This window comes from Haemaphysalis longicornis, unplaced genomic scaffold (genome assembly GCF_048455015.1).
Source record: "Haemaphysalis longicornis isolate Haplotype H1 unplaced genomic scaffold, Haemaphysalis longicornis Haplotype H1 scaffold_7, whole genome shotgun sequence".
In the NCBI taxonomy this organism is placed as follows: domain Eukaryota; kingdom Metazoa; phylum Arthropoda; class Arachnida; order Ixodida; family Ixodidae; genus Haemaphysalis; species Haemaphysalis longicornis.
The window spans coordinates 67598074-67722090 of record NW_027526422.1 but is presented as its reverse complement, the minus strand read 5'-3'; the positions used below and the strand labels follow the sequence as shown (position 1 = coordinate 67722090).

Below are 124017 nucleotides of genomic sequence, written 5' to 3'. Positions count from 1 at the left end.
TTGAAGTGGCTGAAGAATCACGTCCACGCCTTAAACGCCAGAAGGTAGTATTGTGTATTTGCGGACACTCAGGAATATTGCTTTCTTTTCACCCCGATGTCTGTTGCTTGAGAAGTTTTAGCCAAAGTAAGCCACCTTTTTTTGTCTGTCTTAGTGGCTTTTAAACCAGGGAACGTCGTTCTTGTCTACACTCTTTGGTGAAGGTCAGCTGCTGCACGGTTTAATCGTAACGCAATTCAATCGGAATGATTAGGCCAATTGCAGGCAGTAGCGGTCACCATGTGTTTTGTGAAAAAAAAAAAAAACCAGGAATAAAGAATAAGAGTGTCATTTTTAGTGCATTTCTCGAATTTATATGCCGATGAGCCATGAACACCGCCGTGTAATTTAGAATATCTTTAGCTTCCAGATACTAGTTTATCAGGAAAAACTTCGACGACTTTTAGCCCACATTTACGAACCGGCACTGTGATGTGCAGTCTGAATTTGCATGAATGAATTAAAATTTCATATTGGAAATGTGGGAGTGAGACAGACGAATTGAAACGCAACAGAAAGGAACACGAATTTTTTATTGCAAGGAATTCAGATGCGGCACCACTTTCACCGTACTTCTGTAAGCTTTATGAACATATCATATAGATTGTTTTGGACGATAGCTTTATCACGGGAAGACGAGAACTTGATGTCATGGGGGAGGCGAGAAACAAACAAACAAACAAACAAACAAACAAACAAACAAACAAACAAGGAAAGCAAAGGTATTAGGTTAGTAACCGCATGAAGGGTAACACCAGGGATTTACCCTGGGCTCCTTAGGCTGTTCCGAGTGTTATAGTATGAAACTTCTCTCGAAATGAATGCAGCCAGACTGCAAAAGAAAAATGTTAAGGCGTTAGTTGGGTTCAAAGAATTGTAAAACTCAAACAAGTTCTTTTAATATTGACACCTCTTCTTAATGTCTTCGTGATGTAGCTCAGTTAATGTTTTCATGCAGGCACGAAAAATAATAATACGGTTTGAGTACTGTTGAAGATATTTAATACCTCCTTCTGCATTTAGGCGCTGTTGCGCGTCGATTCGGGTTTGAGATCAATTGCGGCTAAAACAGAGTAAGTTGAAAAGTTTGTTTGAGTAGCAAATGTTATTTTAGTGGCGCTGGTGTTGCCTATAACAGTTTTTTGTTTCTTTGTGACGCATCTGTCGCTGAGGAGAAGCCACTGTTAAGCCACCGTCTGCCCTTAAATTCTTGAATACATTACTGTTTGGTCCATGCTTAAAACTGTTGTACGAAGTATGCTCTTTCCTTGCCCCTGTTTTTTTTTTTTTTTTTTTTTGCTGAACGCGATCAGGCCATGCTAGCTTTTTATGCTGCACTGACACAAGGAACTGGAAAGTGCGCAATCTGTCAAATGTTGTTGGTCACACTGACCGCCCTTTAATACGAAGGTCGGCATAAATATTACCGCGTTTTTTCCACACGTAAAAATATGCACATCCTCCTGAATCTGCTCAATTTTTTCCGTCGAGATAACGCCATTTAAAACGACCTGAGGTCTCTCGCAGAATCCTCTTTTGCTGCAAAAAGGCCGTTCGTTGCCCCAATTTAAAAGTGAAATCCCATCTGGACGCACCTTTCAGAATAGTGAAAGCTGGGGGATGAAAAATGAAACTAAGCCTCTTGAAGAGGGGAACGGTGCTTTCGCTGGGCGGGCAGGCAGCTGTCCTGCAGGAGAGGTGCTCTTCAACCTGAATGGCCCGGCTCAGCAGAAGTCTCTGCCCACTGACCCAGCAGCCTGGGCGCTCTTCTTGACAGGCGATGAGTGGCGTTGCCTCGGGCCTGTTCATATGCCCTTCCCACCACCCGCACACACATATCCGTAGAAATAACCTTAAAAGCAACCAAGTCCTCTCTATAGGTTGCTCTGTGCAGCTATTTCCTTTCTCGTCGATGCGGGGAATGACATCGAACTACTATTTTTTGCCTTTGATGTTGTTATGTGCCCTGTACTGAAATTGAGCAAGGGGCTTCATATAGCTGCAGCCGCCAGCAGCGACCCGGCTCATATGCATAAAAATGAATCATAATTGTGTTTGCTGATGTGCGTTCACAGCTTGTTCTTGAGAAGCTCAATACCCGCAAAAAATTTCTGAAGAACTCGATATTTTATTAATAGTAGCAGATAAACTCCTTAAAAGTACATACTCGGTGCTGAAATCATGCCGCTACCAAAGCAGTGAAGTATCCATTGAAGCTAAGCTGAGCGCTAATTATGCCGGAATGTATACGGTAAAAAGCCTTGCGCTGAGAGGAATAAAGTGCTAATACCTTTATAGCTTTGTCATCAAGAGTACACTACTCAGAACTTGCACGTGCAAGACAAGTGACAGGGATCGACAGAACGCACCATGTATTCTAAAGCTGCTGCCCTAACTTTCAAGACAAATCATCAGTCAGTGTGTGATATCTTGTCGATTTTCGCCATGCGTCCACCAGTTTCACGGTGCGCATGCAAGACAAAAGACCAAATTCGATGGAAACGAAAAAAAAGAAGCGCCATATTTATTGCATTGCCCAAACTATTTCTGTATTTGTCATTGTTTCTCTAAAACTTGCCGTGGATGCTCCTGGTGTATGCTTTCTGTGTCCTGTAGCAATAAAAGGCTATGGACTGCCACTGCCGATACAAAATTGGTGGTGTCAGTTCAATTTCCTTCTCTGCCACGATGTTTTTATTTGGATAACGTAATAACGGCCGTTTAATTAAATAATGTAAAGCCGGCTGACGTCGTTCGGGCATTGGTGTGATGGCGCCAATTCCAGGCACAGCTGGGGAGCGCGCCGGACTTGCTCAGGCAAGGTTAGTAGCGCTGTCGCGTGAATAAAGAGCGTCAATTCGGCCCGGTGTTATTTACCACCATTTGTTGTGCCCATGTGAAGTGCAGTAAACGGAATAGGGGATAAACTCGGGGGTTACATCGGCGCAGAGTAAACGCATTTTATCTATAAACTGCACCTGTTTCGGCCTAGTTCTCAATTCGCGAAGCTCGCATTCATAAGACAAAGTCACGCTCTTCCACTAACTAGTTTTCAAGACAAGACAGGCTTGATAGTGGCACTAACCTTTAATCGTCTGTAAGCGGGAAGTGGTAGCCAGCATAAATGATTGAATGCAGGCACGAATTGTGACGATGTGCGGCTCGCTCTTGTGATTTACTGACCGAGTGCACAGCTGCTCGCTGCGCGTCCGTGTGCCTCCCAAATCCCCCGATATTGGGCAAACGCTTGCGTTCTAGAAAAGATCCTGATCAGCATGTCTCCGTTGCGAAAATCAGTGAGTTCAATCATGGCAAGCTCAGTCGCGAAGGGCTGCTTGCAGTGGAGGTGCAACAACGCGGTAATGTGGCAGCCAACACTTGAATATATCGCCTCATGTTCGCCCATAGTTCGTATTATTTGTCCGGCCGCCACGCATCTTAGGGGGATGTGGCGCCGCCATCTCCATTCTGGCCTCCCAGCTTCGTCCAGTCTCGGCTACTGAAGTGATCTTTTAGCTCGGAAAACGCATGAAGTGGACAATGTAAACAAAACTAGACATAAATAAATGAAGAATAAAAACATGTGATGCATTCGAATGCAACCGGCTTCAAGGCCCATTACAATAACACAAAATAATACAGAAATTTTGATAATTGTTTACTAACGCGTAAGAATTCTTTGCAGTCACTGCAAACTTTGCCATGCACCGAGCAACTTGAAAGTGGTCTTCAATGTTATACGCAGATGCTTTGGTGAGTAGCCATTTTACCAGGGCCCATGTACATAGTCATGCAGGCTCTTGTATCCTTATAAAGAACAATACGCAGAGTCTCGAAAGTCGTCTTTACTACAATACATGCGCATTGGAAGTGTGTCTTGTCAAGTGTCTTTTGTAGCGTGAGCTACACTGGCCGAGGTTGAGCAGTTTCGCGTGGCTCCTGAAGAGCCGTACTGCGCGAGGAGCAGTGACGTCACACGGTGCACAGAACGGTGCTCGCTGCCCGGCGTCTCTCACAAACCCACGCGCCCTCCGTCTTCGCCGACCTCCGTGCCGCACGTGGCGGCCGGTCCACTTGATGATCATGCGAGGGGTGGCCGGGTGTGGAACCGATGGCTCGTGCGTCGCAGCAACACCGGCGTGGGCCTGTGGAACCAGCTTAGCTCTGGGGAGATTTGTGACGCTGCGTGGGAGCCGCTTGATAAATTTACATGTGTCACATAATGCGTATACCGCGTGTGTGTCATTGAAGCAGCAGTAAGCATCATAATCAAGCTAATCCTGGACAACCAGAAAAGCTAAGAATAACCAGCTGAACCTTATCTCACGCTACGTATATCCTGGCATAGCCGAGCTAAGCCACTCCTAAATTTTTTTTATTCCTCGCTTCCCCCTCATAGATTCTCAAGGTACCCACCATTTTCATTCGTTCTATCATAAGTATTACATATGTTAACTTGGCTTGCTTTATTTTGCTGATATATAAAGTATCACGCTGCAAGCGTTTCTCTTTTCGGTGGGGTGTGCTTGCTAAAGGATGCTTATACATTAAAATCTGCATTGAAAATTTAAAACACGAACTTGACCGCAACCACCACCGATGAATGCGCCAGTTATATGACCAAGGGAACGTACCCAGCTTTCAATTTGTTACGCCGCGGCAACTTCCGGCCAGACACTCATGTTTTCTCTTCAATGTCCGGTGGCACGGAACCACTGCCCACTTTCACTCATTAGCAGCAGGGCTCACCGGTGGGCTGCGCCTCGCCGCCTGGGTAGTCGTGATGCACTCGTTTGCCAGTAATTCGATCCAGGTGTAAACGGTCACCACGCACACACGGCACCTGACCTTGACCCTTGGTCACGCTTACACCATCAATGCGGCTGCCCTGGCCAGTTTCGGAAACATCTGCTGGCTATTTGCGAGAATTCCTTGAAAGGAACCGTATTGTTTAAAGCTTTCGCGCCATTACTGGCTGTGATTCCCAAGTACGAGCGTTATAGGTTGCCCAGTTTTCATGGAGCACTCTTATTTTGTGAGTAGAAAACGTTGCTACCATCCCTTACTATAATCTTCACCACGCTTTCGTTCTAAATTGGCAGGGCCACTGCCAGTGATAAGGGTCGAATCAGAGTTGAGTGTTCTGTGATTATTCTGTACCGTAGAATGGATTAAAAGAAATACAAACAATGGAGCGCACATCCTCCGATGTAAGTTGTACCTTACGGCTGCAAGTTTGGTAAACTGCACAAATGCGCAGTTCTTACTGAGATCTTGAGAGTGTGGCCTGCTCTCAGGTGAAGTGCTTGTTCTAGAAGCGGTGCCGGTAATTTATTCGAGGCGCCTTTTTGTCGGACGCTGTGCGTTTCATTGTTCGCATTTATTTTAATCCACCCTGTTCAGTGCGAACTGCGGTCAAGCACGTGCCTGCCTTGTGGCTGTGTTCTTGGTCTTTTGATAGGCAACGTTTACGTCAGGGCAGAATCTGAAATTTCTGGAGACAGTCTGCTGGGTAATTGGACGAGAAAGCGCCAAACTGTGTGGCTGTTTTTTCCGTTTGGTTCGAAAATTTTCTCTTGGCGTTATGGCGAGTTTTTTCGTACCTCAGCGAGATTTTCAGCTACATGTCAAAATTTAGCGTGGGCTTAGAAATAAAAGAAAATAAATTTTGGGCGACAAACCTTCGCGCGACCAGCAATTCGCGAATGAAACCAAATTGCTGTGCGGGCCAAATGTTCACCTACAGTGGCTCCTTACCACTGTTCAAAGTTGGTTAACAAAACTAATCAGGTAGCATTTAAAACGATTGTGTCTTGACATCATGACTTTAAACACTCTATATAAAATATCAAGTGTTTGTAACTCACGTTCAGTTAAAATTCAAACCAGCCAAGGGCAGCACCCACAATCACAAATTAAAGGAAAAACGTAGTCACCAAAGAGACCTGCGTTCTTGTGCACATTGTTGATAAAAGCTACACTTAAGCACTTCAGAAATTCCCGTTTAGAAATAATGAGGTTCCGCGTTAAAACATCTTACACTATGCATGAACGAATAAGCCTGTATTGCTTAATAAGAGCGTGCATACATATTTTCCGTTATCAACTGGTAAACGGCTCCTGAAACACAATTTGAACATAATTGAATTCCGATTTACTAGGTTACCGGTACCAACGAATTATATCGTTAAATCGGGAACTTCGAAAATTGAGGAGATACCAAGCCCACCGGAAACTGCGCGGGGAAATTCGAATTCGTTCGTCAATTCGGGAAATCTATGAATTTTAGTCCCGTATTATTGAGGTCCAACTGTCGTAAAAAAAAATCGCGCCAATCCACCCCGTGAATGTGGTTGGAAAGCAAAGCTGTAAACGGCACCCATAACGATTACCCATGCGACGTCACTTAAATTCACTCACATCGCTCTACAAATAGCAAAACCAGAGAGAAGTGAAATGCACTTAACCACACCAGTTATTACTTCAAATAGATATTCTTGTTAAGGTTAAATCAATGCATGAAGCATGAACGGTGTTTGGTTGAGTTGTATTGGTGTAGCGCAAGAGTGGAAACTTTTTTTATAAAATTAAAGTAAGCTCCAACGCGGTGTTAGACGATCTGTCTTCTCCGTCTCTGCGCCGCGGACGGAGGCGACGAGATTTGCGGCAGAGGAGAAGGAGGAAGAAGAAATACTTCTGTTCAGATTTCTGAACGGCCCAGAGTGCAGCCCCGGGGAGTGATTCATATGCAGTCCGCGCGGCCTGTGTTTTGTCCACCCGCTGAAACTGGGTAGGTAGAGAGGGCCTGGACAGCAGCATCTCCCATTGATGTTGTTGGGTAGTTGACGGAAATAGAGGAGGGTGCTCAGGGCTAAAGTCGCACACCCCGATTACGGGGCGGAGTGTTCCTACTTCTAGCAAAATTTATATTCAGCGTCGTAGAGATTCGGATACATTAAGTGAAGACGCGTAGGCTGTGGGAAGGAGCCCGGATCGTATGAGCCGTAGGGTACTTTGTTGTTCTCTGGGAAGGTCAGGGTAAGTGCGCAGATGCGCTGACTGGAACCGTTTCGGGAGTGGTGTTTTAGCACGCGCAGTGCAGGTCAGGACACCCAACCCGACTGGTAATTCCAGTAGGCTTGCTGGGAATCGATGACTACGCTTCGAACCACTGGTTGAGCGAGAGCCAAGGTGATGGCTGCCTCTTCTGCTGCCGTCATTTCTTGGGTTCTAAGCAAGGTACACGCAAGGAGGTTGGTTCTGGAGGTAGCATCGATGATGGCGTATTGCTGCCTTCGATGTTTGGAGGCGTCTGTGTAGATAACTGCATGATCCCCACCGAGGGTGGTGTTTAGCGCTTGAGCCCGTGCTTTTCGGTGACCCTCGTCATATTTCTAAGCAAAGGGAGCATCTTTAGTTTTAGTCGCCAAGCGTCTGGGAGTACGTCAAGCGGAGTGACATTCTGGGCTGCCCAGCCAATCTGGTGAAGCATGCGGTTACCCATCGCAGTTCTGAGTCGGACCTTCTGGTTAGAAAGATGGCCTTCTATCAGCTCTTCCACCGTGTTGCGGAGCCCCGTGCTAAGCAGCCCCTCCGTCGACGCACTCATGAGAAGACCAATGGCCTGCTCGACCGCCTTTCTAATCATTATATAAAGCATCTCTATGTCTGCCTTGTCGAGAAGACAGGCGGTTTACGTAAGTAACTCTCGAGAGGACAAAAGCTTCAATTAATCGAAAGGTACCGGATTCCTTTAGGCCTCGCCTGATCATGTGTATGATTTGATTAATGCTGTTTTTGAGGCGTTGGAAGGAGACGTCACTCTTAGTGTTAGCCTCGAGATGTAGGCCCAGGATCTTGATGCTGTGGCTTGGGGTGATGGCCTGGCCATCAAGGAGTATTTGAATGTATTACTTGGTTTGGCGTGAGGGCGGACAACAAGGAGCTGTGATTGTTTACATGAATACTGTAGGCCACAGGCTTTAGCACATTGGCGTACTAGAAGTGAGATGACATGCATTGGTGTGAGCTTCTTTTAATTTTTGTAACACTTAGTACATGAGCAAGGTGCGCACAGGGCCGCTAGACGGGCGTTAGTATTCGCGTGACGCTTTCACGTGGCATTCAGCGAGAACGCAGGGGGTAAACCCGTAGATGTGCTTGGTGAGTACACCACCTGTCTTCCCAGTCTTCGCCTGGGCTCGTAGCCAAATCGGTAAGACAACGGGCTCTCGCTCTGTTAGTCCATTACTTCCAGGTTCGATTCCCGGCGGTGCCAGTAAGTTCTTTTATTTGTTCGCTGGAGTTTTCTGGTGACACCAACGGTCGCGAAAGAACCCTTGGGGGATAGAGGTAAAGAGTTTTTGTTTAAAATCGCGTAGTCACGAGGCTACATTGGTTATGTGATCTGGAAAGTCGTACTGGTACATTGCAATTTACGAACAGTGGCAAGTTTGCAATTATGCTGCAAAGGTGCCCCACACCGATTGCGTGTAAACGCGCGTTTCAGGTTCACGGATAAACAGCGTCTACTATTTCTTGGTCTACCGTTTTCCTGCAGAGCAGGTAACGCCAAGCATGATCGTTGAATACCCTGCACTCTGTTGAAACCGACACTTTTAGTTAGTGTGGCCTGCAACTCGCTCGCTAGATATCCAGCTTTTTACAGCGAAGCTGTAAATGGCTAATCCCCCTAGTTATCGCACCCGTACGGAACGAAAGCTCAGGAACTTTGTTCGCCTGCTGGTGTGCATTACAATTTACCGTTGGCATACTCTGCTCGTCAGCATTGCGGCTCCTTATCGTGCACACCTCAGATTACTCAGCGGAGTGTGTTCAACGTATGGAAAAATTCATAAAAAATAAAAAAAAGTCTCAGGTTCTCCATATTTTGATGTCCTATAAGGCACCGGGAAAATGTTGTGCCAGCAATGCAGTTGCGTTTACAAGTGAAGCCAACCCAAAGAAGATCGGTGAATGCTTTGTCTTTGCATGCTGGCTTTCCCACATTGTGTATGGCATAGGTAAGCACGACCATCAACAGAGGGACTATGGTTACAGTCCCAGATTATACTCCTCTTCCCCGCCGCCGCATCTTTTACGAGTCCACGTGCGACGTGCGACGAGTCCACGAGCGAGTCCACGTGTGCGCGTGCTTCGCTCGCTTCGCTCCGCTCCCGTCGCGCAAGCGCGACTCTCCTCTGTTGTCTCCTCTCCTTGAGGCGCTGTGAATATAAAGCGGGTATCGCGCTGCGCAGTCAGCGTTCGCTCTCGTTCGACTTCGCGTCACTTTGCTTGACGACTGCGTGTTTGACTTGATTATTCCGATGAAGACGTGATGGAAGCGACGGTCCCTTCATTAAAAGCAAAATTACGCCCATTTTCCCGCGTATGAGAACACCCGCATGTGATGGAATGCATCATACGCGTTCACAACACGTTTCACCCGATTTAGAGAATCAACCCAATGGAAATGCCAATTGAACCCCCCAATGCGTCGCATCACACCGGGGTTCCCTGGCGGAAAGATGGGCGTAATTTTTTTCATTAATTTTATTACGGGTCTTGTCGAAGGACCAGGCTTGCTTGAGTGGAAAGAAATTGCGTAGGCTGCTGGGGTTCTCAACTCTTCTGAAGGTCGTAGCTGTGCTTGTATGAAGATCTCATCTAGTGCGTGTATGGAAGCATTTGGTGAAATCGAGCTCGCATGGTTTTGTAATTGGGCTTACCATGAGGGAAACAGGACTCTATTACTGAGACAGATGTGCAAGAACGCGAAGTAATGATAACGATGATGATGCCCTTGAAGTGTCTGGCACGTACCGACAAGAAACGAAGTGAGGCTGTCAGTAGCGTTCATTTTCCATCTGCATACGGGAAACAAGCTTAGAAAATTTGAAGTGTTCACTCGATTGAACGACGCGTAGATTATTACAGCCTCAAGAGTCGGCGCTGGCGCGAAGCACAGGATCGCCGAAATTCGACCCAATTACTAAGCATAGCATGTGTCGCTTTTTTCACGCTGAACACTAATCAAGCACAAAGCTGAAAGCAGTGTGCGGATGGCGGACTAGAGGAAGGTGAAAACATTTTTTGAGATCCTACAAGAGCGCTGTGAGTCGATTGCTCAGTACAGGACTCCGCTAGAACTTGCTGCCGTCACCCCCCTCTCAAATAACAATAGGAGGGCAGCTTCATTGCGCGTACTACAGATGTCGGCAACGGGCTGATCATAAACGCATAAAACCGGACGTCGTTCGCAGATGCCCCCGCTGTCAGGCGACTGACCTCCCGAAACCACGTGCTTGCAACTGTTGAAATGTTACAGGCAGCGTGGGAGAAAAGGGAATTGTGCCCTCTTTTGGTATGCGTTAACGCAATTAATACAGTTAGCATTTAAAAACATTTGTGTGTGTGTGTGTGTGGTGGGGGGGAGGTGGGTAGGCAGAAAACTTCAACTGTGCCTTGAATGACCTTATGTTCTCCATAGGGTCGACTGAGAAGCGGCAGGATTCCTCTAATGCGTTACATATCAAACTGAACAATATTATCTAAAAGCGGAAGACACGAAATTGGATAGAGGCTGAGAGCCCTGCCTCCGAGATAGTCCTTGCTAAGGATACAAAACGACTGAAAAAGAAGAGGGATCTTAAATGATGACACTGTGCATAAGTAGAGAAGAACAAGGCACAATAATTGGTAGGAGCATTATTTATAATTTCTGATACTAAAAGAAAATGAAGCCAGTAAGGGAGGTGAGCATATTTCTGCTACCGCTATGTACATGTTGCCTTATTTCCTTCGGTTTATGTAAAAGTTGTTTTTCCGCCTTACCAGTTCTTTTGCAACAGCGGTTCCGTTGTTACTGGCTGTTAATAAGGCCAAGGGAAACATGAAAAAAAAACATGACTGCGGTTAAATGAGCTTATGGGCAGGAACACTAATCGGCAAGCGGATTCGGTAATTCGCAAAGGCTTCGGAGATTCCTGCCAGACTACTTCACTGTGTGACACATTCAATTCGTTGTTTATTGGTAGCACCGTACTTCTTAATGAAAAAATAAGGGTACCTGAATCAAAAATTACCAATGTGCCCAGCATTGTTGAGTCAGCCTTTCTCCCAGACATGACCCTGGAGGACATCCACAGTATTGTGGATACGATTTCAATTACGAAACCAGCGGGATACGATAAGATCCAACCGCAAACTATAAAAGTTCACATAGACAGATTAGGCTTGGCAATTTTGTCGATACTTGATGGCATATTAACGACCGGTAGTATTCCAGAAAAAATTAAGATTTCCGTAGTATGCCCTATACATAAGAACGGTGCTAAAGACGATCCTGCGAACTACAGGCCAGTAGCCATCTTGTCTGTTATGTCCCATGTTCTTGAAAAGTATATTTCGACAGTCATGATAAATTTTTGCTGCAAACATTCCCTTTTATCTGAAACGCAATATGGTTTTCGACAGGGCAAGAGCACAACATTACTTTTAGAAGACTATTCTATCACTGAAGCACAACATTACTTTTAGAAGACTATTCTATCACTGAAGCGTTAGATAGCAATAAAATAGTGTTAGCTCTGTTTCTGGATATGTCTAAGGCTTTTGACACTGTTGATCATGAAATATTCTTACAGAAATGAGCACACTTGGGATTCAGAGGAAAATATAGCCAATTATTCAAGAACTACTTAACAGGAAGGTACCAGTCTGTTCGAATAGGAAATGGCATGAGCGGAAAATTACTAATTAAAAATGGAGTTCCACAGGGCTCTACAACTGGCCCTTTGCTTTTTAATATTTATACGAACGACATTAACTATTTATCTCTTTCGTCCAGACTGTATCAGTATGCTGATGACACAGCATTAGTTTTTGAACATTCGTTGTACGAACATGCCGTTGAAGCTCTTCAAAAGGATATAAGCAAAATATTTCATTGGATGCTTCAGAACTACATACATGTTAACAAAACCAAAACAAAACTTCTTTGTATTAGAAGCCCCTATAAGCAAATTCAATTGAACAGAAAGGTATTTCTACACATAGAAAACTGTAATGATTGTTCTTGCTCGACTTTAGAGTACAGTCAAAGTGTAAAATATCTAGGTTTGTGCACAGACGAGTTTTTTAACTGGGATGAACACGTTAATCACGTTTGTAAAAAACTGAGGACAATATGTGCCTACAGGTATAAATTGCGAGACGGCACTAATATAGAAACACGATATCGTGTTTACCAATCACTTGCGAAAAGCACTCTTCGCTACGGCATAACTCTGTACGGAAGCTGCCCAATAACTAAACAGGAAAAGATAAATAAGCTTGTTCGCCGAATCGTCAGGAGCATTGTATATGCTACAAGCCTGCATAAAAAGAAAACAAGAGACATAATGAATGAAATGGGCATATTAAATTTTGGTCAGTTGTTTCATTATACCGTCTTTATTACGCGCTACTAACTCGTGGAATTCAAAATGCCTGTAGCTAAAGCTAGAACGTTAAGGCACACAGAACGATTCCACATACCAAGAATTTTTACGAATTATGAGAAAAGGAATAGACAATATTATGTTCCATCTACGTTTAACTCGGTACCTGCAGAACTTCTTAATCTAAGCAGTCTTAAGCAAGTGAAAAAGCAATTGAGAAACTGGTGTCTAGATTTTTAAGTAGAACTATATTGGAAAAAAGAACTTCGCGGCCCATTTCAATGCATCGTGGTTGTCGGTTGGGTTGCACAAATTGTGATCTACATTTTCATCAGTGTGGCATTATTGTGCATCATGGCAATTACCTGTATACAGGTCAGTATATCTCTGTTGTAAGTTTTTTTTCTTCTTCTTTCCCTCCCTCGCATATTTTCGCGAATTGTTGCCTACCCTCGCTTTCTTTACCATCCTGGTTCATTCTTTATGCAAAAATTGTCTTCTTTGTTTGCTTCCAGCTATGACGTTATGTTTTCTGCTCTTAGTGCAGCATACATTGATATGCGTCAATTGTGTCGTACGCCGCTGTATCTTTGTGATATTGGTATTGTGTAATCTTTTTCGGCATTACTGTTCTTGTTGCTGATTTTGTTTTACTAGCAGTGTTTTCCAAGTGATGGCATGCTGTTTAAGGGCATACATGGATGCATTTTCATTCTTTATTATTATTTTGTCCTTGTTTTTTTTTATTTCAATTTTTTTGCGTTATCGCACGGTCGCTGCGCCTCTGATCTGCCTGTCCACTCACAAGCACTGCGTGTTTAGGTGTGGCAGTAAATATATCATGTACATAAAACATTGAATAAGGCGTATTATTATTATTATTATTATTATTATTATTATTATTATTAGTTTAGATGTTTTTTATCAGAATGTGCGAGGTCTTCGAACTAAGGCGACTGAATTTTTTGGTAACGTTCTGGCTTCTTGCTTTCCTTTAATAGCTATATCTGAAACTTGGTTGTGCCCCGATATCTTATCCAGTGATTATTTTCCTCAAAATTACCATGTATATCGTAATGATCGTGCTTTAACGGGATGCAAACAAAAAGGGGGCGGGGTCCTTCTCGCCGTTGACAAATCTCTCCCGTGTGTGCTACGTAGCGATATTGATAACGCCGATGAGTCTTTATGGGTCGAAATTAATTTCTCTAAAACTGAAAAACTTCTAGTTGGTGTTTTTTACATTCCTCCTGATGTAGCTCCTGAGGCGTTCAATAAGTTAATCTCCTCCATTGAACAGGTGCTTATCACTCATGGCAACCGCAAAGTCCTCCTGCTTGGAGATTTTAATGCTCCTGGCGTGGAGTGGAGCCAGCTAACTTGTTCCCACTACAACCACCACATTGAACAGAAGGGTAATAGGCTGCTAGATTTTTTGGCTTTCACTTCTATGGCACAGTGTAATCGCATAAAAAATTGCAGTGGAAATATTCTGGACCTGTGCTTTTCGAACTTTGATGGCGTTAGTGTGTTGCACTCTGATTGTTCTTTAGTAATACCGGACAGATTTCATCCTCCTCTTTCTATTTCCTGTTGCCTCCCTTCATTGCTCCACCGTTCCGTAAATTCCAACAACACGCAACCTCATTACGCTTTCGCCAGGGGAGATTATGCTGGGCTGTATGGCTACTTTTCCGCTGCCCCTTGGTCGACCGTCATTGACCACACTGATGTCAATGAACAAGTCGACCGTTTCACAGAGATTGTGCTTTCGGGTATGAAGGAATACATCCCGCAATATTTACCGAGGAGGTTCAGGTTTCCACACTGGTTTTCTTCTGAATTGCGGGATGCCCTGAAACTCAAGGAACGTGCGCACAGAAAGATGAAGCGCTCTGGTGCCAACCAGTTTGCTCAGGAATTCCGGCGCCTACGTGCCCTATGTAAAATATTGCACAAACGTGATCATACTTCGTACCTGGCGTCGGTAGAAACTCAAGCAACTCACCAACCTGGAGCCTTCTGGAAATACATTAATTCTAGATCTAGTACAACTAAAGATTCTATTCGTCTTCTAGACTCCAACGGAGATGAGGTTGTCAAGGTGGCCGACTGCTTTGCTCGTCAATTTTCTTCTTTTTTTGGGATTAGCGGTGGTAGTGACAACAGCAGCGCCCCTTGTCACCAGGGCGAGAACTCCGGTTGTTTACAACTGGACGAGAACATCATTCGGACCAGCATCAAGCGGCTCAAGCCTTCGCTTTCTTGTGGGCCAGATGGTATTCCTGCTGCAATCCTAAAAACATATGCAAATATATTCGTTCCTGTGTTCACTTCAATATTTAATAACTGTCTCCGGTCGGGAACGTTTCCTCGCTCATGGAAAATCTCTCGCGTATTCCCTGTTTTCAAGTCAGGCCTAAAAACTGATGCTATAAACTATAGGCCTGTCTCGCTGCTTTGTTCTGCCTCTAAAATTTTCGAGTTATCTCTTCATACGGTCTTGTCTTTCTCATTTAAACATGTCCTCATTCCTAATCAACATGGATTTATGCGTGGTCGTTCAACTTCCACGAACCTTGTATGCTTCATGGAGCAGGCTGTCCCAGCAATCGTTGGTAGAAGCCAACTGGATGTGGTCTACTGTGACATGAGCAAAGCCTTTGATGTTGTCAACCACTCGTTATTGCTTGCAAAGCTCACTCTGTTAGATGTACACGCTTCGTTGGTGGGTCTTATACGTTGTTATCTCAAGGAGCGATATTGCTATGTAAGTGTTAACGGTCAAACATCATTTAGGTACAAAGCAACCAGTGGTGTACCCCAAGGCTCCGTTCTGGGTCCCCTTCTTTTTTCCATTTTCATTAACGATGTTGCTTCTGCCATTCAAAATTCTTCTTTTTTGTTGTACGCTGATGATATAAAAATCTTTAGAGAAGTGCGTAGTGTTCAGGACTGTAATTCTCTTCAGGTTGATATAGCGTCATTCCATCGTTGGTGCACCAAAAACGACCTTATCTTGAACCCTTCAAAAACTAAAGTTGTCTCCTATAGTAGAAAAACTCAACAGCTGCAATACTCTTATAAAATTGCAAGCACTGCATTGCTGAGGGTGACTGAAATTCGAGACTTGGGAGTACTATTTGATACTTCTCTGACTTTCTCTTCCCACATTGCACAAATTACCCGTCGGTCTCTTCGTTGTCTGGGTGCTGTTTGCAGGTATTCTAGAGAGTTTAAAGGTCCGCTTCCTTTCTTAAAGTTGTATTCGGCTCTCTGCTTACCTCTTCTTGAATACGGGTCTGTTGTCTGGAATGGAACTTGCAAGTCCAATAGTGACCGTATCGAAAGGGTTCAAAATAAGTTCCTTTCTATCTTTAAGCACCGCTTCCGTCATGTGCAAGACGACGCAAACAGCATCATGTCTCTTCTGAAAAGCATTCCTTCCCTTCGGTGTCGACGAATGCGAGCTGATATTATCTTTCTCTATAAACTTCTTCATGGTAATATTTTGTGTGACGAGTTGGTTACACTTATCAATGTCAATTTGCCAAATAAACTTTTCAGAAAATTTCCAGCTTTCAGACCAGTTGCTTTAAATAGCCGACGCTCGTCCATCTGCCGAATACAATGTGCATATAATGAATATTCCGTTCGGCTTGATATATTCCAGAGCTCCTTTACTTTGTTCTCTAATGAGTTGAAAACTGTTGTAGCTTAAGTCCTTTATGTCATTCCAAATTTATATACCCTATGTATTATGTGCAAACTGTTCTTGCTTGCTTTTCACTTTTTCTTGTTTTGTGTTGCTTGAATATTTGTACGTTTTAGTGTCAGTGTTGGTAATGCTGAAGCTTTTCCCCCCCTTTTTTTTTTTTGGAACTTCCTAATATGTTGTTAGAAAACCTTGGTCACATACGTATACTCTATGTCATGTTGATTCAATATTTGCTTGTATAGTTCCTATTTTTCACATCTACTGAACGTTTCGCTGGCCGAGTGGCATGGCTTGCAACACTAAGCCTGCCTTTTCTTTTTTGACTTCCTGTTCTTTTTTTTTTCCTTTTTGCTTTCTAAGATTTCTGTAACTATTTTTACTTTATTGTTTATGTCATACATATAGTTTTTGTGTGTTGTCTTATCTTAATTGTAGTGTTTTTTGTTTTTTTGTATGGTGTACCAGTACCAAGACCCTAGGGTTGTTCCTGGGCACCGAAAATAAAGGTTGATTGATTGATTGATTGATTGATTGATTGATTATTATTATTATTATTATTATTATTATCATTATTATTATTTTCGACATATACTATCAAAACACTCGAGGTCTACGAACTAAGTCCTCTGAATTTATTAGAAATATTGTATGCTCTAAATTTTCTGCTGCTGTCATTACTGAAACCTGGCTTTCCGATGATATCTCGTCTTCCGACTATTTCCCTTCTAACTATCAAATCTTTAGAAGCGACAGAAAATTAACTGGACCTAAACAAAAAGGTGGCGGGGTTCTCGTTGCCGTTGATCATTCAGTGCAGTGCATGCGGCGTGCTGACCTCGAGACCCTAGACGAATCAGTCTGGCTTGAGGTAGGCCTCACGAAGGGCGAGAAGCTACTCATCGGTGCATTCTATATATCCCCGGATGTATTACCTTCTGAATTTAATCGAAAACTCACATCCATAGAAAATGTCTCAAATGCACACTCCAACCATAAGCTCATCATACTTGGAGACTTCAACACCCCAGGTATTCTCTGGAACAGTCTTTCCTTTGAGCACAAAAACGATTATGCAGCGCAGAAATGCAGCATGCTATTAGATTTTCAGTCGTTCACCTCCATGCAGCAGTTTTGCCGCATAGAAAACTCTCGTGGTAATGTTCTAGATGTGTGCTTCTCAAACTTAAAAAACGTACAAGTGTGTGCCTCCGAAATATCCCTTGTGCTCCCCGACAAGTTTCACCCCCCTCTTATTGTCTCTGTCTCGGTCGCGACCCAGCATCGCTCTGGCGGCGTTGACAATTGTTCAGTCCCGCGATATGCTTTCAAGCGTGGAGATTATGCTGGGCTGTATCACTTTTATTCATCTGCTGAATGGTCTAGTGTTTTGGATGTCAATGATGTTGACGAACAGGTTCGACGTTTTACCGAAATAGTCAGAAGTGGCATGGAAAAGTATATCCCTTGTTATAAGCCTCTTCCTTTCGAATTTCCCCACTGGTTTTCTAAAGAACTTCGAAGTTCGCTTAAACTTAAGGATAGCGCCCACAAAAAGGCCAAGCATTCTGGGCTTGACAAGTGGAAAGCGGAGTTTAGTCGGTATCGCTCACTTTGTAAAATCCTCTACCGGCGTGACCACCAGCTCTAAATAGAATCGTTAGAGGCTGCTGCGTCTCAAAAACCGGCTGAATTCTGGAGGTATGTATGCGGCCGTTCTAAGGTGTCTAAAGAACACGTTAGCCTGCTTAATTCCGATGGTGAAGAGGTTGAGGATGTTGCCACCAGTTTTGCTCAGCACTTTCATTCTGTCTTTCAACTGCCAGATGGCAACGACGAACGCCTATTGTTTAATAACTCTAATTTTAACACACTTAGGTTTGATGAAAAAATTGTCAATGATAGCCTTCAACGGATGACACCATCATTTTCCTGTGGTGCAGATGGAATTCCAGCAGCCCTCATGAAGGCTTACGGGAACATTTTTGGGCCTGTCTTAACTTCCATTTATAATAACTGCTTACTTTTAGGTAAATTTCCTAGTGCATGGAAGATCGCTCGAATTTTTCCAATATTTAAGTCTGGTGATAAGTCAGCCGTATCCAACTATCGCCCGATCTCACTCCTTTGTGTCGCCTCAAAACTCTTTGAGTCAGCTCTGCACAAAGTTCTTGCTGCCTGCGTCAAGAACGTTGTGATACCAAATCAGCACGGCTTTTTCTCGGGTCGATCGACGGTCACAAATCTTGCAAGCTTTATGACACAGGCTTCGGCTGCAGTTTGTGAAAACGGCCAGTTGGACGTTATTTATTTTGACCTCAGTAAGGCGTTTGATGTGGTGAACCATCAGTTATTAATTACCAAGCTTGCTAAGTCCGGTGTAGACGCAAGCCTTGTTGCCGTGTTGTCCAACTATCTCCTTGACCGGTCCTTTTATGTAGATGTTAACTACAAAAAGTCTAGTGTTTACCCTGCAACAAGTGGTGTACCCCAGGGTTCCGTGCTGGGTCCATTATTGTTTTCTGTCTTTATCAATGATGTTTCAACAGTGTTAACAAACTCTTCTTTTCTTCTCTATGCTGATGATGTCAAACTATTTAGGCACATTAGCGGTGTTCAGGACTGCTGTGCCTTGCAGAGGGATGTGTCGGAATTATCGGTCTGGTGCAGGAAAAACTGCCTAATTTTAAACCCCACTAAAACAAAGGTTGTCACCTACAGCCGGAAAACCCACCGTCTGCTGTTTTCCTACAGTATTGAGGGAGCTCCTCTGCAAAGGGTTGAGGAGATTAGGGACCTAGGGGTGCTTTTCGACAGTACCCTCTCTTTTTCTCCTCATATTAGGCTCATCAGCCGGTGAGCACTCCGAAGCCTTGGAAATGTGTGTCGGATTACAAAGGAATTCTCTTCTCCAGATCCATTCCTAATGCTATACAATTCAATATGTATACCACAGTTAGAATATGCTTCTGTTGCCTGGAACGGCATCTCCAAATCTAGTAGTGAATTAATAGAACGTGTGCAGAAGAAGTTTTTATCCATATTTAAGCACCGTCATCACAATCACAGTTTTCATCCTGATTCTGACTTATCCATAGTCCCTTCCATCCCTTCCTTGAACTGCAGACGTATGCGTGCAGACCTTGCATTTCTTCACAAAATTGTTCATGGTGACCTTTCTTGCGCAGACCTGCTTAACTGTTTAGAGTTTAGTGTACCACAAAGGCCCACCAGGTCGCATCGCCCGTTCTTGACCGCTGCGTGCAACTCCAATCATTCTCCTGTGCGCAGAATACAGAATTGTTACAACCGCTTCTTTGAACGCCTTGACATCTTTCAGAAATCCTTTACAGTTTACCGTACAGCGCTGTTGAATACAGTATGTTAAACACCTATGATATGTCTGTGGTTCTTTTTTTTCTGGAATTTGATTTCTCTGCGGTTGTGTCTATCCGACTGATAGTTGCCTATTTTTAAACTGTTTACTGTCATTTGTTCGTCTTTTCATTTGTCTCTACACTCTTGCCGTTGTTTTTGTTGTATTACTGTCAAACTGTGTTGCTCTACCTGTCGTGTGGCCTTTACGACGGGCAGAGCAACATAGGCATATTTTTTTATTTTTTTACCTGTACCCAGGCTCCGCCTGTGCTTTATTTCTGTCATTTTCACTACTTCAATTTGTGTGTGTCTTGTCGCTTGTTTGTTTCTTGCGATATGTTTCTTGTATTTTGTTTTCATGTAACTCCCGTGTGCCAGCACTCAGGCCTCTGGCTGTTCCTGGGCACGTAAATAAACATGATTGATTTATTTATTGATTGATTGATTGATGATGATGATTATTATTATTATTATTATTATTATTATTATTATTATTATTATTATTATTATTATTATTATTATTATTATTATTAGAATTGATACACCACTCGTGGCATTGTTGGGTAGTTATCTAGATAACCGGTTCAGTTTCGTTAGCGTTAACGGGCAGACGTCTGCTCTGTACAGATCAACAAGCGGTGTGCCTCAAGGCTCCGTGTTGGGGCCTCTCTTGTTCTCCATTTTTGTTAATGATGTGTCAGCCGCAATTAAGATGTCTTCTTTCCTTCTTTACGCTGACGACATTAAAATATTCAGACGGATTGAGTCCATTAATGACTGCATTGCCCTGGAGCAAGATATATCCTCATTTTCCAAGTGGTGCTCAGACAATAGATTAAATCTTAACTCTACAAAAACAAAGGTCATGTCTTATAGCAGGAAAACGAACCGCACTTTATTTTGCTACAGTATTAACGGCGGTTACTTGTCTAGAGTTGAAGAGATCAGAGACCTCGGCGTGCTTTTCGACAGTGCCTTAACTTTCTCACCTCATGTCACTCAACTTACTAGGCGGGCGCTACGCTCTCTTGGGGTTGTTTGCAGGTTTTCTCGAGAATTCCGGTTTCCTTCTTCATTCCTAAAACTATTCAGAACGCTTTGTATTCCGCAACTAGAATATGCTTCTGTCGTTTGGAATGGAACCTGTAGTTCCAACTGTCAACGTATAGAGCGTGTACAAACCAAATTTGCATCAATATTTAGGCATCGTTTTCCTTCGGAGCCTATCCCTATAACGGTTTCTCTAAGTTCCCGGCGGACCCACTCAGACCTTCTTTTCATGTACAAATTGCTTCATGGTATTATTTTATGCCCGGAACTACTTGAATCAATCAGTTTTCGCGTTCCACAAAAAGCTACAAGGCTCGCCCATCCTTTTAAAGCAGCTGGAGCTCTCAGCACACGTTCTCCTCTTCAAAGGATGCAGCATCTGCATAATGTTCACTCCGAGAAGCTCGATATCTTTCAGCGTCCTCTTCGGGAGTTTTTGGCTGGGTTGTCAGCTCTGACACACTAGGTTCATCTTGGCAGTGCTCTTTTTCTTCACTTATCGTCCTGACGTGTGCATTGACTTCACCGAGCTTGTTCTTGTTCCTGTTATTCGTGTATTGTGCTGATACTGCGACTGTAATTATCGTAGAATTTTTCTTTTTCTGCCACTTTTATCATTAAAAGTTGCCATATTCACTTCATGCGTCCATTTGAAACTGAAAATGTACGCTTCCCGAATCTTGTAAAAACTTTCTTCTTTTCACTCACCCTTCCGTATAGTTACGCTTATTGTAAGATGTCTTCTTGCAATTGACCAGACATTACAGTTTCTATTGATTGTGTAATGTTGCCTAAAATTACACTATGGTATTTTTATTCTTCTTTGAAGTTGTAGCTTCTTCATATTTTTTGCTCGCTCACTGTTCTTTTGCCAGCTGTTGATGCATTTCATTGCTGTCTTATACCTTTTCTGTGCGCCAGCATGACTTGATTGTGTAAACTGGGTTGGATTGCACTATTTTATTACTAATCTTCTTTGCCGTTTTTTGTAAGTCTTTCTGTCTTTTTTTCTCATTTTTTTTTTGCTCACTGAGTGTTTATTAGCAAATTGTTGATGTACTACAGTGCTGCATTTTCCCCTCTGAGTGCTCCAGCACGAAGGCCTCCGCTGTTCCTGGGCACTATAATAAACATTGATTGATTGATTGATTGATTGATTGATTGATTATTATTATTATTATTATTATTATTATTATGTAAAGTCGGTTGGATTGCACTATTTTATTTCTAATCTTCTTTGCCGTTTTTTGTAGGTCTTTCTTTCTTTCTTTCTTTTTTTTATGCTCATTGAGTGTTTATTAGCACATTGTTGATGTACTATATGTATACAGTGCTGCATTTTCCCCTCTGAGTGCTCCAGCACGAAGGCCTCCGCTGTTCCTGGGCACTATAATAAACATTGATTGATTGATTGATTGATTGATTGATTATAAGTTCGCCGTTGCAGGAAAAAAAAAATGCGCAGAAAATGCCAAGCGCTCGAGCGCGTGTCTCGAGGCGAAACCTGAGTCCCCGGTTCGCGCATTGGGCAAAAAACAAAAAACAAAACAAAAACAAAACAAAACAAAAAACCTCCAGAGCTGTTGTCACACGCTACCGCTCGTGTAAACACAAAACTCTAGTGCTAATGCTAAATTTCAAACGACACCGTGCTTGGGAGATGTGACTGCGGGCCGCCGCATTCTCTAGAATCCATTATAGATCACTGGAGACATGGCTACCAGTGTGACAGTCCTTCCCGCGACGACTTGCAGATCCCGCCGCCGCTTCCCTAAGTTGATGACGAAGAGCTGGTGGAAGTCTGCAATGCTGAGGATGTCTGTGCATCCAACAGTCGCCGCAAAGACGACGACAACCTCTTCGATGCATATGACGACGATTACTAGCACCGCAACTATGCAAATAAACAATGCTACTAAAACTTAACTGTATCTCCGGCAATGCTCACATACAACAGCTTCGCCTTTGAAGTCTTGCGCGTGAGTGCAAGATTCCCCCAATTTTTTTTTGTTCTATGCACAATGACCGCGCAAAGGAAACAAATAAAACCGAGTAAAGATAACTATAGCATGAAGATTACAAGAATGATAAACAGTATAAATAATGGATGCTTTGCCCAGAAAATAAATGTTAGACAAGTAGTGAACCTTCGTTAGTAGAAAAACATACATTTATGCTGACGCCTTAAAGGAGCCATGCCGACAACATACAAGTTTGTTTAATTCGAAAGGTTTAGTGTTTTTAGCGCCCCCAGCGCTTTCTTGGCAGCAAGTGATGCTTTAAACACTGAGAAATTAATCAATTGAAGCTAAAATTCTCATTCTGCCACCAAATCGTGTGTTTCGATTCGTCTACCATGGCGTCACATGGACGGCTCTTCAAGCGAACTTCAAGTGCGCTGTTCAGTCTGTAGTGGACTGTGGAGACTTGTTTACCGTCAGTCCTCCTAGATGGCGCCACCATACTACTCCACACTGCTATTCCCCTTTGCTTTGTTTGTGACCGTATTTGCACCTGGCTTGTTACGCTAGGTAGTAATCGTTTCGTAAAACATCAGGTATGTTCGACAAATATGGTCCCGGAAGAGAATGTCGCTTACCCAAACGGCCAGTGTCGTCGAGAACCCCAAAGCACCGCATTGCTGTGCAGCTATAACATGGATAGTGCGCTCAGCAACAACAGCAGTACGCACTGGTACTTCTATGTTTACGTGTACTCTCGTAACTCACATTGTGTCACCCCCCCCCCCCCCCCCATTCTTACTGCTATAAAACCAATATGCGAAAACCACCTTTAGCTATAAAATAGCTCTTTCTGCAAACTTATAAGCCCTTCCTAACTTGCGTTTATGTTTGCCGGCCTAAACCAATCGCATGGCTGTGCATATGACTGTAGTGCGGGAAATGAACTAGTAAGTATTATGGCCATTCCATTTTTTACTGATTGTGTATATTATTTCAGCTAAGTTTACGTTAAAAGTGGTGTTAGTATGATTTTAACGAGGCAATCTTTCGAATTTATGTGTTTTGCCTGCGTGGCCCCTTTAAAATGAAAGGCCCCGCCTCGCGGTAACGTACATAGAGTGGATTGGTCACTGAATGATTTGAATAGTTTTGACTAATTTACAACCTCAACTTTAGGCCGAACAGGTTACTGAAAAATGGCGTCTCGGATTCCGAATTAGCGGCGCCGAAAACCACACAAAAGTTTCCTCTTTTTCTCGGCGTTCACGTCCTTTGACATTGTGTTCACGAAGCTCAAGATACTATTTTCATTATTGCAGGCCTTGTTCAGCCTCGAGTTCTAGAACGTTATTCGTAATATCGTTCTGTGGCGCTTACGCGTTTCTTGCCCTCCCTGAAATTAAGAATCCTGATGAATGGGGGCAAAGCAAGTAGGTTTGTACAAATACAACAATGTGCTTAGCTCACACATACGCGAAAATGTATGACCAATGACGAAAAATAAGCGAAAATGGCCGGTTGCTCTCGCTGTACGGCAGTTTTCCCGCTATACATCAACTCATGTCACACGTTCGCGGATAATGATTTGTAAAACGGCATTGATAAATATCTCCGCCTGTAAACGTACGGAAAATTCATATGCACAGCGGATATTATTCACGACCATGCATTTACGATGTACTTCGCGAACCCAGAATACTAAATGTGAGGCGAGAACACGAGAGAGAGAGAGAGAGCGACAGGGAGAGAAAGCGATAATATATATATATATATATATATATATATATATATATTATATATTGTGAGGAAGTAGCCATAACTTTGCGTCGTTGAAGAACATTTTGTGCAAGAAGACGGCCAATCCCGATGGTGGGGCTATGTGCCACGAAGAGGAAGAGGAGGTGTGCGAGGGGATCCCGACGAAGGGGACGGTGTGTTCCGGATTGCTCGGCGGCGATCGTGAGCGAGGGGACAGCCTTCGGACCGGACACCGCTGTTCCAGTACCGGGTGCGCGACCGTGGTTCCCCTGCGACGGCCTGGAAGGCGACGGCCAGGGAACGACAGCACGGACCAGCGCCCCACGACCTGCCCACGTTCGAGGAAGTTCCACCGGCGCGCCGAAGACGCTCCAGCCAATCTGCACACTCCCGAACAGCTCACCCAACACGTGAGACTGTTACAGTTGGCCAACCTGACTTCCGTTCAAACGGACTCGTGCTTCTTTTTAGTTAGCAGCCCTGTTTAGTTTTCTCTTTCCGTCGCTTCTTACTCCGCGTGTTTCTGCTACTACCCAACCCCATAAAGCGTGCCATCTTCTGTTCTTCGCCATGTTCCTGTGCCCTGTCTTGTTATTCTCCCGTCCGTAACGCTGGGGATCGTTAGAAGAGCCTGTATTCCATCACATCTGGCGTCCGCGACAGGACTCTTCATTAACTTAACCCGAAGAGCTAACGGCACCAGCAGGAGGATTGGAGAGTGCGAGACGGGACATGGAACTGGACAAACTAGTCACGCTTGGTACCCAACTGGGTCTGAGGGACTCTGAGCTCCGGGAATGGGTGAGGGCAGAGCAAGATCGGATGAGAGCTGAGAGGGCAGCAGAACGCGAGGCTACCAAGGCAGCTGCAGAGCTGGAGCATGCGAACCTTCAGCTAAAGCTAAGACTGCAGGAAGGTGCCAGGAACAATCCGCAGGGCAACGAAGCGAGCGCATCAGCGGCAGCACCGGCACCTATCTCCATAAGCCCACACAATTTCATTCCCCCGTTTGACAATCGTCGGGACGATCTAGACGCCTACCTCATGAGGTTTGAGAGGATAGCGCTCGCGCAACAGTGGCCGGAAGATAAATGGGCTGTTGGCCTGAGCATGTGTCTGACTGGTGATGCTCTCACAGTCATCGGGAGAATGACGCCGGAGGACTCTCTGAATTACCAGAAGGTTAAACTGGCTCTTCTCCAGCGATTCCGATTCACGGCTCAGGGCTATAATGACAAGTTCCGCCATGCCAAGGCTGAAGATGGAGAAACTGGGCTACAGTTCGCTTCCCGCCTGTCAGGATATTTTGATCGGTGGATCGAGACGTCGGGCGTACCAAAGACATTTGATAGCCTACGCGACAAAATGATCGCCGAGCAGTTCCTGAAGTGCTGCAGCCAGGAACTTGTGGTCTTCATTAAAGAAAGAGACTGCCAGACCATTAACCAAATGGCCGAGGTTTCCGATCGGTTTCTGGAAGCCCAGTCTCTGAAGAACTTGGGGAAGTTCAAGGAAGGCACTCAGATTAACGCAGGCTCGAGTCACACTGATGGGGCTGCAAAGAAAGGACCGACTTGTTTTATTTGTGGTAGAGTTGGACATCGCGCTCCTGATTGCCGTATGACGGGACAAGCTCCAATCTGCTCCGAGTGCGGCAAACCAGGCCACAAGAGCGAGAACTGCAAATCAAGAGAGCCCCATCCCAACCACGTTTCTGCTTGCGTAGTTGCGACATCCCGGAAAAGGAGACGAGCTACTCGTCCTTACACGCATATTTCTGTTGCCCATCCGCGGAAGACGATTGGAGGAGACGCAACTCAACCAGGTCGCTCCGCCGACGGCTTACGTGTCGTTACCGGTCAGTTATACGGGAAATCTGTAACTGTGCTACGGGATTCAGGAAGCAACGCCGTAATTGTTCGTAAAGAGCTTGTGCCGGAAACGTGCTTGACAGGTCAAGCCGACACCGTGCTGTTCCTGGACAAGAGAACACAGCGCCTCCCAGAGGCGTATATCAAGATCCACACTCCCTACTTTTCAGGCCACGTCCTGGCGAAGTGCATGACCGACCCACTTTATGACTTGGTCCTGGGTAACATCCCCGGCGCGAGAGATCCATGCGATCCTGACCAGAACTTCACCCAACAAGCACAGCAAGCAGATGAGATGAAGAAGCTACGTGCGCACCGCCGTAAGCTCAGCGACACCAGAGACAACAAGCCACCCGCAGTAGTCTCCGTTGTCAAGGAAGATAACTTAACAACAAAGAACTTCACATTCGCTGAGGTTACAGGAGAGGAGATGAAGACAAAGCAATGTGAAGATAGAACTCTGCGAAGGTGCTTTAAGAGGCTAGGTACGGAAGTCACATCTCGAAGGGGCAACACCTACCTGTTTGTCAACGAGGACGGATTGCTGTACCGACGATGCCACCTCTCATCGGGTCAACAGTACAAGCAACTGGTAATCCCAAAACAATTCCGGTACTCAGTGCTCAAGACAGCTCACAACAACATTAGACCCTGCTACAAAGACATTCGGAAGACAACCGAAACAATTCTTCACGAATTCTACTGGCCGAATATCTACGCCGACATTAAGACATTCGTGAGATCTTGCAATGTTTGCCAGCGGAATGCCCCCAATCATGAAGTTGGTGTAGTGCCTTTGTGGAAGACGCCTATTTGTGCGACAGCGTTGTCTTACGGACTGACGCATTCAACAAAAATGTAGGAGCCGCGCTTCTGCAAGAGTGGCTACTACTATTGTTAGGACACTGATTCATTGTGGAGTGCATTAGGCTTAGTGAGAACGTTGATGCCTATTTCCTCAGTAGAGCGCAAACATCCGCGTGTGTTATTTCGCCACCAGTGCGTTTTTCTTTTTGGTGGAGTAGTGAGGATGTGAAAGTGTGTGTCTTCGCCGACAACTTTCTAAAGTGGGGAGACATGTGAGGAAGTAGCCATAACTTTGCGTCGTTGAAGAACATTTTGTGCAAGAAGACGGCCAATCCCGATGGTGGGGCTATGTGCCACGAAGAGGAAGAGGAGGTGTGCGAGGGGATCCCGACGAAGGGGACGGTGTGTTCCGGATTGCTCGGCGGCGATCGTGAGCGAGGGGACAGCCTTCGGACCGGACACCGCTGTTCCAGTACCGGGTGCGCGACCGTGGTTCCCCTGCGACGGCCTGGAAGGCGACGGCCAGGGAACGACAGCACGGACCAGCGCCCCACGACCTGCCCACGTTCGAGGAAGTTCCACCGGCGCGCCGAAGACGCTCCAGCCAATCTGCACACTCCCGAACAGCTCACCCAACACGTGAGACTGTTACAGTTGGCCAACCTGACTTCCGTTCAAACGGACTCGTGCTTCTTTTTAGTTAGCAGCCCTGTTTAGTTTTCTCTTTCCGTCGCTTCTTACTCCGCGTGTTTCTGCTACTACCCAACCCCATAAAGCGTGCCATCTTCTGTTCTTCGCCATGTTCCTGTGCCCTGTCTTGTTATTCTCCCGTCCGTAACGCTGGGGATCGTTAGAAGAGCCTGTATTCCATCACACACATATATATATATATATATATATATATATATATATATATATATATATATATATATATATATATATATATATATATAGAGAGAGAGAGAGAGAGAGAGAGAGAGTACCTAATTGAGTACTCAGGAGGTCAGCCCGGCTAGCGGCAGGGCTCGCTACGCCGGATGGGTATGACCGTAGGGACATGGAATGATTGTGGGAATTGTTGGGGACAGCTGCGAGATGCATGACGAAAACATCCAAAGCAAAAATTCACAAAATACTAGAAAAAATGATCGTATAAAACAACGAAACAGAATGTAAAGCAAGCAGCGCAGCGTGAGATAAGCATACAGAAAAAGCATATAGGCATGAAAATGCAATACTGTGCCCCTAAGGTTCCTTGTCAGTGTCACCAAAAAAGTTTTCAAGTCCTGAGCCAAAACTCCGCAAAACTTTTTCTCTGCAGGCGAGTCGGCACCGTTGACCCTGCGTCCAAGTAAGTGGCGCAGTATATATACCCTACCCCTGTAAAGTGTACGGAATAAAGTGAAGTAATTAGGCAGCTGCTGCTCTTCGCGCGGTGCCAAATTGGTGGCATATTTACAGCAAATGTTCAATATTTTCGCAGACCGCGCACGTAAGGCACAGGTGAAATCTTTCTACCCTATCAGAAATTAGAGCTGCAGTTCTTCATTTAGAAGCTATGAAAGAATTCTTTGTCGGCACGGGAAATTCTAGAAAACCATAAAAGACCCCTTTTGTTGAAGCGCATACTTATTTGCCTTTGCTGCCCATTGAGCTGCTTGTAATGTACGACAGGCGTGCGTTTATTGCGTTGCGACTTATTGTCTTGCAATAAATTGGTTACATGCGGAGTTTCCGCAATAAAGTTAATTGAGCAAGCATGAAGAATTTGTGGGCAATATACTCCTGCTGGACACTAAATATAAAAACAAAGATATTAGAATTTGAAACGCTTTTTAATACAGAATCAGAAGTAAGGAACAAAACTAAATTAGGGCATAGCCACAGGACCGTTATCATCTGGTGGCAACGATGATGGTTGTGACGGAATTTCTCTATCCTGCAGAGAAGGCTCAGAGCTCCTGGGGCCTTCGGCGCTTTTGAACATGGTGGGGCTTTCGGTTTCCATCTGTTGTTGCATGGAGCTTCCCGCGTTATCGGTGATTTCTAACGTCGTTGATTGTGTGGTAGCTTCAGTAGCGTCATGAGGTGCTGGAACGCAATCTCCGTTTAGACAAACACCTATTTGGTCCGCATTGGGTTCTGTTGAGTTATAGTCTGCGGTAGTGATTTCTGTGTAATTAATCTGAAAATTTGAAAACAAAAAGAAATGCAGTTTTGGTAAATAACTGCGGCAGTAATTGAATAGCAACCCAATTTTGTAATGGAACAGGCACCGATTGGCATGTATTACTATTTGAGCTGTTGGCGAACCCAATTCGGCGTGCACCTGCACAGCGTACATTCACTACAAAACCGCAGGACAGTATGCCCATCTCAGCAACGTTAGATCAGACAGCCAGTGATCCGGTCGGGTAGCTGAGCAGATAGGCTTCTATAATCTGAGCAAAGCAAACACGGACCATTTGGTGGACATATGTCGCACTAGTTAGGAAAGTGACACGGCTCTATTACGTTTATAGCAGAGATGGGGCTCTTTGTTTCGAGAATGGTTGTCAGAACAGCTCTGAGAAAATCGCGTCACGGAAGTAGAACGTAGGGAAAAAACTCTGTTAATAGTTTAACAGGAGTTTAATTATAATTTCCCGCCTAACGATGTTGGAAAGTAGAAATTTTATTAAAGCTTCGAACATCACAAGGTTGTAGGTTGGTTTCATGGAGCCTTTAAGGTACTTATTCCAATCACCGCGGCGGCTCAGTGACTGAGGCTCCATGCTGATGCAATGTTGCGCACGGGACCATTATTTAAACACAATCTTAGGGGCTGCAGACTTGTTCACATTTACGTTGCGGTATTGCCGCTAGAGTGACCGTAGGTAGCCGCGTCGACATACGCGCGCATGCTATCTTGTTTCATGCTGAGGGACAAGTGGCGTCGACCAGTACAGGTACAGCGTAATGGTCGTATGGTGTGGTCGAGTGACGCGAAACACCGCATTTTAATATTATGACTCCACAATGTACCATGGCACAGTACTGCCGTAGGTAATAAAAATCTCAATGGTAATACTTACAATGCATTTTTCCCTCTTATCCAGAAGAACCGCTTGGTCGCCATTACATCCAAACAAACATCGGTGGTAAACGTCACCCTGCCAAAAATTAAGGCATGAATCAGTGCGCCTGAAACTGTAATGCGATGTGGTCAAGAGATAAAAGACTACCTTTCATTCGCATTATCTGATGCGCCCACCTACATTTCAGGGTATTTTTAGTTTTGATTCAGCAGAAAAAATTAAAAAAACAGCAAGGAGAACTGAGGAAAAATTGCATATATCTGCTTGCTTCACTTGAGATGTCGAAAGACGAGCCTTCTGGAGCCCCTGCAAAAAAACACGCCCTCCTCTCTCCGCATCCCATCTCTCAGGTTGTTTCCTTCCCCTTTCGCTGCTCTCATGATGGATGGGTTGCCAACTTTCTTAATGCAATTCAATCTTCCCGCGCTCATCTACTCGCGGGCCATCTGGCGGTGGGAAATCGCAAAACTTGGCCTTTTTTATGGCGTGGTTTTGTCTTTCATTCGTTATCGTAAAAATAAAATCTAAGCGGTATTCTTAATTAAAAGAATGTTGCTTCTGTCGATTACGGGACGTCTTGCTAAAACACGCTTGAGGTTTCTTTGGCGCGGCGCAAAGTGAACATGTAGACCCATTCCAGTATTTGAGGTAATTTAAAACGGTCTTGCCAGTGTACAATTCTCGTTGGTGCACTCTTACAGCTTTTGGCCCGGCGGCTGAATCAAGTGGCAGACAAACAAACGGACAGACAGACCATGGTTTTCTCGTTTATGTAGCCCAAGAAAGACTGTCGTCGTATTTAAAAGCCAACTCTCAGTCGCTAAGGCGTTGTGCTGCTGAGCACGGGGACGCGGGTTCGATTCTTGGCCGCGGCGGCCGCTATTAGACGAATAGAAAAAACGTCAGTGTGAACGAAATTTCGGCGCACGTTAAAGATCCCCATGTGGTCAAAATTAATCCGGAGCTCTCCACTACGGCGCGCCTCATCGCCATAGTAGAGAGTTGTATAGTTGTATACATTTAGTGCAAAGTCGTACGAGATGGGCTGAAGGGAAGCGTACAAATGACGGCGTCGTTGTTTGCTTTACAGCAAACTACCTCTGCAGCCGATGACGCTTTTTCGAGTCAAACGGATGGATTGGGCCATTTGGCAACAGTAACCGGCAAACTCCTGCGCAAAAAGAGCTTTTTAAGTGCAGAGCACTTTATGGGCTTGCCTTGTCGTCGTAGCTCGCTAACGGTCGATGCGACTGCCGGAATCCGGCGGGGCAGCGAGATAACGGACCCATGTAGAGCCTTCTGCACCGGCGTCAGGGAGTCAAGCTAAGGCTTCTAAAACCACGCGGTTTAAATAGTCGTAACCGTTCGAACCTCGTGAACCGCTGGCGCTTGTAATATATCTCCCCGTTGTTTAGCGCAAAGAAAAGGGCAGGTACATTTCCGGCAAATTCTGTGTATATAACAGGCAGACCCCGCGTTCATTTAGTTAGGAACGTTGGTTTTGTTTTTACAATAGTAAGCAAAAAAAAAAGGGGGCCGCGCGCGCAAAAAAAAAAAAAAAAAGGGGGGGGGGGATGGCGGGGTCGAAATGACGCAGAAAGGCTGCAGCCGCGCAAGGAAAAAAATTATGCGTTCAAAATGACACAAAACAGCTTCAGCACACGAAATTAAAGAAAGCACAAAAAGAACAAAACTCCCACTGGCACAGTTCCAGGCAGGGGGCGCGCGGGAACTGCGAAAACAGGAAATTTGAAATGCATTGGGTGGCAGCAGTGAGCGGATAACGGCGCTCCAGCCCATTATGGCGAATCACTCTGCACTTCCGACAGCTTTCACATTGAGTGGAACGGATTTAATTTTTTAACTTCTTGGTCCTGGCCGCTGCCATTTTACAGTAAGATGTGCTAGCGGCCCTATAATTGGCGCAGTCGACAAGAAGGTGTAACTACGCATACACAACGTAGCCCAGAACACGCCCTGATCGTATTAAAGAATAACGGATGAAAAGGTTTATGATTACGACCTTCCATTCTGGGCAATCCCGAGTGCCGAATTTGTTTTGAGAGCAGAGCTCTTTAGGCTTTTAATTCCGCCGTCGAGCGTTGGCAGAAAAAAATACCAAGAAAAATACCGAGCAGACGTTAGCGTGCGGTTCTTGAGGAGTGGCTGGCGTCGACCAGCCCGACCTTCGAGAACACACTGGCCAGAGTTCCTGGCGGGATCTTTCGCGTACACTTCTACTCGCCAGTTCACGTGCGTTCGCGCCTGAGTGGGGGAGCACAGACGCGGAGTTGGCGCTTCAGGCGCTTATGTTCTCAAAGGCACTGGCCGCGGGTTCTATCGCGGGCTAACGGGGTCCACTTTGGGAGAGGTGGGAAAGCAAATACTTTTTTAAAACGATGTGGGCCTGCCATTCATGGAGAACTTTTAGCGACAAGTTCGGAAATACACCTGAGATGCAACGGCCGGGTCTCCGACGGAGGGAGAGGGGCCGCCAGGTCTGCTGTTTCTCCAGCCTTGCACCACTAGTACAAGCTGGGCCATTTTTTTTTTGCTTTAACTTTATTTAGTATTTTCCGATGCCACTGCACCGCTTGCGCTGCATTTGCTTCTCCCTTATCAAAACTTTCGTCTGCTATTAGTACACCTACTCGGCCTGCCGTCATTGTTATTTCACCTTTTTTTTTCGATCCGTTGCGCTGAGTCAACGCCGATTCACCCTGGGGTAAGTTCACGCATCCTGTGGTCCCGATGGCTTGCTTGAATGAAGAGCTTTTGACAGCGGAACTGTTTAAGCTTGAGTTCCGGCCGTGCCTGGCGTCGCTCAAAAATCGGTCCAGTAAAGCAGAGGGGACAAAAATGCGAGGCCAAGAAGTGTGAAGAAAAGTGGATAGGAGACAAGGACCCGACGAGCAGGTATGGGAAGTGCACGCCGCGGCGCAGATGTTCGAGTAGGGAGGAGCGCATCGGGGATAGGGTGCGCCTAGTGATTACGTAAGCTCCGTTGTTTCCTGTCTTCGCATCTCAATTGTGCAGGTGGCCGAATTTTTTTAAAATGCGAAATCGTTACTCGGCTGGTTGGTGATATCAGTAGCACGCACCTGGCTGGCTTCTACGGACAGTGCCCGCAAAAAGCGTCCATAGCAGTTAAACCTTTTCTAACGCGTCCCAAAGCCCAGGCAGACAAGAAAGAATAAAACACACACAAAAAATTCAGCGTGTTCTGTTCCATGGCGTGGGTCAGAAAAATAAAACAGAAGGAAGCAGCTGGCGTGCACTGTTCCACCAGAAAAAAAAAAAAAAGGTCGGCTTAGATTAATAAGGCTCAGCTACAGCATGATACGATGTAATGGATAAATCTCAACATAATGCTTGACCTGGTCCACGGATTAGGCGCTGCCAATGCTCCTTTCGCTGGGAAATAATATTCATTTCGCGCAAGCTCTTCCGCAGACAGAACGGCCCTGTTGAAGCTGCTTTACACAAATTTAAGCCCTTACTGTGAATTTTTTGACGTGCATAGACAAGCTTCACGCAAAAAACAAAGCTTCTAGACGAAAAGCCAAAGTAGATGAAGTTTCTGCATGTTCGAATGAACGGAAACGCTCGAAAATAAAGAGGTAGTCGAACAGCCAGATATGGTAGCAGCGTGCTTGACTTGAGAACGTTGATGTCTGCGGAGCTTAGAATGGGGTTCATATTGAACAGTAAATACTTGGTGCTACGGGGTATTATAGGTACTGATCGGTACAATCGGTATTGATTGGCACTACCACTTCATTACACGGGAGAAGTCGCAAATAGCACTGTGAGCGAAGCGAAGGTGGCCACGCTGAGGATTAATTTTAACACTACCTGACGGAGCGTGCGGTCCCTACACTGCAATTTCTTGGCGCGTTGGCTCCCATTGTCGCCGGCTGCTATGGGCTGGTGGCTATCTGCAAAACCGGTCGTGGTTCAAACCAACTGCCAAGCGCGTTAATAATTAGCACGAAAACATCCTTGTCGCTATAAGTATTGTTTCGATCGGGGCTTGTTGCAGAAGATCAAGTAGAAAGTTAGGTTAAAATGGCAAAATGTATTTACTGGATTATTAGACATCTGTCAGTAATCTAGCTCCGAGGGATTAGAGCTGTCACCCGAAATTCCCCAACTGCTTGTTTATGATGCAAACATAGCCTGTTCAGGCAAATTATATTAGGCGCATACATTTGCTCTTTCAAAACAAATTATCAAGATCACACCAGATATCTTGAAAATCATGAAATTCCCCGTAAGAAGGCATGTGGAATTATAATACTTACGGAACTATGATTACGATGGCAGTCAAGTCGGTCGGTGTCAGCAGGTGTTGTCATTACTGATTCATGAGCAACAGGTGGCGTTGATATTGTGGATTCATTTGTAGCTGCTGCTAAAGTGGCTAGAAAATGAAAGTAGGTGGGGAATTACATAATGTTAGCCCATAGTTCATTCGAATATTGCCTTTAAATAAAAACATGATAAGACAAGTTATCTGGCTATAGCTCGATAGCAATTTATATGTGAATACTTATTGGAATTGTAGTAAGTATATTCTACCAGCACTCTTCATAAACGTTGCCCAGGAATGTTGCGGGGTGCAAAATTGCAATGCTTAGACAAAAGGGAAGGTCAGGGGGGGGGGGGGTGAGGGGGCCGAACGACATGAATGGTGTACCTGTATTAACTTTGTCATGAGCATGGCGCAGTGAAAGTAGTTTCATGGGACATGTGGTGTCACCACCATGGAATATCTTCGGTATTCTCGCTGGAGATGGTTTCTTCGACATGAAAAAAATTTGTGCCCGAACAACTTGGAACTGTTAACGGGCGTTCGCAAGGGGCGATTCGAAAGTGTCCATTAAAAGGTTCTGAAGTCTTACACATCTTTGTGCAAAATACACATGAGATGTCTTTACAGATTAAATAAAAATGTTCCAGATGAAGTGTTTCAAAAAGAAATCAAGCACATACCTTCAAGAAATTAGAGCAAAATGAAGAATAATCCCTGAGGGCTCGTATCATTTTTGTTATACCATTGGAGAATACATAGGGGAGCTATAGATTCAAATAACGTTACGTTCAACCGCTGCAGGAATTGCGGCCGATAGAAGGTTTCCAGCACGTGGCCCGAGTGCGGCCATGTTCGTCGACGCGACGACATTTGCTATGGCTGGCCCTTTAAACTGCGTTTCTTGACGTGCCTTCACTGGTGCCCGTGCTCATCGGCGAACGTCGGCGCGGCCTGATGGACGAGTTCGTATTCGACGGTTGCTATGAATTAGGACTTAGCATCCGACTAGGTAGTGCGTACCAACCTTCAGAGATTACTTGATCATGAAAAACCGCACTTAAATGTCGTCTAAGCGTTGTTTTGACGCGCGTCCGTTGCCTAGTTTCCTGTTCACGCGTTTCGCCCAAAATAAAGTTGTCCGCTGGATTTAGTACTTTTATTTCTACGTACTCTCTTGCATAGATAAAGCGTAATGTCTGTAAAATTACACAATATTACAAAATTCTGCATGTATTAATAATTGTCTATAGCTTGTTTTCGAACGTTTTCTTTCAAGCTAGCGTACGCTAAAATGGTTGGCTGTGGACACACGATTTTATGACTACGGAGGGCCGTGAAATAAAATGACCCTGCATCGGTGCGGAAGTTCTGTTTCTCCTTGACAGCTTCGTGTTTCAGCGTGTGATGAAAAAATGTGGTTGATCCTTCTTTCATAGGAACTGGTAACACACGAAAGTGAAATGTGCCTTCACAGGAGCAGTTGAATGTTGATTGTGCCTCGATATGAACTTGCAGATCGCTATTTATATTTTGTCAGCATGGCACCGTTATACGCATCGACGTTAGACACTGGATTGCACGCGCCGGAGCATTGCGTAAACCCGACTGAAACCGCAGGCGCTCGCAAACCGCCCGTGCGAACGAAATCAAACGGGTTGTCAGCGAATCGTTTGGTGGTCACACGATCCGCTGCAGCGAAAGGAGCAGCACAGACCATGCCATGAGCGCGACATTCGAAAGTCGGCGTCGATCTCACTCCGTGGTCGTTGCCTTAAAGGGGTCGTGAAGAGAAAATGCATTTGTCTTTGATTAATTTTGTCTGCTTGAACGACCTTTTAAGAACATAAATCCCAAATATTTTCACAATTCGTTGCTTCTGGAATTTAGGAGGCGCCGTTGAAATTCTCGTTTTGAGGCGCATCGCAAGCGACTATGCGCGCACGGGCGGTCGGCAGCGCAACTAGAATGACGTCATGTGAAGTACATTCGAGAGTTCAACGCGGTTCAATGTTCTTTGTGTATAATATTCTGCAAAGCTGCAAACCCAATATTTTAAAAATAATGCCTCCTTTATTCGTTGCCAAAAAACAGTTTTCTATCCACGTGAGCGGTGTCGTGACCGCTGCAGTTGTCTGGCAACCATTGCAGCAGAACTCAGACCTGCTATGCTGCTGGGTGTTTGTACAGTTTGTAGCCAGTTTCCCTGCTGAATTTCACGTTCTTTTCCCGAATTCTCTTCGGAATATTATCTTTTTTGTATGAAATGGCCCAAGATCGCTCAAGCAAAAAAAAAAAAAGTGCCCCGTGTGCGATTCGACCTTGCGGCCTCCGGGCCAGCCCAACGTTACGGCCAGCCTAGTCGGACACTTTATCCACTACACTATCGCCGTGGGAAGCGCGCGCGTCGAAAAACTGCTGTATAAAAGCCTCTTCGCATTTGTAACCCACAAGTCTGTGGTGTTTTCATAAATTCTAATCTACCCAGAGCTTTAACCGCCAACTTACTGTTGAGCGCTTCTGCAGTAAGCCAAAGCGGAGCGTATACAGTCAACAAAACAGCGTTAACAGCATTGTTTATTGCAGGAGACAGGAAAGCAATCGTCGAACTGCGTGATGTTGGGACTCGGCGCTGTATCGCTGCTTCTCGCTAGTTATTTTTGCGCTTGATGAGTGAATAATGAGTGGGTTTTAAGTTCCGACTACTCGAAGTTCCTTCGATAAACGTGTTTATGTAATAAACTCTCATTTTAAGCGTTCGGTCATGTATCTCGTCAGGTCAGAAGTTTCACGTTCGCGCAACTCACATTACAGGCTACGTGAGACAGACGTCGGCAAACTTGTCCAAGAATATCGGCCAGCAAAACGACAGTTTAGACTCGTGGAAAGCAGCGTAAACAGTTTACGAATTCCCAGTTTAGATTAAACGCGGTTACTTCTGCCTGCGCCACTCGCCGGTGTTGTTGACTGAAAGTTCGACCATGTTGATCAGTCGTATCAGAGATCAGACGTCTCCCGTTCAGTTGCAGGGCGAGTTTCATCATGGCGCCGATGTTGTAGCTTTATCTGAAGCCCGCTCTATGCCGACATATTGTGCAGACGAGGGAGAACTGTGATTGGCTGCTTACTGACTTACTGAAACGTCACTTCACGAGTTGAGGAGGAAAGCCTCGGTGAAACCGTAACTGCATTTATTTACGTATTTCCCGATATCGGACGACGAAACGGGTATGCATTGTTTGTTTATCAAGGTTCCACGGTTATAAGCGCACACACAACACAGTTTTTTTGAAAATCTCTTCACGACCCCTTTAAGGCCCAACAACATGCAGCGTACTTTCGGCGTTTTCACGAGCCGACGTTGTCCAGCGTCGACGCGCGTCAGCGCGCGTCAGCGCGCGTCGCCAAAAATGCATGCCGACGCGAGCTACGCTCGTCGATGTCTACGATGTCTACATATGTCTACGATGTCTACGATGTCTACGATGTCTACGATGTCTACATACCGACGTCGATGTCTACGCTCGCCAGATATCGACGTCGACGCAGCGCGAGACAGCATCGGAATACAGGTGGCAGCGTCCGGGTTTCCTGTCCTTCTCGTGGTTTGGGGTCATTCCTTTCAGCAGAAAAAAAATCAATTTATTTTTAACTTGCGGTAATCGGTTGCCTTGAGACAAATTGCAAGCTTTTTCTGTTGGCAAGCGCTCATCCATTTGTGGCTTGTTCGGCTTTCATCGGGGAGGTCGGGGATCTGCGATAGCTTTGTGTGAGTTAAATAAGGGAGCTCTGGCTCGATCACTTCCAGTATTAGCATGATGTGGCTTGTCTTCAAGATTGGTGCATGAGGCGCAAGCGTTATCAACGCCAGAATTCTAGCGGCGCATTCCATTCCATTCGTAGCTACCGTGGCTTGCGTAGGGGAGGCCGGGGATGTGCGATAGCTTTTCTTGACTTTAAAGGGGGCTGTGGTTACATCGCTTGTAGCGCTGGCATTATTGTCCTCGGGTCCAAGATCGGTGCGCAATAAACATGTTACCACTGCTCAAATCTCTCAAATACGACCAAAACAAACCACACCCGAGACAATTCATGGGCAGACTCGGTTAGTATACCAAATTCTTCGAGGCTGACTCGTCTCCTGGCGTAGTCCAGCGATTTCCAAAAGTTTAGAGTTTAATTTCCATAGGTCCCATGTAAATGGGGACTTTTCTTTCTTGCCCCCAATCTTGCATTTTACCAAACAATGATCGGACCCGTTCTTGCAGAGTGTCTTGCAAGTACGGCTGACGCGTGCTATGCCAGAAAATGTAGTATCAACATGGTACATGCCAGGCGGCGTGTATGGGTATTTGAAGGAAGTCGTTATGACGGCCCGTTTTCTATTCGCACGTTTTTCTGGCGTGACACGCAAAAAACTGTATAAGGACATTTGCGTGGTTGTTTTGCCCGTCCTTATGTATAGATATAATTACCGTGCTGGGCCAGGCCAAAATGTACTAAAGCGTGTCAAAAGACTGGAGGTTCACCCTGGAGTGAAAACCTTTTTCTTCAAATTACACACAGGCACTTTGTCTGTTGTAACCTGGATGCACGATAGAGGGATATTTGTGCCATGGGGAACTTTGTGTTCAATTTGTAAACAGCCAAAAACGATAGATCACGTTTTTTTGCATTGTTGGGCCGCGGTATTTTTGTGGGATGTCCTCTAGAGGACCCTAAAGATTTCTTGCTGAGCCCCCATGACATACGCTTTCTAGCGGTAGAAAGCGAGGATGGGCACCCTTGGACCTCGTTATGTTGGTGGCCTTGCATAGCATATCGCGCTCGCGCATGGCCTGGCTGCAGGGTGATGTGGACGCTCGCCCTACACGGCAATGTTTTCGTGAGTCCATATCCCAGTACGTAGAAGTGCAGAAGCGCAAGGCATGCGCTCCTGAGTGGCGGTCAAGGATAGAACCATTCACTACGCTTAGGGAATTTTAGAGAGGCATCAGCCTTCATAGGTTGGTGGCTTGTCGCTCGAGTTGCTCATGTAAATAAGTTTGTTTTGTGTTTCTGTGTTCTGTCGAAGTGGCGTTCCCACCCCAAAGGCGTAGTCGAGTGATTGAGTAAAAAAAAAAAAAACGTCGAGCGATTGAGTTCTGGACCTCTGTTTTGAAAGTCCATGGTTCGAATCCTGGCAAAGCCTCAGTGTTTTTTTATTGCGGTGAGGGTTTGATTAGTTTTGTTTTACGGGGTACAGACAGGGTGCCAGAGTACCTCGCCTTTTAACCTAGAAATGACGTTCGAGGGTAACCTCAGTATCAAGGCAGCGCTGAAATTTGTTTCGCTTTCACTTTGAATTGATAAAAGTGCAGTCGGTACATAACATGATGGTTAAATCAAGTAGCAAGTAAAGCAGTTGTGCGAAGTGAGTCTTCGCTTATCATCCTATCTTATTTTGTTCAGATATGGCCGTGCTGACAGGAGTTACATTTCGCAGCATTTCCATATTTGCCCGTCAACATACTTAGCAATGAATAAAGACGCCAAGTGATTTTTTTTTTGGTTAAAACTAGGGTCTTTGCAGTTCAAGAATCGACAATAGCTGCGGTTCAAGAATCGACAATAATTGCAGTTCAAGAATCGACAATAGCTGCGCATAAACGATTTCAACAGGATGGCATACGTGTCCAGCAACGCCCGCCGACGCAGCGACTGGCGCGCGACTTCGTCGGTCTCATGCGGTTACTCGCCCTCTCCCGCGGGTCCGCGCGTTGCCGCCGAACGACGCCGACGCTCCCGCGACGCGTGATTTCGCGTCCATGTAGTTACGGCTTTACAACTTTCTCCGCAGGTTACGCTGCGCGTCCCTCGTGAACGTAGGCGCTGGCATCGAGGCGCCCACTGTCGACGCTCATTAGCATCATCATGCACAGCTTCGCTTCGCCTCTCCTAGATGGCAGCAGCATCTGAAGAAAAGGATATTGGCCGCGAGGCCCACCACTGGAGAGGGCGGCGCTGCGATCGTTTTGACGTCACTTGTAGGATCACCGTTCCTATCTGGCTGCGTAGTTGGCTTGCAGCGCGTGACGCTTCGCTTAGGAAGCGCGTTCTAAAAGTATTTTCGTGTTAATTTCCCTTGTTTGAAGTTAATTCTCAGTCCGTCAAGCGCAGTTCGACCTAATGGTGACTGTATACCATATCAACTGTGGTAGATTATCCGCAAACACCATGAGCGTGGTGGTGTATACGCATGCGACCGAAGCGTACGCAGCGGCTTGTTTCCCCGATCAACAATGTGGACTACGACGATCGCCGAGTGAAGTTTCTAGATTTCCCTTGTTTGCAAGAAATGTATGAAGCAGTAAATCGTGAAGCGTTAACTGCTTGCAGAAGCACACGCACCCTCCGTGCCTGCCCGTACAGCCGACAGTGCGGCTCGAACCGACGCAGGTCGCGGCAGCAACAACTTGTCGCCGCTTTTTAAAATCACGCAAGTCGTGGAAAAGAAGTTCCAGATTGGTGAAAGGGGATGTTAGTGTGATGAAAAATTCTGATAGGTAGTGTCATCAGCTGTGGTTTTCAAAGCGATATGCTCAGATATCTGCCGCGATTTACGCCGACCGGTCGCGGAGGTCGGTCCCGGCAGCGCCGGCCCGTTCACGCACGGTGCGGCGAGCGGCCGAAGGATGGCTATGCTTGCGCGCAAGTGCAGGTATCTTGATCGTCGATCGCTTCAACGGAAATCACCGCGCTTACAGAGTTCCCAGCGCGGTGAAACGTTCTGTTAGGGACTGTCAGTCGCAACTCTAACAGCGATGAAATATCTGCTGCGACGCCAAGCCTAAAGTTCCCAACATCCGATTACGTGCATCCGAAGCCGGCTGCGAGCTGTTGGCGAAGGCCCTCCCGTCGCGCACGCGCGTGTTGCTTTTGGGTTCCTCTAACTTCTTGGGGGCCCCCAACGCTCGGTTCTCCTATTCTATATACCCCCACTACCCGAAATAATTAACGACGTGTTTCGCCTCGTACACAGCCTCGCCTTCTGTGAGAAGTCGTGAGTTTCGAATTTGATGCTTGAGAAATGCCGGCTTACTGTAAACATACAAAACACGCTGCAATTATAAATTAGCATTTGTCCGAACCCGCTCGAAGGCGTTAAAAACTCGCGTTCATACCGTTCATACATTGCGGACAAGTCGCGAAAAGTAAACATCAGCCGTGCAGAGTATAGGCTACGGCAGTGATCGTTAATCAAATCCGGGCATTCCTATAAAAAATCGTAGGGGAAATAGGCACTGATTAAGCCAAACTGCAGACCATAACATAATTTAAGCATGTGCGGCGAAGCAATCTGATCACCGTTCTCGCGTCATTCATTTACCAGGCAATACGAGCAGTTCGCGCGGTGAGATCATAAGTGAGCGACGCGTTTCTGTCACTGTTACGAGGTGTTTGCTTGCACACACATGTCCCGCCACACGTATTTCATAATGAATTTACAGCGCACTTTTCTCGGCATCAGTTGCATCGTCCTTGGCGTTAGCTGGCTGCGTATTTAAGAGCTGTGGGTCGCGATGGTAGCAACTACCTAAACGCGGTGGTGTCGCCGGGAACAAGCGAGTCGCTGATTGCTTGCCCGAATTATTTGGTTTACAGACAACTTTTTTGGTAATTTGCATCAAATCCACAGGGAGCGGGTGAGACGGTGGCCACAACAAAAAAGCACGCTTCCGCGTACGCACGGGAAATGTGTTGTAGCAGACGACAACACGATTCGGCGTCCTACAAGTGACGTCACTCGTAGGTGGCGCCACGGTATGTCCTCGAGGCCAATTCTATATACCCCCACTACCCGAAATAATTAACGACGTGTTTCGCCTCGTACACAGCCTCGCCTTCTGTGAGAAGTCGTGAGTTTCGAATTTGATGCTTGAGAAATGCCGGCTTACTGTAAACATACAAAACACGCTGCAATTATAAATTAGCATTTGTCCGAACCCGCTCGAAGGCGTTAAAAACTCGCGTTCATACCGTTCATACATTGCGGACAAGTCGCGAAAAGTAAACATCAGCCGTGCAGAGTATAGGCTACGGCAGTGATCGTTAATCAAATCCGGGCATTCCTATAAAAAATCGTAGGGGAAATAGGCACTGATTAAGCCAAACTGCAGACCATAACATAATTTAAGCATGTGCGGCGAAGCAATCTGATCACCGTTCTCGCGTCATTCATTTACCAGGCAATACGAGCAGTTCGCGCGGTGAGATCATAAGTGAGCGACGCGTTTCTGTCACTGTTACGAGGTGTTTGCTTGCACACACATGTCCCGCCACACGTATTTCATAATGAATTTACAGCGCACTTTTCTCGGCATCAGTTGCATCGTCCTTGGCGTTAGCTGGCTGCGTATTTAAGAGCTGTGGGTCGCGATGGTAGCAACTACCTAAACGCGGTGGTGTCGCCGGGAACAAGCGAGTCGCTGATTGCTTGCCCGAATTATTAGGTTTACAGACAACTTTTTTGGTAATTTGCATCAAATCCACAGGGAGCGGGTGAGACGGTGGCCACAACAAAAAAGCACGCTTCCGCGTACGCACGGGAAATGTGTTGTAGCAGACGACAACACGATTCGGCGTCCTACAAGTGACGTCACTCGTAGGTGGCGCCACGGTATGTCCTCGAGGCCAATAAGGCGCGTTTGTCGTCCTGATTACGCATCTTATCATAGCGCAGCCGGGAGTGCGTTTCGTACCTCCCGATGCGGCGAAAGAGTTCGTGGTTCAAATCCCAGCGCAGCCGCGTCAATCAAAGTTTTTCTAGCGGTGTCATTTCCGTGTCGGATATGACGTTAGTCAGACCTTGGTGGACCCCGGTAAAAAAAAAACTTTCGTGTTAAAAGCTGCAGCGCTCACCGTTTATTGCCAGCTGACGTGATGGTTACGCATTATCAGCTGTTGTCTGTACCCTGTGCGCTGATTTGCGGCTGTGGGAACACAGATGTTGGAACTGCCGTATAGCGCATGCAGTGGACGGGCAAATCGGGGTCAGATCGCGGATACTACTTAGCGCGTACAGTGAAGTTTGTAAACGCTCAAATCGAGTAAGCATGGTGTTTGAGCACATGGAATTTTTTTCCCGCGTGGCCAAATAATGATGCAAACGTGAAAATTTAGTTTTCTTTTTCTATTGCGCATTTCAGAATTGATTTAGCAACATGCGGGACGAGGCAAGTTTCGGTCGCCCTTTAGTTATTTTTGTTATCTTTTCATTTTGTAATTTTGGTCGGATTGGCCGCAGCAAGTTTCATTCATTCCTGGCTTACTTGCTTAACTGCGGTAACCATGCATGCGTTTCACCGATTGAACCTTACGTGCGATTTAATTACTGAGAGCTAAGTGGCGAATTTCCCCTGTGTAGCAGCTTTCTAGTTGAGGTGATGCGTCAGTCTAGGCTAAAAATGTAACGCATAATCCGGTTCAACGCTAACAAGACTTCCGCAATGAAATGCATCGATCAATATTTCACGGGTAATGGTGTCCTAGAGGGTGGCTTTCGCAAAGGTGCGTGAGGCTCACTGAGGGTGGAAATAGAGAAAATAGGTTCGGAGACACAGTTGTAATCAATAAATGCAAATGTTTTTTTCACTGCTTTTTCACACTTCGTCTGGTTTTTAGTTAGCACGACACACCTGGTCTATGGAGGTATTCACAACTGTTAGGAGTGAATGGTGGAGGCACGCGAGGACATTCGCTTGTTTCCGTACATTGGAGCGCTTCCGTGAACGTTATGCTCAATGTCCGGCGACCTAACGCGAGGTACGACTGCGTCGGCAATATTCAATAATGGCCCTTTTGATATTTTGTGGAGGACGCACTTCTCAGCGGGCTGTGGCAGTCTACGGCGGAAACCGAAACTCATGTCCGCCAGTATGGCAGCTGCAACGGTAGCGCCATCTGGATCAGGCGGACCTAACTGCTCACTGTAAGCCGTGGCTTCCGCGATTTGCTTCCGGCAAATCGCGGAGGCCACGTGTAAGCGATCTATAAATAGTACTGCCACAGTTTCAACATCCTGCTCCCGAACAAGCTGTGCAATCGTACGTCCCTTAAGTTAAAAGATGAAATAACGAGCATTAACTTGAAATTGTGCTTATCGATTTTAAAACACTAAGTTGAGGGTAAAATATGTTCTCGTCTTAAAATAAACAAGGCGGTTTTACAAAAGGCATCACAACACTATTGAAGCTCCTTTAAACAGTTCATGTCTTCGGTACAGCCATCAATTAGAGGCATCAAATCGATGTCCTAGCAATAAATTTTTCTAGGGCCATCGGGAGAGAATGCATCGGGAAACTCATTCAAGAAATGTTAAAACATGGCATTGATTCACAAATTGTAAGATAAGTTCGAACTTATCTTAACAATAAGATCCACAGTGTTGAAATAAGTAGTGCGCGGTCGTCTACCTCCAGTGAATCTTCAGGTCATAGGTGTGCTACAAGGTTCCTTGTCAGGAGTAAACCATACTCTACTTGATCTATATGAATGATAGTGAAGCTTTTGATCCCCCTTTTGTTGACGTAAGTTTATAGGCTGGCGACGTTTTGTAGGGTTATAGGCTGGCGCCATGTGAAAAGCGTTGCACATCAAATAACCTTCAATGTCTATAATATTATGTATGATGATTGGCGGGAAAAATGACCCAAAAATAACTCAGGTACTGTTGTTATTTCTGAGCAACTTCATTCATTTTATCCTGGTAATGTGGGAATGATCCTTCATTCCAAGAGACCATGTGACGACCAGGCTGTATCAGCATTCGAGACGAGGAGTTGGTGGGCCTCCAATTCGATGCTCAAGGTCATGGTTCTCCCATAGCTTAGGGAGGGAAAGGTGTGGACATAGATGGGAGAGCTGGGTTATATGCGCACCCTAAGATGGTAAAAATTAGGGTGCATGGTGAGCGCTAAATTTACATGTGGCAGGATTCTGAGTAGGGTACATGCAGTGTAGCCAACATGAATGAGAAAAGGTGTCTGCATGCATGGGAATTACAAACAAAGAACGCCACTGATAATATAAGCGTTCGACGGAACCTCAGTATTTAGGTATCACTATATCTAACAACTTAACACAGCAAGACAGATCGATAATATTGCCGGGCTAGCAAAGCTGAAATGACGATTTCTAAGACGAGAACCGAAGGATGCAGCACCTTTTGTTTTGCTCTTGGCTTATAAAACCAACTCTAGAGTACGTAGCTATTGTCCCGAATACACATAAAAAACTGAAATTACCCAAACTTCAGTGAGTCCAAGGATTGGCGGCGAGATTCAAATGACAGAAAAACACACCCTGTTGATTGTAGCTCGCTAAAGCAGGTACTCAACAATCGGCTACTCGTAGAAAAATAGCTCGCCTGAAACTTCTTTGTAAACGTCGTCACAAAATGTACAGCTTTACCCTGGATTGTATCTGCAGCCCCCAGGACGAGGGTCAACTCAAGAACGGCACCACCTCATGTAGTGTATCACTCCGCCAAAGCGCCGGACCCGTGACGTCAGTGCGCGCACGTTTTGAAAGGGGTTTGCTATGAATGCGTGATGTCGTCTGCCTTGTCTCAAACAGTTTGTTTGTCGTCACTGGAGTCGTTTATAAGCATAGTAAGACCAAAAAATCACGGGAACGGCTCACGCCATGTTCAAAATATTCCCAGTAACGCCCTACTTGCGCCGCGCGGAGAAACATCCGGCTACGGTGATAAGGCAGAGCAGCAACTTCCGGTTCTCTGGGGGTATAACAAATATGAAGTATGAAGAGCTCTGTGGGAGTATAACAAATATGAAGTAGTAAGAGGAATGTGGAAAGGAGTAATGGTTCCGGGTCTCACGTTTGCGAATGCTGTACTCTGCTTAAAATCAGACGTTCTATCAGGCCTTGAAGTAAACCAGAGAACGGTAGGACGTTTGGCCTTAGGCGCGCATGGAAAAACAACTAACGAAGCAGTTCAGGGAGATATGGGCTGGGCGTCGTTTGAAGTTAGAGAAGCTCAGAGTAAAATATGGTTTGAGATGAGGTTGAGGGCAATGGATCAACGAAGGTGCGCAGCTAAGGTTTTTAGGTACCTATACTTGAAAAAGCGTGGACACGCAGTGGTTAAGAAAGACAGAACACTAACTATGAAATACGGAAAGAACAGTGGAGAATCCAAAACAGCCAAGGTAACCAAAAAAGAGGCAAGGCAGATTGAAACGAATAAACGGAGGGAAAAAATGGAGGCTAAAACGTCGTTAGAGATGTACAGGGCTAAGAAAATGAACATCAGAAAGGAAAATTTCTACGATAATTCCCAGGGCAGTGCTTTGCTTTTTGAGGCTAGAGCAGGTTGCCTGCGAACTAACAGTTTTGTGGGGAAGTATTCACAAAATGATGGGGTATGTGTGGTCTGCGGAAAAGAAACAGAAACTATGCGGCACATAGTGTTAGAATGTGAGGGTATCCATCCAAATCTACATGAAGGGAATATTGGGCTTCCAGAAGCCCTATGATTTAAGGGTATCAGAGAGGAAGTTAACTTCAAGGCTGTCGAGGGGACGAAAAGAAGATTAAAATGCTGGTGGACGAAAAGCAGAGAGCGGAATATTGCCTAGGACAGTTACCACCTGTAACAGGGAAAAGAAAGTATTTCGGGCCTAATAAGCTTTAGTGCCTGCCCTAAGCAGCGCTAGTATTAAAACCAAGAGTGTAAAACATGGTTGTATTAGTCCTTTTTGGTAAGATGACATGTCATCACCCCGCTTCAAAGGGGAAACCAATAGCAATCATCACCATCATCATCGGTGCCGTTCTTAAGTTGTCACCGAGTATAGTACTGACCACCCGTTTGTTAGTCAGTAATGTACGCTGCGAATGGGCATATTTAGGATAAACATTGCTTATTGTTCACCTCTCACACCTGAGGCTGTGAAGGCTGGCTGTTTTGTAAATAAATAAATAAATAAATAAATAAATAAATAAATAAATAAATAAATAAATCCCCAGCGACCAGTGAAAAAAATGACGGACCCCTTCCCTCCGGAAACAGGGGTGAATGCGAAGGGTGACTTCAGTAAAAACAAAAACGGCCAAAATCGAAACGTAATGACCGAAACGAAAACACGAAACCATCGATGGACCACAAAGGAACCATTTTATTTCTCTGAGCTAAACTCGAACACAAATGTCAGGTATACGTTATTTTAAATGACTCTTTTGTGATTATCGCGACCTCTACGTTTTCCAACGGCTGCCCGCACTTCCACGGAGCGAACCACGCGCGGCCTACCAATGCTGCGCTAGCAGGTGAACTTTTTTTTTTTAACGCGCCGACGCAACGCAGGCGACGAGGCACGCCGTAGTGGAGGGCTCCGGATTAATTTTGACCACATGGGGATCTTTCACATGCGCCGAAATCTCGTACACACGGGCGTTTTTGCTTTTCGCCTCCATGAGAAAAAGCGGCCGCCGGTGCCGGGAATCGAACCAGCGTCTTCGGGCTCATCAGCGCATTGCCTTAGCCACTGAGCCACCGCGGCGGGTGCTAGCAGGTGAAGTGCCTGACGAGGGCGAGTGACAGCATCTATGATGTGGCGTGATGCGAGTGACGGCGCTGACTGCACCAAACTTTGGCGTGATATAGCGCGACACTTGTATGTGTGTGTGTGCGCGCGCCAACTTCGAACGGCGAGCGAGAGCTGCGGCCGAAGAGCACGTTGACAAAGTTGGCTTTGCCGCAAGGCGTTTCGGTGGACGCCACCACCGACGGCACAAATCAGCCAATGCAAGGTTCGTTTGAAAACAACGACTCAAAACTACCAACGACGAAATAGACATAAAATAGAATTTACTTACTTAGAACAAAGCTTGCGAAGATAATTACCTTGACTGTCATTTTACCCGAATAATTTCAGAAGCGTATGTCCTGTAGATACGATTGCATGAACAGGGAATCTTCCAAAATCCCCTAGCCGCTGCAGCGCGCGTGCGTCAAACTGTTTGGCGGCAGACGTATATTCTCATGCTAGAAATATAGGCTGGAAAATGAGTGGCTTCTTACCAAAGTACATCGGACTCACGCTTTATTTTTTCTGTACTGACCCTGGTGGTCTCTATGAGGAAAAAGAGGGTATTTTAATGCCACATGACGGTATTTCAGCACTGGTCTGAGGAAATATGCCAAGAAAATTTAACAGAAAGTTTTCGGCCTGATCTGTAGTTGTAAAGGATACACAGCGGAAAGCAGCAATGACCGCGCCCTACATAGAAGTTCAAACGCTTTCTTTTTGTTAGCATTTCGCAGAAAATGACAAAAGACCTCTTACAGAACCTCAAGTCTCATTACGCACGAGCGTTTTGCCTACTGTCGTGTCGTGTGGGATGACCGGCGAGCTTGAGAATGCTGCTGTATCAAGAATTGAATTTGGGATGCGGTGCCTCCCCATATATATATATATATATATATATATATATATATATATATATATATATATATATATATATATATATATATATATATATATATATATATATATATATATATATATATATATATATATATATATATATATATATATATCACAGACACTCGAGACAGCCCTGGGGGTTAAACTTCACCCCGAGTAGTCCGAGTGGAGCTATCTACCACCCACAAGCACAGGAAACAAAATACTTTAACATAAATACCCGAGAAAGCGAAGGGAAACAGCCCCGGCGGTAGCGTAGTGGTCATCGCACCAGAAGCGTATTCTGGAGGTCGCGGGTTCGGATCCCACCCAGCTTGGATTTTTTCTCCACTTTTTTTCTGTCTTTCCAAATTCGCCATCTGTTTCGATGACTTAGCCCACTCTCCTTTTTGCTTTCCGAAGGTTTATTGACTGCCAACCTTTATTTCTGTTTTAATTCAACGAGCCCCTCATTTCCTATTCTGATTCGCTATATATATATATATATATATATATATATATATATATATATATATATATATATATATATATATATATATATATATATATATATATATATATATATATATATATATATATATATACATATATATGCCCGCCAGGTGGGATCCGAACCCACGACCTCCCGAATGCCGGTCTGGTGCGATAACCTGGCGGGCACTTTTTCTCCCCTTTCTTATTTTCCAAATTCTTTATCTTGAGCTACTACATCCAACCCTTTGCTTTCTGAGGTCTTCTTGACTGCCAATTCTAATTTTCTGTCTTATTTTCAACGAAACCTTCATTTCCTATTCTGATTCGCTACATGCATAGCGAGGGCCTCTGTTCTGGCAGTCTTGGTTCAACGCTGGTCGACCACACTCGACATGTCGTAGACGCTCGAGTCACGGCCCGGGGGTTAAAAAGAAGGTCCTCTTCACCCCGAGTAGTCCGAGTGGCGCTGGCTACCACCCCCCAGCGCAGGAAACAAAACCACCTGAACATAAATACCCCAGAAAGTGGAGGCTAAAGTAGCCCCGCCGGTAGCGTAGTGATTATCGCACCAGACCGGTATTCTGGAGGTCGTGGGTTCGGATCCCACCTGGCGGGCATTTTTTCTCCACGTTCTTATTTTCCAAATTCTTTATCTTGAGCTACTACATCCTCCCCTTTGCTTTCTGAGGTCTTCTTGACTGCCAATTCTTATTTTCTGTCTTATATATATATATATATATATATATATATATATATATATTGCCGCGAACCATACATTGGGTTTGTTTATTTGTGTTTTGCTTTTACCGCCCGGCTGCGCCGGTCTGCGTTATCTCTGCGCCAAGGGAAGCGCGTGTTCCATTCTTTCTTTCTGTGCCGCATGTGTTATCTGTTGTGATAGGGAGAGCATTCCGATCTAACGTGAACAGCCCAGAATAATCTTCTTGGATCTACTATGTTCTCGATGCGAATCGACGTTTCGAGAACCACGCGCGCCGAAAGATAAAAAGCCTGCAGTGCGGACGCCGGGGCATTCGATTCGACGACACTCGCCTGTGCAAGTCACTTTGTTGACCGCTGCTTCGCCGCCTCTGTATTCTTTTGAGTTGTTAGGGGAGCACAAGTTCGCTCCAATAAACGTGTTTCTCATTCAAGACAACTGCATCGTCCTTGTCTTCGTGACATCTGGTGGAGGTGCGGGGTACGCACCCTTCATGCCCACTACAACCTCGAAAAGCCGCCAAGCCAGTCCAACAAGAGCCAGCCCCCGCCTGCAAGATTTACCGCCCGAATTCGGTTTGATGCCAGAAGGGCCCAAGAAAAGGAACGCTGCAACCAACACCATGGTGCAAGAAACAACGTCGCCAATCGTCCTGCAGCAGCCCCGGGAACCGCCATCGTTCCGGGGAGCCCCCGCTGAAGACCCCGAAGAATGGTTGGAGAAGCTGGAGCGCGTCCGCATCTTCAACAGGTGGGACGACGAAGAAACTTTCCGGCATGTCTTCTTTTACTTAGAAGATGCTGCTCGAACTTGGTTCGAGAACCATGAGAGTTCTTTGACCGACTGGACTCACTTCAAAAGGGAGTTCCTTAAGACATTCACTACCGTTGTGAGAAAAGAGCGAGCTGCACTTATGCTTGAAACTCGGACACAACACCCCAACGAAGGGGTCGTGATCTTCGTTGAGGAGATGAAGCAACTATTTCGCCGCGCGGACCCCGAAATGACGGAAGAAAAGAAGTTACGCTTCTTGATGCGTGGTGTGAAGGAGGAGCTGTTTGCTGGACTTGTCCGCAACCCGCCCAAAACCATCGCTGAATTCGTGACCGAAGCCAGCACGATTGAGAAGGCTCTCGAAATGCGTGCTAAGCAGTATGACCGGAACTTTCTTGGCGCGGCCAGGGCGAACTACGTCGACAACATGCGGATTCCGGCTGATATCCTACGCGAGACCATCCGCGCAGTAGTGAGAGAGGAGCTGCGGAAACTTTTCCCGACGACGCCGCAACCCCAAGTCCCTTGCCTAACTGACGTGATCCGGGAAGAAGTTCAAAACGCTTTGGGAACTTCTGTGGCATCCGAAGTACACTGCGAGCCCCAAGCTATGACGTACTCCGCGGCTGTTCACCGACCCCGCCCTGCTCCAACACGTCGTCAAGAGGCACGTCGTCAAGAGGCCCCGCCCTACCGCCGCCCACTGTCGCCCGCCCGACCCCCGGTAGCACAAACCCAGACGCCGAGGAAGACTGACGTATGGCGAACACCGGATAATCGTCCTCTGTGCTACCACTGCGGAGAGGCCGACCACATCTACCGTCGCTGCCCATACAAGAGACTCGGACTACGTGGTTTCTCCGTCGACGCACCACGCCCCCTACCCGGCCAGCACCCATCTGAGATTGAAGAATACCTGTCGAACACCAGCCGTGAACCAGCCCGTTTCAACCGTTCGCCGTCGCCCTACCCGTACCAGTCGCCGGCCCGCCGTAGCAGTGCTGACTTCGCACGTGGAAGGTCTCCCAGCCCACGTGGGGGAAACTAAAGGCGGCAACTTCTGGAGGTGAAGTTACTCTACGGCGAAAAACTGGAAACCCTCCAACGACGCAAGGACGCGCTGAAGACAGTGATTCACGACATGCCCTCATCCCGACGACCCGACCCAGCCCTGACGAGACTCCTGAACACGACGACAGCTACACGGCGCGACGCGTACCCGACCTGACCGAGACGTCCGTTGAGAAGACGACGACAACGACGATGCACAGTGCCCGACCGTCAACACGTACAAGCAGAGATACGACTCCCCGACGAACCCGGAACTCGAGGAAGACTGCATCTGACGTCAAGGTGTCCATCGACGGCTTTGACGTAGTCGCCCTCGTAGACACGGGAGCTGACTATTCGGTAATGAGCGGACCATTTGCGTCTAAACTGAAGAAAGTTATGACCAGATGGGACGGTCCGCATATACGCACAGCAGGAGGCCACCTCGTGACGCCAAGTGGAACGTGCACATCGCGCGTCACCATAGACGGCACGACGTACCCTGCCGCGTTCGTCATCTTGCCTAACTGCTCCCGCGATGTAATTCTCGGAATAGACTTTTTGACGGACAACGGCGCAATAATTGATCTGCAGACCAAGTCGATAACTTTTTCCTCCGATCACTCCGTGACGCCGGAACCGAACCCCGAACACCGTGCAGCTGTAAGGATAGCCGATGATCATGTCACCCTGCCACCCCGCGCAAGTTTGATGATCACCGTCTACTGTGAAGGTGCTGCTCCTGACGTTGACGCTATCGTGGAGAGTGACCAAAGGTTGCTTCTCGACCGCGGTGTGTCTGTCGCAAGAGGCATTGCGCGCTTCAAGGAACACCAATCCCACATTTTGGTTACTAATTTCACCGAGGAGTACCAGCATTTAAACAAGGGCGCGGCAATTGCATTCCTCGAAGAAACGCAAGAAGCAAGTGACGTGATCGCGGTCGCCGACTTTGAACGCACCCCCTAGAAACCTTCAAGCTCCCGCAGCCCTTCGACGTGAATCCGGCGCTACCGCAAGAACAACGGAACAAATTATTGGCTTTGCTGCGTCGCTATAGCGAATGTTTTTCGTCGAGCGCAAAACTACGTCAGACCCCTCTAGCGAAGCACCGAATAATAACCGAAGATGGAGCCCGACCTACCCGACAGTCACCGTACCGCGTCTCTTCACACGAACGGGAAGCCATCCGGACTCAAGTCGACGACATGCTCAGCGACGACATTATACAGCCATCGAAAAGCCCCTGGGCTGCGCCCGTCGTACTCGTAAAGAAAAAAGACGGCACATTAAGGTTTTGTGTTGACTACCGACGACTGAACAAAATCACGAAAAAGGACGTGTACCCCCTCCCCCGAATCGACGACGCCCTCGACCACCTCTGCCACGCCAAGTACTTCTCATCGATGGACCTGAAGACCGGCTACTGGCAAATTGAAGTGGACGAGAGAGACCGAGAGAAGACTGCATTTATAACCCCAGACGGCCTATACGAGTTCAAGGTGATGCCGTTTGGGCTGTGCACAGCACCAGCGACGTTTCAAAGAGTCATGGACACTGTGCTAGCTGGCCTTAAGTGGCACACCTGCCTCGTATACCTCGACGACGTAGTGGTATTCGCTCGGACTTTCGACGAACACCTTGCAAGGATGGAGTCTGTACTCGAGGCCATTCGTACATCGGGGTTGACGCTGAAGCCTGAAAAGTGCCGTTTCGCATACGAGGAACTCAAGTTCTTGGGCCACGTCGTCAACGCCGCAGGAGTCCTACCTGACCCGGCAAAAACTTCAGCTATCGCGAACTTCCCTAGGCCGAAAGACAAGAAGGGCGTGCGCAGATTTCTCGGGCTGTGCGCATACTACCGGCGCTTCGTCGCAAACTTCGCACGAATTGCAGAGCCACTCACGCGCTTGACGAAAGACAGCACCCCTTTCAGCTGGGAAAACGACCAAGAAAAAGCATTCTGCGAGCTGCAAAAACGCCTGCAAAGCCCGCCCGTGCTCGCTCATTTCGACGAAAACGCCGAAACGGAAATGCACACGGACGCCAGTGATATAGGCTTGGGTGCCGTCCTTGTCCAAAAGCAAAGCGGCTGCGAAAGGGTAATCGCCTATGCCAGCCGTGGTCTGTCGAAGGAGGAGAAAAACTATTCTGCCTCTGAGAAAGAGTGCCTGGCTATTATATGGGCGATTTCAAAATTTCGCCCATACGTGTATGGAAGGCCATTCAAGGTTGTAACAGACCACCATGCGCTGTGTTGGCTCGCCAATTTGAAGGACCCCTCTGGCCGTCTTGGGCGGTGGAGCTTGCGCCTGCAGGAGTTCGACGTTACAGTCGTTTATAAATCCGGCAGGAAACACTCCGACGCCGACTGCCTGTCCCGCGCCCCCGTCGACCCACCACCACAAGACTCTGATGAAGACAGCGCGTTCTTCGGGATCGTGACGGAGAGCGACCTAGCCGCCCAGCAGCGTGCCGACCCCGACTTACGCGTCATAATCGAGTACCTCGAGGGATGCAACGTTGCCGTTCCTAGGACCTTCAAACGCAGCTTACCAGCATTCAGCCTGAGAAACTCCGTCCTCGTGAAGAAGAATTTCAGCCCCGGAACAAGAGCGAATTACCTTCTCGTCATCCCCGCGGATCTTCGTGACGAAATTTTGGAAGCGTGCCACGACGACCCGTCTTCCGGACATCTCGGCACAGCCCGCACTATTGGAAAAATCAAGGCGAGGTACTACTGGCCCGGCCTTACCTCTGACGTCACCCACTACGTCCGGAGCTGCCGTGACTGCCAGCGACGAAAAACGCCGCCGACAAGACCCGCCGGACTTCTACAACCGATCGCCGTCCCATCGAGACCATTTCAACAGATTGGAATGGACCTTTTAGGCCCGTTCCCTACGTCACGATCACAGAACAAGTGGATTGTCGTAGCGACAGACTACATGACGCGCTACGCAGAGACCGCCGCTCTTCCGAGGGGGACTGCACAAGAAGTGGCAAAGTTTTTTATAAGCCAAGTTGTGCTGCGACATGGAGCCCCGGAAGTCCTAATCACAGACCGCGGAACGGCATTTACTGCGGAGCTGATGCAAGGAGTATTACGCTACAGCAACACGGATCACCGAAGAACGACGGCGTACCACCCCCAAACGAACGGACTAACAGAACGTCTGAACAAGACAATCGCAGATATGCTGTCAATGTACGTTGACGTTGAACTAAAGACTTGGGACGAAGTGCTCCCGTATGTCACGTTTGCGTACAACACGGCTATCCAGGAGACGACGCAGCTGACGCCGTTCGAGCTTGTCTACGGTAGAAGGCCGACTACGATGCTCGACGCCATGCTTCCGCACGTAGAAGACGACGACCTCAACGCCGACGTCCACGGATATCTTCAACGTGCGGAGGAGGCCCGCCAGCTCGCTCGAGTTCGTATAACGGACCAGCAGCTGGTGGATGCGGGCCGCTACAACCTCCGACGCCGAGACGCCGAGTACCAACCAGGGGATCGTGTGTGGGTTTGGACTCCCATCCGACGACGCGGACTCAGTGAGAAGCTCCTGCGACGCTATTTCGGACCCTACCAGATTCTACGACGTGTTGGCGAACTTACCTACGAAGTGATCCCTGATGGTGACTCCGGCACATCACAACAACGCAGGCGGCCTGATGTCGTCCACGTGGTTCGCCTAAAACCTTTCTACGGACGATGACGAACTTTTATTTTCATTTGTTCGTACTGTCGCTTATGTTAGCATCGGGTCGATGCACTCTTAGAGGGGGGGTAATGCCGCGAACCATACATTGGGTTTGTTTATTTGTGTTTTGCTTTTACCGCCCGGCTGCGCCGGTCTGCGTTATCTCTGCGCCAAGGGAAGTGCGTGTTCCATTCTTTCTTTCTGTGCCGCATGTGTTATCTGTTGTGATAGGGAGAGCATTCCGATCTAACGTGAACAGCCCAGAATAATCTTCTTGGATCTACTATGTTCTCGATGCGAATCGACGTTTCGAGAACCACGCGCGCCGAAAGATAAAAAGCCTGCAGTGCGGACGCCGGGGCATTCGATTCGACGACACTCGCCTGTGCAAGTCACTTTGTTGACCGCTGCTTCGCCGCCTCTGTATTCTTTTGAGTTGTTAGGGGAGCACAAGTTCGCTCCAATAAACGTGTTTCTCATTCAAGACAACTGCATCGTCCTTGTCTTCGTGACAATATATATATATATATATATATATATATATATATATATATATATATACATATATATAGAACACAGAAATAAGGGTTGGCAGTCAAGAAAACCTCGGAAAGCAAAGGGGAGGTTGTGGTAGGTCATTGACACAGATAAAGAATTTGGAAAGAAAGAACGAAAGCGGAGAAAAAATGCCCGCCAGGTGGGATCCGAACCCACGACCTCCAGAATACCGGCCTGGTGCGATAGCCACTACGCTACCGGCGGGGCGATTTTTCCGCTTTATTTCTTTCTTTCTTTCTTTCTTTCTTTCCAAATTCTTTATCGGTTTCAATGACCTATCACAACCTCCCCTTTGCTTTCTGAGGTTTCCTCGACTGCCAACCCTTATTTCTGTGTTATTTCTACGAGACCCTCATTTCCTATGCTGATTCGCTATATATATATATATATAGATATATATATATATATATATATATATATATATATATATATATATATATATAAATATATATATATATATATATATATATATATATATATATATATAGCAGAACAGAAAGATATGGGACGAGGGACTCAGTAAGGACACATATCAATATATATATATATATATATATATATATATATATATATATAGTAAATTTCAGGCCTTCTCCGTACCCAGGAATGCACCACGGTGTCTAGTATCGCCGTGAGGGACGAGGCAGACTCGGATGTCCAAGCTATGTACAGTTTATGTACAGTGTACAGGAATATTTACAAGGCAACCCATTCCCCATTCTACACAAAGGTGGGGAGTATATTCTAACGCAGCCACCCCTACCTACCGAGCCCTTCCGACGACAGTAATGTGGGGACGTAGGTCATCGTCCTGACGTCTGCTTTCTACCCACCACAACCAAGTGCATCCATTGCGGACTCCATGCACCACCACCCGACCACGAATGCTACCCCACCTGTCAGTTGTGCAACCTAATCCACACCACGGCAGACAAGGACTGCCCTAGGCAGTACAAGCCCAGCACCATCACGCGCAACCAATGTCTCAAGTCAACAAGCAGGTGAGCTATAGGCCGCTGTGGTAACAAGCACTCCCCCACACAATCATCCATCACTACATTTACCAACACACAAGACATGCAGCACTGCCCCCATATCTCCCCTTAGCACGACCGCCTATACAAAGCCAATCTATGCCTATTCATAGCCAACGTAATCATACTTCGCTAACAGTATATTAGTTGAACTGCCGATCATTCAGTGACAAGAGCCATGATTCAACAATACCTACACACGGATTCACTGGAATTATTGGACCTGGATGAACCGTACTCCACACTTCAAACTCCGAGCATAGGAAACATTCACACAATTTAATCGCAACAGGACGGTCATTCTTGGGCAAAGAACCTGATGGCTCAAGCCATAGATCTCGACATCAATCTCAACTACAAACAGTATTTATTGAAATGACTCCCAAATGGCCCATTCGGCCAAGCATCTTTATACTGAATGTTTATCGCCCTCCTACCCATTCCCTCAAGGGCATCGAAACCCTACTTCATCGCGCCTCTACCGGAGACGGTGCAATCCCGTCGATGCTGCCAGGAGACTTCAATGCCCCGCATACTGCATGAAGCTACCCCTGACCAACCAAAAAACGAGTGTTACTTCAACTGCCAACGCAGGAGCACCTTTCATATCACGAAACACCTTTTTTAAAGCCGGTCTTTGACTTAATACAGAAACACAACACAAAATTATTTACACGAGCAACTCAAATGACAAGCCAGCAAACTATGACAGCTACTGATGTCTCTAGAATTCCCGTAGTCTAGTCAAGGGTTCTATCCTTGACAGCCGCTCAGGAGCGCATGCCTTGCGCTTCTGTACTTCTACGTACTATGATATGAAATCACGAAAACATTGCCGCGCAGGGCGGGCGTCCACATCACCCTGGAGCCAGGCCATGCGCGAGCGCCATATGCCATGCAAAGCCAACAACATAACGAGGTCGAAGGTTGTCCCCTCCACGTTTTCTACAGCTAGAAAGAGTACGCCATGGGGCTCAGCGGGAAGTCTTTATGAAGTGTCCTCTGGAGAGTATACCACAAAAATACCGCATCCCAACAATGCAGAAAAACGTGCTCTATCGCTTCTGGCTGTTTTAAAATTGAACACTGAGTTCCCCATGGCACAAAAATCTCCCTATCCTGCATCCAGGTTCCAGCAGACAGAGTGCCTGAGTGTAATTTGAAGAAAAAAATGGCCGCGTATCTGCTCCTTTCGTAGCAAATGTCGACAAAAGACGATAGTCTTTCAAGACTTACAAAAAACTTGACAAAAATGTTGCCCGGTGCCTTGAAACAAAGCCGTGCTATGGCATCACATTTTATGTTTGCTAGGTGAGGTGTGTGTCTTTTGAAAGGCACAGGCATGCATTTATTTTGCATTTATATGTCCCTGCCTCAGGGGTTGTTTCGAAAAAACCGTTATAAAAGCCCTACGGATATGGCTTCATCACTTGTAATTCGTAATGTCCCAAACCGTAGTGCGGGCATGTGTAAGGGGTGATGTATGTTCGCACGCTTTTAGCACTTTCTGCGTTAGTAAGCAATGACCACTGCTGGGGCAAGTCATATATTTCTATTCAAGACACTATAATCTATCAGTGGCGGTAAACTTGGTTTGGCACAGGTATGAGGCGCTCTGCCAACCGGTTATGAATTCAGACGTAAGCAGCTCCACGAACGCGCCATATATCCTTCCCTATGCTTCATTCAGATGGTGCTGCCGTCTAGGAGAGGTGGAGCGAAGTACCGCATGATGACGCTTATGAGAGCCGACAGTGGGCACCTCAATGCCAGCGCCTTCGTGTGCGGGGGACGCGCGTGAATGAGGCATCGCCCCACACACACACACTGCTTACTTCTTTGGGTGTGATGACCTTTTGTAAGAAAACTTGGATTAAGCGCTCTCAAAGGCGGCGACTTCGACGAGTGAATGTCGCGTTCGCGACTGCTTTGGTGCGGCGACAGATACGCCAGCGGGAAGCGGAACGCGTTCACGCGTTCATGGTCAAAACAGCGAACTGTGTCTCTCGCGTTCCACAAGATGAGCTCGTCGCAACGCAACCGTCTGCAGTACACGCTACGGAGCAGAAAATGGTTGCACCTTTGCCGAAGCGACTCGCCAGCAGGACGTCGCTCGCCAAGCACACCCACAAGAGAGCCGCCGACCCACAAATCGTGCTCTTTTCGCAGAATATTTCGTTTCACATTTCACTTTCGTGTTGTACCGATTCCTATGATAGAGGAATTAACCACAGTTTTTTTTTCTATAGCCGAGTGTCTTCGACAATTGTAGGGATTTTTAAAATTAAGCCGCATGCTTGTATTTAGGGGAGACAATCTTCCTTTTTTGTGTTAGGAAGCCGGGTTTGTTGATTAATCGGCAGTTAGATTGGAGTGCCTACGGGGTAGATTCTTTGAAACTTAGGTGACCTCAAGGCGACGCTGAAGGGAAGATGCGCATTGGCAGGCAGAGATGCAGGTTGGCTGCATGCAGGAAGGGAGCTATATACTAGACGATGTGCCTAACTGGTGATATGAGGTAGGGTGAGGCAGAGATAGCGGTGGCTGGCAAGAGGACGAACAATTCAAAGCACGAGCCGCAAGCTAACGCGCTTCTTCGTCGTCGTCTGCGGTGCCGATTAACATTGAACGTGCCCACACGGGTAGTAGCATGTCCCATAGTCTTTGCTGACCTATGGCCTGAAGCGGTCGCAGTTACACAAGTGACAATATAATGAAATATTTTGAAGTGAGGTTGAAGCGTGGTTCATGCATAGTTCTGAAGTTTGAGGGATGCCCTTCGTAAGCGGACGTCAACCTCAACGGCGAGCGCTACAAATGCGATTTTAAGTTTCATAGAAATGAAAGGTCAAAGAACGGGTATTGTATTGTAATTTCCGCCGTGTTTGTTCGATTTGGAGTGCGGATATGGACCTAGAAAGCCGGATTAAACTAGCCCGTCGCACTGACCAGGTTGCGCCTCTAGTGACCCTAGATATAGCAAATATAGCAAAAGCTTTTGATAGCATGGAATATCCTGTGTGGTTGTCCCGATTACAAATCTTAAACTTTCCGTGGTACATTATAGGTTGGATTTGGGAATTTCTAACAGACAGGTAGTTTAGTTGTGTCAAATTTAATATCGCTTCATTACAGCGGCCACAGTATATGAGTGTATAGAAAGGGGCGGTCCTTTCCCCTGTTCTTTTTAACATCCTCGTAAGCGCTATTCCGGTGGTTTCTGTTACCTCTACATATGTCTTCTGACAGTATTACGTTTTTTTATCGGCACCTGACATTCAAGCCCTTTACGCACTATTGCAGTCATATCTGAATATTATTGCCTCCTGCTTGGACAGTATTTGTCTTGCTATGGATGTCAACAAATGTTCCTTACTAATTTTTCTGATCTTTACCCCTGTTAACATTACTCTCAATTACCGACAGTGAATAATTCATCAAGTTCTTCATTTAAAGTATCTTGGGGTAATATACACCTGTGAGCTTGACTGGAACCCACATATAGCCCTCATAGAGTCCACAGGGGCACGCGGTGTTGGTATGTTGAGGCGTCTCAGTCATAGAAAGAAGGGTATGCGCAGAGAGTCCCTCATTATGATATACAGAATGTACGTTTGCCCTATTTTCGAATTTGAGTCTGTGTAATTAGCTGGCTCCGTGGCGTATAAGCTACGTCGTCTGGTTCTTCTGGAGCGCCAGGCTCTTCGCTGCTGCTTAGGGTTACCTAAGAATGCAGCTAATGCAGTTCTATACTTGAGACGGCGCGCTCCTCCTCTGCTAAATAGGTTTTGGAGATTTACTGTGGAAACCTGCCTGGGAGCCGATAGCTCTGGTGTTAACAGGGCGCAGTTTATCTTTATTGCTGGACTAGCTGCGTGTTTGGCGCACGAGTGGCCCTGATCCTTATGTGCGGAAGCAACTTTGGTGTAGAGCATTCTTTCTCCGCTAGGTGTAGCGATAAATAAGGTTATACCCTCAGGAGTTCTTCTCTTTTATTAACGTCCGGAACATTTTTCGCCAAAAATGCTGAAGTGTTACCTGTCCGACTGCTCAATCGTCTCCTCCAAGATCATTTGGCCTCTATGCATCAAGGTGCTATAATATATACATATGACTCTCAACGAGAAGAAAAATCCGGTATCGGAATATTTTCCCTTTCCCTTAACTGGACCTTTTCGGTTCGTCTGCGTGATTTTATCCCCATACTCTACGCGGGATTCCTGGCCATTGTCTTGGCACTACGAAAGCTGGATGCATCAATGATATCAACAATCATAATTTCGGATTATTTTTCTGTAGGTGTAGCCCCTTCTTCCCATCAGGACACTCCCCTTCTGCGGATGTTTCGGTCCCTCCTGCCATCTCTTCTCACTGAAATTCACCTCGTTTGGGTTCCTGGACACGCGGGGCTCACATTCAATGAGACCGCAGTCTCTATATTGTGGGGGCCATGCCCCTCAAATCGGGGCGAGAAGGCGCTAGCGGCGTCCTCCTCCTTGGTGGGGCGAGGGCGATCCTCGCGCGCTTCCCTCCTCTCCCTACGAGGCGACGGGGGATGCGCGCAGGAGACTCCCCGGGGAGAGACCGCCCTTGGGACGCGCAGAGATCGCACGGTACGTAAATGCCCTTCGGCCACTTCTGGCCGTTTCTTGCATTGACCGTTGTTTCCCACTTCCGTGGGTCACGGCACCCACCGTGTCGATTAGCGCATGCCTCGATTTGCGTCAGTGCGTTTATCTAGGATGCCCGGCGAGTCCCCGCGGGCATATTCCACTTCTTGGTGGGTTGCCCCCGCGTCCGCGTTGTGACGGCTTGCGCCGTCTAAGGTCCGCGGACGAGCGCCGATGCCGCCCGATCGAGTCTAGTGGCTTGGAAATGTGTAGCGGCCACAGAGAGCCCCCTGCCCCTATGTCAGCGAGCGTTGCGGCCGGCCAACGCCGGCGGACGCTAACTGCTGCCCGACTACGGGCTGGGCGCACGCTGGTGGGTGTATATGCCCCAGGGGCTAGGTGCGTAGTACAGTGTAGCGTTTGTATCGTGGTTTCCCGCGTAATAAACCACTGTACTATGAAATGTATCGCTTCCATGTGAAGTGACTGACGACGTACACTCGCGGCGAGAGTCGTGGCTCGCTCTCGAACCCGTTGTGGGCAGAGTCTCTCGGCAGGGCAGTTCGGTGCTGCGCGAGAGCAGTGAGAATAACGACGGCGCGTTATTCTATTATGTATTATTCTATTCCTTAATGGCAAGTATTAAGGATAGTAAGATAATGCCCACAATATCAAGGATCGCACTCTCTGGGCCTGTTGTAGAAGTAATTGAACCGACACCTTTAATACCACAGGTTGTTGAAACTTCAAGAACAGCGAGAGTCAGTTTTATTGTCTTTAAGATTTTAATCATCTAAAATTCTCGTGGAAATCTGAATGGTGCCCTTCGCGCAACTTAGACGTTATTATTTCAGCCCTACATTGTTGGGTGTCTGTTAAGTTCGGGCTCCGCATGTAATTAATGAAGGCCGCCGGTGGCCCATGTATTGGCGTCGCCTCCACTGGTAGCTACGATCCTGGGTCCCTTTCATGTAGCCGCACGGACGCCTAGTTCGGAGCCGCCGAGAGCGTGTTCTGTGCCCGTCCTTTTGTTTGTCAAAAGACGGGGGCGATTAGCTTGAGTACCTCTGTCGCGTCGGAGGTGGCTGGGTCATTCGGCATGACAAGCTGACGAGAAGCTGAATGACGGTGAATCTCTTAGTGTTGAAAGCGCGCGCGGTGTAAGTTTGGAAAATCTTCGACTCCGGCGGCGGCGGCGTGGGTCGTTGACGGGTCAATCGCGGCGCCCTTCGTCTGGGAGGTAATTAGCAACCCTCATTGTCCCGCCGCGGGCCCAGACGCACGGCGCGTCGCGGGAGGTGCCGCGCGGAGGGAGGTCAGCCGCGCGGGGACCGCTCCGGGCCCTCGGCTTGGCTATTGTGCATATGCCGCCCGCTGAACGTAATGTGTGTCCACTTAGGCCACAGGTGTCCTGTATTTGCTTGTCGGGTGCTATGGCGTTCGTGGGAAACGCACTATGGGTGTATAAGAGAGAGCGTTAGGTCACGTGACCGCAGGTGGGGACATGTGTGTGATTGGCTGATTCCTGTGGCCAATCAATGGTTTGTATTAATTGTTTTGAAAGGTTTTTCTCTCTTTCTTGTACGCCCCCTTTTTGGAGGCGGGGTTTTTGTTATCAAAACCGGAGTGTTGGGTTTTCTCGGGGGTTGGTCGAGAGGGGATCTAGTTCAGTATAGATCTCGGCCGAACAGGCTGCTGCTGTCAGAGTGACAATGTAACCGTCACTCTGACCTGATGTAAACTTGGAGTAATGTAAATAATGTAAATAAACCTAATATCCAGCAAGGAAGGCAGTCCCCATCCCTCACCCGCTACAAGCATCGGTCGTCGGTCATCGGAGCGAGTCGAGATCGTCCTCTCGGCTCGCGCATCAAAAGAACATCACTATTTCGTCTCCATCAGTTCGCCAAGAAGATGGAGAGGCGAAATTTAACTGTGTCCCAGTTGAATAGGTACACACACAGGTCTCGTCTGGCGCCAAGAGCTCTGTGCAGCTATTGTAACGATGACGAATCTGTCGACCGCTATCTTTGGACATGTCGACGTTTTTCACGCCTCAGACATGAATTCCTTGAGGTGACGCCTCGTAGACTGGAGATATCCCTATTATTGCCAGCTCTACTATCATTCGGGGCTTCTGAAACGGGGTTCTGCCCCGGGATGAATACTTTGCCCAGCTGCGCTTCATTGAAAATTCTAATAGATTCACTTTAGGATTGGGATAGGTTACGCTCGTCTTGAATTTTCACTTTTCTTTTTTCCTGTCGTTTAATTTCCAAAACTCTTTCCAACCGGTCTAAACTATCTTTCCTAAGCGCCTCGCAATGAAATAAGAATTCCATTTTTTGCTGTCTTCTGTTGATTGGCCGATACCCTTACTGAGTATGTGCCATACCTAAAGGCGCAACAACAACAACAACAACAACAACAACAACAACAACAACAACAACAACAACATCTATAGCGATGAGTTCCCTCCTTATTTTGGGAGCCAGAACTTTATTTAAATAATTTTTTTTAAAATCTCGCGTCGTACGGGTTAGTCAACTGCGACAGGCCCGGGCATGTACAAAGGACCTGAAGCGTTCATTTGGGTGGAGGTTGAAGTGATTTCTGCGGTAACTGTCGTTGGGGCAGCAGTTGATGAAGTGCTTTCTGCGGTAGTGCTCGCTGAGGCGACAGATGTTGAAGAACTTTCTGGGGCCGTAACTCGTAACTCAACACAAAGTCCGTTTATGCAGACGCCTGTCGGGGCTGTTTCTGCGTTGCTCCGCACTTCAAGCGCTGATCCGGGCGTCATTTGTGTTTGGTTTAACTAAAACGCCAAAACAAGCAAGAAAAAAATCAGTAAGGGTTGAGCGAAGTGCGCACGCACCAATGGGCTTTAACACACATCTTATCTGCACATACAAATCCCTCTTGGCAAACCAATGTCGCTGAAAACCCGTGAGCTCTGTTATCGTTCAAATGCTAAACACATCTTAGAAAAGGCGTGCAGATTCTTGGGAAATGGTAATGTTGCATTAGCTGGTAAATCTTTGCTATATCCGCCTTGGCGTCGAGCGTCGCAATGTGTTGCGCATGTTTACAAAAATGCCACTGTGCTCAATAATCAATACTTTTCATCGAACCTTATGGCTTTGGGACACCTCGATACCTACCTCACCACTCGATTTTATGGAATAAAGCACAGCGCAATGCAGGGAACACCGACAACTTACTGAAATAACCTAACGCGATGCCTCCGCTGTTTAGCCCGGTTGATTGCATTACAGACATTCATAGGAATAAACGCGCTCAGGGAAAAACCCGCGCCTGGATGAACATGAACAGCCCAAACGATCGTAAAAGCAGCACGTACCGTAACTTGTGTTATTTTCTCAGTTCACTCTAACAGATAGTATTCTGAGTGAAAATGAAAGCGGTGCTACTTTCGATGAAGTAGGTGGAGTACAATGAATATAACATCTTTTACGCAGTGCCTTACGCACAAGCGTCATAGAGAAGACTCACACATTCCAACGGTTTCCCTGGGAATCAAACCTTGGGCACATTTGAAGGGAACTTCGCGCATAATAGAGATAAGCGCACACGTGGTCGTAGGTTCATTATATTCGTTTATTCTAATGTCTTTGAACAAATTTGATAGTGTTTTACTGACTGTTGAAGCGAAGTCATTTATTACTCACTGATGGCGTCGTGCGTTGTAGTAAAACGCACTGAAGTAAAGCAATTTTAAAACAAACAGGAGGGAAGCGATGATGATAAAATGCGCTAGAGGAAACCTAACTTTAAATACACAGCAGAAAGCGATGCTGAAGATAAAATACATTTGAGCACACAGCAGGAAGGCCGACTTTAAGCATACTGCAGAAAAACGATGATTATGATCATGATAATAATATACATTCTCTAAGCAGGGTGGGGCTTTGGGTTTACAATTTGGTAATGAGGGGTTGGACGCTGGCTTTGGATTTTGGCTGAGTTTAAGTGGACATGGCAGCTTGGATTTTTTACTTTTGGAAAGTGCATTTCAGACTTTGGCTTTGACTCATGTTCTGTGAGAGAAAGCTTCACGTTTTAACCAGTTGTTTTCTTAGGAAAGAGCCTTTCATTTTTTTAAGGCCTGGTTTAGCTTAGTGCTGCAACTTAGGAGAGGACGGTGGTGGGGAACCGCTGTAGATATATTGTTAGTTCGAATACATTAAAACAACTCAAAGAATACTTCGCGGCAATCAGCAATCTAGAATTATGCAAAATTTTACTATGATGCTTACGTAAACTCCCACTTCTACTAAAAGTTTTTCATTGCTTCAGTAAGAGCTAAACTTTCATTGGCGGTTACAAATGTTTTATAGCCGCCTCATTAAATACATTGGCGTATGGTTTCGGAAAAACACTGTAACACTCCCTTTAATACACCTGCCCTAAAACAAATTACATCGTAGTTGACCACTATAAAATTTCTAGATTTGGTTAAAATACCGAAATAGTAGTTCGAGAATAGCGCTTGTTTACCGTCAGAATATTTAAGGGCAGTAAACACCAAGCATATCATGTGGACATTTTCCGCCAGAGCTTTAGGGAGGCAATACAGGCTCACTGCGATTAACTAGAGCTTGCCGTACCGCTTAGATTCACCGTATGGGAAACGATACAAATAAAGGATGGGTAACTTTAGTACCCGTTTATTGATTGAATCAATATGAACTAAGTTTGATAATTGCGCTTTTTCAACATGTTCTTCGCGTTCCTTGAGAAATCCCCGGAGGCACTTATGTTTGATTTGCTGTCACCGAAGAGGATACACGCCGTGCTGCTGCGACAATGTTTATTCGTACGTAGTACGTCACGATGCCCCTCCGCCACATTCACCTACCACTCTTTGTACCCTCATTGGTGGCGTACTGGTTAACTCCACGAGGCATTGAAGATCTTTAAGGTTTTACGCTGCCTGAGGAAATTTCTTATGCATGGAATTTATGTATTTATTCCTGAGGAGGAAAATTTATCTTGGAATATAATACATATGCCTATCTACAATAAAATTATCTTTATGACGAGTACCTTCAGATATATCACAACGCCCCGTCATGGGCATGATCGTGACTACTTGCTGGTTGGGGAGGGGGGTGGGCGGGTTTGCTTTTTGCCACCGGACTGCATTGTTAATATGATGTCGAACTTTCCGCTGAACTCTGCGGCCGCGCCCGTCACCACTTGACTAACTCCTCCACTGACAGCACTCCGATGTTCGTGCCGCTCACTCCCCCATCAGCGGTTCCCAGCTCGCGCTGCGTCGCCCTGTCTCAGAGCCTTCCTTTGACACTCGTCCGCAATGCTGTTCCCATTCCTGGCGGTTTGACTGCTTTGCCCGTCTCTTGTAAGGCTATGACATCAACATTAAGTATATACAAAGGCTGGTGAACAATAGGAGGCCACGCGAATCTTCCAAAGCAGCTGTTATGGTTTTCACATTGCGCGATATTTTATTAGGGCGACACCCAATAAAGGACCTGAGTACTGAAATTGCCCAAAAATTAACAAGCAAATTAGTTCAGTGTATATGATAAGTTAACATAGTAGCCATTTTATATCTACCTATCTCCTATGGGTTTTCGGCCTCTGGATTTCGATTGGCAGCAGGTTTAAATGATCCCAAGCGATGGGGCTTCTTTTAAGGATTGACGAACGAACGCAATACATTATTGCTCGACACAGTTCCAAAATGTATGTAACGAAACACTTACGTAACATCTTGAATTGTTCTTCGCTTCAACTGCTTCATCTCCCCCGCACACAAACATACACAGCGCAAAAATGTGGCCCTGCGAACGAAGCAAAATGTCAGATTTTAAGGGATCATTGTCATTATTACCACGTTCACTGCATGACAAAGACCTTTCCTGCAGACATTGGACTCTTCTTACCAGCGTCGACCGAATCTGTTCTTTGACCATGTATTGTTGTATGGCATCCCACCTAGAGCATCGCACGGGTCCGGGCCGCCCGAAATCGGTTATCAGCAGGCGCGGGCGTGGCCCGGTCTCAACGCCACGGGCTCGGGCCGGGCTCAACGCGGCGGGCCCGGGCCGGGCTCGGTCTCGACGCTGTGGGGCCGGGCCGGGCCGGGCTCGGGCTCGAGGCTGTGGGCCCGGTCGTTATTATTTCCGACGTGAAGAGTAGAAAATAGCATTAAAATGAATATTCTGAGTATATTTTTACGCGATTCTTGATGTTAGCTGTACGCATTGTTTTAAAAACGTGTTTTGCAAGGTCTGATACCAGTTACTATACTGTAACTTTAATTAAATTTTATGTACTGCATCAAGATTTTATATTTTGGTGTATAACATACCAAAGATACGATTACAAGGAATGCCCTAGCGGGGAAGTAATTACTTCAGATAACCTGGAGCTGTGCGCTTATCTGTATGTATACGTGTGTCTTACATGTCGCACCAATCGAAATGCGGCTGCCGTGGCCGGGAATCAAACTCGCGTGTTAGAAAAACACCACCCCTTAACAACCACAACAGGTAAAATATTTCGACGCGCTACATACTCGTGGTTTCAAATGCGGAGCAAAAAAATTCAGAAATACCAACTTGTGGCCGAGACGCACGTAAAGTTGCCAAGAGTCTGGTCATCAAAGGGGATGGTGTCTCTCGTGTAAGTATACGAGCTAGTATAACGCCGATGCAGCGTGAACTGCAGACGGTGTAGGTTACACTACGTGCACTTTTAAACCCTTATCTTTTACGTTTCAATTCATGGCGTTCTTGTTCAGACTAGATGCTCCGTCTGACTGCCCGTTACCAAGACACTGAACCAAATATAATAAACAAATTTTCTTCAGCGTCCAATACCGGGCGTGGTCACTCACACGCGGGCCCTCCCTAGGCTCAGAAATAAATGACCGGGCCCGGGCCGGGCTTGGGCTTGAGACGACCGGCCCGGGCCGTGCCCAGGTCAGGATCACTTATAAATGTGCGGGCCCGGGCCGGGCCCGGGCTAGGTGTTACGGGCCCGGGTCGGGCTGGGGCCTCACAAAGTGGGCTCGGGCTGGGCTCTGGCCTTAAAATCAGGCCCCTTGCCGCGCTCTAATCCCAGCACCCAGTTTTTGTTCTTCTCGTACGCCTCAACCGGTCTTAATGCGAACGAGTACTGAGTGTTGCTCAGCACAAGAAACGTTCTGTTTCAATTCAGTCTGAAATTGAAAGCTTTCGCTGGGGCAGAGACATTATCCATCGCCCTGACGTGCCGTGAAGCATTGACATGGTCAAGGCGCAGGGAATCATTAACTGAGCTGCACCTCTGAAACGGCTTATTCTCGTTGATGCGCCTTGCGCGTAGTCTCCACAGCCAGCCAGTTGATGTTGTGTTACTTTGGCACCCTGCAGTTATTCTGCGGTATTCAGGAAGCGCGCTTGGCACACAAAAGTGTGTCAGCACACATATATTAATGTACACATCTCTGGAGAGTGCCCCATAGAACCAGTAGTCTAAGGGCTCGTATCTCCTCAAAAAAGCGCAAAATACGCAAAAAAATATACGCATATATACGCATATAAAATGCTAAAAAATATGCCACTGGAATTGTTATAATAGTGTAACATAATTGGGCAAGAGACGCTATTGGGCAAAGCGTTAAAATTTCAGAAAAAATGAAATACCCAATGATAACGGAACGAAAACGAAAGACATTAAATCAAGTGTGTTTTTAACACCCCCCTTAACGATGAACATAAAACTAGAGAAAAACTAAAAAAAACAAACCAAGAAGCAAAAAAAATGATAATAAAAAGCACCAATTGCTTAACGTCCTACATCCGCGGAGGGATGAAAAGTTTGTGAGTTTAGCACATTGAGTTGTTATGAGGCCTTTACTCTCTTCGCCCCATTCCCTCAGAGTAGCATGTAGGCGAATACATGCCAGCAGACCTCTCTGCTTTCTTCTAATTAAGAGCTCTCTCCCTCTCGCTCCTTGTCTCTTTCTCCCTCTCTCCCTCTCCCTCTCTGGAAACAAAGAAAAACAACTGACCAAACTTCCGAAATAAGTCGCGAATATCGCATCACTCCAATGTGATGATGAGTTTCTTTTAGTGTTAGTAAGTCTCTCCTTGCTGATCAGTTTGTTTGGGAACCTCTCCATTCTTCCAAACATGCCTCTCATGCTACAAAGGCCTTATTGGCGTACCTGAAAGACAGAAGTGTTCATCAGACTTTGTAAACAGTTATAATCATATGTGTTCCTATTCATTATTATATTCATCATCGTCACCGCATTCATCTGGCGTAGCAAGCCAGGCAGCTTAGCTCGGCTGACATCGCCAGCTTCATTAAAGATCTCTCTCTCTCTCTCTCTCTCTCTCTTCATTTAATGTATTTACCGATGCTTTCACGTGAATTAGAATAACGCAGCGCGTGCCTTTGAGTACATGTTGCGCATTATAGCCACAAACTGAGTTTGCACGATGAAATAAGTCACGGGATTTCGTGGCCAGACTTGATGTGTGAAGACCACCGATCGGCGTTGGAGCACTTTCACTATGCGCAACACGGCGTTTGGCGCCCTTTCACAATGCCGTTTTGTAACTTCATCTCGGCGTAGGGTAAAAAAAGCGAATTTTAACTCCGCCCCAAGAACCCGGCAACAAAAAAATATGCTGGAACGCTCCCGAGTTTGCCTGTGCAAGCGACGCTTCTGGCTCGTCTTGTCTTCGTAGTGAAGTTGGATATCGGCCGCGTAAATGGGCGCCAAACGCGGCAGTAGGATAAATCAAAACGCTACTACGCCAGATGATCGCATTCACGTCAAGCCTGGGCATCAAGTCTCGTAACTGAAAGCATGCTCCTGTCCGACGAGTATTAGGGGCAGCGACACAGCACACGCTCTATAGTCTCTTCCGCCCCACAGGCGTCACAGTGGGGGCTGCTGGACATCGCGATGAGAAAGGAGTAGGCTTTCGTGAAGGCCTCTCCCAACCACAGTCTACAGTGTAAAGTCGACTAGGGTCGAGACAGCCCATACGGAAGACGGTGCTGAAGAAGGGGATCTTGAATATAGAGACAGTGATTAGAATAGTCCGGTATGTTTCATTGCTTCATGGTGATTATACGTGAAAAGGAGCGAAGCGTTTTCGCGGCATCGGTACATGAAAGCGGAAGCAGGATGGTGAGTTCGCTCCCATGGCCTTAACGAGCAGCTTCATCCGCCAATACGCTGCTGATGATTCCACAGTAACCTGGAAGCCACTGGAATATTATATCATGGCCGCCTGTAACGGCTTGATGGAAATTTTCTCTAATTTTTGTTACCAGTTGGTGGAGGGGGCCGTTGCGCAGGGCAGTGGGTAATCTTTGTAAAGCAGCCTTGGGGTCAGCGAAAATAGCCCAATTTTGAGGAGTAGCTCCGATAACGTGATGAAGAGCCTCACAAATGGCTGCAGGTTCTGTATGTCGAGGTCCTGGTTTGGACAACACGAATTCGAGTTGTGGTAAAACCTGCTGGAACAACCACGGCACCTGCCAAACTGAGTGACGTTACTGAGCCATCTGTGTATACATGTTTACGGTCGTTGTAACATTCATGCAGTAGCGGCATTGTAAGCTGTTGAAAGACAAATAACAGCAAGTCGGCTTTTTTTGCAGATTTTTGGACTGATCTCAGGTTGTGACTGGCAACAAGGGGGGGGGGGGGGGGGACGGTGTAACCGCAGGGGCCTACCTCGACAGGATTTCAGCCCTGCGCGTTGTGACAATGGATGTAAGCGTCGATCCTGGTCGTTTCTGAAGGAGCTGCGCCAAAATGTGAGATGGCAGCCTCGTGAGGAGCCTGATATACAGGCGTAGTGTTTCAGTAGCCACATACGTTGCTATTGTGTGTTTTTGACCGATGCAAATGGTGTCCACTGTTGATGCACAGCGCGGCAAACCAAGACACGTACGCAGAGCGAGCGCATGGATTCTGTGTATTACCCGATGGTTAGTGGAGCAAGTATTTGAAATTTCTGACAAGCTGTAACGCAAGGCTCCTAAAAAGTGCAGGATTTAGCTGCAGCAATCCTCTTACCGATGTTCCCCACGCCTTTCGGGCTATAGATCCGAATATGTGGGCAATAGTGGTAAGTTTGTTCTTAAGGACAGTCACACGTGCGCTTCATGAAATGTTCCAGTCGATGATGACGCCAAGTAATTTGTGATGCCTGGAGTAGGGAACCAATCTCCCATTGATCTTGATGGAATATCGAAACATGAGCTTGCGGGTAAATGCAACAAGCGCGCACTTGTCACCAGAGATGCTCAGACCCTACCTTTGCAGGTAAGATCCCGTGACATTGGCCGCCTTTTGAATTCGTGCCCGTAGCTGTGGTCGGTTCACACCCGAAGCTGCAGAGGCAAATGTGATTGGCATAAATGGAGACGGGGACATTTTCGGGGTGAGCGTGCACAAGTAAGATGATCGCTAGGTTGAAAAGCGTTGGGCTTAGCCCCTACCTTGAGGAACACCACATTGAATAAAGTGCTGTGATGTTGGGCCGTCCTCTGTCATGACATATAAAGATATTCCGGACAAGAACCTTTCTACCCATCGGCAAACTCAGGCACAAAGTCCGAAGTACTCCAGAGCGTCTTGAATAGCCTCACGAACGACCAAAGGTCGGCGGACTCACTCATGAATCCACTCACTCAGACTCATTTGGACTCAAACTCACGTGGTGAGTGCGAGGCTAGTATAGCATGGTGAGTTTCAGCTTGAGGGAGTTTGAGCCCGACTGAGTTTGAGTACGCCTTAGTCCGAGTGAGTTCTGAGTCCATGTTGAGTTTTCAGTACATTTTGAGTTTGAGCACATTTTGAGTTTTGAGTACATTTTGAGTTTGACTACATTTTGAGTACTGAGTATATTTTTAGTTTGGGTACATTTTGAGTTTGAGTACAATTTGAGTACTGAGTACATTTTGAGTTTGAGTACATTTTGAGTTTTGAGTACATGGTGAGTACTGAGTACATTTTGAGTTTGAGTACATTTTGCGTTTGAGTACATTTTGAGTACTGAGTACATTTTGAGTTTGAGTACATCTTGAGTTCTGAGTGCATATGAGTAGCCTAGGAGGCAAATATGGTTGGCGGTTAAGTTTCATGTGCTGCTTTGTGCTCGCAATTTAGGTTAGCTGCGGTACGGCAGCATTCGCGACGTGCATGATCGGTTGGTGGGGAGGTGGGGAGGTGGTGGTAGTGGGGGGGGGGGGGGAGGGAGGTTTGATTTAGCGGCTGGGTGTGTGAATAATAATTGATTGGTGAGGTCATACAAAGGGTTATCGCACCTTTCCCTTTTGGTGGATCATCTAAAAAGGTGGTAGAGGGTGGTGGGAAAGCACAAAGCGGCGCTTTCTCGCCGGTTCTTCGCTTGCTTCTGTTAACGGTTTGATTTGCTGGGGTCAAAAAGGAAGAGGTGAGCACCGGGCAGAAGGGGCGGCGGCTGTCCCCTCCGCTGTTTCAAATGAGTTGCAACTGAACTGACTGCGCGACACCCGTTCAGATAGAATAATGACCGCATTATGATATACGTTGTGTAAAAATTCAAACAGATGTCGCTAAGGAGTGTAAGGTATTAAGTCTAAGGTCCCGATTGACGAAATCGCGCGAGGTAAATAAAAAAATGCTTCCTGTGTATAGTTATCAGACAGTGATAATAAGTTATAGATTGGGTTAAAATTCAAAATGATGCCACGAGGGCGTGGGGGGAATCATATTGAAGGTCTAGATGAGGGGAATACCGTGGGACAAAATTGCGTTATGGTTATATATGACCTAGTCATGGCTAGTCATAGATTGGGTTAAAATTCAAATTCATAAGGGCGTATGGTGTATGAAGATAAATGTCTCGATGAGGGGAATCACGTCGGACTAATGCAGAAATGCTTCCTGATTATTATCATATGACATAATCATAATAGGTCATAAATTGGGTTAAGATTCAAAATGATGCCACTAGGGTGTGCGGGGCATCAAATTGAAGGTAGTGATGAGGGAAATCACATGGGACAAACATGCGGTATGGCTATATCATGAGATAGTCATGGTTAATCACTGTTTGGGTTAACATTCAAATTGATGCCACTAGGATGTGTTGGGTATGAAATTAATGGTCTCGAGGAGGGGAGTCACGTAGTACAAATACAAACATGCTTCCTGGTTATAGTCATGAGATACTCATGGCGAGTCTTATATTGGGTTAAAATTCGAAGTAACCCCGCTCGGACGTGTAAGGATCAAATTTGCGATCTTGATCTGGGGAATCACGTGGGACAAACAAGAAAAAAGGCTTCGTGGTTGTAATCATGAGATACTAGTCATGGTGATTCATAGATTGGGTTAAAATTCAAGGTAAGGACGCTAAATCAAATAGGGTATTAAATTGAAGCTTTCAATTAGGGGAATCATGTTGGGGCATACAAATAATCCGTCCTGCTTACAGTCATAGTCAGATATGATTAAAATTCCAAATAATCCTGCTAGGGTGTGTGGGGTATGAAATTAAATGTCTACGTGGTAGAAATATATAAATGCTTTCTGGTTATAGTTATGAGATAGCCGTGGTGAGTCATAGATTGAGTGAAAATTTACAGTGACGCCAATAGGGCTTTTTGGGTATCAAGTTAAAGGTCTCGATGAGGGGAATCACCTGGAACAAATAAAAAAATGCGTCCTCCTTATCATCATGATATAGTCTTGGCTAGTCAATGATTGGGTTAAAATTCAAAGTGCTGCCGATAGGGCGTGTAGGGTATCAAAATATTGCCTGGGTGAAGGAAGGTGGATCGGATGCAACCATCAGAAATAATGGCACTGAATAATGACCAGTTAAGTAAAAAAAGTCTTATTCAGTACCAGATAGATATAATTGTACTCGTTACTTAATTCTTGGCACGCCAGCTTGAAAGCGTGGTTGGTTCGACACATTGCAGCACTCAACATCCGCCAACAAGCCTGCGTTCCCATGAAACAGCTTAGTAACTATTGGACTGATATGCCTCCTACGTATACGCTAGGAAGTAAGTGGGTTGGCGCCATCAAAGAATGCCTCCGATCGCGTGCGCGATAGTGCAAATTTCCAAGCATGGCTTGCTGCTGTCGGTGCGCGAAAGTTTTGACCTGTAATACGCGCTCCCATACCTCATACTGAGTTGGTTGTTAAACAAGGCCACGAAATACTCCTTTAACTGTGCAGGTCGTAGACGTACATGCTCATAAAAGTAAAATAGTTGCCGCCTCATAACACTATTTCCTGCTGCCAAACAGGGGCAACTGCAAGGCAAATCTGCTGCACCAAGATTTCACGGCCGTTTGCTTGCTTAAAAGAACTTTAGCGCTTCAGCTGCGGTTGGGAACCGCGAACAGCTATTTCCTGAGACGACTGGGCGTTCTCCGCCACCGCGGCGCTTTTATTTAGCTTTCGGCTCAACTTTTTCGCATACCTGAGCTGCATCACAGGTGCCCGAATGATTTTTGTCGGCTTCCCATCGATGAGATGAACAGAACATACACCCAGAGAACAAAAACGTTCGATAGGAATCGAACATGAGGATGAATAAACCGCGTTTCCAAAAGCAGCGTACGAACTTACGTATTCTGGCAAATTTGCTTGGTTGGAAGTCTTTCCGGCGACCAATTCGCGGCGGCACTTAAGGGGCGCACAAAATTTGTGCAGCGAATAGATTCCGCACAGGCAGGCACATCTTTTGCCGGGGTGCACTTCACACGTTTGTTGCACGAGCCCTTTGCTCTAACGGTGATTGTGGGTGCAGCCAACAATGGCGTAATCACATCCGGACGAGTAGCTCCGGCACATTGCCAAGTAAAGGCAATGACGGCAACCTTCCCACAATTAAGAAAAAAAAAACATGAATTGGGGACGAAAAGTGGGGCGTCCTGCTTGCACGGTTAAACGTAGCCTCACAGGCAACCCCCGTCAGAACAAAGCACTTGTGTTGTGTCCCGCCGCTTTAGCGGTTTGGGGATAGATTTTATGGGCAAATCTGGCAGCTCCCGGACGCTTTGAACGTTCTCTTTAAAGCCAAGTTGAACTCGGCGCTGCTGACGTACCGAGTAAGTGACACTTACCGATTTTCGACGCCTCCTGGACGTCTGATATTCACGCGCGGCACGGAGCAACAGCGTGGGAATGCGACGTCGTCTGCTCGCCCCGCAGTCCCCAAGAAATGCCTGCCAGGTGTTGCCTCGATCGTTAGAAAATGGACGACCCAGCAAAATTCTAGTCTATACAAGTTATAGAAGCGGGGTACAGTGAGCAGTGGTTGGCGGCAGATGTTGACCCATCCCGACATTAACAAAAGTTTCCCCGATTTCAATTTCCATCTTACCCCTGTGGCTGTTCACCAGCGTTGTTTTAGTGGCTACGCGGGCTTTCTTCCAGACATTGTGAGCCGCAGGGTGTCGACCAAGCGACGTTTTAAAGATGGGCCTGGTCAAATGCCGCAAGCGCGATTGATCCCTCTGAAGCGCCAGATGAGGGTTTTTGATTTGTAAGGGCCTTGGGTACCTGGTGAAGTAGGACGCTTATTCTACGACACAGCCGTCTCCGAACACCGGTCCAGAAACCAGTGATGATGATGGTCAGTCCGGAAGAAGACGAAGTGTTCCTCGAAGCGTTTGATGATGGGGATAATGTGGAAGTGAAATACATGAATTTTCATGCTTCAAAGCTTCGCGCTTACAATATTGCCGTCCCTTCAAAACTGAACTTGCCATTACTAAGTAGCATGTTTCCCTTTAGCTACACCCGCCGCGGTGGCTCAGTGGCTAAGGCGTTGTGCTGCTGATCACGAGGTCGCGGGTTCGATTCCCTCCCGCGGCGGCTGCTTTTCTGATGGAGGCGACAAGCAAAAACGCCCGTGTGTACGAGATTTCCGCGCACGTTAAAGATCTCCGGGTGGTCAAAATTAATCCGGAGCCCTCTACTACGGCGCACCTCATCGCCTGTGTTGCGTCGGTGCGTTAAACCCAACAATCGACTCGCTTTAGCTACACGCGAATCCAGACCCGGAAACCAATAATTGTACAGCCCCGATGAGCTTACGACACAACTCCGAATGTTTACTTATGAAGTGAGTGCACATAATGATCTTACGATGCGGTCATTGCACGGTTTAAATTTTCTCCCTCAAACTCTTCTCTCTCAAACCCTCCCCTTTCACCCCACAATTCTTTTTGTGCTACCTTTCTAGCATCTGCGATGAATTAGCGCAATTTACTCCTAACTAGTACTGAGCAGCAGGATGCCCTTTTGATCTGTCCCACATGATTTTATTCATCGATACCTTTAATTTGATACGCCACACACCCTGCCAGAATTTATTTGAATTTTAACCTAATTTATGACTTACCATAAATATCGTATGAGGATAACGAGGAAGCATCACTTATTTGTCCCAAGTGGTTCCCCTCATCCAGACTTTCAATTTGAAACCCAAACCTTGCGGTGGCATCATTTTTATTTTTAACCCAATCGATGACTCACCATGACTATGGCATTACTACCAGGATGTATTTCTTATTTGTCCAACGTTATTTCCCGAATCGAAACATTTAATTTGAGACGCCATATGCCTACGGGTCATCATTATGAAGTCCAACCTTTATTATGACTCACGATAACTAAGTCATGATTATGAACATGAAGCATTTTTTGTTTGTCCCACGGGATTTCCCTGCTCGAGACCTTCAATTTGATACCCACATGTCCTAGCGGCACATCACTTTGAATTTTAACCAATCTGTGGCTATCCATGACTCCCGTGTTACACGGTTCACCATTTTCGATATTTTTTCTTATTATTCCTTTGTTTAGTTTTTTTAAATTTCGTTTGATGAATTATCTACATTTACGGTTTTATAATAATTACAGGATGAACTTGTGATATCTGCAATTTTGTGGAAATGCAAGGCGTTACACAATCAGGGCCGGGGAAGAGGGATGGGGGTACTCGGCAAAGAAGCTACGCCTTAAAAAAACAAAGGCATATCCATGGACGCCTTGCGCTTCAGAGACTCGCGGGGACAGTTCGCTTTGACACAAGGCGTTTTTTCAGGATGCAGAGCAAGAATGCACGGAACCGTAATCCTAAACAGCTTCGACGTAAATGAACTGAGTAGTGAGCGCACGTCCGCTCGCCCAATTTTGTTTATTTCGCCCCTGGGCCCCAGCACACCATCGAGTCTGGACCGCTTCTGTAATGAACACGATTACGGAGCCTACATCAAGAGTTTGGTGTCCAATATATATGTACAATTGCTTGCAACCAGCGCTAATCATCATGACCAGCAGGTAGTATAGCTGTATTAAATCTGCAACGAAAATTGTTTCCGACCTCACAGGAGTTACGGTGTCATATCGTACCGAATGCAAGAGTTTGAGCTCACGAATTTGCACCCGTAATATTTTTACCACGCGTGAATTTTAGAACTATGTATGCTAATAAAATCAGAGCCCATCTGAGTCCGAGTAAATTCCTAGCACGAGAGAGTTGTAAGTCCATTTGAGTTCTGAATTCATTTTGAGTTTTCAGTCCATTTTCAGTAGTCAGTTCATTTTGAGTTTTGCGTAGATTTTCAGTTTTGAGTACATTTTCAGGTTGAGTACATTTTGAGTTTGAGTACATTTTGAGTTTTGAGTACATTTTGAGTTTGAGTACATTTTGAGTTTGAGTACATTTTGAGTTTGAGTACATTTTGAGTACTAAGTACATTTTGAGTTTAAGTACATTTTGAGTTCTGAGTACATTTTGGGTTTGAGTACATTTTGAGTTCTGAGTACATTTTGAGTTTGAGTACATTCTAAGTTCTGAGTACATTTTGAGTTTGAGTACATTCTGAGTTTTGAGTACATTTTGAGTACTGAGTACATTTTGAATACTGAGTCTATTTTGAGTTTGTGTACATTTTGAGTTCTGAGTACATTTTGAGTTTTGAGTCCGAGTGAATTCTGAGTTTTGCGCTCGCTGTGAGTTTGAGTTTGAGTGAGCGTAGATGTGGCATAGTGTGGAGTAGGGGACCCCATAGGGACCCGGGGATGAACTACGCCCACAGGAAGCCTGCTCTGCGTCTAACTTTTAAATGGGTGGCGTAGGGTGGCATAGTGTGGAGTAGGGGACCCCATAGGGACCCGGGGATGAACTACGCCCACAGGAAGCCTGCTCTGCGTCTAACTTTTAAATGGAAACGAGCACGTCCATGCGTTGATCGCATGAGGTAGGGACTTCACGGATTTTTGCAGATCGAATGTCATCAAGTCTAGAGGCAACCCTCACGCACAAATCTTCTGTGACTTCCAGATTCTGATGGTTTTCATGTAGTGCCAAAGCCTTGAATGTACAGCGCTGCTGCACAAGTGTCACCAGGCCACGCACTACCCTCCATACAGAAGACAAAAGCGAAGGACTCCCAGAACCATTTCCACCATCGTGCCTGGACCTGAGCGATGCGGTGCTGTATTTTTTTCTGTTAGCTTCTGGGTATACGCCTCGAGATTCGCGATCGCTGCTCCGCCTGCCGCCGCTTCTCCGCGGCGCTCGCGGGATTAGCGCTGCGTGGCTGATAGGTGGTCATGCAGTGTTTTGGTTCTCTTTCGCTTCTCTTTGCCTTTCCGCGCACTAAACAACTTGTTATGGTGACGTCTGTAAGCTAACTGCACGTTTAGGGCACTTAAAAAAAAACAGCTGCGTCTTGGTAGAGCGCTCTAACGCCAACAAGAGCTACCCGGAGAGGCGGTTCTGCGCGCTTCTTGGCCGCTCTTGCGGGCGTCAGCGACGGCAGCAGCATATCACCGCTGTCACCTTCGAACACGTCAGCACAAGTGAATTCTATTTATTGACGCCTCGTTTAGACCTGATATTGGCACTGTAAGAGGTTGGTTCGTTTTGCAGCGCAGAGAACCAATGCGGCTTTGCTTCGAATATGTACGTCGTAGAAAAATATGTTTCGGGGATGTGATAACCCAATAGCTGACAAAAAACTTGTGCCTTTTATGGGAATATAAGCTACGCGAAAATGTTAAGTACGCTCAAAGGCTGTGCATTGTCAGATATGTGCCCACTCATGCCTTATAGTAAGAACCAACGTATATGTAATGAAACCACGGGAAAATGAATGGTCTGCAAGTCAGGAATAAATAGAATAGTCATACGGGAATTGAAAAAAAAAAAAAAAACCGCGTGCAGCTTCTGAAATGCTAAAGACGCTTGTTTGAGCCAGGTAGTATTCACCAGACTAACTAGATGCGAAAAGCTCTGATATTTCGCTAGACATTGGGAGGGGGGGGGGGGGGGGGGGGGGACGGGAGGAGGACGCTCAACTATCGTTGTTTACAAATGCGGAGCGAAATCAACGCATGAACGTTTTATTAATCACACACACAAGCTGTGTGTTCACTTTTCGTTTGTTTTTTGCCTTCAACGAACGGCTGATCACTCGGCGGTCGCATTTTTTGAAGAATACAGGGTAGGCAGTTCACGCGATACGAGGTGTCGTTGGAAGAGTTGATTGATTGATTGCAGGGTTTAACGCGCCGACACAACAGAGACGATGAGGCACGCCGTAGTGGAGGGCTCCGGATTAATTTTGACCACCTGGAGATCCTTAACGTGCGCCGAAATCTCGTACACACAAGCTCGTTGGAAGAGTGTCGTATCTGATGAGGGTCTCTGATTTCGGTTTATGCTATATTCTGCAGTCTCCTTGTGTCATATGGCGATGTTTCGAAGAAGAGTTTGGTCACGGACGCGGAATATACGCCCATCTTCGCGCTTTTCGTGGAGGATAAATGGAACAGATGAATCTTTGCGAGCGCTCACCTCGGGAGAAGACGTCCCAGCATTAAATTTGTCTTCGTGTGCTGACTCCGGAACGTAATTTTGCATTATCCATCGTACTTATTTGGTACAATGTTTGTGGAATTTGTGCCGCATTGGCTTGTTCATGGTACTGATCAATATCTGATATGTGATATTGGCAGGCGTAACTTGCGTGCTGTCAGGTATGAGTGCTCCGCTGGATTTTGTAAGTGCACAAAGTCGATTTACATCATAGTGTGTATGGCCGCAACATGACCATCGGAGGAAACACTGCTTACGGAGACACTGCCACTAAATTTCAGGGCAGCGGAATTGTAATCAGCTGCATGCAAATGCTGCTTCGGGACGCCTGCCTGTGACACACGCCGGCGCTCATATAGATCTCACTAAGATCGCGTCATAAACGTTTATACTCTCGTGAACACACCACGCTTGTAAACAGAGTGCCTGCTCCACGTTATTCGGTATTTCGAACGCGGACAAACGGTAAATCGCTGTCTTGAACGAGCCCCAAAAGCAACGGCGACAGGCGGGAGCGGGCCGGGGACTCCCGCGCCTGCTTTTGAAACGGGCCGCTAGGGGGATTTCAGTGGCGCCCCTAGAGGCCGCGCTCGAGGCGTATACCCTTAGGTCAAGTACAGCTTTTTTACGCCTATACCGTCGCTCCGCACACCGTCGAATTGCCCGGAGACGTTCAAGTTCGATATCAAATTCTGTTACTTTGGGTGTAATCGTGAGAGTACGCGTGCAAGCCTGGGTTGCACTGCCGATCGCGGTTTCTAAGCTTGTGGAAAGGCGCACACAGCAGGCGTCCTCCACAAGGGATTGAAATTTCCGGCAGTCAGTATGTCTGGCAACATTGGGCGAAAAAGTTTGCCCTAACCCCCTAAAAGAATCTCTTAATTTTGATATATGGGAGAATGTGATCACTGTCGTGGGTTTCAATATCAGTAAACCATTGGAGATGTCCAGCGAAGTGCCTTGAAGCCAAGGTCAGATCCCGCCCGCTTCCAAATTTCGAGCCGCGGAGAAATGTAGGACTGCCATGATTTAGTACACAAAGCCCGTATTCAGACGCGAATGATGCAAGTCTTCTATCCCTAGCGTTCATATTGGAGCTTGCCCAAAGCGGGTGGTGGGCATTAAAACCTCTGGTAAGGATCCAAGGGCCTGGGGTTGATTGGAAGATATTCTTCAGTCTCTGTCGATCAGTGATAGCTTATTGGGGTATGTAGGCACCGAGGAGCGTTAAAGAGAGCTTTCGCTTTTTAACAGTTAAGCATAAGTATTGGTTATCGTTCGGGCGTACCAAATGAACAGTATAGGTGAGTTCCCGGCGAATGAATACTATGAATTTGCTGCTTGTCCACAAGTAGATGATTCGATGTCTTCATAGCAGGACAGTATAATTGCAGTAGTAGGTTTTTTCGCAGATCCCAATAATCGGGAACGGATTATTTAATACAAACTGTCGAATATCAGGAATTCGAAGTTTGAGACCTCTTGCATTCCACTGAAAAATAGACGCTCCGTGGACTTTCTGACGGAATGATGCGGCAACACAGGCCATTATGCCACCCGAGTCCGGCCAGTAGTGGACCCAGGCACCCAGAATTTCGAGAGCGCTCAATGCGGCGGTGTTTTCAACGTATGCAGTAGCGTACGAATGGCGTTGATCAATGCCCTGAGAACCGCGACGATCTGTACGTCCTCTTTCGACAGAGCAGTCGGGGTCTGTTTAGACTCGGCATACGCCCGTCGGGGCTCCACCGCTGCGAGAGACGGAGCCTTGGCCACGGGCCTACTGGTGACGATGACTTCCCGGCTTTTTTGACCTTTGCAGATGAAACTGTGGCCAGACTACTTATTGACTCCGCTGAAAGTGCTCCTGGTGGTGGTGGAGGTGGTTCTAACAGCGGTGGCGGAGGTGGTGCCTGTGAAGCCGTGGGATTCTGACTTGAGTGGTCCTGGCCGCCTTTGACACCTACCTGCGCCGTCGCGATCGTCTGGGGCGTCGCACTTTTGAAGATGCGTCTTTGTGCAACGTGTAGTCTTTGACCATCTGCTGCAGAGCCTTTCGTTCCTGTATGAGGCGAGGACCGGTCTTCGACGAAGTGTCGTGTGCGCCGTGACAGTTGACCCATTTGAGTCCAGCTTCGTTGCAGTCTTTAGTATCATAAGGCCCACCCCATTTGTACCTCACAGTACCTCGACCGCAAACGCTGCAAACGTGGCCGATATTTCGGCATTTTCGACACTGCAGTGGTTTCTGTGCGAAAGGTCGCACTGCGTGCCGAAAGTGGCCCACCTTCAAATGCGCTAGAATACAGTCACCTTTAAACACGAGCTTAACACCACGTGATTTTCCCATACGACTAACCTGCTTGATGATTGCACTACCTGTTACAGGTTTAATAAGGATGGGTAAGCAGGCACCCGGAATGGAGACGTCAACATGATAGATGACACCCACGAAAGCGCCCTGGCCTGGAGATACGTAGGCACGAACCTTCATTTGTCCCTGCATCGGGAGAGTGATGTATACTGCGTCTGGTTGCTCGACGTCAACAGCAAAATAATTCTTTCGGTGGGTAATTCTGCCCTCCTTAATTTCCCCGAGCAAAATGGCTTCCAAGAAAAGAAAAATTGGTTGTCGATTGAACATTATGAGGTTGTCATTCGGGGACTCTGGCAGGAACAAGACGAACAAGACAGTCGACAGAAAAGCCGCTGCACGCAGCCTTCTCTTCGCCTTCTTCCCGAGCACCAATTCGAAGTCGTCATCAGTGCTGTCACCGCTGGGCTGCAGAATACAGCCCGGTGTCCTCGGAGCCCACCTCGCTCGGGAGGCAGATTCGCTTCTTTGGGGTGGCATTATCCGGCGGCGGTTTACCCGGCGGAGCTCCTGCTGCGCGTATGGTGATTATACTGCGAAGCGTGATATTCGGCGAAGCGTGATATGCTGTGAAGCGTGATGCTTCGCTTACAAATCCAAATTAAGTGTTTAGCTCACAGAGAGCAGAGAATTTAACGTTGGAAGCCGAAGTCGTATCCCGTAAACTTTTGTCCCAGGGTGGACATGCCGTCTTGATATTGCATGCCAATAGCACGTGTGCTGTTTCTACAGAAACGGTACCAGTTACAACGAGTGACAAAGCTACAAATGGTATTCAAGTTATGGTAGAGAGTGAAAGCCTCTAACAATTTCGTGCATTGATTAAAAGGTTCCAATAGACCTTCGACAAAGTGGTTAATATGTGCGATTTTTTTTTTCTTTTCCTTGTCTGTCAAGATGGGGGTGTCGGCTACCTTGTAGGGCCGGGTTATGCGCTTAACACGACGGTATTGTACTTTGAGCCTGGCTCGGCAGTGCAAACTCACCGGAACGTTCCGAGATAGCGTTTGTCGCTACATGCTTGTCATTGAACGGCAGGTCTTAAAAAAGTGCCCTTTAGTTACATTCTACTGTGCTTGGGTAGTGGCTGCTGCGTGCCGGGGCTCGTCTCCCATTCAATACCCAGCAATACAGGTTCCCACTCTTATAATGAACCATGTAACAAATTAAGTCTCGCGTCCTGTGCGGATTTACTATTACCAGAACAAGGTCGACTTAAGTAGCTATTTCGTTCAGCACTACGCTAAACCATGTAACAAATTAAGTCTCGCGTCCTGTGCGGATTTACTATTACCAGAACAAGGTCGACTTAAGTAGCTATTTCGTTCAGCACTAGGCTACTGCTGCTTAAAATTCTACTCACCGACTTAAACGTCAATCGAACACATGCCATATAAAAAGAGTGAATATTCTTAAGTTTTTCTTTGCGCATTAATAATTGTCGTAGCGCTTGATGTAGCGGTCGCCGAGCCACTTTCACGATATTACAAATATTTGTGAAGTGTATTACAGAAACTAAAGGGAAGCGGAATCACAAGAAAAATTATATTTTTTTATACTTACTGGAACACTACCATTCTTGCAGTCAATCGGATCAGCATCTGGTGGTTCAGGGACTTCTTCGCCTGGGAGCTGTGACGCTGCTTCGGAATCCTCTTTATTTTGTGTTACCGAGACGTCTGAAGGGTGCCTCGTGGTTTCGGTTGCTGTGAAAAATTTTTGGAAGTGTTAGCCAAAGGCTTGTTGGGTGCCTGTCACGTCACCGAAGGTAACAGAGTATCATCGAAATTAATAGTGTACTAAATTTATACAATCCATAATTACAACGCTTGCCCTCCCAGTCAGCTCACAACCACCGTAGATTATGGTTGCAGCTGGAGGCCCCCTGCATAGCGCGTCTTTATAATAATCGGGTGTTTCATACGACCTTCATGCGACCTTAGCTTGTGACTTTGCACCCGAAGTTAGCTAATTGTCACTTAATGTTTTAGATTAGAATCCGCGGGTGGGAAGTTGGGTTGGTAGCATATTGAAAAGGTAAAGGCGCTAATTAAGTAAACGATCGCCAGTACCGGCTGATGTCTTGTGTTTTCTCGTAATCGTCTACGTTAGTTCCTCCACTTCTACGAAAACTGTCGCTCATTGAGTGCCATTTTGTCTGCAAACCGGGATGTTTCCTACTGGTATGCTTTATGCAGTCGATATCGCGAAGCCTAATTTGGAAATGGCTATTTTTGAATCCACTTTTAACTCCCACTGTCGTGGCGGGAAGTTAAACCAAAATGAATTGTGTTTTCTCTAGGGTGTTGAGATAATGTGTGGGATCCTGGCGTCCACCGCTATTGCATAACATTTTGGCTTGCATATATGAGCTGGCTACTCATACATCATTTACCATGCGGTCCAGTTCACCGCGGTGACATCACACAATGCGGAAGAACCGTCTTAAAGCGAAGCTTCATACATCATTTTCGCAGCCTTTCAAGGGGTTCTTGCTGGCTGCTGTTCCCCTGGCCGAATGCACCGCTTGTGTCCGGCGGCGCCTCCTCACCCCTCTCCCTAGCTGTGATGGGGAGGAGCATCCTGGGTTACCCACGAAACCACAACCACCAGATGGTGCGCTGGTGTCCCCCAATCCACTCGAATATCGCTCTTCCCTGCCGTCGGTTCATCCGAAGGAGACGTGCACGTGGCCAGCGAAATTCTCAGAAACGTTGCCGTAGCGTCCAGGATATCAAGTCCCGAATGAAGGGTCACGGAGAACACGAATGTCTTTGCTAATAGCAAAACGTAGTGCTGATTGCGAAGTTATGGCTAGAAGACGTCGGGTAGTGCAACAGTGCGTAGCGGCAACGAAATACGACCAGCGTCGTGCGCACTACGTCGAGAAGCGACAAGCGAACAAAAAGGCTACTCGCACTTTCGTATCAACCCAGTTTTGCTATGAGGCCCATGCAATCATTTCAAACGGGTCTACAATTAAGTTGCGCTGTACAGTTCAGAACACTTGCAATAAAGATGATGTAAACATCATTGAAGCTCCGCTTTACGTCGATACCCACACATGCGTGGGAACCGGGATTTTTTTTTAGCAGCGAAGCTGATTAGCAAATCTTTATTTTTCGTGTCAGCAGATAAAAATACCAAGAAAATGCCTTGCAATCCTGTGGGGTGGTGGTGGTGGTGATTCATTAACAGAGAAGGGAAAAGAAAAGGACTGGGAATATTGTTGAACTCAACGGGGAGTTCACCGATACCGAGCGCACGTTTGTCAAGGCAAGCATACCCACTTAAAGAAATTTGGCAAGATTGGCAGGAAAAATTCCAGCGTTCGCTGTAATCGTGGGTACACTAGCTTGGTACGAAAAAAAAAAACACGTCATAGCGTACGCCCCTCAAAATTGATGTATCACTTCCAAAAAAATGAAAGGTGCTCACACTTACAACAACAATGAAGGAGTAAAGGTCGTTGCGGCAGAGAAGAAGAGCCAGATTAGCTCCAATCGTGGACTCAAACCTTCGTAATGGCCCTGTAGGTGGCGTACAGCTTAGCTACCTTCAAGTCTAACGCGTTCGTGTGAACTTCCTTCAGTTTTGTATTACTGCTCGAGGTTTTGCTTTATGAATTCCTGCCTGACCGGCACTTTCAGGGAAAGTCGTGTGATAAACTATCACGCATTGTCTGTAGAAGATGCCCCTTCTCTTTAGGAATCCTCGTAAATAGCACCTGTACCTAACCCGAGGGGCGCATCGTAAGATATTTGAAATGAATCCCCACGCGTAGAAAGCAAGCAGGGAGTATAATGAAACCACTGAACAGTGCTTCACCGAATTCAAGATCAAAATGGACCTCATCATCTCTCATCTCACAGTAGTCTACCAGCTCCGTCGCAAAATGTAATCTTGAAAATAGACGCAATCCTCGCTTGGCTAAAACAAGTGGAAGCTGAAACTGCATTCTTCAAGCGTCACGGTTTTTTATGCATCAGACCATACACAGTCACCCGGCATAAGTAAGGAATAACGCTGCTATAGGGTTACATTTTGCCACCTTCAAATGCCGCAATGGACCTGCAGGGACGATAAGGGCAAGTCTAGACCCCTTTCCCAGTATACACAGCATACCTCCATAAAATCTAATCGAATGCTACTTCAAGAAACCGGAAGAACTCTTCATCTCGCTGGCTCCATCGCTTACGAGCCCTAAGGCGATGATAAATACAGAACCACAGTCGTCCACAGAGACAGAGTGACCATGATTCGGGCACACAATGTCCAATTGCATTACATTACGCTGGAGCTCGTCACGTCTTTTGGAACAAGAACGCGTACAATTATACATTATACATACACCAAAATATACAGCTTCCCACAGAAGCACTGCGACAAGTTCAACCCCGTATTCACTGCACGTCCTACAGTTCACTTCAACACCACTTGACCGGCGATTTCAGTGCTCAGCGTAAGGCTTTGGGGTGTGGGGGGGTGCAAAGCTGGCACTCCCAAAGGACGGCACTTCGATATATTATTAATAGAGAAGGGTTACCTCTCTTGAAGTACCCTCTAACTACAACAAGCGCAGAGAACTCGGTGGAACACTACACTAGCCCCGGTTTCACGTTGAACGATGTACAGCCGTGAGCTGAAGTAAACGGACCACGGGAGCGGTGGCCAAAACTAATCGCTGCGCCGTCTGGTTGCGCGGCGCCTGCTGTCGAGACCGCGTACATCGCAGGCGCGGCCTAGCAGTACAGCACGCATGCCGCTATCGCTCGCTTCTTCGCATTTGTCTCACGCTCCGATAAAATGACGCCAGGTGAACCGCTCTGCCCTTTTGCTGTCTGCTGGTCAATACACCTGCGGAAACGGCGCGCTGGCGCAATTGGCGCCAACGCGGCTCCGCTGGCAAAGTTGGTGATTACGTCGTGCTTGAAGTTTTTTTTTTTTTTTGCACCCCACCCCACCCCCGCGTCGTATATTGAAGCAGAAAATGAAGGAGGAAAAAAACACTGTCCAGTCGAAGAAAATAAAACGAAACACCATCTTTGTCAGTTTTTAGCGTAGATGATAAATTATAGCGTCCCGAGAATTTAGCGAACTGGAAAAATTATTGATGCTAACCTTACATGCTCCGGTTTTGACAAATACTGCGGTGTTTAGGTATGTACTGCATTGCTTTATGAAACCTGGTTTGCCGTATGCGGCATATGTGCCATTTCTCAATTGCTCGGGAAAATCCAGATTGGCAATTTTTTCAGGTTCGAGGCACCGACACATACTTTGAATGTTCAAAAACTACATTGCGATAGGAGATACCTATTGAACCACGCCTTGAATGCCCAGCGTCTATCGAAACGCATGCAAACTATATTTTTCGATTACACTTATTTGCACTTGAAAACATCATTGACAATTCTTGCGCACTTCTGTGACACGAGTTGAAATTGAAGGATTTGATCCAAAGGAAGATAAAAAAATTACTAGCTTATGGTGTACGGTATGCGGCAAACAAACGACAGTACACTTCAAAACAGCCAAGTTTATTTACACGTATTATTTTACAAAGCGTTACACAGGGAGGGCCGTCGTTCTCAGATGGGGGTCCGCAGACAAAAAGAGGAACGTGAAGACACTTCGGACTCTGTGGGTCCCTCCGCGATACTCCCGAATTTCTTTTTTTTTTTCCAAACCCTTCCACGAACTAAAGAAAGTGGATTTGCCGCATGACATGTTTGAATACGCCTCCGCACAGAACAAATTTTAAAGCTGGCTTTTTGAACAACGAATGAGTTATGCAGAAAAGCCACACTCAAAAGGCGGGCATGGAGATATGTTGCGCGACTTTGGCTGCAAGGGTTTATTGTGAGACAATAGGACACGTATCACCGTATTTCATCGTGGGGTCCCCCACCACTTTTGCAAGCCCAGAAGGAGTCTTCGGCGCGCTACCGGCTGAGTTCCACTAGCATACAAAATCGGAGGTCACAAATCCTAAGTCCTGCGGGCAGCTAGCCCTATTTACTTCATAACGCCATACACTTAAACTTAATTACAAAAGTCCCCCTCCCAAAGAGACGCCACAACAGAGAGTGACGAGGACCTATCAATTAGTCAACACTAGGCCGCTGAGCGGCCACAAAGACAGTAAATTAGGGTGTACACAAATAGCCATGGGACCCGCCTCGCAGCGACCGCCCAGGGACTTCTGGACTGAGAAGACTCCCCATTACCACTAATACAAAAACTAATATTGAAATAAAGTTTATTCCTCCTCCTCCTCAAAAACTCCCAGCTCCCCTCGCGGGAACCCCTGTGTAGATGCGACGCATAGGCGGAGCGGCGAAGGGACCGCGTTTTATAGCGCGCATAACGTTGAGGGGACTGCGTAAGCCGGTCCCAGTCGATGACGACGTTGGCGTACTTGTAAAGCGGCGTGGACTCTAGGTGTTTGAGCCAAGCGTGGAGGTTGCTTCGCCGGAGAAAGGCACACCGGTTATATGCGCAGCGCGCCCGAAGGAGAGGAAACCGCGGAAGAGAGAGTACTGCACATGCGCCGGCCCCAGCGCGTCTGCCGCGGCTATGACGCAACACAATCCAACACAATCCACTTTAATCCAATCCAATCCAAATCTGATCCAATCCAATCCAAGCCAAGCCAAGCCAAGCCAGTCCAATCCAATCCAATCCAAGCCAATCTAATCGAATCCAATCCAATGCCCCTCGCGAGAGAGTGTTCGCTATCGGAGAGGAGAGGGGGTGAGCGGCGGATGGGTGAGAATGGGGGAGGGGTGGACAACGCCGACGACAACGACGACGACGACGCCGGAGGGACAAGGCGAGTGAATCAGATGCTCTGCATCTAAAAATGACCTGACAAACTCAAAACTATGCATCTTATACATCTCCCCCAAAACCGAAGAATAAACGAAAGAAGTGCACAAAAGGACTTCCAAAATACGAATGAAAATACCGAAAATGAGCAGACCGTGTAAAGTCCTGCATTTCCACAAAATGCCGATTAAGCAGAAGTAACACCTTTACTTTTGTAATAGCGCAACTGGAGATAATTGGTGGGACAAAATTTTGAAAAAAAAAAAAAATCCGGTAAATTGAAAAAATGAAAATTTCACAAAAATGATTGAGCAAATTCAAAAACATGCATCTTATACGTCTCCTCCCAAACCGAATACTAAATAAAAAATGTCCGCGAAAAAAACGTTTGCAATACGAAAAAAGAATGGCGAAACTGAGCAAACCGTGTAAAGCCCTGCATTTCCACAAAAATGCAGATTTAGCGGAAATAACACTCCTAATCGTTACCGTATTTACTCGCTTAATGATCGCACTTTTTTTTTTGCAAAAATATGATGCAAATTTAGGGGTGCGATCATTACGCAAGGTAATTTTTTCGCGAAAAAAGTTTCAGCGCAGAAAACGCAAGCAAGTTGGAGGTCAGAATTTTTACGGTAGGTCTTATGAACATGGTAAACGTAATCAATAAAAGCATAATAAAAACTCCAGGGACCACTGCCAGCAGCGTTGCAAAATGACTCAAAATGTTGTGTTTTCATGAATTACAGAACACGCGGGATCGAGTTTGCTGCGAGGGGAGAACAGGTCGACCAATAAGTGGCTGCTGCTGTCACAGTGCGGGACACGGCTAGCGACGCAGCAAGCTGAGAGCGTTTTCTTCTTCGTCTTGTGAGTACATTATGTGCATTTAGTGCGATTTTCTTCCGCACCAATAATGAACTCATGCGTGCCGGTATCGCTAATATCGGCAAGTCTACGTCAGTGATGTAGCCATGTCGGCTTTGAAAGAGGAGGAAACGTAGGTAAGCACGACCATCGTCAGCTGGACTTGGCACACACATGGCATGTGGCTCTGGCAAGTTCAGGGTGCGATCATTGCGCGGAAAAAAAATCGTATTTTGACGACGAACTGCAGGCGTGCGATTATTACGAGACTGCGATCATTATGCGAGTAAATACGGTAATAGCGTAAATAGAAATAATCGGTCGACAGATTTTAAATAAACTAAACGATAAAAAAAAACAGTAAAATTTCTCCCAAAATTATGTAAAAATAAAAAAAATATGGGTTTAATACGTCTCTCAAAAAAAAAAAAAAAACCGAGGGCGAACAAAAAACGTCCGCGAAAAACGCTGGAAATACGAATAAAAAATTGCCTAAACTGACCAATTCTGCAGTACGCGTTGCAGCTTCGGAAAGAAAACATAAATAGCGAAGTAAAGGAACTTCATCGCTACAGCGGTGTAAATTTATATCATTGGAGAAAAGAAACAAAAGAAAAATTAAATGGAATAAAATAATCCTACATCTTTTGCTACTCATAGCCATTTTTGGCTGTGAAAAACACACACTCTGGACAAGCGGCGTAAGAATACTACGTATTATTAAACAATTCTCTGAATTTGTGAAGATTTATTGTTGCGCTAATAGGTGGCCCTGTAGTTTTTAGAAATACTGAGCTAATTTAACCTTGTGTGCACATGTTTCTCGTGTCTTAATTCAGCAAGAAACAGCAAAGAACCTTGGCAGGGCTAGTGAGAAATAAGTTTTAGTGGACCTGAGTTAAAAGCACTAGCACCCAAAAATTACGTATGGTGGGCAACAAAGATGAACTGTAGTTGCATCAGCTCCGGTAATTTCTTATAGATTGTGCCCTGTCTAGGGAATTGTGCCCATAAGGGGGATTAGTTTTTTCTGCTCTTTTATATCTGCACGAATGATTTTCGGAATCGGTAACGATGTTGCACGAATTACTATCCAAGCCGAATGTAAACCCAAATTTCCGTCTTTGTCATTCATACCGCAAGTAAGACAAGATAGGTGAACTAAGATGTTCTTACATTGGGAGGTATTCGCAGAAACAGTAATGGTGTCCCTGGCGGTATCCGTAGAAAGAGGGCTGGTCTTCGTGACCTTTCCCTCTTCATTACTAGTGGCCGAAGCATCTTCTGTAGAAGCTCCAAAAAGATGCTCTATAGGATTAGCAGAAGAAGCAAGAAGAAGAGCTGCGAGAAGGAGGATGGTTCCCATTTTTTCGACGTAGTTTGATGCCCGGATTGGACTACGCTAAACCTGGAGACCGCTCTGAGAGAGCAGTAAATGTGCGTGGACTCGATTTCACCAGAGAACAGCCATAAAAATCCCAGCTGGCGTGCATCAACGAGATTGGCTCCTTCTCGGTGTGCCTTTTGTTGAGGCCGTTATTTGGACGTCATGGCTCAAAGGTAACAGGGCGTCTTAGTGCTACTCTATTGTCTCCCATGTGTCACAAGAATGTTAAGGGCTGGTCGCTGGCTTGGCCAGTCATAGCTCCAAAAAGTATGGCCCATGAGAGCGTTGGCAATGCAAATTCACATTTTCTACAAATGATATGCCGAGTTAGAGTCCGTAGAAAGCCAAATGATTGTGAAGAAGTGGATGCAGATCTGAGCTCTGGAATATGCTAATACAATCGTGATTTTCATGAGTACAGTAGTAATAAAATGTCAAGAAGCGGTGCGCGTTCAGGAGTTATTCAAAATGCAAAGCACTACTTCGTCACAACTTAAACTGTTGTTTTGAAAGGGGCCCCACAGGTCACTTATTTGTTAGTAAGGGGCAGTCGCTATAAAATAGGTGTTTGTGCAGCATCTTATCTCAATGTGTATTGTCTGTGGCTGAATGGCCTATACGGCATTCCGGCGGTTAAGAATAGGGTGTGAGACCATATTTCCGGCCAAAATGATATGCAGGACTCTGGCACAAAAATTCAACTTCTTTGAGGTCGACGCCTATGTCAGCCTACCTTCTTTGTTACGTGTACGTCTGGAACAATGAAAGTTTTAAATGTTGCGTGCTGCAGTCGCTGACTAATGTTGTTGAGAACTAGAGGCAAAGCACGAAGGGTATAAGGTCTGCCCTGCGTGGACGTACTGTGTAGTTTTCCGGTAAGGTTTCTCCTACCGATGTTGTTGAATTTTCACTCCTTAATTTGCAGCTACAGATTTCTTTGATGCTTGAGTCTGCTTATGGGGTTTAAAGCGGAAAACTTGGCGTACTGTTGTGAGTAGTCCGCTTGTCCACACAGGAGCCACGCTACATTGCAGCCCGAAACCTTTTACTGCAAAGCAGTATATGTCTAAACCCTTCCCCCCCCCCAACCCTCAATTTTCATTCCGGTGTTATCGATTTACTCGGCGCCGCTCCGGGGCTCCTCCTCACCACCGCTGACACCTGTTTCACAATAAATTTCCCCTTCGCCTCCCTGATGCTCCTTTGGCAAGTTGCGCAGTCGGCAGCTAACGGTGGTAGTGCGGTTATCAGATGTTCGCGAGAAATTAACAGAAGCATGGATGGACGCAAAAAAATGCACTGGCGATTACTGCATCCCCTGATATGAAATTTGTGCGCAGCGCGAGTTGCAGTCTTCTCGGTCACGGCGCATTTCTGCTGCGTCTCAGAAAGTGTTCGGGTGATCAGCGAACTTACGGTGGTGTGCGCCAGTCTGCTGCTACCTCGCAGTGCTCCGCCGCCGCCGGCCAGCATGTTTCAAATCGTGTTTGAACCTCCCGCGCAAATGTCACGTGATTCAGATTAGGCCCACACAAGGGCGCAGCGAGCATGCTGTTGCATATCGTGTTTGAACCTCCCGCGCAAACATCTCGTGGTTTGGATTAGCGGAGAATGGAACAGCGTTTGGGGAGTGTCAGGGGGAGGGCGCTACTTGGTGGCGACGAATGAGACATATGTGGGGGAAAGGCAGTGAGAGTGATGATGCCATAGCCGCACGTGTCGTACTGCACTTCACCTTTCGCTAGACGCTCTTCTCAGTTTATTTCGTTCGTCGCTGCTGTATACCCTCACTCGGTTACGCGGACATAACCAGATGCCGCTCTCACGAATCCCAGGTAACGGCTGCCAAAGGGCTGCTTCCTAAAACGACCGAAACCCGCCGTCACCGTTTCCGCACAAATTCACTTCACCAAGCAGCTGCGAATCCCTCCAGGTAGAAGAGAAACTTCCGAAGTTGGAACGCCGGCTTGAGCCCAATTTTGTTTTTCAGCTTGGAAGGCATTCCGAGCGACATTTTCGCCTGTGTCTTTCACGCCTAAGTATGCGCCATCACCGGTAGCCGGTTTATGCATGCACGGTTTGCGGCTAGAAAAAGGGGGGCACCAACGCACAGCTAGGCGTCATGCCGCTACCGATGAAAGGCCGGTTGTGCTGGTGGAAGATTTAGGTGCCGAATTACATGGCTCAATGCGGTTAGTCGGCTGTCCTCCTTAATCGAGTGATTTGGGGGTTGGTTGATGTGTTACACAGTCATCTTATACCCACAGTGAGATGCATACGAAGCGCAAGGAAAACTGACAGCCACATGTTTGCACGGGAATAGAGCTCAAGAGCTTCGAGTTTTTAAATCGTTATGGTACGGATGCATGCCGTTCGTTTGGAGGAAGAAGAGCGAGAATTGAAGCGTTGGCCCGAACACAAGCGCGAATGGGCGCTAAAACAACGAAAGCTGCTGGCGCCGCCGTTACCAACGTTACTAGGCCGTTACCGCCTTAAGTTCAGCTCATCGACTAGCGGCGAATCCCTCCCGGATGAACAGCAACCTGACCGCTTGGAACACCGGCGTGAGTCAATATCACTTCTTTACCGGGCTTTCAGGGGATATTTTCGACGGCCTCTGTCACTTCTAAGCACGCGCACATGACCGGTTACCGGTTTATGCGTGCGCAGGTTTGTAGTGGAGAATAGTGGGAGGGAGGAGGGGGGCGTGCACGCGCAGCTACAGGTTTCAGCCTGTAGTGCTGGATGGCATGTCTGTTGTGCTGCTGCGAGGTTTAAACGCGGACGTTAAACGGCCCAATAAGACCTATCCGAAGTCCGTAGTGGTAAAGTGGGTTGGGTTTGTGTGTTAGGCTACGTTCAGACTACCGACGCAAACGCCGTATCATGATCTACGGAAATAAAAAAAGGCATGTCACGCAATTCGGTTGGCTGAGACGTGAAATGACGTCAGTCTTATTACGTCATTCAGTTATTACGACAGTTGCGGCAACAGTCCGAACCCGGTCTTACACAAACATGTTTACGACACGAGAGGGACACAGGCAGTTCCATGTTTATATGCAAGAATAAAGCTCGGATCCTACAGAGGTTCGTTCAGATAATTAGCTAGGAAGTATGCTCCATCGCAAATTACAATAAACGTGTCTTGTTTTCTGCACTCTCTGGACTGCGTCCAGCTTAGCAGGTCATCCTTCTTCACAGAGTGCAAGGGCACTAATTTTTTAGTCCAACTTATCGCACCATATTTCCTGTTTATCCACCTACCTTTATCCCTACCTTCATCACTCCAACTTATGTACAAACATGTTACTACACTTTATTTATATTTTAATCTATCTTAATACACCTTAACCCAATTACTAACCATAACTATGGACCACTAAGAAATCGTTAATCCAGCTTAATTTATTTTTAGTCATCTAGATCCACTCTAACCAATCTTAATCACATTAATCGTGCCGTACTAAACGTGGCTGCCAGCCCCTAATCAATTATTCCTTGAACTTTGGTGAGCTATAATCAGCGTATGCGATAGCCGATCAACGGTACCAGACAACATAGCGCTCCTTCACTGTGCTGTTGCGCCGCTGAGGTCGCGTGACTTTGGCCCCAGTCGTGTTGACGCCGCCGCCACCAGTACCGTTCGCGTTTACTTATTCCTTTTTATGAAATATACATAGCCTTCGCCTTTCGTAATTTCTGTTGTGACTTGCCACGACAATCTTGCTGACAAAGCAAAACTGGAAAGTGGGCAAGTTGGTGAAGCATGTCTTAGGAAAAAGTGCCGGCCAATCTGCCCTGTTGAGGTGGTTGGGAAGCGAAGCTTTGTACACCACCTACCACGGGTGATTACGGCCCGATTGCGTTAATCACGCGTTACACGGAACCTGTAACACGTTCTTTATTATTTCATTTCAGTACGACGTTCAGAACGGTCTTATGGTCGGTGTGATACACACTAAGACTCAGCGTTTTCACTGCACTTATATACTTCGGGAACATTAAGTAAATGCGCGTCTCACGAATGATAGTCCGTGGTTCCCAGTGACCTGACATTGAGAGCGGCAAGTGTAATGGAATGCGGTTCCAGAAGCAACGCACCGCACGTTTTCACGACGGTCTGGAGATGGTAATTTTCTAGTCGCCTAACTCGTCTTGCAGTTGCCGGTCGACGTTTACGTGGCTGTGGTAAAATGTAAAGCCGCCGCTGGCATTTGTCAGGCAGAGATGGTTCATGATACACCACCTTCTGCGGGCGTTTCTTGTCGTATTCGTACACGACGTCCGCGTAGGTTGCTCCATGAGACTTGTGAACTGTCAGTGCACTCGTTTGTATAAGCGGTAACTGAGTTCACAGCCTGATCGGTAAGACAACCGGCTCTCGCCCCATTTGTCTATTCGTTCCAGGTTCGATTCCTGGCGGTGCCAGTAACTTCTTTTGTTTGTTTGCTTAGTTTTCTGTTGACCCCAGCGGTCGCGACTGAACCTTTGGGGTTAGATGTAAAACGGACCGGACGAAAGAAAGGGGCACTACAGAGGCGCTTGCTCTCAACTGATGGTTTATAGGAAGCAACAAACAATTCATACAAAAATTTGCACAAGCGTATATGCACTGAGAACAAAGAATGCCACGCACCGAAAGCACTGCGCAAAAAAATGAAAAGGGCAGATGTTCGCGTATACGGCCCAGCAAATAATTCGTACATGGAACTGAATATACGGGCTTCATTTTCGTGGAGCGTGATCGAAGTTGAACTTCCGCATTTGTCGTTATCACTAAGGCATTTGACACAACACCGTGCTTTCACCCCGCCAGGTTGTGGTCTCTGTTTTCGTTGCTCACACTCAGGTAGATAACCACTGCAGGCATGCGGAGACTTACGGCCTTGAAAAACAGCAGCTCTATCCCGAAGCGGCAAACACATCTGGACAAACACTTTGCTGGAGCATTGTTGGGAGGTCTTAGTTGGCCTGACGGGTAAACGTAGTTGATTTGGCAAGGTCCAGTTGTTTCCAATGTATCGAGAGCGAAAGAGTGTTAGCGCACTTGTCGCGCTTTCCGTTTGTTCTAAGTATTCGAGTTTTTGTACATCAAGCCTGAAAAGTTGCTATTTGCGCACGGGAAAAACCAGGGAATTGCGATCACGCCCAGAATCATCCCTCTACCGGCGGAAACAAGAAAGAAGAGACGGTTTTGAGGCAGATGACGGCAGCACGTACCTATTTCTTTGACAATAAGTTTGGATTAAAAACTCTTGGCCGCAGCACTGTTCTATAGGATTGCTGTTGAACAACAAAAACATCCCACTCAGAGACCTCACGCGTTCAAATCGCCATATTCTGTATTACAGATGAAACGGGCGGTGCGCAGGGAACCCGGGGCGAGGAGCGGTCAGCGCAGAGCGGATAGCCCGTAGGACCAACGTCTTCCTCGTCTTCTACCATTCGCAGCTGGTCGGTTCCTTTATACGCTGGCTTCCCGTATAGTTTTGTTGTTTCATCAGTTTCCGTTGTAACATATATATATATATATATATATATATATATATATATATATATATATATATATATATATATATATATATATATATATATATATATATATATATATATATATATATATATATATATATATATATATATATATATATATATATATATATATATATATATATATATATTTATATACAATAAGGGTTGGCAGTCAAAAAACCCCCGGAAAGCAAAGGGGAGGATGCGGTAGTTCATAGAAACAAATCAAATTTTCAGTCAGAAAGAAAGTGGTGAAAAAATGCCCGCCGGGTGGGATCCAAACCCACGACCTCCAGAATACGCGTCTGGTGCGATGACCACTACGCTACCGGCGGGGCTGTTTTTACCCTCCACTTTCTCGGGTATTTAGGTTAAGGGATTTGGTGTCTGCGTTTAAGGGTAGTAGCCAGCGCCACTCGGACTACTCGGGGTGAAGGGGACCTTCTTATTTGCCTCCGGGTCGTCACTCGAGCGTCTACGACATGTCGAGAGTGGTCGACCAGCGTTGAACCCTCTAAACACACACACACACACACACACACACACACACACACACACACACACACACACACACACACACACACACACACACACACACACACACATACATACATACATATATATATATATATATATATATATAGCGAATCAGAATAGGAAATGAGGGGCTCATAGAAATAACACAGAAGTAAGGGTTGGCAGTCAAGAAAACCTTGGAAAGAAAAAAAGACAGAGGAGAAAAAATGCCCGCCAGTTGGGATCCGAACCCACGACCTCCAGAATACCGGTCTGGTGCGATAACCACTACGCTACCGGCGGGGCGATTCCCCCCCCCCCCCCCCTCGCGCTTTCTGGGGTATTTATGTCACTGTAATTTTTTCCTGTGCTCGGGGGTGGTAGCCAGCGCCACTCTGACTTCTCGGGGTGAAGGGGACCTTCTTTTTAATCCCCGCGCCATGACTCGAGTGTCTACGACAGGTCGAGAGTGATCAACCAGCGTTGAACCCTATTAACCAGCGTTGAACCCTATCTGGCACCAAGACTGCCAGAACAGAGGCCCTCGCTATGCATGTAGCGAATCAGAATAGGAAATGAGAGGCTCGTAGAAATAACACAGAAATAAGGGTTGGCACTCAAGATAACCTCGGAAAGCAAAGGGGAGGTTGTGGTAGGTCATTGAAACAAATAAAGAATTTGGAAAGAAAGAAAGAAAGCGGAGAAAAAAATGCCCGCCAGGTGGGATCCGAACCCACGACCTCCAGAATACCGGCAGTCTTGGTGCCATAGGGAGCTTAAAAGAGGGTTCAACGCTGGTTGATCACTCTCGACCTGTCGTAGACACTCGAGTCATGGCGCGGGGATTAAAAAGAAGGTCCCCTTCACCCCGAGAAGTCAGAGGGGCGCTGGCTACCACCCCCAAGCACAGGAAAAAATTACATTGACATAAATACCCCAGAAAGGGGGCGGGGGGGGGGGGGGGGAATCGCCCCGCCGGTAGCGTAGTGGTTATTGCACCAGACCGGTATTCTGGAGGTCGTGGGTTCGGATCCCACCTGGCGGGCATTTTTTCTCCGCTTTCTTTCTTTCTTTCCAAATTCTTTATCTGTTTCAATGACCTACCACAACCTCCCCTTTGCTTTCCGAGGTTTTCTTGACTGCCAACCCTTATTTCTGTGTTATATATATATATATATATATATATATATATATATATATATATACATCAGTGTGTCGAACCGCAAAAAAATACTGTTCGGTTACGGTTCGGGTTCGGGGAAGTAATTTCGTTCTGATTGAGTTCCGGTTCGAAGCGGTTCGGAGGGATAAATTATTAGCGAAGTTCGAAAAATTGTTTCGTAGCTTAAAGGAATCACAATATTCAAATGTTGGGCAATTTTAAATATAACAGTCAGAAATTACGTCAGATAATGAGGAAAACAGATGAAATAGTGGCAATTTACGAGCTAGTTGGCCGCCCAGCCCTTATGTTGTCCTTGGAATTACTTAAAGCAAACACCAAGGGCCATGACCGTCTATGGGATATACTTTCTTCCGCTTCCTTGGTTTTGTTGTTGAAAGGCTAGTAATGCTTAGAGACATACATCGGTGGAATAATGATTGGAATGTATTATTTTTGTGGAAGTGAAGTGTCGACAGATGCACTCAGAACGGTCGTATACAAGTGCCTTGACGTTATGGGTGCCTTAAAACATCACGACCAAGTATATTACATAAAAAGTTACACCATCTTCCCGCGAGGGGAACCATGGGGTAGATGCGACGCATGGGGGGTTTCGGTTGCGTTTCCGTTATGTTAGCGTGTCCATTGTTGTTGTGTGTCCATATTTTACGCAGCATGTTCACCCCCGATACGTCGCGTCTACCCCATGGTTCCCCTCGCGGGAAGATGGTGTAAATTTTTATTGGGGTGGCCGGTGCTTGTTACCGTTGCGCCGACCATCGCGATAGCAGGCCTGTTAGTCTCCATTCAAATCATCGGTGGTCACCGGAGGATGTCATCGGCGGAGCGGCGGCGGAACGACTGAGCGGAGCGGCACAGTTACCGCGTTTATATGCAGCAAAATAAAAGATAGCAGCGCATAGCAGCGCATGCGCTGCTATGCGCATGTGTTAACCGAGCGCAAGCTGCGCGCTAACCCGCACCCACGCACTGCTGGCACGGCGACGGAGCGAGCGCCGGCGAGCGCTAACACGCAGATGGCGCTGCGGTGAGAGCGGCGCTAGCGCGCAGCTGGCACGGCGAGGAGAATGGGGTAGGGATGCGGACTACGCTGGACGACGCCGGAGGGACAAGGCGAGTGAAAGAGATGCGTCGCATTTAAAACATCTTTTGCTCATTACTGTGATGTACTACCACCAGCAAATAGACAACTAAGTTAGGCATTGGCTTTACCTTTCACTGTGGTCGTTCACACAGTTTCTGTAAAAGGACCGAACCTTCTTAAGTATTACCAAAAACTACGTGGCAGTTTATACGGATTCTGCTACATTAGGCAAGGTGGAAGGGAAATACAAAAATGCTACATTGGTTTGTTTATTCCCTGCAAACAAACCGTCATCGTTCACAATGCAGAATTAAAACTCCAGTTCTAACAGTTCAAGTAAAATATTTGTCTCACTTGTTCGTCTAACTTGTTGTCTAACCTGTTCGATCAAAATTTGCACTAAACGTGGCATGACGTATTGTGGCGAGGCAATTTTTCGGTTAGAGGGAAGTTGTATGTTGTCTTCATCGTCCCTTTTATCTAAAATGTGAACTTGGTTATACTGTGATGATTATGGTAAGGCAGGATAGGCGCCAGGAACCTCAAAATACGCCCCTCGCCTGAGCCAGGGGAATCGATGTACCGGTGATGAAGAAAGAAGTTTAATTCCACAATAAGAAAGAATAATTGTAGTTACATTAGATAGCTACGAATGTACATGGTTTCCGATAATCCTGCTCTTCCTTTTCTTCTTCCTTTGTCTGCCCCTTTGTCTGTCCTCCTGTTCATCTGGGCTATTTCTGTGTAACCGAAGACTCAAAATGCAAATCCTCTTTGCCCCACAGATAAATGTCCTATGAGTGTCTATACGTGAGACAATTGATCCTACAGGCTCTGAGCCCAATATCTTGGCCCTGCTGCACTGCCAATACTCTGCCTGTCTTGGGTGTCTTACGGAAAAAGTGGTTGTGTATTCGCGACTTCCACTTTCCGTACAGAAAAAGAACGTCGCCTCGCAACCCGCTCTGCGAAGGTGAGCGCAAATCCATCCGTACTCGACCAGCCAATGACGACATCGCAGTACTGCCCGCCGACAAGGGCAACGGGACCGTGAACCTCCACCGGTCAACGTTCCACGAAAAACTGGTGAGCCTCTTGCATGCCGAGTAAAAGTACAACCGACCTGAGAAATACAAGAAGTCCAGAGTCCAAACGCAGTTACAGAAATTGCTCTCCCAGATATTGAAGGGATTACCGCCATCGTACAAGCACCTGTACTGGAAGCTGCTTTGCACCAACGGTTCAACTGCAGCCATATACGGGCTGGTGAAAGTGCATAAACCAGCCGTACCACACCGCACAATATATTTTTCTAGGTCCCCTCTTCGTCCTCCGTTGCACTACCTGCAGAAAATCAGCGCCGCTGGTCGGGAAGAAGGGGACGCATGTCAGGAACACCTCGGATTTTATGGCTAAAGCGAAGGCTGTTGCTCTGGAAGACAGTGATATCCTCGTGTCTTTTGACGTGTACTCCCTCTTCACAAGCGTCCCGGTTTCGCTCATCGCTCGGAAAACAGACCCCTTTTGATGTGACGGAACTATGCCAGCTGCTTCGGTTCTGCCTGGGCAACACTTATTAGGGGCGAAGCTCCTAAAGCCATGGGTCTGTCCATCCCTTGTGTCTCGTGGTACGTGACCGCCGCATGCTTCCGGAGATGTCGCAAAGTGGGCCGCGTTGCACGCGCAAGAACCGGCTGCAACCGGCAGCGCAAACTCGGCACCGGGAGCGCGAGCTTGTCTGTGTTCGCCAACGGAGGCGCGAGCGCACGTGCACTGCGAGGGGGAGATCACGCAAGAGATCACGCCACGAACGCAGGCAGTCGTTCTCGGAGATCGAACGAGACGCAAGGACCTTTGCTCGTTTCCTCTCGTCTTGTTCGGGCACAAGTTCGCCCTAAATAAAAGTTCTTTCTTTACCGTTGTGTCCCATCCTACGTGACAAATTGTGGTGGAGGTGCGGGGTAGTCCTCGATGGCGCGGGGTCTTTCACCAGGTCTGGGCCTGGGAGCATTGACTCCGAAAATAAAAGTTGATTTGTACAATGTACGCACGCAGTCTTACGTCTTTCTTAATGATGTAATGGGCGAACTTTCACGGGAGAGTTACGGTTACCGGTGATCTCCCCCTCTCGAGCTTCGCCCCACTTATCATCATCCATTCCGTGGATATGGCGTGATTTTTTCAGGTACGAAGGTGAGTGCTGCCAGCAGACTTTCGGATCAGCGATGTGGGCCTCAATATGGCTGATGACCGCAAACTTGACTGTGGAAGCTATTGAGTCCAAAGCCTTGGAAGTCTTCAAACCACGGCCAGAACTCTTTCTTAGGTATGTGGACGACTGCTCCTGCGTCCTGGACCGGATGCACGCCCAACATTTCCTGGAGCACCTCCACGGCGTGGAAGCGTCGATCAATTTTACTGTGGAAGAGGTCAATGGTTCACTTTCATTTATGGAAGCGATCGTTACTCAGGGGAAAGAAGGCCTAAATTTTCTTGTTTACCGGAAAACCAGCCCATTCTGAAAGGTACCTGGATTTCCAATCTGTGTACCCCATCCGTCCCAACTGCTCCCTGCAGTCATGGTGTTGACCAATCGGGCCCGGCTAACCTGGTACGATGAAGTTGCGCTCCAGGAAGAGTCGATAACAATCGAAAACAACCTCAATAAGAACGGCTACCCACTCTCACTCGAGAGAAGCACGCAGAAAAGGATGGCTCCCGAGCGTCCGCCCTTTCATGTAGGTGTAACCAGCCAGGGCAGAGAGAAACCGAAACTCTACGTGGTTCCGTAGGTACACGCGTGACCAGTGAGGTACCTGCACGGGCTTTCCGCAAACAGAACGTGCAACTTGCGCTCGCACCTACAAGTAAGTTGCACGGTGAGCTGGTTTATGTTAAAGACAAGCTTGCACGTTGCAAATTTCTTTATGTCGTTTATCTGATCACTTGCGTACACTGCCCAGCAGCAGCATACATAAGGGAATTTGGTAATTTCTGCAAACGTCTGGAGCAACACCGGCACGATGCCCAAAAGGAAAACGCGATGTCCAACGCTATCGCGGAACACGTGCGAGCCGACGCGAGGCCTAATGCAGTGATCACTAACGGAGAGTCGCTCATTAAAAACGATGCGGTTGTGCCTGTGCGACGCGGCTAAAGGTAAGCTTTGCATGTTTTTTATGGTAACCAACATTTTGGGAGACTGGTGCCCCTTGTAGTGTCAAATAAACTCAGTGTTTCCTGCGTCACTGGGCGGGCGATTCTCGGCCACTGGAGTTGAGCGTTGTGCGTGAGAGAGGGCGCCATGCCCGGAATGTCATTCGTGAGGCCGAACGGTGTGAAAGCAATGCATATTTGTGCGGGTCTCGAGCAGATCACTCGCTCATTCACACTCGCGAGCAGAATGAAAAGTGTCCGTGCTGTGAACGGCTGTTAGCTGTGTTTGTTAGGCTGTGTCTGTGGCTTATTGGCAGGCGGAGGTGAAGTTGGCCGGCCAAACGTCGCAGGGCGGCCGCTTTTCTTGAAAAGTACGTGTGGTGCCAGCCGCGCCTGCTACGAGGAGGGGGACTGTCGCGTGCCGTCGGCGATTAAAGGGACCCTGCAAACCTTACCATCGACTACTCGGAATGTATTTTGGGGCAAAGTTCATTGTGCCAGCAATCTCCTCCCGCAAGAACTATAAAAATCCGTTCACTATCACCGAAACTACGCGGGATGAAAAATCGCGCATAAATGTTTACTCTCAACTCAACCGCGGACAACGCGACGAAAGCTGCACGCTCTCTCCCGGAGAGGGGGTCGGCGCGCGGCGTTTTTTTCGGCGGCCTTCGATATGTCAGAGGCCGGGGAGTTTTGTCCTTTTCCCCACAACGTGGACGGGTCTATTTCCGGTCTGGTGAGACAAAAAAGCAGGCATTGCGGCTTGCTCGCAAGCAAGCGCTCAGGCTGGTAGGGCGTTTTTGAAGCAATAAACGTTTGTTTTCGAGTGGGCTCGTTGAAGGTGGAATATTTGGCTCGTCACTCAAACTACGCGCGCACTCAAAACAAAAGAAACACCAAAAGCATGCGGACAGGTTTAGACATAGAAGAGGTTGATCCACAGCGTCGACAACTCCGGATCGTCACAGGAAATGCCAGAATTTAGCCGCGAAGTTGACCAGCGACCGCCAATAGGACTGCCAGGACAGCCATGGCCCGATTGACGTCGCAGAGGTCATGCCAGGGATGCATAATGAGGGCGCGGTTGGTTTTTCCGCGTCTTTCACGGCGATTTGCGCGCTTACCGCTTCACGTGCGCGTGTAATATTTGGCTCGGGTGTTCCTGGCAGTGTAATCTAAACGTCGCGTAGGTTTACTTGCAATGCACGAAGAGTGTTGCAGGGTCCCTTTAATTGCTTTCACTGGAAAGGGAGAATGTCGGGGCCCTGTGGGAGCTCTCCGTACGCTAAGCGCGTGTAACTATAACCAGCAAACGCCATTCGAGGGAGCAGTCTCTAGAGTCGACGGACGACTGCTTATTTTATTTTTTTGAGGGGGGGAGGGAGCGTGGGACGCAGGCGTCACACCGACCAACATTTTTCCTTAACATTGGGTGAGGGTAGAGAGAGGAAGTGCGGGTGGCAAAACCTGAAGCTCGCTCCCAGAACACTACACGCAACGAAAAGAGGGAAAGGAAGCATTTTGAGAAGTTGGTCGCCACAAGGGTCGCGCTCCTTTTCGAACAGCACTTCATTTTGACCAACTAGTGAGCGCAGGTGTCTTGGACGGAAGTGAAATTTGGCGTAGATTTAAATAAACATTCAGACATTACTGAAAGTTGGACACAAGAGTAACAAGTGCGGCGTCATTACAATGCTGTTTTTTTTTCAGGTCGGATGCCCAATGTGCTTCTGGATTTGTTGCTGTAGATTTAAAGCGTTTTGTTATCCCTGTAATGCATCTGCTACTGTGGCTTCCTGGGGAACCTGCCAGGAGGCCCGGCAACGCCACCGTTTGGGAGGCAAGTGCAAGCAAACAGCGCATCGACGACATGCTGACCTCATCGTTTGCAAATGGCTTACATTTTTTTTTTCGTTGAAGAGTGTTGTAGTACATAATCGTATTTATGTAATTGCTATGCAATAAATTGACCGTGTGCAGAAAAGAAACTTTTCACGTTTTTCCATGCAACGTTTGAAGCGGGAAAAGACTAGAAATAACGTAATCCTAAACGAAAAATGAAAATGCGGCCTGTGCGCTCAATAATAACTCCCAAATACAGTACTAAATTCCTCTACAGCGTTTGTATCAAATGCCCCAAAACAGAAAAAAATACCTCGAATGCAGGTCAACACTACTCCCAACGCGCCCCCTGAAAACACCCAGTTGGAGGAAATAATATGCTCCCAATGGTCCCCCTGAAAATTCCCATTGTAGTGGCAGTAAAATGAAACTCCCCTATGCTAGTGAAAAAACTGCGGAAATAATGGGAGTAAGGCGATAGTTCCGTTGGTAGGAGTTCTGAAAACTCCGAATTGGTACTGAGTTATTCGACAAGCCATTTACTCCCATTTCGGCTTATTTATTTTCTGTGTGTGCGCAAGAACGCCAATGCTTCAAGGCCTAAGACACAGACCGCATGGGTTAGTCTAATCAGGCCCACAGCATAAAGCCCAGAATTCGCTCAAGGAAACCACAAGGAATCGCTGAAACCGCATTATGGATGATAAGGCGCATGGGAAAAATGGACGCTCCCCTATGTGTTCCTGGTAAGGATTATGTTTGCAGGTTGTTTGAAGGCTAGGCAAGTCTAGTGCCACTAAATAGGGCAGGGGTGCTATTCAAGATGCCCAGAGTTTCTGCGTACTTCCGAGTTTACAGCTGCTTGGGTTATGAAAGTAGTGACAGGGGGCTCGGATACGCCTCGAGCGAAACTCGCGTAATCGCGCGCAGCATGCCTGGCATATTCAGCACGCCGTATTGGGGCCCCTTTGGTTGATAAAGTACGGCTTGTGATATCATCCACTTGCAGCGGTATCTGAAATCGATCTGCCATACTCATTCCCTAGTTTAACTAGATAACCCCAATACTACTTTGAAATCCCACGCCTGGCTGTTGGCCACGCCCGGCGCTGGAAGGTGCGCTTTTGTCAATGTTCTATTCTTCCACTTAGTTGTGTTTGGTACGTCACTTGAGGGTAAACCCAGTGAGTGTAAACTCTGCGCAAGCACCAACCAAGTCTAGTGAACCCTTATCTAGTGACACTAGCCAAGCGCAACCAATAAGGCCGCCGAGAGGACAAGAAACATTTCGTACCCTCCTCCATCACCATTTGTAGTGGTTTAGAACAGCTTTGCTGGACATTCACTCCCTGAGGGCGAGATGGCGGCGAATTATTTCATTGACATGGGCAGTGACCTGTTCTTGATTTTCTGTACTAAAAAAAACACGTTGAAAACAACGTTTTGACCCGGAAATTACAAAAAGCACTCGTGAGAGCCTGGACCTCGTGGCAGTGTTCAGAGTTCAATTAGTATAACAAAAGGTTCCAGTAGATGGCGGGAGCCGTGGAAAGGGTCAAAATTGAATTGTCTTTACTGAACCCTTCTCTGTGTTTTTAAATGTGGGATGACCAAAATGGACGGGAAGAGGACGGGGTTCAGACGGGGTAGGGAAAGAGGCATTTACGTTGCTGGGACGGCAGAAGACTCGTCTTTCGACAACATTAGCAGTGAAGTAAGCAGATACATGGACAATTTTTTCCTTAAACCTTACCACTAAGTCCTCTGAGTACAGTTCCTGGAGCACCATTTCCAGGCCTGTTCCTGAGCCACCGAACAATACTATGACACCCTCAAATCAAGTGTCCAAAAAATAATCTATTTACTTCCATCCTTGAATTCTCACAGCCAAGATTTTTAGATGTTCCCTCTAGACGTGTAAACAAGTTCGGTGGAATGGTGTAGGCTTGTCTTTGTCTGTGCGCGTGCGCACGCGCTTGTGTGTGCGTGTGTGCGTGTGTGTGCCTGTCTGTGAGTGGGAATGATTCCGTATACAATGCAAAAAAGAAGAGTATTTCCGCACTGACGCTATTATTGAACTTAGCTGGAAGACCAGTTGCATTCAAATAAATGCGGGGATAGTAGTTTATGGGGGGAGAAGACGACAGGTTGGACTAAAGAAAATGTTAGAAAGCCAAAATATATGAAAGTGGGTCCTGCAGTAGGGTTGGGATTGGGATCGTCCCGCACAAAGCACACCATACACTGGAGCTAGCGTCGTGCTGCGTCCGGGAGATGAACCCCCACAGAAAATCGAGAATGGACGAGGCAAGCTGCTAAAGGGATCAGCGGTGGGGTCATTCTGGGCAAAGACCGAAGGAGATGAGCGGGTACTGTCGTAGAAAAACTTGCTCTGACACCCAATTTAGCCGAAAGCCCACCTCTGCAGGAAGTCAAACTTCTAAGGCTGCCTCCGCGTGACCGGCAGGAACCGCAGATCCGAGCCCCTCGTGCGGACGAAACGGAAACATGTCTACGCAGCTCAGCGGCAGCGACCTAACTCGGCATGGTGTCCTCTTGTGTGACGTCCGTCCTGATAAATAACATGGGAAGAGTGCTTTGACACTCTTTTAGCAGCAGAGCTGTTGTAGGGCTAGCCTTGATTACGGTCTTTGCTGGTATACAGTCCCTCTCTCCCTGAAACAAGTTTCTCCGCCGCACTAAAACCGGTTATAAATTTGGAACTGCTTTAAGCAAACAAATTCACAAAAAAAATAAGCAAGACCTCAAAGGGGCCATGCAGACAAACGCAAGTTTGGTTCATTTGAAAGATTGCCTCGTTAGATTCATACTAACACGCTTTTAAGGCACGCCTCGCTCAAATAAGCGATGTAATTAGTAAAAAAAAAAGGGAATGGCCATGCGACCCACTAGCTCATTTCCCGCAACAGAACCTATGATGTCATATGCCCAGCTGTGCAATTGGCTGAGGCCGCCAAGAACAAACGGAAATTAGTCAGGGCTTACAAGCCTGCCGGACGTGCTATTTGCTCTTAAACCAAGGGCACATACTTTTTACAGGCACATCCTTTTTTTTTCTTTTTGCTGGGTTAAACAATGACATTTACGAAAATACACGTAAACATGCAAGCACCGATGCGCAGGGCTCTTGGTACTTGGCGCACTATGCTTGTTTTAGCTGCGCAGCAGTCCGCCGCTTTGGAGTTGTCAACACGACACTGGTCGATTGGAGTAAGCGGCGTTGACTTACGTGACTCTGTCAATCATGGCAAATCTTTCACGAAGTGATTACTTTCTCCCGAAACAAAAACAAGCCAGGTACAAATACGCCCAAAAGCGAAACAAGGGCGGACAACGGTGCGTGTACCTAGGGTGTCTGGATGTTCCTCCTCGCAGGAGGAACATCCAGGCACCCTACGTGTATCAGTATGGAAGCGCCATCTGAGAGGACTGACGGTAAGCAAGGCTGAACAGACACGGCCTGGCTAGAGCGGCGACGTGCGCGCATTGCTACGGCCTAAGCAAGGGGTCTAGTTCCTGCCTGCGGCCGCTGCAAGGAGCCGGCGCTGCGGGCCCACTCTGCTTAAGGTCCACTCTGCTGATGCACGCGTCTCCCACTCCGCGGTGGTTGAGAGCTATGTCATCCCTAGAGGTCTTTGGTGCTTCCCGCAAAAAACGGAAATAGTTGTCATCTACCCGAACGGCCGCCAGCCTCAAGGTCGCCAAAGCATCTTGATCACAACCAAAGATGGGACTGCTATACCAAACGTAGACACGATTAGAATATTAGGCCTTCAGATCCAAGCTAATGGATACAACACCACAATTCTCAAACAACTGGAGAAGCATGCGATGCAAGTTAGCTGCATGATACCGAGAATATACAATAGATATCAAGGGATGTCTGAAAAAAGCATCAGAAGACTCATTCTGGCTTTCATATGCCGCGCTGTTATTACGACTACGAAGACTTAAAAAGGAGAAAATAAATACCTTAATCCGCAAGATATACAAACAAGCTTTAGGCATCCCTATTTCTGTCCCGACACACAAACTACTTGAACTTGGTATCCACAACACTGTGGAAGAAATAATCGAGGCGCAAATGGCACAACTCGTACGTCTCTCATCTACACGGCCAGGACTAAAAGTTCTGAGCGATCTTAGAGTACAGGTGAACGCGGAGAACCCCGAGCAAGTTGGCCTTCCAACTGCTCTCAGATCGCATATAAAATTCACTCCTCTCCCTAGAAACATGCGTCCCACCCAGGACACAGGACGTAGGCGAGCCAGAGTCCGAGCATTGTCCAAGAGACATCGAGTGGAGCCGAATATGTGGTAGACGGATGCAGCCGAATATCGGGAGAAGAGTGCCATGTGCGACCAACTGCAGCCAATAGCTGTAATAGCTACAACCAACTATCCCCGAAATCAGCTTGTGGTTGGCACAATTCTAACTACGCACACGGTGGATGCGGAGGAAGCGGCTATCACCCTAGCGATCTCCAGAATCCAACGTTTGGTTGTGGTAGTCTCAGACTCACAGGATGCGATTCGAAACTTCACTAGAGGACGTATATCGCCCAAGACACTTGTCATTCTGAGACATCTAACCAACATCGAGAACCTCCCCACAGTCACGCTGCTGTGGGTCCCTGCACACGCTACCCTGGAATGCAACGAGGAGGCACATGAGTTGGCTTGCGCTCTCACCAACCAAACCATCTTGCCAGTCGCATCCACGGACACTCCTCGGAGCGGCGGCAGGCTTCTCACGTATCGGGAAATTCTCAACTACCATAGGGAGGGCAGACGATCACATCCCGGCCCCCACCAGTCCCTCGGTAGAAAACAGGCTGTAGCACTAAGACTATTGCAGACTAATTCCTTTCTGAACCCAGTCCTGTATCACCAGATGTATCCCGACTTATATGACCCGAAATGTAAATTTTGTTCAGGGGGGGCTACCCTCTCACACATGATGTGGAAGTTCCCGCACATCGCTACGAACCCACAGGAACACAGCACATATTTGCTAAACATACACAACGATGAGCAGTGGGAGGCCGCGCTGCACAGTTCTACCGCTGAAGATCAACAGGCCCTGGTCCGAATAGCAAGAGAGGCCGCTGACTTCCATGGGGTCGGCCGAACCCTTGCAAGAAAGAAGACATAAGACCAATCTTCTTATATGGGCAAAATAAAGTCTTTTCTCTCTCTCTCTCTCTCTCCCACTCCACGGGCAAGCTATGCACCGCTGCTGCTCTTTTATTTTTCTTTTTCGCTACAATCCTGGCTACGGGCCTACGCAAAGGGGGGGAAAGGGGGGCGGTGTAGGAAGCAACAGGCGAATACAACTCCATGCTCATCAACGGATAATGACTTTCGATAATTATTTTTGTGTCGCACGCTATGCACCAGCCATACGCAGATTCGATGTATGTTTGCAATTCCCTAAAGAAATTAATGAAATAATTGGAAAATGAGACAGAGCACAGAATCATCGCTATATATTACTAGCTTTGGCTTTTCCTGTTGTTTTATTTTAATTCGCCAGTTTGGGGGAAAACCCCAAGACGGAGTAAGTTTCTGCAGAGGAAAATTGGACATCCACCTCAATGCAGCCGTACGGCTGCATTGATGTGGATGTTAAATTTTCCTTTCTTCGCTTGTTTTATTTACTTTTCTGGTCCTTGAGGCGCCCCCTCCCCCCGAATTGAAATCCTGAGTACTCAGCTGTTGTGGGCATTCGCCACTGAGTGCAACTGATTAATCGCAGCAAAATTTTGCTAATCTTGCTTTTAACTTGTAACTGATTCGTCTTTGCTAGTTTCAATGTTTTGGGTAATAAATGGATTATTTAGACACAATAAATTGATTGTTTTGTGTCAGGTAATAGCACATTTTATGTATTCGTTTCGTTATGTGGGAATGGAAGGGGGGTGGGGGTGGGGAGGGTCCCGCCTATTGCGAACTCGTAACAAAAAAAACGTTATAGAAGGGTTCGGCTATATCGAATTATTGGATATATCGAACTATTTGCGGCGCATATTACAGTTCGCTATAACTGCGTTTGACTGTAAAGGGCACGGGGCAGACTGAAAACGAGTTTATTCGAAGAGTTTATTTGGGACGTAAGATTCACAACCCAAGCCAGCTCCTCCCTCGCTGTCGGAAATTGTCAACGAACTTTTGGGCCTCCGCAACTGCATGGACGAGTTACCATTGGTCGCATAAAATGACGTGTATTCAGTTGCATCGACAATCCAATAGAAACAGCCATTAAAATATGGTCCCTTTCTTACGATGTTTTTAATGAACACGCCCGACTAATCGGTTAATTAATAGATAATTCGACTAATTAGATTAAAATTTTAATCGACGCCCAGCCCTATTTATTACATTATAATAATACAATAATGTGCATAATAGGTATGAAGTATTAACCATTATTATGTTTGCAGCGGCGGCCAGAAACGCCCATCAGTAATCCCTGGGAACGTATGAAAACACGATTGAATAATAAAATTATACCATTAATAATTATATTAGTATTATCGTCCATTGGAATATTATCGTAATCCCTGCAAAAACCACCCACCCCTCCCTTTTTAGGCCGCATCCACCAATCCGCCCCTGATGGCGAATAAGTGGTCAACATTGTTGTCTGGAGTTGTCTGGCCCTGACTTAAACATTTCGTCGAAGTCCGGCGTCCAGCATGCAGGTTTCACCGCAATTATATAACAGAGTTACGAAATTCTGCTCCGATATGATCGCAGTTAAACTACATAAGCACAAAAGCTGCGAAAACAGCTCACGCGCACGTAAAACAGCCTTCAAATGCAAGCGCGCAAGGACCAGGCAAGGGTAGGCTCCCGCAGCCCCCACGCGGAGAGCGGCGGAACTTCACGTCGAGACTCGTCTGCATTGTTCTCGCCGCCGCTGTGAAGGCCGTATCAACACAACGTGCGCCGCCGCTTTAGCCCGGCCGTGGAACAGTATAATAACGCACTGGAAGTTCGTTTGAATACGGGTCCTTGTGATTTCATGAAAGCCGAAAATACACGGTTGGGCGGGATAATCAAAATTTTAACATAGATTTATTAATTTTTTCAGTGAATACGGCATCGTTTGGTGCCGGACAAGCACTGGGGGCACTATAAAGACGAAATCTTTGGAATAAAACAGACTTGTATCTTGTCTGCATGGCCCCTTCAAGGCCGTTATAGTTTCTAATAAGGCGGCGTATATTGCCCCTGAAAAACTGTCGTTCTAGCAATACATTTGTGTTTAGGGCTGAAGCCTACTTGAGGGGATTGGTGTAAGCTTGGTCTTTGAAAGCTGGCTTTTTCAAAAACCCTGTGCATGTGTTGTACACTGAAGCAAGGCCACCTACGGAGGGAGTGTGATTACAGAAAACGGCTCTAACTCTTTGTTATCAAAATCACCTCAAAGAAATTGTATCCCACTTAGCCACTGAGCTGAACCTACCATTACGCGGAGTTTCATTTACTTGCCATACTTTTTTCACAGTGATGTTGCAAAAGTTAGAGTTACCGTCTGCTGTCAATACATGGTCATCTATGGAGGGAGTATAGTTACAAAAAACGGTTGTAACTGTTGTTCTAAGGGAACTATCCGGGGGCAAATTATATGGCAATTAGCCACTAAGACGACTATACATTATGCACCCCAGCGTCGCGGTTAATCCTTCTTCACAGAGTGGATGGGCACCGAATTTTTTAAAGGTTTATCATGTCCGTGTATTATGCCCGTCTGTACAAAGGCCATATGTACGTCTTTAATGCTTCCTAGACTCTCAATGCTTTCATCGCTGCGACGGTGGTTACGGAATCAATATCTTTTTTTCTGAATTTATAAATGCCATGTAAATGGGCTTTTATATTCGGCGAATCACTCCTTCATGAGGTTGATAACACTGGATGTGATACAAATACTGACAGGACCACCAAGACCCACACGAGAACGGTGATTTAGATGGTGACCCCGTGTGTATGGCTTTTCCTGAGTGTCAAATGTTTAAAAAAGAAAAGAGAACTCCACTGCGTGAAGGAACCACTTTTTCGGGCAACCTCAGGAAATATCAACAAACGACTTATGGCGTATAGTGACATCGGCGGCAAAGAAATGTTGATAACGTTCTATTTTACTCTTCGAAAGTTGCGGGGAAATTGATTTTATTCACTACAGAATAATATTTCGAACTGCTCTGAACAGAACGTTGTGGACCAGTGCAGCTTGAGTGAACAGGGTACCAACTTCTGCACGTCCCCTTCCTTTAATCTTCGTTAACGCGACGGGCCACAGGGATTGGTCCAGCACCGTTGGAAGCTGAAATCATCGAAATATGAAAAACAAAATTTAACACACGACATACCGACTGTGCTCACTGTTTCAAGTTTATAAAGAAATGGCTATTGTTTTTCTTTTTCACATTTCAGAAGTGGTTCTACAGCTGAAAGCATCGACGTGGGTGAAAAACGAAGTTACGAGCACAGGGACATTGAATGCAAATAGGCGAGAACGGATAGTTGGGTAAGATGAATTAAATTGGCGCGTTATTAAGGGTATGAAAATATTAACGAACAATGCGTATATATCAACGAACGCACGCGTTGAACCACATCTTATCCTAGTACGCGTTTCTCCACAATACATCCATTTAAAAAATGGTCGAAAGAAAAAATGAAGGTGAGGACAAAAGTGAAGAAGAAGTACGAAGGAAAGAAATAGAGAAAGAAAGCAAATGGGAACAACTTGCTCCCTCTGAACCCAATACTTTCGGAATACGCGTTCGATGACATACCAACCAGGCTGGGGGGAGGCTTTGCTCCCTTCTGCGTTCTTCCGTCTGTCGGAAGCAGTCAACGAAAGGGTAGTATTAAGGGTGCCAGAACCGAAGCCTTCGCTATGTCCCTAATTCTCTATTCTGATTCCCGTCTACGAAGCACGGCTGATCTTTGCAAAGAAGTTGTTAATGGCCAGGGTTTTGGGGATTTATGATCTGCGTGAGCATAAACGTCCCAGGCACAAGGCGTTCCATAACAGGAGGTGTTCGTGTATGTGCGTTTGTTTGTTAGGTAGTTTGCGTGCTTGCTTTTGTTTATCTTTGTACTTGCTGTAAGTGAACAAGTTGTCATTTTCCATTTCGAATATCACTTTTCAACCCTTATATTGGGGAGGCAGCGTATAGCCCGTACTCCCAAGGAGCAACGAACTTGCGTAGAGCTAATGCAGGAACAGAGGCGATAGTGGACTCATCATCAGCGGCTAGCAAACAGCAATGAAGGTCGTGCAGAAAACACCGAAAGCATGCAGGAAGGGATACAACACGTCTAATGTCGCTTCATAAAACTTATCGCGAAGACGCAGGTACCATGTTGCTAATGCAGGAAACTTTACATGGCATGCGCTACATTCAAAAGGAAGTTTCATGAGAGCCAGTTTGGGCGTAGGTGTACAGTGTGCGATCAGACGTGGTTCGTTCACTGGAAAACGAACTCGTGTACTGCAAGCGTTGTCGGATTCTTTTACGTACTCTGGGGACGTCTAAAATTCTCAAGTGTGCGGGACGGGCAAAATCCTCTTCTTGAACATTCCGTACCTTGGCTCACCACCGCGAACGGGTACGTCTATTGACAATGCTCCGCGATTGAACACGTCAAGAAACGGTTGGTCACAGCACGACGTTCAAAGTTATGTGCCACCACAACTTCGCTGGCACTCCGCCTTCCCAGAGGGTAATTTCTCCCAAGTTTTGGACCGCTATGATAAGCCACGCACGTAGGGAATCACCGAGCAAGCGCAACGCTCATTGTGTTCGCGCTATCCGATTAATTACGTTAGTTTCCGACGGCTTTTGCCACTGTTTTGCTGGACACTATGAACACCGTGTAAGGAAAACTTGCCTTCCTATGTAGCGCCACGTTCTGGTTGAAGGCTTGACCCACACACTGTCTTAGCAGGATTTGTGCACGGCCGCCTTCAAATATGCCATTTCTATACCTTGCGGTGATCAGAGGCAAAACTGAGAAGTGGCTCCTTCTATCGCGTGCAAAACATTAAAAAACAGTGCTCTTTTCAAAACTGAGTTTTGAGCCCAGGCGTTGCAGGTTTTTCGCAAACGAATTCTCGGAAGGGAATTTCAAGTCACGACTTGTGGTCTAGAAAGCACTAAAACTTTTTCGTTAACAACAGCTAGGTTGGAGGCAGTTGCCAAAACCAAATATACCTTTAACATTTTCAACTGTCCGGCTGTCGGCGTACCTCAGAACTGAGGCTTGCGCAATGCATGAAGCTTAACATGATGGGGAATAAGGCGCTCGTTGAAGAATACAGAAAGGAAGGCCAGCAGTCTAGAATGCCGAAGAAAACGTTTTAAAGTGGTTTGACTGATGTATTGTTGAATAGCGTTTGGCATTTTTTTGTGTTAAGAAAAGGTTGCGGCTTAGCTTAGCTAACCTTGGATATGCACAGCAAAAGCTTGGCCTAGTCTGGTTGAGTCTTGGTGTCGCTTTGTTAACCTTTGACGTAGCTCTACTGCCAATCACGGCTCAAAGCCATTCGTTCCCGCCCAACGCTCACAGAATGAGGCCCGGCCTCGCTTTCATTTTCGTCGAACGCGGTGTTCCTCTTTCACTCGGAACACGGCGTAAAACGAGTCACGTAGCCCGAGACAACCCAGCGGCGCATGCGTGGGACGCTGCGGGGGTGGTCGGCTGCCGATGAGCTGATCGGCCGCAACTGCCGCGGCCGTGCCGCTCATGGTTGAGAAGAAAGATTGAAAACAGGGCCTTGTACGCAGCGCCGAACCCGGGCCCGTCGAATCACGCGATGCGCTACTAGGGGTGTGTCGCAGGGGGTGTGTCTGCGGTCAAAAGGTGAAATTGCACATCCGCGGCGAAACCGCTCGACGAAAGTAGAAAACCTTTGCTCAAAAAAAAAAAAAAAAAAAAAAAAAAACAGGCGAAGAGTGCGCGATCAGACGGGGGACCTAGACCCACGCCTTCGGATTACGCTTCTTCTCACTTTCTACTGGTCAATAAAATATTAGCACTCTATCTCTCTCTCCGAAGCCCTACAGGTTCGGGTATCTGGGCCACTGTGGACTTCGCGACCATCTACGGTACTTATGGTATTATCATTTCTATCGCACGCTTGGAAGTAGTGAGAAGCCCCGCTCCCCAACTCTACATAAAGCGCACCTTCTTTCTGGTCCCGGGGCTGTGACTAGTATGCTGGTGAATTAGGGTCTTGTTGAATATCGAAAGCAAGGCCGGCAGTGCAGGGCAGTGAGGTAGGAATGGGGGGAGCAGTTAGACTGATGTTTCTGGTCAGTTTTCGCAACCTTTGGGTGAAATATAGAGTAAGAGCTAGGTTGTTCTTGTACGTGGACTCTTGCACGTGTTTAAAACCGCGGGAGCACTCACTCTGGAGTAACAAAACTCCAATCCCAGTACTTAGTCCAGGTCCTCGAAATTAAACGCACGTGAAGCTTACGCCAGAGGTGGGCATACACCAAGCAAGAATAGTCGAATAGCGTGTCGGTAGATTCTCGATAGAAGACCTTGGTCGCAATTCGTGCTGTCGTGAAACTTGTTTAACTCGATTTCTACATCTCTAGAGCTTTGAATTTCGGGCTGCCTTCAAATGCCGTTTACTTTGCTCCGCCGACTATGCGTTGACTCTTGCTGTTCAGCGAGCTGCATGCTCTTCAGGGTTCTTCTGAGCTCGTCTGTGCTGAATGTATTCTTGAGCAGTTCAGCCCGGACCTTGTGGTTAGCAAAAACTTCGAGATTGATAGACTCGTGTTGTTATTGATGGCGCTTCGGTTGCCTTTCGGTCCTGCGCCAACCATGGTTTGTTGTCGGAATCAACTAAGAACGTAAAATGATATAAATGTTTTCAAGTACTGGCATAATTTCAGCACCAAAATTTTCCGCTTTCCAGACTTTGAACAAAACAATTTATTTTACCTGTGAAAGAGGCATTCATGGTTTGCGCACTTACAGCCGCATTTCACACACCTATTCGGGAACGCCACGTGCTATGCAATCTCAAGACCGTAATCATATCATATTCCGATTTTGTTATTTCCACTGATGAATACAATTCTGCAAGGTGTCGCCGGATACTCTTTTCTTTAGGGTTCTCATCAGGACATCCCAAAAGAAAAGGACGCCCCACCTCTCTGGAAAACAGTTCTAAAGCTTTGGGTTTCTGACAGAGATTACACAAGTTATTCAAAGCCACAAAATGACCTCGCTCCTACGTATATGTTTTTACAGGAAGTGTGTTAGCGGGCAATTAAAAAAAAGAGGTTATCATGGAGGCTGGTATTACCATCGCTTTCACTCTCGAAAAAATAATTACCGTGCCAGAATGCAACAAGAATTAGCCTGATGTGTGCCCCGTACCAGGTGAACATGACAGCACGTGCGTAGAACAGGTGCATGCGGAAGGGAGCTCTCACTGTGGGAGAGCGGCCGCGTGAATTGCGGCCAGTCTGCCCGTCGGGGTAATTCTCCTCAAGAAACAAAGAAACAAAAGCGAGGAAACGGACGCAAACACTTTGCGTCAGTGGCGAAGTCTTTAAAGGAGCCATGAAGAGAAAACACAAGTATGGTTCATTCAAAAGATTGCCTCGTTACAATCATACTGACACCACTTTTAACGTAAACATTCATCAATTTCCGGGAACCACAGACGATTTGCTTCGTGCTCTCCAATCCCGCTACATACCCAGTTCACCCCCTTTCCACCCGCCTCCATACAATGGTTCCCCAAACGCTCACCTCGATCGCCCAATCACCGAGGCAGAGGTTAGGGCAGCCCTTGCAAAAATCCGGAAGAACATATCGCCAGGAATGGACCGAATCACCAACAGAGCTCTGTCAAATCTTGATGACAACTCAATCTGTGCACTCACGGGATACATGAACGATTGTTGGGAGAGAGGTGCCATACCCTCAACATGGAAAGAAGCCGAAGTCAGGCTTATCCCAAAGCCGGGCAAAGACCCAAGCATAGAAAATCTGAGACCGATTTCTCTTACTTCATGTATTGGAAAGCTCATGGAGCATGTAGCTCTTAACAGACTACAGGGCTACCTTGAAGAATCCCAACGCATGCCACACACAATGTTCGGTTTCCGGCCACATCATTCAACTCAAGACATTCTCCTGCAAATTAAAGAAGATGTTCTGAGCAAAGCCAACAAACTCACACCGAAGGCTATTTTGGCCCTCGACCTAAAGGGGGCGTTCGATAACGTCAAGCACGAAGTCATCCTCCAAAACCTTAATAACCTTAATTGCGGGGAACGAATGTACGCATACATTCGAGACTTCTTAACGGGTCGTGTGGCAGTCATCAAAGTTGGGGACGTGAGCTCTCAACCCATCACGATTGGATGCAAGGGCACTCCGCAGGGGGCGGTGCTGTCCCCGCTTCTCTTCAATATTGCCCTCATCAACCTTCCAAGGCAACTGGATCAAATTCCAGGTCTGCACCACGGAATATATGCTGACGATATTACGATCTGGATAGGGGAAGGCTCAGAAGGCGACATGCAAGACAAATTACAACAGGCTGCAGACGTTGTCCGAACCTATGCAGCAAACTGTGGCCTCAAATGCGCCCCTGAGAAGTCAGAACTCCTACTGGTGCAGAAGAGATCTCGGCTCAAGAATGCCACTAAGACAACCATAGAAATAGAATTAGATGGGGTCCTCATCAAACCCTCACCCTCCATCAAAATATTAGGCATGATCCTTCAAGAAGACTGTTCTAACTCTCTGGTGATCCGCAAACTCGACTCTTCAATCAGTCAAATCACCCGCATGCTATGCCGTATCATAAACAAGAAGCACGGAATGAAAGAACAAGACACGATTCGCCTTGTACAAGCTTTCGTTGTATCCAGAATTGTCTACATTGCTCCATATGCCATACTCAAAACTTCTGAACGCAATAAGTTGGACGCACTAATCAGGAAGGCCTACAAACAAGCCCTCGGACTACCAATAAGCACATCTACCGAGAAACTGCTTGGGCTTGGACTTCACAACACCATAGCCGAGCTCATAGAAGCCCACCTGACCGCTCAGCAGCTTCGACTCGCCACCACTCCAACTGGCCGTCACCTTTTGCGCCGTCTCGGATATTCAGTAGTGAATTCGGGGCCTGCCATGAAAGATATTCCAGAAGAACTCAGAGAACACATCAAAGTTTCCCCTCTACCTCGAAACATGCACCCTCAGCACCACGAAGGCCGAAGAACAGCCAGAGCCGAAAACTTAGAGAGGAAATATGGGCAAAAAAGTAGGGTGGTGTACACGGACGCGGCAGACTACGCCCGAGAGCATGCTATGACGGCAGTAGTCACCGACACGGCGCGAGCACTCACGAGCCTGACACTTAGACGCACCAATACACTGCAAGCAGAAGAAACAGCCATTGCGCTTGCCATCACTCAAACTGAAGCCATGACTGTCATCTCAGACTCACAGGGAGCATGCAGGAATTATATAAATGGAAGAATTTCTAAAACCGCCCTTCGAATCCTCCAGCAAAACCCTCCTCGAAGAAATGTGACTATCGTCTGGACACCTGCCCACTCCAGTCTTCGTGGAAACCTCGTCGCTCACACGAGTGCCCGAGAATTAGCCGGCCGGGCTCCACAAGAAGATCAGCAGAGGGTTAACCAGCCGTTAGTCACGTACAGAGATATTACGCAACATTATAGGCTTTCCCGACAGATATACCCGCCAGGCCATAAATCCCTCACAAAAGAGCAAGAAACCTCACTTAGGCAGCTACAGACGAATACTTTTCCGCACCCTACTAGGCTCCACGCTATATTCCCTACAATATATACATCCACTTGCCCTCACTGTGGAGAGCTCTCTACCTTATATCACATGGTGTGGGCTTGCCAACACAATAAGAATATAGACAGAATACAAAATCCAACTTTAGAGCAGTGGGAGCGAGAGCTGGCCAGCTCAGATCCTGATCGTCAGCTTCGGCTCATCGAGAGGGCGAAGGCGGCCGCAAGCTCTTCTGGGGTCCTGGACTGAGGACTCCACTCACAGCGCTCTTATTATATATGAATAAAAGTTTTCCTCCTCCTCCTCCTCGCTCAAGTAAGCTACATAATTAGGAAAAAAAGGGAATGGCCATGCGACCTAGTAGCTCATTTCCCGCAACAGAACCTATGATGTCATACCAGACAGCTCTGCGATTGGCGGAGGGCGGCAAAAGAAAACGCAAATTAGGCAGAGTTTATAAGCTTTCCGAACCAGCTATTTGGGCTTAAATTTGGTGCGCATTCTTTTTAAAGCCCTAAGAATGGTGGGACAAACAGTGTACGTTACGAAAACACGCGTAAACATAGAATTACCGATGCGTATACTGCTGTTGGTACTGCGCGCACTATGCTTGGTTTAGTTGCACAGGACTGCGGGGCTTTGGGGTTGTTTCAGACGACACTGGCCGATTGAGGCAAGGGACAATGTCTTACGTGACCGTATTTGTCGAGCGAGCACCATGTTTCAGGAAACGATTGTCTCCATGAACAAAACAAGCCAGGTACAAATACGTTCACAAACAAACCAAAGGCAGAAAACGGCTTGCCGCGGTATGGCGGCGCCATCTAGGTTCACTAACGTTAAAAAAGGCCCTGTGATGTCATTGCAGACACGAAAACGCAGGATTTAGCGTGAAACTCAAAATTTTAGCTTAAATTAATTAATTTCGCGGTGAATAAAGCATCGTTTGCATTCGTACAAGCGCTGGAGGCACTATACAACACGAAATCTTTAAAATAACACAAACTTGGGTTTTGTCTTCATGGCTCCTTTAATAAGCGCTGTTTTTTGCCTTGAAATCACGTAAGTAGAAATCAGTGCCCGAGCAATTTTTTTACTGCTTTTCTGGTGTGTGTGGTATTTTGTTCATTTCAGTTTTCGCTTTTAAACTGGCAGCTTTGTGAAGTGAAGGCCGAAACGCTAGAGCTAAAAAGGATGAGTATGCGCACACGTCTACGGCTCTGGACCACTCCCGCGCACATCGAACCTGCTAGGTCTTTTGCCGCGCCAGGTTGGAAAGAGGATTTCTCCGAAGCACGTATGTCTGCTGCTTTAGCACCCCAAATCTTCCGTTTCTACGCCAATACCTTACTTGCGTATTCCGCGAATGAGAGAAACCTACGACGGCATTTTAGAAGAACTTGTTGTTGGGCGAGTTGATGCATCTCGTCCCGTCCGTCCTGTGTGTGGTGTCTTTTTCTCGCAAGGCCCGTGTTCTACGACGGCGGTCGGCGTTAGTGTGTGAGCGTACTGTCTTTCATTCTGGCCGGCTTTGTGCATGCCATAATTTCTTAATTATTTACGTAATTGCTTACCTCATTGATTGATTGGGAGATTGAATTGTTGACTTACTGTAATGGTTGAGTTGATTAGTAATTTTATAAAGCCTTGTTAATACACCTATAGTGGTATGAGCTACTCATGACAGCTGCGGAAATCTTGATACGACGGCATATTAATTTTTTCAAGGCATACGCCCTTTACTGGCCGGCTTCATACATCGCGGCGGGAATCTTCGGGAGCGCCGACACCCCTTAAAGAGGGCTACCATCTGACAACTATATGATCTGATCCTGCTTGGGCCGGTTTTACGAGAGCATCTTACTTAGATCGCACTTTGTAAACATTTCACTTCTAAATAACAGGTCCCAATCCCCGTCGTCGCATCCCAATCAAAGTGCACAACTTCATACACGTTCACAAAATTGCGTAACGAGTTTCTCAGACCAGTCTTCTTTGGTAAGATTCCCAAACGTAACAGGTGTTCGCAGCGAACTACGAATTCCGCATTGCTAATGGGTGCAGTGCCGCACCACGGAACGACGTATGCAGCACTGCTTATTTGCGTGATGACGCCGGGATGCGCTGCTTCTTTCCGCGTCATATCTGCATTGGCTGCACTAAACTACTTCCTCACAGTCATTTTCGGTTTGACTTTGGTAAACGATATAGGCGGGGTATTTCATCAGTGCAGCGGTACAGGACGCGTTGCCGGATTATGACAGCGTAGCTCATCCTGCTCCGTACTCGGTCCGAGGTACATCATTCGGTTTGCGGCCAAAAATGACTAATTGTTGACCATCACGAAAGCCATGATGTCTTCGTGGACACATAGTGAGTCAGTATCCAAAAAAAAAAGTCATAGTTGTCTTTGTCTTCTCCATTGATGTATGATATCGGCCAAGAAGGTGAATGTAAAACAGTGAAATCATTTCTATTTGTAACAATCTTAGTATTGACCAATTATTGCGTCAGCGCAGTAGTTGGGCCTAGAGGGTAGCTTAAACCTTTCAATCGTAGCCTTCGACGCTGAAAGGTGTAAGCACGAGGTCGCGGGTTCGATTCCCGGCCGCGGCGGCCGCTTTTCTGATGGAGGCGAAAAGCAAAAACGCCCGTGTGTACGAGATTTCGGAGCACGATAAAGATCCCCAGGTGGTCAAAATTAATCCGGAGCCCTCCACTACGGCGCGCCTCATCGCCTGCGTTGCGTCTGCGCGTTAAACCCTACAATCAATCAATCAATCAAAGGTGTAAGCTATAGTGCCAGCTGCACACTAAAACACAGAAGTTGTGTTGGGCTGCTAACGTTTGGCAGTAGATGCCAACGAAAGTCAGAGGCAGCCACAGCTATGTTCAAATTCCGACACTTTCTCATCAGCTGCCCAAATTGCTGAACGACTTGACATTGAGTTCTCAGCGGCATTATGGTAGGATGCTAAAGTAGATAGGTTTTAGAACACTCAATGTCAGAGCCCGATATGTGTATGAATGTTTGGTCACCACATATCTTTCAGGAACCATACTGAGGGATGATGACAAATTGGAAACAATGGCGCACTTTATACGCAGAAACAGCCCTTCAAAATTTACCTTGTTGCATTCTGCTGCATCAACAAAAAGTACGGCTGGACGTACCGTCGTACAATGCTATATTTTCCCCATTGAAGCAGCATTTCAAAGCAATTTCGAAACTATCAAGCAAATAATCATACCGTGGTTGTTTGAACAAAGCATTTTCATCGCCAGGCAATGAATATGGGTCGTTTCGGTCATTTCCAAGAATAAGGTGCTCAAAGTACAGACATTGTATTAAGATAATGTCGTGTTTGCGCATCTGGTGCATTGCCCCGTCATAAGTGTTGAGTTTGTTTCTTTCACAAAGCGATCTTTAACCTCAGTCAGGCTTCAGCGATTGTTGAGAGCGCCGAATGCACAAAGCGCATGTTTTCGTTACTCAGGTGAGTAAATTAAAATAACTGCAAAGAAAGGAGCCTCTTACGATGGATATCATCGTTGACAGGTGGTTGGGCCGAAGCAACATCAGGCGGAGGTACGGGATCACTTTCTCTATTATCATGAGAAACAACATGATCGCCGGCAGCAGGAGTAGCAGAAGCGG

The 124017-nt window shown here is 46.7% G+C and overlaps 2 long non-coding RNA genes and 1 other non-coding gene across 3 annotated transcripts; all 3 read right to left on the bottom strand.

Moving 5' to 3' along the window:
• Window positions 1–28858: 28858 nt before the first annotated feature.
• On the bottom strand, window positions 28859–48494 carry LOC144144427 (uncharacterized). Its single transcript, XR_013317253.1, has 4 exons — window positions 48290–48494; window positions 34404–34522; window positions 30097–30174; window positions 28859–29207 (listed from the first exon to the last, which is right to left on the bottom strand). It is a non-coding gene; the product is annotated as an uncharacterized LOC144144427 (long non-coding RNA).
• Window positions 48495–64324: 15830 nt separating this feature from the next.
• Window positions 64325–92204, bottom strand: LOC144144426 (uncharacterized). Its single transcript, XR_013317252.1, has 4 exons — window positions 91974–92204; window positions 84663–84805; window positions 67579–67656; window positions 64325–64643 (listed from the first exon to the last, which is right to left on the bottom strand). It is a non-coding gene; the product is annotated as an uncharacterized LOC144144426 (long non-coding RNA).
• Window positions 92205–97981: 5777 nt separating this feature from the next.
• Trnat-cgu (transfer RNA threonine (anticodon CGU)) lies at window positions 97982–98054 on the bottom strand. The gene has a single exon. It is a non-coding gene; the product is annotated as a tRNA-Thr (tRNA).
• Between the last annotated feature and the right edge of the window lie 25963 nt (window positions 98055–124017).